Source organism: Mya arenaria, chromosome 2 (genome assembly GCF_026914265.1).
Source record: "Mya arenaria isolate MELC-2E11 chromosome 2, ASM2691426v1".
Classification (NCBI taxonomy): domain Eukaryota; kingdom Metazoa; phylum Mollusca; class Bivalvia; order Myida; family Myidae; genus Mya; species Mya arenaria.
Window position 1 is genome coordinate 3,113,142 of NC_069123.1, and position 144,179 is coordinate 3,257,320.

General features: G+C 34.6%; 3 protein-coding genes across 8 annotated transcripts; all 3 read left to right on the plus strand.

The window, feature by feature from the left end:
- The first annotated feature begins 4,246 nt into the window (after positions 1 to 4,246).
- On the plus strand, positions 4,247 to 52,472 carry LOC128225235 (uncharacterized). 4 transcript variants are annotated; one of them, XR_008259625.1, is made up of 37 exons: positions 4,247 to 4,357; positions 10,950 to 11,016; positions 11,916 to 11,997; positions 12,308 to 12,396; positions 13,026 to 13,232; positions 13,482 to 13,580; positions 13,976 to 14,097; positions 15,523 to 15,733; positions 16,009 to 16,163; positions 16,781 to 16,934; positions 17,467 to 17,663; positions 18,018 to 18,159; positions 18,741 to 18,944; positions 23,927 to 24,106; positions 24,645 to 24,779; positions 25,302 to 25,553; positions 26,018 to 26,140; positions 26,750 to 26,893; positions 27,280 to 27,448; positions 29,403 to 29,660; positions 29,905 to 30,104; positions 31,216 to 31,380; positions 31,587 to 31,679; positions 31,961 to 32,164; positions 33,824 to 34,070; positions 35,282 to 35,372; positions 35,812 to 35,917; positions 36,347 to 36,508; positions 37,601 to 37,762; positions 38,322 to 38,486; positions 38,846 to 39,007; positions 39,663 to 39,833; positions 43,971 to 44,147; positions 45,919 to 46,092; positions 48,349 to 48,522; positions 49,129 to 49,219; positions 49,733 to 49,751. XR_008259625.1 is itself a non-coding variant. In XM_052935329.1 (37 exons), exons 1-37 carry the CDS (start codon positions 4,322 to 4,324, stop codon positions 50,390 to 50,392), a joined length of 5,808 nt encoding a protein of 1,935 aa, XP_052791289.1. In that variant the 5' UTR covers positions 4,247 to 4,321; the 3' UTR covers positions 50,393 to 52,472. The 4 variants fall into 4 exon arrangements, 2 of the variants coding, with proteins under 2 accessions (XP_052791289.1, XP_052791290.1); XM_052935329.1 differs by lacking the exon at positions 48,349 to 48,522 and adding an exon at positions 50,073 to 52,472 and having other exon boundaries at positions 49,733 to 49,824; XR_008259624.1 differs by having other exon boundaries at positions 48,349 to 49,219; positions 49,733 to 49,776.
- Positions 52,473 to 58,743: 6,271 nt separating this feature from the next.
- On the plus strand, positions 58,744 to 119,420 carry LOC128241685 (uncharacterized). Of its 3 annotated transcripts, none has more exons than XM_052958720.1 (61): positions 58,744 to 58,822; positions 63,532 to 63,601; positions 63,953 to 64,034; positions 64,333 to 64,421; positions 65,041 to 65,247; positions 65,497 to 65,595; positions 66,606 to 66,727; positions 67,285 to 67,495; positions 67,784 to 67,938; positions 68,350 to 68,503; positions 69,279 to 69,475; positions 69,649 to 69,790; positions 70,395 to 70,598; positions 71,016 to 71,189; positions 71,742 to 71,948; positions 73,977 to 74,162; positions 74,338 to 74,466; positions 76,019 to 76,216; positions 77,390 to 77,590; positions 77,989 to 78,180; positions 79,625 to 79,837; positions 80,248 to 80,445; positions 80,675 to 80,908; positions 81,194 to 81,466; positions 81,759 to 81,965; positions 82,099 to 82,292; positions 82,696 to 82,936; positions 83,297 to 83,446; positions 85,029 to 85,187; positions 85,493 to 85,669; positions 85,940 to 86,011; positions 87,424 to 87,549; positions 89,311 to 89,449; positions 90,184 to 90,314; positions 90,770 to 90,991; positions 91,889 to 92,140; positions 93,815 to 94,048; positions 94,792 to 94,919; positions 95,383 to 95,576; positions 95,947 to 96,083; positions 97,020 to 97,274; positions 97,717 to 97,839; positions 98,333 to 98,476; positions 98,834 to 99,002; positions 100,927 to 101,184; positions 101,429 to 101,628; positions 102,873 to 103,037; positions 103,241 to 103,333; positions 103,672 to 103,875; positions 108,990 to 109,233; positions 110,492 to 110,582; positions 110,959 to 111,064; positions 111,489 to 111,650; positions 112,808 to 112,978; positions 114,017 to 114,211; positions 114,502 to 114,675; positions 115,108 to 115,290; positions 116,713 to 116,886; positions 117,519 to 117,609; positions 118,416 to 118,507; positions 118,757 to 119,420. In XM_052958720.1, the coding sequence occupies exons 1-61, from the start codon at positions 58,787 to 58,789 to the stop codon at positions 119,074 to 119,076; spliced, it is 10,350 nt and encodes a 3,449-aa protein (XP_052814680.1). In that variant the 5' UTR covers positions 58,744 to 58,786; the 3' UTR covers positions 119,077 to 119,420. The 3 variants fall into 3 exon arrangements, with proteins under 3 accessions (XP_052814680.1, XP_052814685.1, XP_052814693.1); XM_052958725.1 differs by having other exon boundaries at positions 58,761 to 58,822; positions 63,535 to 63,601; XM_052958733.1 differs by lacking the exons at positions 58,744 to 58,822; positions 63,532 to 63,601 and having other exon boundaries at positions 64,000 to 64,034; positions 64,290 to 64,421.
- Positions 119,421 to 135,330: 15,910 nt separating this feature from the next.
- On the plus strand, positions 135,331 to 143,461 carry LOC128205216 (uncharacterized). Its single transcript, XM_052906719.1, has 10 exons — positions 135,331 to 135,413; positions 137,072 to 137,153; positions 137,608 to 137,696; positions 139,161 to 139,367; positions 139,619 to 139,715; positions 140,583 to 140,704; positions 141,312 to 141,522; positions 141,811 to 141,965; positions 142,615 to 142,768; positions 143,253 to 143,461. The coding sequence occupies exons 6-10, from the start codon at positions 140,591 to 140,593 to the stop codon at positions 143,459 to 143,461; spliced, it is 843 nt and encodes a 280-aa protein (XP_052762679.1). The 5' UTR covers positions 135,331 to 135,413; positions 137,072 to 137,153; positions 137,608 to 137,696; positions 139,161 to 139,367; positions 139,619 to 139,715; positions 140,583 to 140,590.
- The last annotated feature ends 718 nt before the right edge of the window (positions 143,462 to 144,179 follow it).

Sequence of the window (144,179 nt, forward strand, 5' to 3'; positions counted from 1 at the left end):
TACTTCCGGTGACTACGTATTTTTAGCTCTACTGGCCAAAGGCTTATGCGATGGTAATGTGTACGTAGTATGTGCATCCGTGCGTCTGTAAACAATTGCTTGTGAACACGATACAGTCTTCAGATTATGGCCCATGAAAGTTTTAAAGAAATGCTTTCTATTTTTAGCCATGTCTGCATGAGCGAATTCTATTTTTAGCCAAGTTTACATGTACATGTAAATTCAAGTCTAGAGTTAAGGGAGACAATTTGCAAGTCTAGGATTTTGAGAGACAATTTGCTTTTTGCTTCTGCAGTTGATTTTGTGAATTACTCTGCCTTGTTCTTGTTGAAAGCCCAAAGGCCATATTTTAGCTTTAAGTGCTGTAGTTTGCGCATTCATCTTAACAAAATTGGTTGTGCATGTTTAAGTTATGCTCCTGGTGTCATTACTGGCCACACCCACGGTTCACAGGTTTGGTAAACATAAATCTGGAAAGGTTTGAAAATCTTTTTGTGTGTTTGTGCATCCATCTCAGCACAATTGATTGTGAATGTTTGTTCAAATTTATCAATGTTGTTTTAGGATGTCCTTGACTCAAATTGACCTTTTGACCAACTTTTTTAACTTTTAGAACTACAGAAATTTTTACTATGAGTACAGTTTTAAAAGCATTTTTTTTGTCAGATGACTTTTACTTGGCACATATTAAAATAGTTCATGCAACTAATCGGCATACAATACTTTCTGGGCTCAGATGTTGAACGTGCTACGTTTTCAGGTAACCCAAACACAAAACATAAACTATATGTCTGTTGCCTTTTACCCATACATACATGCTCTGGGTTGATATGACCACAAAAGCCATGCCAGTAGAGCATAGGCCCTTTTGGGCCTCTTGTTTGGTTTTGTGGTAAAAGTCGAGTAAATGTCAACTTTTCTTTCAGGTAAATTCTCGTCGAGTTCATTTTAACAAGGGAGGTCACTCTCTGACACGAATGCGATGAATGTTAACAATTTTGCTTAAAAACTTACAAACCCTCCCAAAATTACAAATTGTTTATATATTTAATAAAATCCTCTTAAATTACCTGTCTCTATGGTGTATAGGGTCCGGTCTTACCTGCAAATTTCGGGAATCCGGGAATGCATTCTGTTTTTGAAACCTTTTTGGGTATCGTTTGTAATTACAAGGGTATAGAAATGTCAGGTGCGTCCAGGTTTCCTGGTTTGTTGTTTGGGGTGAAAAACGTCCTCGATTCGGTAAGTATAACCATTGTTATGTTAAAACGATATTTTTTTAGAAATGAACTTGTGCACCGAATAAAGAGCAATAAATTATTGCTAATTATTTACGAAGAGGCTTGTCTAAGATGAAAAGCATGGGCGTATTAAAATATATCCTGAAAACAAAGCACGTTTTTAATAGGCTTACCGACTCGCTCAATGCACTTTATTCCTCAAAACAACGATTTTATATCATTTTCTTTCGTGTAATTCTCATCTGATACAGTGATATGGTGAATCAAAGGTATTGTTATTGTTTTCCGGCGATAGATCAGCACATTAAAGAAAATGTTTACTGGTTCATTCTGGTTATTTTAAGAACCCAGGCTCGTCCCAAATTTAGTAAATCTATGGCACATTTTAATAACGATGAAAAGGCGTCGATTGTTTTTCATTGTACATGTATGTGTTCTATAACAAGCGGAAGAAGGGTCCATCTTTAGCGAGGCCGAAGCCGTAACTCGCCCTTAATAACGCGTAAGTCGCGCTTCATCTCAATAACGTGGAAGCCGTGATTCACCAATGGTAACGAAGAAGCCGTGATTCACCTAAGATAACGACGAAGCCGTGATTCACCTATGATAGCGAGGAAGCCATGATTCACCTTTTATAATGAGGAAGCCGTGTTTCACCTACGATAACGCGGAAGCCGTGAATCACCTAAGATAGCGCGGTAGATGTGCTTCACATGTTGTGATTCATTTACAATAACGAGAAAGCCGAGGAAGCCGTGATTCACCTACGATAACGCAAAAGCCATGATTCACCTACGATTATGAGGTAGCCATGATTCACCTACGATAACGAGGAAGCCGTGATTCACCTACGATAACGCAGAAGCCGTGATTCTCCTACGATTATGAGGTAGCCATGATTCACCTGCGATAACGAGGAAGCCGTGTTTCTCCAGGGTTGCCACCGAAGTCTTGCACAGCTAGATAATCACGAAATTCAGGCTCAGCGAGCCTGGTAACCTTTCGCATGGTAGGATTGTATACAGGAATGGCCGGAGTTTTACACAACTAATTTATGTAATTTATGTAATCATGCCTGCAATTTTGGCTTCAAATTTCGAATTATAATAAACTTAGGACATTTCTATACAAATATCATTTCCCTTTTCCTGTAATGATGCATTTTCTGCATTAGGCTAAGCAAAATTATTGTTTAGTTTCTCGGCCACTATATTTCATTTTCATTTCCTTCATGTTTGTATCAATTATTTGCCCAAAACTGTACCAACTATTTGCCCAAAACAGTCAATAATAAATAAACGAACAACTTCATACGGTGTTTAAGAATTTCAAATGGTGCTTTATATGTGGGACACCGTTACGCGACCTAAATGCAGTGATATGTGTGCCGCATACTGTATGCGGCGGCTTGGTGCCTCCATGTCGCACTGTATACGGCAATATTTCAGAACTCTTCATATTTCAAGAGTTAATCTACCATTTTCTGTCAGTATACAACGTACAGTAATATTTTCATTCATGGCCATATTTTCGCACCTTTTATTGTGATGGCCAAAGGCGTTACTGTATGGCATTGTTATTATAATAATACACTTATTTTTAGATTATTTAATAATAATATAAATAGACTGAATAAGCAATAAACGGAAGGCATAAAAATAATACTAAATAGCTTAAATAAGGCAATTAACTCATTTTTGAAGAATTGTCATTTTAGTATAAAGCTCTTAAAATATGATATTATAACATAGTAGCTTTTTTCATACCACTGCAAGAATTTATACAAATAACATTTCCACGGAAATGTAATATAAATCTGCCATTTAAACCTTCAAGTTTTGTATTATAATAAAATCCCAGGGTTTCAAATCTTGTTTGTACGGGAACTAGCGGTGCTGGTTCTCAGCTCTCAGAGCCACCGCTCGTACGTGTGGTCGTGCATGGTACGAGATCTGTCTCCTCTCTTCTGTCTTTCCTTCTGGCTCTTTGAGCCACCATCGTACATGTGTATGTGGTCGCATATGTTTCGAGATCTGTCAAATCTTGATTACTTTCTTTGCCTCTTTACACACCCTCCCCTCTTTTCTTCTTTAATCTCAAAAACTTTCTTATGTGATTTCAACCTTTCAACTTCCGCATCTTATCTCCCATCCTCTTTCTCTCCTCTATTTCTCCCCCTTCTCTAAACCTCTTTTTCTTCCCCCTCTTTCTCCCCTTTTTTCTTAAATCTCAAAAACTTTCTTATGTGCTTTCAACCTCTCAGCTTCCGCATCTTATCTGCCCTCTTTCTTCCCTCCTCTTTCTTCCCCTTCTCTTTTCCCCTTCTTTCTTTTTTCCCATCTTCTCCCCCTCTGTCTCTCCTCTCTTTCTTTCCCTTCTCTTTTCCCCCTTTTCTCCCCTCCTTTTTCTCTCCTCTCTTTCTTCCCATTCTCTTTTCCCCTCTTTCTTCCATCCTCTTTCTCTCCTCTCTTTCTTCACCTTCTCTTTTCCCTCTTTCTCTCCTCTCTTTCTTCCCCTTCTCTTTCCCCCTCTTTCTTTCCTCTCCTATCCTATCTTTCTTCCCCTACTCTTTTCCCATCTTTCTTCCCTCCTCTTTCACTCCTCTCTTTCTTCCCCTTCTCTTTTTCCCCTCCTCTTTATCTCCTCTCTTTCTTCCCCTTCTCTTTCCCCCTCTTTCACTTTTCCCCTTTTTCTTACCCCCCTTTCTCTCCTCTCTTTCTTCCCCTTCTCTTTCCCCCTCTTCTTTTACGCTCGGGTTGCATTTATAATATGTGACAATAAGATGTTTTGTAGATGAATTTAAACCTATTTTGTGTTGAAATGGTAAACTAAATGAGCTAAATGTTGGCGCAAATATATCAATGTTTCGATACTCAAAAAATCTGACATAGTTGCGTATAACAATAATTATAAATTGGGAATGGCAAAAAGAAATATGATCCTCAAAAATTTATTATTGCATATTTTATACGGTCTAACTCCATACTCCTTTCTTATATGCAACGCGAGATCAGGACGTGAATATTTGTGTTTATATGACTAGGAAGTTTTTAAATGCATCGATTTGAAAGTACAAGAATATGTGGACCTCTGTTGTACTTATTACTCTGTCACTGGTGAGTAATTAATATACATTACTTTATTATTTTAAAAACAGTATTTTACATTCATCCAAAATATAACCTATCAAAGTATTTGTATATTGGACCAAAACTAAATTATCATTTGCTTCCGATTTCATTGCCAAAATATACGACATATGTAAGTCTTTTTTAAATGAATTGTGTCTGAATATCATTTCAAACTGATAACCGTCACCATTTTGTCTGGGTACATATACGCGTCTTTTACGTGTAAAAACCCCGAAGCTTTGCAAAATTTGGTCCGAAAACGAAGAAAATAATAACGGTCAGATTTTCCGCTGCCAATAAAGCAATCTAAGGTCGGATGCGAAGAAATAGGGTAAGCCAAGAAGCCGGAAAGAAATAATTGTTTTTGTTGCGTCTTTATAATGTTTTGTGTTTTGTTTACATGAAGTGTTCAAGGGCTTTCAAGGAACATTTTGCTACACAGCGTCATGTTTTGCTCATCTGCCTGTTTTAGGTCTCCGTATTTAGCACCTGAATTTTGATACTACACGAATTATCCTTTATAGAAGCGTAAAAGAGAATCGCCCATGGTTGACTCGAAAGGTATATGCGCGTTGCTCTAATTCTTAGTTTCTTTAGGCATCGGATCTTATAAGTTTCCCAACATCTCTAGACTTAAAATAATGATAACATTATGTTTGAGACAACTTTTTTCTGGTACAATGAACATTATTGGCTTATGGTACTCTACAAAGTGAATTAAACTAGCTCTTTGTAAAAACTAGTCATAGTGGTTCGGCGTTTTAAATTAGTTTTAAACTCAAAATTATTGTCTGAATTCAAAATTTTTGAGAAATTTTTTACATTTCTATTTGAAAAACAACAACATTGAGTTGACTGGAGAATTTTGACACAAAAATAGACTTTTCCGAAAAAATATGCAAATGCTATTTGATCCAAACTGATGAAATATTCTTTCGCAAAATTTGCTCAACTCCCTATTACCCCGAAACACGTTGCAAATGATGTATATTCCTTAAAATATTAATTGTTCCTGAAAGGAAACAACGTTATCATTTTAATTTTTGGATTTACCCACCCCCTGTGTATTGTGGAAGGCCCTTAAGAATTAATCGTGTATGATACATCGTGTGTCTTCACTACAAACGTAACAAAAAACATAACAATTTGTCACAAAAATACATGTAAAATAACATTAGAAATACTGTAAAGACCTCAGATAGTAATTCGTATGGGCCATTTTGTCCCAAGGCTTTATTATACCTCGAGATATAAACGGAGTAACAGTCTAATAATTTGGAGACATATGATATGCTTAAAAGGGAATATAAACTTTAGTGGTGTATTCACAATGGGTGTCATTTTATCAAGTTACCTAAATATTTATAGAGAAAAATGTTAAACTGATCAGGTAGTAAAAAGATGCATACTTTAAAAAGGTTCGAAAATATGAGGACTACGATCGTAACTCTTGCTCTTTTTCTCGTGAGTATTTAGTATGCACACTTTCTTCTTATAAATATTTTGTTCTTAACGTGTTTTAAAACCATCCAATACGTACATTTATATTATTTTTTGAGGTTTTTACACGGTATTCATCGTGTGAAGATTAAACATATTTATATGGCAATGCATTCCCCGATTTCTCAAATAAGCCCTCATAATTGTGAAATTAGATAAAATAACGAGTTATACTTACGTTTTATGATGATATCCGTTCTTTTACTCTAGCTCGGAAGTGGCATTGGCTCTTTTTTAAACACAGCTCCCAAAAGAGCTGGAGCCACTGTTTCGCAGCCGTGCATATGTACATACTACTTGCGACGCGAAAAAAGTTCCTAGACTACACCCTGTACTAGAATGCTTAGTACTGGTGATGCTTTTTTCAAAATAAGGCGTGCTGTATTTTCACTGTAGGTATACAAAAAAGAAGCGGCGTCTGGGGATGTTCATCATGTCTGTGATACCGTCATCACAGTTCACATGATGACGCAGCGCTCATAAGTTGGAAAACGTGTACGCGTACTCGTAAACTAACTATACTTGCCTCCCTTTTAAGCTATGATGAACTTCTACTGGATGAAACTAATATATACGAAAGTACACTGAAGGTCATGTAGACATTTAAGCGGGAGCATTTTAAATTATAACATAAAATGTAAATTGGTGGAAACTACAGCAAGGAGCCCAATAGCTATGATTCTTAATCAATTCACAATTTGACGATGCAATCTATGAACTGTTCAGCGTTTCAGTGAAGGTCTGGACAAAGTGTATGTTACTAAAATTAAACAACGGGAGGTAGCTTCGTAGCAAAGTTTTCCAGAGTTTATAGGTTAATATTATTAAAAGGTGCACATCCTTACACTGCCATCTATTTATGTTCAAATTTGCAATCAATACGTTACGAGTTCTGCTCTCGACAAAAAAGAATCTATATGCAAAACTTACTTTCAAAATATGAACCCCAGAGTCACAGTTCCGGCGCTGTGCACAATCTCACGCTGTCGTTTATTAATGGTCGAAGTTTAATTTAATTCCTGTTAGTAGTTTCTGAGGAATGTTTTAGACAAACTTTGTTTCAACAAATTCTGTATTGAAGGGAAGAGAACTTTGTACCAATGTGACAACGCGTTATTTAAAATCTATTAAATGCGAAATACTGCACATTATCAAACATACAATTCCTACCAGGCAGAAGTGTCAAATTACGCTTCTACAAATCTAATAGTCAATGCACTGAAGCTGCTGATGTGGTGATTGTCAAGAGTAAATGGTAAAATGATTAAAAAGTTGGAACGAACTTGGTGGCCAGTAGAAAGCATAACGAACTTTAAAAATAGCTTTTACCAAATATATATATATTTTAAATGTTAAAAATATAAGATTACATGGAAAATCTTTGGTTCATTTCCTCCTTTCGAACAACAAACGTAACTGCAAGCAATTAACTTCATTCTCCTTAGACCGACAATGTTATTTGGTATCTCCACTTTGTTTTCAATAGTAACCCAAACTGCTGTAAGCTGTCTATACCAATTTTTTTTTTCAATCAAGTGAGGTTGTCTTTGACAAGTTTCACGGTATGATAAACTGTACCAAGCACTATGCCTCTATAAAACATGGTCCTATTGAAAACACTGTTGTGTCGATGCCACATAGAGGCAAGCTTCACTAACAAGTGAAAACAATATATACACATGTTGACAATTAAGCGAAGGCAAAAAGCGCAAACTTCGGCAAAGAATTTAAAAAAAAAAAAACATTTGTGAAATAATCAAACATAGTTTTGAAGTCTGACTGAAGGCAAAACAATTTAGGATACAATTTAGTTTAAAATGGGTATAAATTTTTAGTCTTGGTCCGATCCATCACGGATCTATAAGGTGTATTAGATCATGGTCTCATGCAACCAGAAACAAAAATTGTAAACTAAGCCTTTTAAATAATATTACTGAACTGATTTGTGTCGCAAATTATGGTTCTGTCCATTATATTACCATTTCGCATTGCTATTTAATGTCATTAACAATGAAATACATGTACTTAGCAATTAAATTAGTCATCGTGATGGCTTTCGGAACACTTGAACTAAATGATTTTCATTATATTTAGCACAGTACTACTTAGCACATTTGTATTGGGTTTCCGCGATTATTTTCATGACTCGATTATCAATTTTGCGGTCAGGGCCTGTGGAACGTTCACACGTAAATTCAATTTTCGCTTTTAAATCGAATTTCACGGTGTGCAGTATTAACTACGTAATCATGATTTATTGATTCGTTCAAACAGTTTAATTTTTGAAATTTGAAAGGGAGGCAAACACAGTTTAGGATTTAGTCTGCTGGTGTGCTATAACCAGTGGACTTATCGGGCGGCGCTTTATTCAGCGTTAATCTCGAAAACAATGCAACAAAAGCGGCTAATTTCGTTGTATTTCCTTACGTTTTGTACACTGTCCATATATTTCGATATAAAGAATGCAACGTATTTGTTTATTTTAGAACAGAAAATTGATCTACTAAATAGGAATTCACTGTATTTAAACTGAATTGTGAAATTCAAGACATGAAAAGAAAAGAGTGTCAGTGATTCGTTCTGAACAAATTCGGATGTACTTGTGAATTTTTCAAGCAAATGAATGGAAATGATGGAAACACGATTTGGCACCACAGTGTTGATTGTTTTGTCCGACTCGGCTTGGCTTAAAAACTATATTTAATTTAAGTGTACGTTTACTCATCGTTGGGAAGCTTGAAGGTAACAGGAATACAACTGGAGTGGAAAGAATAACAGTTGAACTGTCTTGAAAATTAATTAGGTAACGCATGATATCAAAATACAATAAATGATCTACTTCCCTGAATGGATTAAACTTGTGAAATATCATTTTTGTTAAAAATATATTTTGTTCCCTTGTTCCCAATGGCTTGTCGAGTTTAAGTAAAAGCTTAAGTATGTCAAAGTTTAAAAAAATGGACATGAGCTGTCATTAAATGAAAGATATGAAACAGTTTTCCTTTTTATTGTTTTAAAGATTAAATAAAGATAAAAATACGAAACAGACAACAGAACTATTTTCTGTGTAATGATAAAATTGCATTTGTATAAAACGGTCAAAAAGGGGCGGTACTTCCCTGTTCCATTCATTGGTACTGTGACGCGTAGTTCCCCTTCGTATGTAAAAATGAAACCTTTCTTCATGATTTTGAGAAATAGGCTGTATTACAATAAGTGTGCAGAAAACTTTTAAGATGGACATTGAAGACCGCATCAATGCCGCCGAAATGAATTTCAATCCTTAATAAACTTCAAATAGTCAAAACGTAATGCAAAGTCTGTTTTGTTTAACCTTTACTTGAATTAAACTCGCGAGATGGAAGTAAATAGTTATCAGTTACTGTTCTGAAACTAGGTAATTGTATCAAAATTGTCAATTTACATAACATAGTGCTAGGTAATGGCAGGCATTTATCGGTTTTAGTTTTAGGCTATTCGAAAGAGTTTTTGGATTCGATTTTTATTGCTTGCGAATAGAATTGTAAAAAAGTAAAAGCATGCTTGTCGCTACTACAGCCGTACAGCGCTTTCATGACACAAGGACGACGAAAAAAAATCGCTGTGCTTGTACATCATATTCTTCAATAACAAAAACTAGCACAGAATAATGTGCTTTTTATTATATGCCTATCAATATCCTTTTCCATATCAAACAGTGAAAATACAACACGCCGTATTTAAAAATTCGTATCGCCATACTGTCGTTTTCTGATTCCGTATCATGCGAGTACCGTGTGTAGTCTCGGAACTACTTTCGCGTTGCTAAAAATAACGTGACAAAAACCATGGTAAAACCTTTCAACTATTAAATATTTCAAATCATCTAACTTTACTCACGCCACAGAAGCATGTGAATATTGTTCTTCAAAGAAACATGAGGATAAGCACGAAGCAGAGAACACTTCCGATGTATCTAGACAACTAGTTGTTTGCCATTTTGAAGTTCATACAATTGAGCATTATCATAAGAATGAGCAGTCCGCCAATACAAAAAAGAAGGTGAAATAGCGTCATCGATAGAAATAACGATTGACTGGCATATAATGATGGTAAAACGAATCCCACGAATATTCACTTTGTTATAAATGGCCGCGTTTCGTCTTCAGGAAATCGATTAGTGTATACTCGTAAAATAAGTCCCCTTTTTGTGTTTTAAAATTTTATATATTTTTCATTTTGTAATTGCAATTTGTTAATTTTGTTAAGATATGAACTATTTTCTTAGTTTGCTCAATAAAGTGAATTCTGTAACTTCTGACTTCGTTTCGCAGTAGCCTCCCTTGGCTTCTATGTACAAAAGTACATAACATTTTCATATGCGCAAGCCGTTCCATCTTTTGACATTTAACAGATGGCGGTAAATTAAAATCAAATTGAAACCGAAAAGTAAAAAGGAATATTTAGCTAGACAGCTATATAATAAATGGAATATTACGATAAAACGCTTTTTCTGGTGGCCTGCATCACGTCTCGTTCGGTGAAAAAACAACAACATGTATCCGTTTCGTCTTGCGGTCTCGACGGATACGTATGTACCCACCGAACTCGTCCTATTATAATATCCTCTCTATATACGGAATATCCGTCTAAATGTAGGTCATCAGCGCTTCACAATAATTTCGTGCAAAATTTCTTAGATATCATACACCGTCAGCTAAATTATTCGCAATTTAGTGCGACTAGTAGAGCTGCTTAATACATTTGCATGAATAGGCGCGAAATAATCGTATTATTCTGCCCGGAAAATTTAGAAAATGTTCTACAAGTTTACAATATGAAGTTTGATATTTATATATGTAAAAATCGTCGGAAGGGGACAGTACGACATAAACGTTGTTTTACTTTTATATTATGTTATAAGGGGTCAAACAAGCTTTTTATAGAAATCATTGCAATATATACGGCTATTTTCATAACGTGATAAGAAATGCGAAAAAAAGATTGTTAAATATAAATACAGATAAAACGTTTCCTTTTGTTATATCTGAAAACAAAACACTGTAATGTACCGTTTTAGTTATTTCCCTTTTAACAGATTTCAGTTCATGCAGATGATAGTATCTTTGAAAAATTGGGCGAGCTTGAATTCGAATGCCCTCTTGGTGAGTACAATACAGTTTATTTATATTCAACTCTTTTAACAGTAATTTTAAATATACCACCTTTAACATCAATGTGTTAAGATTTGTACAAAACATTTCCATTATATACGTATAATGCCGATAGTACAGTGCAGTAAATCTATTTGTACAAGCCAGATTCTGTTCATGCAATAATGCGATACCAGGGTGAGGAATCACGTGACATACAAGCAAATCTTGAATATTTCACACGTGAATGAAGCAGAACATAGCATAGTCTTTTATAGGCTTAGACATACTTTCATATCTTTTCTGTCAACAAAGTTATTTAGATATTATTGTCACTAACTTGTTTGTTTACATTGGTTGCGATCCGTGGTGACCCAAGTGAGAACCCCTTTGAAGTAAGTTGATTCCTTCCCCAAAATACCTTGTATAAGACAGTAATTTAATGTGCATAAAATGCCTTTATGCATAGAGGCCTGTGCTTTTAAGAGGGGGTATTTTAGTGAAAACTTTGTATAGTTCAGTGGATTTATGTGTTCCTCGTTGGGCAATTCAATTTTTCTTAAATGAGTGGGCCTTTTTAGAGTACAGCGCGAATTCAAAAGCGATAAAAAGATGTTAAACGCGTTGTACAATACATTGAATTTAAAGGTAACGATTTGTACATTACAGTGCATGTATTCATGTACATGTTTTACGCCTTATAATATAATGAAATGATGTGTAATGCTTAAAAATAATACCTTATCTAGAACTCTTTACAATAAAATGCATTGATGTGTTACGATTCAGGTCTGTTTCTTCGTACAGAGCATTTATTTTTAACACCTTGTATTAAATAATGCATTTATACCCAAAAATCTAAATGAATATTATACTTTGCAAATTCGCTAATTTATTTTCTTTATTTCCAGGCTGGATAATTCACAAAGCCAACTGTTATAAGAAAGTGGATGTTGAGATGACGTTCAAAGAGGCGTCCACGACGTGTAACCTGTACGTATGACGTCATGAAATAGCTAAACATATAAGTAAAGAAGAACAAAAACGTTCATAAGATTTTTTTAATATGAATGAAATAGGTATTTAAATAACTGAACGCTTCAATACATTTCTTATTATTTCAAAATTCACCAGGCCTTTACAATGTTTCAATATTTTATACACTAAGATATTTCATTGGGCCTCAAGAAGTGTTCCGAAATTCAGATCACGGATCTTGTAAATATAACAGTGGAAAGTCTTTTTACACTATTTTCATAGTTATAGAAAGAAGTCCAATCAAATGCTGGTACATGCTTTTTAGGGAGGGTGCTCATCTGCTGTACTTGGCGAATGAGATTGAATATGACGAGGTCATAGCCCACAACGCGCCAGGAATGAACATATGGATGGGTAAGTAAGAATGTGTAGTAAAGATGTGTTATCTCTCTCCACTGTTGCCGATATTCAAGGAAGATTTCACAACATGATTCTTGTCTTGTGCTTACCCATGGAAATGCTTACGCCAGATTAACTTTTACGACTATACAATATCACTTATTACCTACTTTGTAGTGCGAGTCTATACTTCGCTTTATTTTCTTTACCTTTATTATAAAACAAACACGGAAAATTCTGTTAAAGCTGCACTCTCACATATATACCATTTTTACAATTTTTTTTTTATATTTTTGTTTTGGAAAGAGATTTTTTTGCGTAAATATCTGCAAACCAATGATATAAGATTGCTGACAAAAAATCCGATCGTAGATTTTCATATTTCCGTTCGAAAATTGATGTTTTATGCCTTAAACCGTTCCTAACGGTTTAGGAAAAATACATAAAACATCAATTTTTGAACTTAAGTATTAAAACCTGCGATCTTATTTTTTGTCACCAATCTTATATATAGGATTTTCGCAAAAAATTGGCTCCTTCCAAGACAAAAAATAAAAAAAGTTGTCAAAGCGTTCCATCTGTGAGAGTGCAGCTTTAAAATAAAGAGGCCAATGTTACTGATACTTTTTGCATTATGCGTTTAGGCTTCGAGACGAATGGAACCCACATTGGTCGTAACGTTACTGGTTTCGACACTCCGAGCGATCGGATTCCACGTTGGGCTAACAACGAGCCCGCCCCAAACATGCACGGCGTTGACTGTATTCTGGTCGACTATATGAAGGGGCTTATGGTTAGGGCCTGCGACGAGTTGCATCTTTTCTTCTGTAAAAGAAGGGCCTGTCTCAAAGGTAATTGGAATAAGTGTTTGTTATCATTTTTAAAAAAAGTATCCTATAACACTGTTCCTATATATTTCATGTATCACGGGTCACTTATACAGTTTCGATAGGATAATCTACGTTTACGTCATATATCTTCACTATTTGTTAACAAGTTTAAGAATATTAACTGAATCAATGGCACTGTTATTATATTAAACCGTCATGTTTTCAATAAACCGTTGATCTTATTGATAAAGGCATATGTTAAACCCTCAGGTTACATGTCCTGCGACACGGCTACGAAGTGTGTTCGTGAGGTGAGAAAGTGTGACGGGAAACTTCACTGCTTGGACACTAGTGATGAATTGGATTGTCGTAAGTTAACAAAGCCTTGTATTATGTGACTGTCTCTTGTAAATTTCTCCTTCATTTACGTCTGTGAACACCAAACGTTCATATTTCACACGTGTCTATACCATTTCTGAAATAAAAATTGGGTTGCTCACTCGGTGAAAAGCATTACGATCTTACACTGAAACAAACAATTATCCTCTATATATACCCATATAATACCAATTGTTCAATTTTTTGGTACGCTCGTGTTTAAATGGGATATAACAATTGTCTTTCTGTAATTTTTCTTACACTTGCGAAATGATCAACTTTGCTGAACTTGCTCCTTTATCATTGAACAAAGAAGATAATAAATATCTGCCTTACGATAAACTGTTGAAAGAGATTTGATAAGGATTATCCCATCTACGTTACAGCTAATGATATGAACTATATAGACGTGGAAACCATTGGAAATTTTTCTACTCGCACACTGTTTTCTGGTCAGCAAAGAATTTGGACAATGAAAGCTCCCATTGGACTACGAATTAAACTTTACGTAAGTGAAACATAATTGATGAGCTATTATAACCATGAAAAGAAAACAATCAATAAATCCTTGTATAATGTGAACCAAATATAAAGGTGCCTAAACCTCCTAATTCGGGAAAAAATATGAATAGTATGTTTCATTTTTATGCCCCCACAAAGTGGCGGCATATAGGGTTGCCCTTGTCCGTACGTACGTACGTACGTACGTACGTCCCGAAGATTGTTTCCGATCTAATTCTTGAAAACCGTTTGTCCAATCCTCACCAAACTTTAAACACATGTTTGTGACCATAATATCTTGATCAAGTTCGATAGTCATGGAAATCGCTTTAGTCATTTAGGAGTTACGGCCCTTTTTTGCCAAAAATTCCCGAAGATTGTTTCCGATCTAATTCTTGAAAACCGTTTGTCCAATCCTCACCAAACTTTAAACACATGTTTGTGACCATAATATCTTGATCAAGTTCGATAGTCATGGAAATCGCTTTAGTCATTTAGGAGTTACGGCCCTTTTTTGCCAAAAATACTTCAAAAATATATGTTTCCAATCTAATTCTTGAAAAGTATGTGTCCAATCCTCACCAAACTTTACATACATGATTGTGACCATAATATCTTGATCAAGTTCGATAGCCATGGAAATCGCTTTTGTCATATAGGAGTTACGGCCCTTTATTTGCAAAAAAAGACTTGAAAAATACGTCCCCAAGATTGTTTCCGATCTAATTCTTGAAAACTGTTTGTCCAATCCTCACCAAACTTTTAACACATGTTTGTGACCATAATATCTTGATCAAGTTCGATAGCCATGGAAATCACTTTAATCATTTAGGAGTTAGGGCCCTCAGATTATCCTGAATAATCATTATGGCTTATTTTCTGTGACAAAAAATCGAAGTGGGGGCATCCGTGTCCTATGGACACATTTCTAGTTTCACCTTAATTTGATTACTTGTTTTTGAACATACACACCATAAGTTGTTATTGACAAATCGTACAACAAGTTGCAGATATACTGCACACATATATATATTTTATTGGTAAATAACTAAAAGACGTGTGGGGCTAAGTTCATTCAATTTAACAAAACGTATATTCAATTGATAACAATATACACTTTGGTCCCCTGCCACAAGTTAAGCTTAAAATATTCAAGCTTAACATTTTATAACTCTAAGCTTAAAATATTCAAGCTTAACATTTTGTAACTCTAAAGTTAAACTTTACCAGTAATTTTTTTTATTAGTTATGGATAACTAACCTTAAATGTACAATAAACCTAAACACTATGCAACACAATGGGTGCCGCCATTCTTATTTTAGTCACAGGAAACTAGGTGCGTATTTTACCGATAACATCAAACTCATTATATCGACTTTTGCATTTCAAATGTTAAAATATGTAATTTGTGCTTCTTGTCATTGTTTTTAGGTGCCCTCTATGACTCTCGAAACGAATGTGGCGTTTTTAGAAGTATGGACTGGTAATTCTACATTTGCTGTTTCCCGGCTCATAAAGAAGTTTACTAGCACTGTAAGTGCGGGCGTTTATCTGTATTCAGATAACAACTACATGACTGTTCGTCTGTACGCCAACAACCTTCAGCAAAACTTCAACACAAAAACATTGAGTTATACCATAGGTATGTAAAATGTTCACACATATCTAGCCTATGGGATTCATTTGAAATGTTTTATGAACTAATATTTACAGCCATAATACAAAGACAACCGTTATCATAACTCTAATTATGTTTATACAGGAATCTTTTCTTTTCTTTAAATTTATCAAACAATATGTTTTCGAATTAATTCATATCTTGCGAATTAACTCAACATCTATTATCTTTCTTTATCTCAAACATAGTTCGTTTGGAAAATTAACATAAACATAACTTTTCTACCTTACGATTTCCAGATAATACAAACATATTTCTTGGGTACAAGGACCTTGATGCCACGGTCGTGTTGAGTCCACTGATCTTCCCTTACCAGGGATTGGAATATAAACCAGAAGGTCTACACCTGCGTTGGAGAATTACAGCTCCTGGAGGAGATTATATTACATACTACGTAAGCTAGTATCCAGAGTATCCAGTTACCTCGTTATTTTCCCTAGAATCAGGAGAATGTTACGATTGAGCGTCCGTCATTATCCTTTTACCAATTTAAATCAGTCATTACAAATACACTCACAATTTTCAACCGAGTGTATCTTATGTACAGCCAGCTTATAATTAGCAATAACAATAGAGAGAGTCGTTTAGCGTCATTTCATTTAAGGCCGCAATTCCACGAAACATCTTAAGTCTCTTATTCCAGCAATAAGATAAGTTCATTCTTCTTATTAATGTATAATTTGTGTGATATGTACATGTGGTAATGTTTGGACCTTGTTTATCTTAATGATAATCATGATATCTTATTTTCATTTTTTAAAATCAAGATTAAGTACCAAATTGGCTGAGTGAGAAAACTACTTGTCATATGCATAAATTTAGGGTTGCTTAGGGTGGAGCGTATCTGCAAGGCCACTATAGGTATATGCACACTGAGCTCTGATGAAACATTAGAACATATTTTTAAAAGCATGTAGTTCCGATTTGGAGCAATGAGATATAACCAGGGAGGACAAGTATGACTAAACAACACTGATTTCTGGATTTTCCTATATACGCTGTTCATAATAGGTTGAGCCAATAGATAAGACGAAACCCACATCAGGGAAAATACGCGGCGGGATGACATATCTAGAACCGGGTGATGTCCGAGTGACCGGACGTAACGAACTGCTAATCACAATGGATGTTGTTCCGGAAAATCTTCAACTCATGTACAAATCAGGTATGTCGCAAACCAACACCAAGTATATACACATTTACACGCCATGTATGTTGTAAAGCTACTAGTAACGCAACATATTGGATATGTCGCATGGAACAAAATGGGTATAGTGTGAATCAACAAATCAGGTATGTTGTGAATCACCATTGAGGTATGTTTCATAGCAAAATCTCAAATATATTTTAAGAAAAGAGAAATGTTTGTTGCATTGTAACACATTAAATAAGTGAACAATTACTAAGCAAAACCCTCGATGGCAGCACATCATATTTGTTACAAGTGCACACACAATGTAGGTATCTAAGTCAACAAAGAGATTATGTTTCGATAAAGCAATCAGTTGCAAATCAACAATAGGTACATGCTAATTATAAAGCAAACATTCATGTATGTTGTGGATTTAGATATGACTTATACTTGTCAACTTATCAAGCTCAACGTTTTGGAAAATAATCACACATTTTAATGTTTATAGTATAACATTTAGGTAAAGAAGATATAGAAGAAATCACACATGTTCTTACACCGACAGGCTGTGGTGGCATTACGCTAATGCATGAGTATGGCACAATACACCTGTTTGACGAAGTTATTCCAAACAGCGCAATGTGTACGTGGACATTAAAAGGGGGAGAGGCAGTTGGTCGAGGACTGGCGTTAAAGTTCATGAACGACCTCTACGAAGATCCACGTGCTACATTTGCAACGAGGTCCATGGACTTTTTTATGGTAATCAAGTAGTAATGCAATTGAAATTTTGAAACATTGTTGGTGACACATCAACTAGTACTAAGCCAAAAACGATAAATGACCTTGTTTCATAATAAAAGAATATCAAAGCATTGAGGCGAATATCTTTGGTGATAAATCCTTTTTTTTCGTATTGAACACACAAATAAATCATAAAACTTACATTTAAAACGTTAAAAAATAAACACAGAAAATGTTCTTTTAAAGATTAACCCTTTTGACCGCTTCAACGATTTGCACGAAAAATAAGAATGAGTTATTTAATAATTTTAGAATATTTTGATTATATTTTTTATATTATCGAAAATTATAACTTGAACCATCTACAAACAGATTGAAGGATCAGGAGGGATTGAGACAGGAGTGGAGAATTATCCTGCGATGATTTACCATAGTTCGGATGGTACCTTTAAAGTCACTTTCCAATCTGATGTTGCTCTTAATTCCATGAGTTTTAGTATAGATTTTGGCGCAGGTATTTATTTTCACTGGCTATTTATATCTTAATATCTGTTGTCTTTTTCAAAGATAATGGAAGAGGTTTTGTGAAAGGCTAAGTGTGGCTGTCCTTTAAACTTGACCACTATTGATTAACAGCATTTTAGATCTTACACATGTTGCCATCGACAATATGCACATGTGTAGCAAGGCTCATAACTCCGGATTAAGTGCTAGTTGTGGATCCTTTGACAAAACATTACAGAAGAGCAATGGCGTCAGCATGCTCTTGTTAGTTTTGCAAAATATAAATTTTATATTTTCACATGTATTTTTAATTTCAAATCCAATACTAAGATTTCATATTGGTGCCAAGGAACATAAATAGAAACACGAGATTTCAACGGAACGAAAAGTAACGTATGCATTTCAAAAAACAATATATAAAAATTATACATCAATAATCATAAACATCTAAAAAGTGTGTGAGAGTATTAATTGTTCAGGTTTCATTTACCCCAAAGGTTATTGAACAATGAAATATGTCGGTTGGTATAAGTTTGTGAGGAAATTCATTTTAGGATGGATTTTAATTACATTATTCTTTTCTTTATACAGATTGTCCAACGCTTGAAGTTTCCGAGCAAACTAAAATGAATAAAAACACGTCTTACTTCAACGAAGACGTTGTGTTGACTTGCCCAACTGGATACGACTTTCACCTTGAGAAGTACGCTCACAGAGAGTCTCTCAATCTAATTTGTACTAAAGGATCATGGTACATTGATGGTGAAAAACTTGCCGCTATTCCAGAATGCAGAGGTAAGAAAGTAATTGAGTTTTGACATTGCACTCAAAAAGGATTAAAAGTAACGTAACCGTTATCTCGTATTGGAAACACTTTCAAGCAGCATTGCATTTTCCTTTGAATTGAAGCGTAATGGATTATCTTATTACAAAATATATGTACCGCTTCATATCACGATAGCAATTACTAATCATACCCCAGACACGTATTGGTGTGGGCTATACAGAAATCACCTTATTCCGTCAGTCCGTCCGTATGTCCGTCCGTCCTGGAACATTGGCACAAGTCTACTCTTTTCCATTACTCCATATATTTTTAGGTATTGAATTCAATCACATATTAACTTTATTTGGGAGAAATGCTGTTCAAGGGAAACGTTAATGTATCTATGGTATTTTTAGTTATTGCACTTCGATTTTTTTTTACTTCTCTCCACCCGGAGATTAAATTGAAAAATCTTTGATGTATATATATCGTATACAAATGTATCGCATTGAGGAAAATTGAAGTAGAAGTACAAGAATCTTAAAATGCCCTTTGTTTATTTATATACTTCTGATGTCTGGAGAAAAGCTTGAAAAACATTTGAGGTATTGATTTTAAACTTTATAAACAGATACCAAAATACAAAACATGTCTAGCTGACAAAATCCGAACATCGGGATAACAAAGTTCGACATAGCGAGCCCCGACTTTAGTTCACAGTAAGTAAAAGTGCATAGGAACAATAACTCTGTAAGCAGTGTTTTTAATTATTGTCCTTACTTTATTATTGTCTGGAGCTAGCTCGAAAAGTCCTTCAGGCTTTTCATACAAACATAACTGATGAAAATAAGTGCAATGCACACGAACCATAAAACTCGGTGCAGTATTTTTTTTATTTAATAGCCATTGTTCGTTTTCATACTTAATTTGATCGGAGCATGACTCGAAAGGTTTTTAAGGTATTTACTTCACACTTCATAAACGAATATATCTCACAGGTGAACTGCAGTGCACATTTACCATAACGCTGTCTGCAGGATTTTTAATTTTGTCGTATACTTATTTTCATACTTTTTTGTCCAGAGCATAACTCGCAATATACTTCAGATATTGACCTCAGCCATTATAAACAGATACATCTTATTCAGAAGAAGTGCAGTGTGAATGAACTATATTTCTGGTTGCAGTATGATTTGACGTATTGCCCTTTGTTTTTATTATACTATTAGCAAAATATTTGTCCGGTGTATAACTCGTCTTTCAAAATTTAAATTTTCATTTAAGAAATGAGCAGTGTGCAAGAACCATAACTTTTCACTCGCTTCACACTTTACATACAGATATATGACATCCAGTAAAAGTGCAGCGCACAGGAATCATGACTCATGCTGCAGTTTGGTTTAAGTTATTGCCCTTGGTTAAAGTGACTATCAAAATGAATACATACACATGTTTTACAAACGTCAATTTTGATTGATAAACCTTTTAACTACTTACTAAATAATGCATTTATGAAAAATATTAATTACTGATAACAAGATTATAACTGTCAATAGTAATACAAGGAAACATTAAGTCTTTGTATTTAATAACAGAAAGCGCACACATATTGAATGGTTGGTGAATGCTAAAAGATTTACTGTGGTTTACTATAGTCTCCTAAGGTAGAAATACAGTGTTTATGCTCATTTCTTTCAAATTTTATTCGGTATCCTTCATAAGAACCATTTTGTTTTCGACATTTATTCATCTTTTAATATATTAAAACAGTATTATTAATTGTGGTAAATCTGATTTCGGAGTAAGACTGCATCTTCAATTTTCATTGTTAAATGTTGTCATACTTAAATTATCTTTTTAATTTCACACTTTTCCACTAAACAACTGCAAAAATGCAGTGCATTAGAGTCATAACTCAGTTGCATTATTGGTGAGAAATGCATTGCACTGGAAAAACAACTCTGGCTGCAGTATTTGTTAACGTATTGCCTTTTGCTAATTTTCATACTGATTTTTGTCCGGTTAATTACTCGAAAAGTCTTTCAGATATCGAATTTAAACTAAACAGACATATAGATTTTATCTAAGAGGAATGTAGTGCAAATGGACCATAACTCAGGCTGCAGAATACTTTTCACCTATTGTTCCTTGTTAATTATCATTCTTTTTTTTCTAGGGCATAGTGCGTAAATGCTTTCCGGTAGTTATTTCCGTTTTTTTTTCTCTTTTTTTAACAGTTTTTCTCTAAATGAAGTCTGTTAGATAAGGAATGCTCATTATCTTCATAAAACATAATGTTAATACCTAGGCTACATTCGGCATAATTTCAAAGCCGAATTGTGTAATCGAAATATTTAACTGATGGTTGTTTTCACATTTCCAGACAGCCATACATACTATTTCTTATTTCAAAGCTAACGAAAGGAATATGAATAGTACTCTATTTTTCGCTGCATTTTTACAGTTATTACCATTTGCTTACTTCTTTTTGTAGATGGACATGATAATTTAATACTTAGTGTTATTACTCTTTTAGGAGAAGAAATGCGCTCGTGGACAAAACTTTTGATTTCAAATTTTTATTTGCCAATATATTTTATTCATGAAAATATTTATGCGAAAAACTAAAACTGGAAATTATGACAACATTATATTTAAGTGCGGGGCGACTTTTTACAGCTTCCGCATAAGTATTCCACACGGCACTCACAAAACTGCTGTAAATATCAATATTTATGCGAAAAACTACAGACACAAGTTCAGTAGCAAAATGTTTAAACATAAACCCGGTTTAATGGCACTGGGTCAACATGGCTAAGATATGTAAATTAAAGACTACCGTTCTCAGTCTCTGTAAAACTGGAAATTATGACAACATTATATATAAGTGCGGGGCGACTTTATACAGCTTCCGCACAAGTATTCCACACGGCACTCACAAAACTGCTGTAAATATCAATATTTATGCGAAAAACTACAGAGACAAGCTCAGTAGCAAAAAGTTTAAACATAAACCCGGTTTAATAGCACTATTTGCATTTCGCAGGAACCATAATTACCGCTAAAGTAGTTTTTTAACTTTTATACTCAGGTTCTTTTTTATTTCTTTTAGCGCGCGAAAGTGACGTAGTTTAGTGGTATTTGTGAAAGCAGTGGTAATTTCTACCGATACTGCTTTCGGAGCAATATCAAATACTAATCACTTTTGACACCAAGAGTAAATATAAACAGAAAGAAAATACATACAATGATGACAGTATTGCGCATGATTTGTGTATTTGGGACCGGCAATGGTGCACATGTAACTTTATTTCCGTAGCCTGCATGAGTCTTTTATCTAAGGCATACAATACTCACCACATGTAAATCTAATGAAAATCAAAATTTGATAACATAAACCTCAAGGAATGTGTTTTAATCTCATGATTATTATGTGTACTTTTTGAATAAATGTGTTTTTCAGGGATGGGTGGCGTTAACAATATATAAACAATTAACATTTAATGCCGCTGCATATGTCTTATTTGATAAATACCCATTACATATAAAAAGCTTTGAAATTGTGGATAAAACGTAGGTAATGTGATAAAATGGTTATTCAATCGTTCGTAGAATATGCTCTGTTAGACATTGACAATGTAAAGGTACAATTTGTTCAGCGAAGTTTCTTTCTCACAAGATAATATTTCTTTCAGATTTATTGATTTAAGGTTTTTTATTATGGAATGATTCCCATATGAACGAAAGTCACTTATTTATAATTTTAAACAAGGTATCATAGACAAATATTTACAACAATTGCAATGAAAAGTGAATGCATATTGTATTTTAACTGTGTAAAGTATACTTAAAACTGCAATTAACTTTGATTCGTATTACGATAATACTGTGTCAAGAAATCTTAGAATTGGTCTAGCGAAATAACGATAAAAAATCTCAAAATTTAATGATTTGCCGTTTAAAATGACGTTAAATGGAGATCCCGTGTGACAGTCCAATACACTGGTTTACGTTAAATTACCACGGTAGCTCCAACCAGGATTACATTTTGTCTGTGCACTATGCTCCTAAAACCGAATATGGCTAACAATCTTATCGGATCATTCGCCGAATAAACTTACATGTACATGTTAATTAGGTGTCTTTGAAAACATCGTAAGGGTGTTTGCATTTTCATAAACAATCATAGAGGCACCAGTAGCCGGCTACAAGTATTGTATTTCTTGGTGAAAGTTAGTCATGTTAATGTTTAGCTCATATCATTAGTTATTTAATGTTTATTTTGGTCAATAAATAATGATTTCACGCTCACTCGTTGTATGTGCATTTAATATAAATGCAGCTCAGAAATAGACGTAGACTCAAAGTCAAGTGACGACACTCAAACACACGAAGATAATATTCAGCACGTTTAACATTTGCCGCAAGGAAATTTAGGATTACTTTATACATAGACCGTATGCTTTCACAATTAAAGGTCAACTTTCATTGGGATCTTAAAGTCGTGGATAAGCCAACCCACGAAATCCATGAAAATTAATGTCTATTAATATTTATGATTTCATAGCACTCAAACGTAATATTTCTCACACTAGTATATTGTTCTGTAATTGATTATTTGCAATGGTACTATTGCAGTTCATCCTTTTAATGTTAATAATGATAATTATGTTATGTCGCTCATTACATTTTGTAATTGTACTGCTAATATATTTGTAAATAATATATATGTTACGCAAAGACACTATTTACTTTACTCGTAATAAAACATGTTCTGTATTTTATTTTATAAAAAAGTGTTGCAAAATTGAAACAGTCTTTGTTTGAAATATCTTATCTGAATATCTGAACAGAATTATGTTTTGGGTGATCCACTTCCAATCTTGTTGCTCCAGCACCTCGTGTATACTCAGCCTTTGTTTGTGTACAAAGGAAGTTGACTAAAATGAATAAGTTGTTTCTATAGTAGAGGTGATATTTTTAATAACGTTTGTATATTCAAAAATATCAGATGTCTTTTGTGGTATACCGCCAAAAGTGAATAATGGCCATCTTGTAAGCGCCACTGGAGCAAAGTATTTGTCAGAAGCTACATACGCTTGTGATCCCGGCTTCAAGATAGTTGAAGGAACCACTGGTTTATGCAGTAATATCGGCGTTTGGATTCACCTTCCAGTCTGTGTTGCAATGGGTATGTTTAAAGAATGTTCACGATGATTTATTTACACACAGTCAAAGATTGTACCAAGTCAGGTTGGAAATTTATTGGCAAAGAAATGACATTGAAATTCCAAACGACTTTCATAGCCCAATCCTGTTCCCTATTTAATCTATCACCAACGCATATTACCACCTACATACACGTGCCTTGCACCTTTCAACGTATATAATATTATCATCACAATCATATTACAACCAGTAAATATTCAACCACTAAAACAGCCTTTAAAACCAGTATAAGCAGCTTGACAGAGTGACAGAAGCATTACAAGTTTTGTTTTGCACATAAATGACATGTCAACTGTTCATATTTTATTACCTCATTTGATCCAATGATTGAGCTCTAGCTGTGTATATATGGAATTTGAACATGGTACGTTGAAATGAAAATAGTTAAACGCAACCCTTTCTTTGATTTCATAGTATAATGAGGCATTAAAAAGGAGAATTTTATTAGATAAAATGTAAAGCATGGACGGTTATCTATCGTTTGATTTTTACACTTTCAGGATCAAATTGCTCGACATTAGAAAACTGCGACACCGCAATATTGGTATGCGATGTTATGACTGGAACTGGCGTCTGTCAAAATGGGGGACTGTGCACGAATGGACTGGAAACTGCCTCGTGCGAATGTAAATCAGGTAAATGCATGAAAAGAGCCGTGTCAGGGATATCGTTTTTAACTGCATTTTAACCAAACCTTTTGCAAAGACTGAACTATTTACGGATAGTTAAACACAACTCTTGCTGCATCGGCTAACAGAATTAAACATCAAACCACAAAAATATATCCGTTCAATCTAACAAAACCAACAATGCATTTTTGTTTTCAATTGCGTGTATAATGTCAATATGACTGCGCCAATCATAAAGAAATCAGATCAACCCACTGTGTCTAAATTGTTCAAGTCTTTTTCGCGGATACCAACTGTTTTAATAAATTGACAAAAAAATAGCGATTTAGTAGCACTAGTTGGCTCAAAACAGTATCCGAGAAAAAATAGAATGCTACAAAATTATACCTCGAACATGTTGCAATTAACCTATTAATTGAATATAAATATATACGTATATAAACAATTACCCCCCCCCCCCCTACACACACATTCAAGTCTCTTTTAACTCCAGTCTAAATACAAATTGATTTTTTCTTCACTTTATAGATTATGATGTGCGGCGGTGTTATTTTGATGAAGGACGTGTCGGAATTGCTGGAGGTACAGAAACGTTAGACTTTATTCAAGTACAGAGCCTTGATGAATGTAAAAGCAGATGCTTAAATAATCCAAACTGCGGCGATATGGTGTTTGTGACTTCATCTGGACAATTTCATTGTTTTTTGTATGAGCGGGAAAAGTTTGTGTCTACATCAGATGAATCTACGAGAGTGCATTATCGAAGAATTTGTCCCACAGGTATGAAACATGTTTCTATGGTGAAAGAGAAAATTTGATAATAATAAATGTTGTTTAATTAGCGTAATATGTTTCTATCCGCACATATTCTAGAGATTTAACAAATATGATTAAAAACTTAAATGAAAATATAGCAAATCAGATAGTTGAATAAACATCGTTGAAAAGGAAACGTCAACTATTACGATTTTGCCCTGATAGACGCACCAAGGTATTTTCATTGTCATTTTACTGATTCAATGATATAAATTGTGCTTACCCTGATATAAGTTATTTATCGATCGATACTACACACCTTTACTAGTGTGTACTTCTCTTTGGCTACATGCTACCGATTTATATGACTTAGATTTTAAGTGCTAGAGAGTCTAATATCAGGGGCAGAAGACTTCTATTAGGACAGCTGTGATAGCTACTATATGTTGATAATAAAAAATATATATAATAAATATTTCTTTCTACAGATTATACAGGAGACTCGTGCGAACAAGTTAAGGATTGGTGCTCCGAAGGAAATAACCCATGTGAGAACGGAGGAGAATGTACGCCAAAAGGACCTGTTGGATATATGTGCATGTGTAAGCCAGGTAGGTAGTCAAAGACGAGTGTATGGTATAACACAACCAAGAAACATACAAGAAGGTATAGTCCTGATGATCAGGATGGTACCAGCGGTGTATTTCCGGATTGGTAGCTATTCATAGTCATGACGTAATATCTCATAGTCTTACACACAAGACAGTTAAATAACTGCCAGAATTGGTTCTAGTGTGGTGAGACTGCTAAAACCGGTGTTTAATCTGCATTTATGATAAGCTTTGAGCACTGTTTTTCAGTAAAAAATATACTGATTGAGTATTTATGAATGAGAAATTACTGCGTGCTCTACAATTGCGCTGGCATGTGTTTGAGTATCCATCGATGCGCAAGAGCAAAGAAAGGTCTAGCTAAGAAGCCCATAAGCTAAGCTAAATACTAGGATAATATAATGTCTGCATGACAACCTTATCCCAAAGCTTAATGCGTATTGGTTTTAAGTAATGAATTATCAACCAATACATTGTTTTATTTGGTTGTGACATGAAGATAAGTGAAAAGAAAATAATACTTCGGTGTAGCAATGTTACAATGTAGTGGAATAAAAAAAGTAAGTGTTCCGTTTTGTATTGTATACGTATACTGTATTTTAATCCCAGGGTTCAGCGGTGTTACGTGCAACATTGACGCTGATCCTTGTGGTACAAACCCATGTGCGGGCGTAGCAAGATGCCAGTCTACGGTAACAGAGTATATCTGTCAGTGTGAACAGGGTAAAATATTCACCGGAAGTCAGTGCAGAGGTATGCATTACATGTATTTAGATATCTTATAACTATTCAACTTATATAAACGTAATATATGTCAATTTTGCATGCATGATGTTACGCGAGAGTGTAACATTGTGCTGAGGGGAAAACTAGATTAATCGCAAGACACATGTCCTGCCTTATGACTACAAGCAAATCTTACATGCGCCAAATTCGAAATCGAACTAAAGACGACTCGGGGTGAAAATCGAATGTGTTTACCATAATTGCCATGAATGTCTGGCCAAAGCTTGGGTTATTATGATTTGTTTTACTAAGTACCTTATATGTGAACGATTTAAGACACGTTTTAACATTTAAGGTGTTGTAATCCATTCTATATTTTGATAAATATTATAATACTTTCCTGATTATTGCAGATGATCCCACAAGACCGGTCATTTTAGTTAACAATTTATATGGTGTACTTGACGCGCCAACCCTACAAACACCATTCCGTTGGATCAACAAAACGATTTCTATAATGTTTATGATCAGAGTGCATGCTAGTTCTGACCATGAATTGGCGAGTTTGTTGAATATTTACGTGTAAGTAAAATATTTAAAACAAAGAAAGTATCATTATGCTATCCGTATGAAGAATATAGTGCGTCCGTCTGTAAGTCCTTCATTCCGTCCGTCCGTCGCACCATTGTCTGGAGAAAACCTTAAAAACTATTGATTGGATTTGAATGAAATTTGAAACATAGACAGATGAAAATTAGCAAAAATGCAGAGCGCAATAACTTTAATACTACTCTATTGCTGAATTATCTCCTTCTGGGTTGTCAGTGAAACATGAAGCATAGATACAGGGCAATAAATATGCACAGATGCAGTGCATACGATTCATAATCATACTTGGTGATAACCTCCGTGTTCATGTTCACAGTATGCATTAAGAAGAAATATGTTTTTCCGAGACTAACTTAAAAAGTACTGAAGTTATTTGATTGAAACTTGTTTATGAATTCATAGCAATAAGGGAAAATGTATATTGAAAGAGCGTTAATGCTACCGTTTATAGTTTTATTATTTATTATTATTAACCGATTACTGATATGACTTACTAGTACATGGATATGTATTATTGTAGAAGAACACTGGTCATAAGGTCAATAACAACGTCAGTTTATTTAGAGTTTTTGTTTTAAAACTTCATTTTCATTTTTGATGAGAAGTTCCGGGTATGGGGGGGGGAGTTTTTTGGTATGTTATTCATTATAACCCGTTGCTCATTTTTATTTCCTGTTTTTGCCTAGAGCTTATACTTGGGTTTCCCCCTGCGTTTGTGTAAGGCTTCTGTTATTGTTTTGGTGAAGATTTGGCACACTGTTTTCATTATGTTTCAAATGGTTGATCGTATGCAGTTTATCTGATGCCCTGACCTCATTAACATATTAAAGGATCACAAATCTATATAACATAAAGCAAACGCGCAGATCGAAAATTCCACCAATTTAAGAGCAACGTCACCTTTAGTGTCAAAGGTCGAAATTTATGTCTGCTCTTACTCTTTTGTACCGGAAGAAGGATTTCGAATAGATTCAAAATGTTTTACATATAAGGCTTACGGGCAGAGTACATGTTCCACTTACTTCACTTCGAGATAAAGGTCAAACTTAGGGATCCACGCTGAATTAGTAACCATCAGCTCATTTATAAAATAAAATTCAAATATGTTGGCACGTACGCTCATTATATCAAAACGATTCATTGTTCTATTTCCACTATCAGTTGTTTTCCACGTGTGTTACCAAAATTATTTTTCCAATTTTCACTTCTCTTCAAAATCTTGTGTGCGTGCAGTTGTTCCACATATGGACGATTTCAAAAAAGAATTCACACAAATCCTCGTGACATTGAACTAAAGCGTCGATAATTGTGCTTCTGCCAATCCTGGTGCTCTTTCAAAATTGTTCAAAGACATGAACTCCATGCGGATTTCTGGTTACAATATCAACCGAAAGGAACAACTGGTATATACCTTAGTTCTAGTTATGCCACTGGGTTCAACACCGGCCCCATCCAGGGGTCACGTATTTTTACATGCTGATATAAGAAATTATTTTTCTTCGTCTTCTTGTCTGAAACCGTTAGGGCACAACCATTGATATTTTGTATGTAACCTCGCATCGTTGTTCTCACCACATTCATTAATACTTTTCACATAGGGACAAATCTGGCCTCGCACTGGGAGTCACAAGTTTCCTATAGACCTAAATAGGGACAACTTTGAAAAGAGTATTATATTCTAAGAGGACTGGTTTTTAAAGAATCAATCGAAGCTCTGTGATAGCCTTCGCCTCAGCATCATCATAGGCGCTAATAGATTAACCTTGGCCATAACATGAAATATTTCAAATATTAGTGATGAAACCAAATGCACATGTATTAAGTACTTGAACTTTGCCTTTGATAATTAAGTCATGCCTTTTCGACTATAAATAGAAATGCATTATTTCAAGAATGTTATTTAATGCTTTTCTGTTAATATTTTCAGGCAAAATTCATTAAATCCAAACTACCAGGATTATATGTACTGGATATCCGTTAGTCGCAGAGGAATTGGGATTAAAACGAACATGTCTCCTTGGTTGGGTGTCACGTTTAACGAAGATTTTGGAAGTGAACTCGGGGATGGGAGCTGGCATCATTTGGGTATTGCAATAAATGAGAATGGTATGCTGTCGGCCACTTTAGATGCTATCACGATAGACGATGCTGTTGAAGTTGTATCCCCTCCGGCGGGGGAAAAGAAGTATGTTTTATAGTATACTTTATTTCAGATTATGAACAGTATATAAAGTAAGTAATGTTCTATATTTTTAGGAAGACCCAATCTTTTTGATATTTTGCCTCCATTTGTAGATTTTAAAGATATTAAATAGGGTAGTTTTAATGACTACTTTAAAGGAATGTTGATATATTATTGTAATAAAAGCTAGTTCATTCGTATCTGAATATCAAGTCGTAATACAATGTTTTCTACTTGTTACTTTAAGCGTGCAGATATCTCTTGGCTATTTGAATCTAGCCGAATATCAGGATGTATCAATATGGGACGTAACTTTAACGAGCCGCGATTTCGCACTAGCGTCTGTTGGCACTCAACCATCTGTTAATCCTATACAAGGATGGTGGAACTATGACCCTAAGACCTCAGGGATGCGTCTGACAGAACGGTTGCTGCATAATCTTCTAGGTAAAAAAAGACAATGCAAACAAATGAAATGTTTAGACATTTGTAAGCGTTCTTGCCTTAAAGGCAATTAGTATGTTGTTAAAAATGGAAAAGATGCATCATTAATTCCATTCACTGTTTTACATTTAAGGCCTGGTAATATTTTCTTTTCAGGAATTTAATCAAGAGAGCAAATGCAATCGATTGTTTGATTTTTAAATAATGACTAGTCATTTCATTAAGTCTAGTGTGATTATAATTATGAAACGCGTGCATCAAACAACAAAAGCAATAATAGTAATATCTTCATTAATATATTTTTTTTATTCTCCTTGGCAAAAAAAAAGAAATATCGTAAGAGGTTTGTTTTATTTGATAATGCCAAATTACTCCCTTGAACGTATGAAACGTTTTAGCAAACAATTAGATGAATGACTTTAAAAGTCTAGGTTATCAAAATAAGAATATAACACAAAGGTTTCCAAAACAATGACACTGCTTGATTCAGTAATAAGAGAGAGATGTTTGAGATATTCGTGCGTACTTGTGACTATTTCAATCTCTAATGTTCATCATTATGGCATTACTATGAGTGTTGTCATGTAAGTACTCCAAACCGGATAATACGATGGGCATCATTACTTACTGTTTGCAAAAGGATTTTGCATTTTGAGAGTGTTAAACATTCAATAGTGGCTGTGTAAACTCCCTTCATGATTGATTTATGTTTATGGAACATTTAAAGACTACTTGTTATTGGATTATAAGTAGATGTCACATAAAACAAGAGTGGTTATGAACTGTAAGACTACGGTGAAATTTAAATTATACATTTGGTGTGTGGAACAGTACATGACTCACAATCAAAAGCAGCCACTGATTAACTATCATTTCAAACTTGATATCATAGTTGTTTTTAAATGTTACGTCTGACTGCTCTCGAACTTGTCATTGATTCTTTAAATTGCAATGTAATTGTTGTATGTTTGACTTTTGACAATCATCTCCAATTAAGTTTTAAAAGGTACATTCCTTTAAAGTTAAAATGACCAATTTCCCAATCATTTTAATATACTCCCGTGGGTTGGTACTGATCAAAACTCGTTAACAAAATCTGGTTTAATTGTTTTAGACGATCCGAATATAAACTTCCCGCAGATGAACTGTGATGGTTTTGAAAACATAATGCATGTGTCTGCTGAAGGAGTTGTAGACAGGGATACATTTGTCGGCAAGATTGAGGAGGTCAAAGAAAATACCAATGGAACTCTTACTTTCAAACACTCCCTTCCACCAAGTAAGTCGTCCTCCAGAGCCTGAGTGTGTAGTAATGCCTTATTCTTTTTTTCATCGAATAGTCAAGCTAAAATTTTATTGCAATATTGATCGAAATAATGTGCTTTCTTTACAAAACCTTTGGGCAATTATTTCTGTGACATGTGAAATATATTGTATTGTTGTATTCCATTTACTTGATACTAAACTGAAATACTATTTTTAAAGGTCTGACATGGGGGTTCTATGAAACAGTTATTGTCGGTATGAATAGTAACACCCTCAACTACGGAGAATGCAGAGTGCAGCTTGTGGTAAAATGTAAGCTAAACCATTTATCGTTGGGTTTAATGTATTTTTACATCAGTACCCGTTATGATACAAATACAGATCTACTAGATGAAATTGATAACGCTTATGAAGTGTTTCTTATAATGTGTACTATTGCATTATTATTTCTTGCTTAACCAGCTAATTTTACTAATCATTCTGTTTGAAACTATATAATTTTAAGAAGTCTGTCCTTTAGGGATTTTTAGGCAGTAAGATATAATGAAAAGCTTGACGAGCTCATAATTTTGTAATAAAATTGTTTTTCAAAGACAACGACGAATGTCCAGCAGCTCGATCAGACGACACCCAGAGAAAAGTATGTCCTTCAGGTGCAGACGCCGTGTGTGATCTCGCGTGTTTAGATACAAATGAAGCACTTTTTGCACCTGTTCCTAAATATATATCTTGTGGTACGCTTGGCGTTTGGGATACAAGAGAACCGTATGAAGATCTCGTTCTTCCGGGATGTACAAGTAAGACATATGATTTAACTTTTTTATAAAAAACTTTTTGTCAAAGTTTAATTACTTATTTTTTTATTGTATAATTTGAACAATATTAGTTTAACAATTCCCTTTTTTGCAAGTGTTCTTAGGGCATTCGACAACACAAAAGCTGGTTTTAATGTGTGTAGGTGTAAAAAAGGATTTAAGCAGACTTTACGAAAGAAAATTGTATCAGGTTTTGGTGCAAAAAGCATTTCCATTTGAGGAAAAGCCATTCAACAAAATGAATATGTTTGGGGTGAAAATATTCAAAATGCAGATTGGCTTTGCGGTGATTGTTGCTATTTAAAAGCATATATTTTTTACCAGAAAATGAAATTACTATTATTTTAACATTTTAATTGAACATCTTTCTTACATGAACCATGCTTTCGAAATGAATTTAAATTTGTGGACTTTGTCTTACATCACTTACATCTGCCATGATTACAAATTTAATTAAGTTTGAGCTTGGACTCAAGTTGCAAAACTGTCAACAAAGTCAAAATGAAAACGATCAATCTCAAGTCTGAGTACAGACTTCTAAATACTTCAAATCTTCATTCCACTGTCAAGGTTTTTCTAGTTGAAGATTTTTTGATGCCATTTACTGAATCTTAAAACAATTGAAACTCAGATTTATGTTTGTAAACTGAATGGAACAAAGATAATTTTGTAATTAAATATAGCGATTTCTGACTTCGGTAATTTAGTAATCATGAGCCCCAAGAATCATCTTTATTCCATTCGTTGTACATAAATATGAATAATTGTACAATTTTGAATAGTAACACAATTCAGCAACTTCCATCGTCAAAACTCAACTAGAAAGAAGCTTACAATAAAATATTTATTTGCAGTATTTCCCCTTCAGTCTGAACTTGGCACTTTTTATAATGATGGCCACCGGAGAATGTTTTTTAGATTCATGCTCAGAATAGTGGACATTTAATGTTGCAAAATATCGTTTTAGATGATGATGATCATTGATGTTTGACGAATTGTAGGAAAAGTTTCTTTGTAGCAGTTGCATTAATTTGTTAGCATAATTGTTCGTTTAACAACGTCTTAAAACAAAACTAAAATATGCGCATATTTTGAGTCTTGGGGCCGTAATTACCAACAGTCTCAAGTCCAAGTTTAGACTGAAGTGGCAAAACTCTATATATTCATTTCATTAAAACTTTCTAGTTGACTGTAGTGATGAACTTTGCTGTATTCTATTGCTTGGTGAAACTAATAATCCCTTTTTTTTTTAAAACACCCGAATATAATTAAGATGATTTTGTTATATAATAAAAGTTTTTTTCTGAGTCAGATGTTTACATGTGTACACAATTGTAGAATAAGATATTTCGTGTAGATACATAAATGAGATAAATACTCTCGTTTTAGTTTTTTGACAATAAAACAATTTTTGTAAAATTGATTTTTGAGTATTTTGGCCCGTATTCACTTACATCTTGAGAATGGATTTTAAAAGACCCAATCGACATCAGTATAGTTCCTTTTGAAAAAAAATCTAAAATTAGTGAAAGGTAAATATTTAGCAATTTTATAAGATAATGAAACTATCCAACTTTCACAATACAAAAAATGTATGTAAATTTAACAAGGTGTTTGATGATTATTGTTGATTGATTTCAGTCAGCAGAGACCCAAGGTATGCAGTCACAATCATGATGAAATTTGAAGCAGTGATACATTGTAGAAATTTGAACATAAACACTGCTGTTACTGATAGATTGAACGATATGTTAATGAACGATATAAATGGTGAAAAATGGACGGGACTTTGCACCGGAGCCAATTGTGATAACCTTGAAATCACAAAAGCAGCCTGTATCGACAATACAAAAATGTTTGAAGTTGAATTCACTCTTACATTTGCAAGGTGAGTGAAGTGTTAAATAACTTTTGTCTATGCATCATCATCAGGTATTCCTGTCTAGATTGCCCTCATCGCATTACTTTGTTCACTTATATTTTTAAGGATGAGATCGGTCTAGTGGTATAATGGTATAGGTGTCCGCCTATTAACCCAGAGGACATGGCTTTAATCCCCACTAGGGGATGTCCTCTTGGATTAAAAGGAAGACACAGACTTAATTTTTGTCCAGGGAACGGACTCGAGAATATTCACAATTGAAATAAAATAAAGTAGAAGAAGTGAAATACACGACATTTTGCAAAAAAAACGCACATTCATCGTACGGTAATAATTTGTGAAATATAAGCAATGCTTATTGATAAAGACATACAAACATACACTGAAGTTTTTACAAGAAGCGTTAGATAAGTAATGACACCATCGGCGCGTTATAGTTATAGCTTGTGTCTATGCATTTAAAAACCCCACTATTTTTCCACACAGTTTGTCTGAAAGAACTTATAATGTTTTTAAATACGTTTGATACACTGATATGAGTCTCTTCAATAAGTACTGAGAGTGTCAAAACAAAGTCTGTCTAGAGACGACTTGATGGATGTTCAAACACAAATCACAGAGTGTGATGTCTTGGCAGTGTGGTGGGTGGGGCGCTTTGTTTATCATGGTTGTCAATAACAGCAGAGTGAACAGGATATTAGAATATGCCGTTGACACTACTGTGCTCAGTTTTTGGGACTCGGGTTTCCTCACCGTTGATTTTAAAAAGATAGAACGTACATGGCCCGTCTGATACTCCTGCTTTCGTCAAGATATCACGCTCAATTTTGTATTTTCTTTGCAGGCAGGCCAAAAAAAAAATAAAAATAAATAGGGCAACGTTTCATCATCGTTACATTATCTCTTAGCCGTTGAGGGTCATTGTCGTTAAATTTAGGGATAAATACTATTGCCTTGTCTGGTGCTCAAGCATTTAAAAAAATAATAGGCTACACATTAATCCCTGTCATCTATAGCGATCATCTTATTATTGTATTTGACATTATCAATATTTTTGTAAAGTTCTTGAAATTGGACGGCTGGGCCGAGGCGCAGTTTGAACGCTCGGGATTTAGTAGCTTTGTTGTCACAACTAATAAAACAATTTCGTATGCAAAGATGAAAAAACACGCTATTTTTGTTTTAAGCAGTGCTCTTGTTTTGATTTACTTCTTTAGCAATACGATTACTGCCGTTGGTGGTGGAGAAACGTCGGTGTTAGATGCGCTCAGAATTATCATTCTGTTAGAAAAGGATTTGAGCTTGAAGGTATGGAATTGAGTGTATAAAACTACTGTATCGTTGAACTAGCAATGCAATTCGTATAACAGGGTCGAAAAAGTTCTCTGCAGTTATTATATATCGGGGTTAAACAAGATACGTGATATTTTATATTATTTGTCAAACTTCATTATCGCAATATGAATCATAGAATATATAAAAATGTACGTTAAATAATCACTATTTTACAAAACATAAGTTATTATCAGGTTGTATGGTATCTGAGAAAACAAGACAAGGTATGTCATATTCTAGGTGTCGATGTCGTCGGTTACGTCATTGTGGATAGACTGATGACCATGATTATAAATCAATTTCATTGGACTTATTTAAATTGCCAGATCCAAGATACAAGGCATAATAATTTGACTTTTTATTGTTGAGTTAATGCTTCTTACCTAACAGAAAACAAATCTACTTTTTGAAGGAAATAGCTGAAGCATCCTTACTCGAAGACACTGTTGAAATTAGCATGGAAGAAGTCTGTGGGGTTGGTTACGCTCTCGTGATGAGCGATAAATCCAGAGCTTGTGGTAATTTTAATGTCCTTTATTTCAGTTTTGCTATTCTATTGTATAGGGTAAACGTGGCATTGATTTCGTATTGTCTTTTGCAAACTACTTTTTAGGTAATATTTCACTTATTGTTTAACCTAGATTGCCGCTCGGCTGAAAAGGACCTGCGTGGTATACAATATTCAACTTAAGTTAATCTTATGGTCATACACCATTGACTTCATTCACACTATTAGTCAGTTAATAATAACAAGTACATGTAATCAGATTAGCTCAATCGTTCTAAGATTAATTTACGACTAATATTAAATACCCGCCCACAACGAAATTTGTATGGGCCAACACGACCTTGATTATTTATTAAGAGAGCCCACCTCCCCGAAATTTACCATACTAATTTAAAGATTCTGCAGCAAATGAATGCCTATAAATCTATACTTATAACAGTGCCCTGCGGCCCTGGTTGGAGGTACGACTTAGAGGCAAAAGAGTGTGTTCTCTGTGATTATGGGCATTACCAGAACGGCTTTGTGCAAACAGAGTGCATACCTTGTGGGAATGGCAAATCGACGAATTTCCGCGGAGCTAGAGAAGAGAATGACTGTATAGGTAAGACCATATTAAAATTCAGGTGCACTTAATTTAGACAAAATATAGTCGTCTATTACTGTTTACAATTCGATGGATTAATTCGATGTGTTATAGCATTAAATCGAGGCGATCTTTAACTTTAACCATTATATATTTTGCAACGATTGTGAAGGAATCTCTGATAGCTTATACTAAGTCACTCTCGTTGGCACGATGTTTCGCGAGAGCGTGGTCTTGAGTTGTGCGGGAAACCGGAGTACCCGGAGAAAACCAACTTGTCCGGCTTGGTGACCACTAACCAAACTCACATGCGCCAAGGCCGGGAATCGAACCAGGGTCGCCTTGGTGAGAAGCGAGTGCGCTAACCACTGCGCTAACTGGATAACCGCGATCTTTAATCTGTCCAAATCTACAATAATTTGAGACCGCCATGTATGGATACTGTACACGTGTCACATAGAAACAGCTTAAGTTTGTATTTCAATAAGACTGCGAATGCGGTAGCGGTGACTTCAAACCAACTTCAAACCTGTTGAAAATGTTGAGTGTTTCTTTCCTGGTTTGGACTGAATGACATTGCTTCGTCATCAGTATAAATACACAATGATTTAAGACCCTGCCTGATCGAACAAATAAGCTCGTTTCTCAAAGTTTATTTGCAAACAGGTTTTTACTTTGATACATGGCTTCCTCTCTAGGAACCTTCTCTTTAGTATGTTTACCTTAAATTGGCCTTGCGAAATGTTACAAAAGCAGCAAACATTTATTTCTCTCATGTTTTGTATTCTCATTAATAAGTTTACAAAAACATTACATAAATGTTTAATCTGTTTTATATTTACATATATACCAATATGAAAAGCAAAAAGCAAAACTGTAAAAAAAGGTATATGATGTCAATAAATCCCTTTTATCTAGATGTTCTGGACGAAAAGATCTATGCATCAACTCAAAGATGGACATACTAGCATCTTACAAAGTATTAATTAAACGTTTTGAGACATATAAGTAAGACATTTAATCTGACAAAATACGTACACATCCTGAATGTCTATTAGGGCATGTGCGTTAAACGTTTAAATACAGTGTTAAATAAGATATTGATTTCAGTAACGTGTGAAGCTGGAACATACTATGATGTTGACGAAGAACAATGTGTGGATTGTAAGCGACATTACTTTCAGAACATGACTGGGCAGGACTACTGTTTCCCTTGTCCTCTGGGATATAAAACAGTCGGAAATCGTTCTACCAGCATTGCCGCTTGTACAGGTATATTACAGAGGGCGAAAATCAAGTATATTACTTATACTTGTTAAGGTGTTTGACATATGATACAAAATACTCACTTTAAAGCCTCTTTTAAGCCCTCGATATTTGTAACTGGAAAACCTCGAAATTAAACATTTAAATTGAACACGTACTTGGATGTAGTACCACTGTAAAATAATTCCACAAATAAAAGTCACAGTCCAAGAACTGTTTTTCAACATCATTGTTGAAAGCTAGTCCAACTTATTTAACTTTACAAACGTATGCTATCGGGGTGAAACGGTAATTGTAGAGTACAACCTTAGAACTTCATCCGTAATATGAGGCCTTTTTGCATTTCGATAGTTGAAATGATATGTTTTATTTTGACTCCCTTGAAAATTTAACACGACCTGCCACATGTTTGAAGGGTAAATAATTCGTGAATCGCATAAAAAGAAATCTGAAACACAATTCTACAATCGGAATCACACGTTCGTTAATCCAAAACAAGTTTATTATAGGTAATGTTTTTACTTATTTATGTGAGGTTTAAATAACATAAATGATATACTTGTAGAGGACTGCTTGCCTGGTTATGTTAGAAACCCTCAAAACCTCACAGAATGTGTTCGATGTAAAAGAGGGACGTTTAGGAGTACCCAAGACGATTGCGTTCCTTGTACAGATGGAAAGTACACTTTGGAGGATACTATTGCAATGGACTCGAGCAACTGTGACATGGGTAGATTTTGTTAACCGAATTGTTTGCCTTCCCTCTGACTATTATGACAAAATCAAACTATTCACAAAAAGGATTATTGTACTCCCTACCTTTAGTATACACACAACGACACCATCATACATTTTGTAATTATGGTGTTGAAAGTTAACGAATATGATGTAATATTTACCAGTAGCAGGAATATTGATAGTTAACGCTGAATACACATGAAGCAGAAAATATGACGTTTAATAGACAAAAAAGGTTCAAGGTAGGGTATCTCGGTTAATGGAAAATGTTTTAAAAGTTTAGTTTTAGATTACATAACACTATATTATCATTATTGTATTATGTTAACTTCGCTTACTTTTCTGTTACAGATATTTGCGATTTGGGAGAATTTTGGAATGTTTCTGCAAGCAATTGCCAAAAATGTGATTTGGGGTATTATCAAAATGAAATGTACCAATTACAATGCAAAATGTGTGCTTCCGACTATTCCACAAGAGACATGAGCGCGCAGAATGACTCGTTCTGCGAATGTAAGAGTATTTTTCATTTCATACAAATGCTTAAATACTAACAAGAAATGTACCCTAAAATTAGTATGAAAAAACAAAACTTGTTTTAATTAAATGCTCTGAAATACAAAAAATCTAAAATGAGATGAAGAGCGTTATTGAAACATTTTGGCAATAATCTGTTTTAAGGCGATTTATTTTATTGGAGATGTTTAAGACTTATATATTTTTATTAGTATGAGGTTTGTTTTAGACTTAGTATCGTGATCGTACAAAAAATAAGGCCTAGGCCAAACATTCTAAACTTGTGCCCAATGAACCTTATGCAAATTTGTGTAGCCCTTTTGATAACACAACTTTAAAACCTTGTCCAAAATGAGTGAAAACAGCGCAATAAAGAAGTATAAATTATAATGTTTATAAAGTTATATGTGACGTCAACAGCGAATATAAATACAAGGAAAGTAAAGGTTGTAAGTTGGATTTGTTTTCCTCAAAAAATAAGTTAAAAATGTGTCATCCTAGGAGGTAATGGATAGTTTAGAAATACAAATTTAAAGATCAATATTTTCTTCTCTGTAAGGTGAATGCCTCTACTGGATTTGATAATCTTCGCAGATGACGTCACATAAAACGTAAACATAGTAATTGATTGCATATATGATTTCATCTTTAGTTTTCTGCCCTGTGGGCGAAGAGTTAATGGATGGTACAAATTGTGCTAGCTGTGAACGGGGATTCTTCAAGGATAATGTTGGTCTAAACAAGTTCAATCCGTGTCAAGAATGCAGTACTGAGAAAACAACAGAAACAACAGGATCAACCTCGGAATCTAACTGTTCAATCCGTAAGTAGTTTTTTTTCAATGAACAATAATACGGTTCGTACTTATATATTTAAGTTTATTACACAGTTTCTTTCACAGTTCCAACAGCACATTTTAAGTTGAATGTGAAAGGTTATTAAACTTACATGTTTTATGGGTAGAATCCAGTGCTGATGCAAACTACATGAAGCCATGAAACATTTCTCTTTCCATGCCTTAGACGTATTTTATGAATATATACATTTATATACATAATAATGGATACAAATGTGATAGAGTATTACCGCAAATCAGTCGTATACTATTGAAGACGACAATAATAAACTTTAAACTTGGAACAAATCATCGCTTTGTGACTGTATTCTTTCAGGAAAATAGGATAGAACAACAGTATCAATTAATTGTATTTTGCTGCAATATCCTATGAGAATCCATGAAAAATAACATTAGAATTGGAGTAAATGTTCATTCATTTTTACGTACACTTTGTTACGTTTAAATGCAATTCTCATCGTCTTTATCAACTTATATCAACTCTTGAACTTAATTGCATAATCGAAAATTGATCGAAATTGCTTAATCAATTGTTTCCGGGGTTTATATTTAACGGCATTTATAATCATGACCAGATTTACTAATTTCATTTTACTCATTCCTTGTCGGTTTTCAGCTGTTTGTTCAAAAGGCCAGTATATTAAGAATGGCGCGTGTGAGGAATATCCACAGAACCAGTATTCTGATGAAGTATTATTGGTATTAATGGTCTTGATACCCAATGTCGCATTGTCGAGGGTCTTTATATACGCAATGTATTGATACCATGGCCTTTATACCCAATGTCGCGTTGTCGAGACCCTCTACAACGCGACATTGGGTATAAAAACCATTGATAACAATACATTGCGTATATAAAGACCTCTGACAATGCGACACTGGGTATTAAGACCATTGATACCAATACATTGCGTATATGAAGACCCTCGACAATGCGACATTGGGTATAAAGGCCATTGATACCAAAACAATGCGTATATAAAGACCTTCGACAATGCGACATTGGGTATAAAGACCATTGATACCAATACATTGCGTATATAAAGACCCTCGACAATGCGACATTGGGTATAAAGACCATTGATACCAATACATTGCGTATATAAAGACCCTCGGCAACGCGACATTGGATATAAAGGCCTTTGATACCAATACATTGCATATATAAAGACCCTCGACAACGCGACATTGGGTATAAAGGCCATTAATACCAATGCATTGCGTATATAAAGACCCTTGACAATGCGACATTGGGTATAAAGGCCATGGATACCAATAAATTGCGTATATAAAGACCCTTGACAATGCGACATTGGGTATAAAGGCCATTGATACCAATAAATTGCGTATATAAAGACCCTTGACAATTCGACATTGGGTATAAAGGCCATTGATACCAATACATTGCGTATATAAAGACTCTCGACAACGCGACATTGGGTATAAAGACCATTGATACCAATACATTGCGTATATAAAGACTCTCGACAACGCGACATTGGGTATAAAGGCCATTGATATTAATACATTGCGTATATAAAGACCCTCGACAATGCGACATTGGGTATAAAGGCCATCGGAACCAATACATTGCGTATATAAAGACCCATTACAATGCGACATTGGGTATAAAGGCCATTGATACCGATACATTGCGTATATAAAGACCCCTGACAATGCGACATTGGGTATAAAGGCCATTGATACCGATACATTGCGTATATAAAGACCCATGACAATGCGACATTGGGTATAAAGGCCATCGGTACCAATACATTTGCGTATATAAAGACCCATGACAATGCGACATTGGGTATAAAGACCATTGATACCAATACATTGCGTACATAAAGACCCTCGACAATGCGACATTGGGTATAAAGGCCATTAATACCAATACATTGCGTCCTTGAAGACCCTCGACAACGCGACCTTTGGTATAAAGGCCATTGATACCAATACATTGCGTATATAAAAACCCTCGACAACCCGACATTGGGTATAAAGACCATTGATACAAATACATTGCGTATATAAAGACCCTCGACAATGCGGCATTGGGTATAAAGGCCATTGATACCAATACATTGCGTATATAAAGACTCTCGGCAATGCGACATTGGGTATATAGGCCATTGATACCATTAAACGGGGTATATTTAGGCCACTGATGCCGTGGCGAATAGTAAACGAAGGCTCTTGACACGTTTAATACGGTTTATACAAAGGGCCTTAATATGAAGGTTCTTAATACAGTTACAATGGGTATATAAAGGTCATTGATAACGGTATGAAGGAAATATAAAGGGTCTTGACGCGTTACACTGGGTATATAAAGGCCCTAGATATGCTACATATAAACGCGCATATCGCCGTTACACTAGATATATAAAGGCAATTGATACCGTAACACATGATATACAAAGGCAATTGATACCGTTACACATGATATATAATGGCAATTGATACCGTTACACATGATATATAAAGGCCATTCTAACCGTTACACCGCGTATATAAGGTCCTTAACAGCGGTACCCTTATATAAAAGTCATGAAAATCATTATACTTGCTGGGTATAAAAAGGTTATTGAAACGTTATGCTGGATGTGTAAAGGCCATGAAATGGTTAATTCTGGGTTTACAAAGGCTATTAACACTTTGCAATGGTTATATAAAGGCTCTTGATTCCGTTACACTTGGTATATTATGGTTTTAAAAGACCCTCGACACGTAACACTGTGTGTATAAAGGTTGAAAAGTCATTCTCGGTATTTAAAGAACCTATTAACCTTGCACTGAATATATAAAGGTCGTTGATATCGCCGCACTGGGTATGTAAAAGCTTTCTATACAGCTCCACTGGATGTGTAAAGGCCATTTATACGGTAACATCAGATATATAAAGCCATTTATACCGTAACAATGGTTTATTAAGGTTTTTGATACCATGACACTGGGTATATAAATGCCCTTGACACGTAACCTTGTGTAAATAAATGCCCCAATCAACTATTATTACTGAGGTCCTATACATCGTCACAAAGATATAAAAAGCCCATCATACCTTCCCACTTGGTGTATAAAGGCCTTCGATACCGTACACTTGGTAAATAAAGACCATTGACATTCATCACGTGTTATGTAAAGGTCACTGATACCATTAAACTAGGTATATAAAAGTCATCCATACCGTTACACTGGACATAAAAAGGCCTTTGATAATATAACACTAAGTACATAAAGGTCCTTGACACGTAAACATTGGTATATAAAGGTCATTGGTACCATTAAACTATGTATGTTATTGCTCTTAAAACATTATACTGGCTATATAAAGGCCCTCTCCACGTTTCTCTGAATATCATCTTACATTGATTTCATAAAGATCTTTGATATCGAGACACAAGTTATATAAATGTCATTGGTACCATTACACTGGAATATAAAGGTCTTTGATACGCTACACTTGGTGGAACCCCTTTACTCATTATACTGTGTATATAAAGATCCTTGATATCGATGGTCTGGGTACATAGAGGTCAATAGCACGTTTCACTGGGCAAAAAAGGTTAATGTTACCGTAACACTGAAAATCAAAGGTTCTTGTTACTGTTACACTGGGTTTAAAAAGGCCCTTGAAACCGTAACACTGAGTGTTTTAAGGTCCTTTATTCCCTTAATATTGATATATAAATACATACTGTTACAGAGGGTATATACAAGCCCTAAATACCGTTACACTTGGTATAGAAAGGCATTAATGTCGTTACATTCGGTATGCAAAGGCATTGATGCCGTAACACTGGGCATTTTAAGGCCATTAATACCGTAAAACTTGATATATAAAGGCCATTGATACCATTACATTAAAACCGGTGATTAATTTGCAAAATTACTTGCAAGCATACTCTAAGAATTGTCTTTGGTATGTGATATAATTTGTGAATACTAAACGATATAAAGGTCCGATTAAACATTTAAATAAGTGGAATAAAAACTCAAGATCTATAAGTCACGCTTGGGTCGTAATGTAAAAAACTCACCATTTACTAATGATGAATATTATTTGATAGTTTTTATAATTGCGATTATGTTCAACAGATAAATGTGGACCTGGAGAGATCAGTACTGAGAACGGATGTGTTGAATGTCCAATAGATACTTATCAATCAATGGATCACCCTTATTCAAGCATCGAGTGCCAACTATGTCAGAAGGATGGCATATTTGAAACCGGAACCATAGCTGCAGGTGTGTCTAATAGCGACGAGTGTAAACGTAAGTATTTTTCTAAATATCAAAAGGAAATAGCGTTCAATTTTGAATTAGGACTTGAATGACGGCATATAGAAATCCTGCTGTTTGTCTGTCCGTCCGTCTGTATCTACGGTTTCCGATCAATTAAATGAAAATGGTAAGCTAAAAGGACTTTGATCTAGTAGGTCAAGTGTATGTGGTTAGTGGTCAAAGCCAATGATCAGGGTGTCCTTACGATTAAGGTTAATTTCCGATCAATATGTGAAGGACATTCGGCTCAGGGATCTCAAAATTGGTATGTATGAGGTCAGTAGGTCATAGGTTATGGTCGTGGTGGCATTGAGCTTAAAGTCCGTTTACGATCGATAACCGGAGAGCACTTTTGCCAATGGACCTTAAATGCGTAGGCAGGTTGGTCTTTTCCAATAAATTAACCTTATGATTGTGGGGATAGTAGGTGAAAAGTCGAGGCTGAGAGACATCGAGCTGAAACTCACTTCTCGATCTATAATTCAAAGACATGGTAGGCAAGTTGTTCATAAACAGATGATCCGTATTTCTTTAAGATCAGAACAAAATGAAATGTAATTTAAACATGATCACATACATACATGTTCAATAATGCCCATCAGTCCCAACTCAAATAGAACAGGCACACATTGACATCCACTCCATCTTTCAGTAACGTATCATTTTTGCGTCCATACTTCGTCCTTTACACTTGTTAGTTGTTTATGTTTCCAAAATACACGAGACGGTATCAATAATATGTTGAGGGCTCAAACTTAAAATCAAAATATTACCGCATTACAGTTTCAGATACGAGGTTATCAATCTCTTTTATCACTTTTACATAACAAATAAAAAGATCGCTGACAGCGTCGGCCAGGGATATTAAAACTCATCTACATATACAATTATATGATGTACAAATATCAACTTGTCATTAATATTATATATTGTAAATAGTTTTATCACCAATTCTGGTCGAAAGTGCCAAATGTTGCCTGGTAAGCGCACTCGCCCCTTACCAAGGTCACCGGGTTCGATTCCCGGCCTAGGCGCATTTGAGCTCTTTCGGTTGTCACCTAGCCGAAAAAGTGGGTTTTCTCTGGGTTCTCGTGTTTTCCCCACAACAAAAGACCCCACTCTCGCACAACAGTGACTTTGCTTTCGTTATAGTGGCATATTACTGCCGTAAGATAATCTGATAGCGTCCGCGAATTGTTTCGTGTTAACCACTTAATTTTTGCGATAATTATCTAGCTATCTTGTTAATATTAGCGATACTTATTTGGTGAGATAAATGTCATAGGACTAAACAGACTTGAAATTTCCAAGACTGCCACCCATAACCCCTTTTTAGCTATACGACACTAACAGGTTAACTCGATACGGTTTGTGAATTTCACTTAATAAGTAATATAATAACTGGTTAACTTGATAAGATTCGTGTTACAACTTATCTATAAATATATTTCTATAACTCGTTATCTACTTATTATTTGCGAATTTCACTTAGTAAGCGGTAACACAAATCTTTGTTAACCAGTTAATATGTTACTTACTAAGTGGAATTCGCAAATCATAACTGCAGCACCTGTTAGCGCCTGAATCTTGAATGCATTTATAGGTAACTGGTAACACGGCAGTTGTATGCTTCCATGATTAATAAATATATTGTCTTCATTATCGTTGTAAAACATAAAGTTTAAACTAAACTGCCACCTATTTCAATAGCAAGATTCGATCTAATTAAAGCCTTTACCAAATTAATAAATTTTCATTTTAGCCTTCTGTTCATCTGGGTACATTATCAACGCCGAATCCACTGGTTGTGATCCGTGTTCGCGAGGATTATACAAAAACAACGAGGACAGCCGATTCTCTGCTGAGTGTAATGGGTGTCCTGTGGGTACCACAACAGAAGACATGGCATCTACACATAGAGACAACTGTAGCATTCGTAAGATAACATTTTTTTATTCATGTAAGTGTGTTTAGTTGATATGACCATTCTTTCTATTTACCAAAAATACACGAATTATTCATCCTACAATTATTTGTTTTGTTTGCAGAAATAGACAACAAATTAGTTATGATTTGCGTTATTCGAATTGAAGCTTTCATTTATTCACATCATTCTATCAACATAGGCTAAAAGTGGTGTAGTGTTTATGTGTGTGCCTCTCACAAAAGAGGTTGTCTTTTCGATCCCAACCACATATATCTACTCAGGGTCTTTCAAATAAACACCAGTGCTGGTTTCTACCAAGGATGCAGAATCGAGCGTGATTTTTATAAGACGTTGACTTTCGTCACAGTCGAATCAAGGAAAATTAATAGTTTAAAGTAATAAACAGACCAAAACTAAAATCTACTCAATCATGACATAAAAAAACAACATTTATCGTCAATATTAAAAATAATAATAATAATAATAATAATAATAATAATAATAATAATTATTATTATTATTATTATTATTATTATTATTATTATTATTATTATTATTATAAAAATAATAATGATAATAATAAGTCAATGTATAATTTCATATTGCATACAGCCGGATGAACACCTATAACCCGAAATCGTAGGGAATCAAACATTTCGAAATAGCGATATTTCGGATTAACAATTTTCATATTTTGGTTTAGGTGATCTTTTGTTTACATGTTTGTTGAATTATTGTTTAATAACTCACACATACTTAGTTATCATACTTCTTTATTCTTTATCAAAACGTCATTAAACATTTAAAACAAAATGACAGCACATGTATGTATATCGTATCTACCCGGGTTGGTTACCGAGCCCTTCTCCGGATTGTTCGGAAGTGGGTCGAGTGAACAATGCGGTGTTCGAATCTGATGAGACATTTTCGAATGGTATAAATAACCCAAATGAATCGCTCATTTTCTGACATCGATGTTTGTAACATACGCGTTCTCAATGTCATTCTTTAACAAGGTCTAATTGTGCTCCATTGTCACCTCAATCCGATGCCCAAGTGGATTCGCAGTATGGTGTGACAAACTGTGAGATGATCGAGTTCGAAATAAGGATTGATAAAATGGTGCGAAATACCAAAATTGGGACCGTAATTTTTACCTCGAAATATTATTTCTGAATAGCGATTTCGTATTATAGATTAAAAATTGAGTTAAACAAAAAATGAGTAAAATCGGGACCGAAAATTAATTTCGAAATAGCGATAATTTCGGATAAACGGTGTTCGGAAAAGCGGTGTTCAACTGCTTTTTTTCTTAAAGTTCATAAAATAATTTCAAAGTTATTACCCATGTCACAGTTACTCGCGTCCATTGCAATAATATCTTCCAAGGTATATTTTCTCTCCGAACTAGGAACGTAATCGTTTAGGGTACTCCTAAAGGTTCCTCTGGCACATCGGATACATTCCTCGAGTTTTTCAAGCAAAATCTGGCCGGCAGTCCTGTACATACTTCACATTACGGAAATCGTTTTAAGGTTGTACTCTATAGAAATTGTTCCCTTACACAAAGCTGGACTTTTTTTTTTATATTGAAGTTGCAAAACACAACTTGCATTATTTCATTTTACCAGTTTTAGATTATTCATGTGTTTTGCGACCTCTATATTAAAAGGTCTTCACATAATACAGTCCGACAACCGACAGTAAAATTAGATTTTCAAATATTACGAATGGGTGAAGGAACACTGAACTGACCCTAAATCATGCCAAAAATTTGAAGAAAAACAGTATTGTGATGTCCTTAGTGTCGTTATCAGATTGGTCATCGGCGCCTTAAATCTTGGCCACAACTCATCAATAAAACACAATAGACAAGCGTTCGCCTCGGGGCGCTCTTGTTTAGTCTAGCATTGAGAATATCACAGGTAATACGTGAGAGACTCAGTCGCTCTGAATATATTTTCGTACACCAGAGTGATGATGCTATGCGCACCATAGATTTGATTTATCATTATTAAAGCTCTGGTGAATGCGAATGCGCTAAATAAGGATTGCGTGTTTTATTGTGAGATGAGCCGCGCTCAGATATATAAATCATCGTAGTTTCTGCCTTGAAAAAGTAGAGATATATACACTTTTTTACATTTTAATTAATACATTTGTAAGTGTTAATATACTTTTTAATATCAACTGAATTACAAATAAACAAACATTTGTTTTTCAACACAAAATATGCCATAAATTAATTCATCAAATGTGATATAGCGTATTGTCCGTCGGGTCGGATGATTAACGCTGACTTTAACGGCTGCATACCGTGTCCTATTGGGATGTACAAGGACAATACATTGGATATTTTTTCGTCTGAATGCACGCCATGCCCAGACGGTTCAGCAACACAAAATGTCTGAGCTACCCAAGCTAGCCAATGCACCAGTCGTAAGTGAATGTTATGGCCTTTCTTTAACACGATTTATTGTGTTATCGTATCCATCAACTTGAGAATAATGTAGTTAAATTCATTACATTTGTTGACAAATAAAGGCCATCATTAAAATAGTACATAGATTATCACTCTTCAATATATCATTATTTTATGGATAACATAAACTGTTGCAATCTGATGTTTGAATTGCGTATTAATAAAACATGTTTAATCTAGAACATGAAATATATAGAATGTGATCCCCTAGTGTCTCAAATAAGTAAATGTCGTTGTTGTTGTCGTTGTTGCTGTTAATGTTGTTGTTGTTAATGTTATTGCTGTTTTTGTTTTTGTTGTTGTTGTTGTTGTTGTTGTAGCAGTTTTCACTTGTTTCATGTAAATAGTTAACTGTATGTTTAATAATGAAATTCATCATGATGCATGGACGAAATGAGCCATTTTACCGAAATATATGAAAGATGATCATTTAAACATTCCGCAAAATGCATCTAAAATAGGTATATTTTGTTTAAGAAATACAACTTCTCAATGTTATGAATCAAATAACATTGTTCATCGCTATAGTCTAAAACTTTATTCTTAAACTATTCTGGTTTCAGAGGAAGAGCGAAGCAGCCTTGCTGTTATCATAGGTACTTCCGTCGCTGGTGGATTATTGCTTATGGTTGTCGTGTCATTCTTGATTTACCGGTATGTAGGGTATAGAACACACCGGTTAGTAAATGATGACATTGTGTCTCAGCTTATTTTTGGATAGTATATGATGTACGAATTGTATCGTATAACACAAATTTATATTTCTATGGACAAAATATAGTAAACATAGCAAAACAACACGGCTACTGAAACATTACCCACCTCTGCTGATATTGATAAGCAAATACACTAATTTATAATGTTTTGTATTTAGCCTGTTCGGAATTCATGACATTAAGAAGGTTATTTCATATGAGTCCCAATTTGGACTGTTACCAAAAGGTTCTTCTGTTGCTGGTTGAATAATGTGTGTTATTGTCCTGACCTTCTTAATTTACCGGTTTGTATGGAACGTGATCAAATGTTATGTTAAAAAAAGCGGACACAATATCCACCGATATGTGTCAACTGTTCATGCCATTTTATCAGTGAACCTTTTTAACGAGTTCCGAATCAATACTTGTAAGTGTACATCAAGGAAATATTGATGACATTGAATTTTATCAGACGCAGAAAAAGAAACGAGAAGTTACCGGAAGAAGGACGTTCCGACAGGACTGATACTTCTAATCCAATGAACGTCTATGATCAACCGCAGGGTATGATTATATTTTTACGCAATTAAACGCGGGTTTTTTATTTATAAATCGGTCCATTCATCTTTGTATTGTAAATTAATGAATTGTGATGGAATTCTAGAAAAGTGCAAACTAAATCTTCTTATAACAGCAGCGGCCTTGATTTGATTGAGACCGCCCATGCATCACGTTATTATATTATATCTCCTGAACAACTAACATATAGATAACTACACCGTATGTCTATTTTAAAATATTTTTTGTTGCAGTCGGAGAAAATGACATACCGACTAGTAAAAATGAATATGACGTCATACCTGCCGACGTAAACGTTTATATGACAGTTACCGAAGATGCTCAAACAAGTACTGGAACGAACGAAAGCAGTATACATGTTCCAAATACTGATACTACCACTTCAGAAAGAAATATCTACTCTGAACTAGACGTGAACAGTTTAAATGACAAAGACAAAGATTATCTTCGTCTGTACTCGCATGATTCCCATGGGTATCTGGCTCCAATACAACTTGGGAACATATCCCACAACAGAAACGAAGAAGGGCGCAATAGTACATCATTTTTGTAAATAAGTGTAGTTCCATCACTATACAAATGAGACCAAGGCTGTCAAAATGGATGGTATGCTGCTTTTGAAAATAGCATTCATGAAATTAACTATATTACATGGCTTGCATGTATCATAATTCTATTTCGCCTGATATCATGGGTGATGAGCAGTATGCAGAGTTTATACTATGTTTCCGAAATAGCATAAACGGTTGTCCATAATAATGGAATACATCAAATAAGTAAAATAACACAAATGTATATATATCATAACATGACACATACCTAAAGTATTTAGTATTTTACCTATAGTATTTTATTATAATCCCGTAGAATGTTTCATCAACTTAAATAAACATAATCCAGTTTTAACAATCGATAGCCCTCAATCAATTATATAAACTATTCTAGCACACCGGATTTCCGGTAAATTCAGCCGTGCCGGAAAACTCCATCTGGCATCCCCCATGCCAGATGAGTCACGCGCTGTGACGTAATACTTTTAATTTATTTTATCAAACACTTAATGTAACCATAATTATGAGATTTCAATAGATGAGTTCCATTTATATTAACTTAACAAAGATATTCCTTAAAAACAAAACAAAATAACCCTTAAAAGACGTGATAGCGAAGGAACCTATTGACGTATGCAGTGAATACAAATTACTGCGCGTCATGACGTCAGTAAACATCATCGCACGCGCTTTTTGGTGAAATGTACAAAAACGCGCTTTCTTATGTATTTTCTTCACAAAAAATGTAATTTAAGGTATGCTAGAAAAAATATATATCATGTGTGTCCGTTCCGGATAGTAAAAATCCGACCCTCGGGTACACTACGTAGCCGGTAACTCGGCAAGCCTCATAACCTGGCAATGCAGGTGCCCTCGGGTCGGATTTTTCTATCCGGAACGAGAACACATGACATATATTATAAATATAGAGTATAAAAGTTAAGTATGTGAGTTCTTAACTCTATTGAATTTGAAATCGTATAACTAATTTATGCATGACAATATATGAAACATCTTTGTAAGCATGTTTCTATCATTATTTATATACGATGATATATAAATAATTGTTTGTCTTTGTTTGATAAAGTATATATCCTGTGCTATACTGTGGCTGTGAAATATAAGGTTTACATGAAAGCATTACAGTAGAAAGAGTTTTAATGATGCTTTGTAATGAAATTCTAGTAGTTTTAGTACTAAAACACAGAGAAATTTTGTTAATGGAGAACTTGTTAGCACAATCGCAAGAAGAGATGTTAATGTAATAAGGCTAAGTTGACAACATTACAACTGAAATCAAATAAGTAAGAACAACACTACAAAATGGGGATTTAAAAAGGTTATCTAACTATTAAACATGGACAAAAAGTGCTACATTACGATGTTTTAAATCAAATATGGTAGAACACTACTGCAAAAATACTGTATGGGGATTTAGAGAGGTAATCTACCTGTAAAACATGGGCAAAAGGAGTTAGAGACATATACTTGTCACTCGTATTTTATAACGCCTGTTTTCTTTAAAGTGCTAGGGATATTGCTATCTTTATATTGAAAATCTATATATTCAGTACTCGTCTGCAGAATAAAATAAGTTATTCAGATCTAAAACAAGTTTACTAAATGCAGATTTTTCATTTTTAACTTACTTGTCAATTTGTAAGACTTAGAGAGAATTATTGAGACAAAGACTTTGATCAAATTGTTAAGAAATTAAAGCAGGTGATGGATGAAACCTAACTTTATACCAAATAATGAAAGAAAATGTCAAATATGTCATTGTTGTTGTTAATTTAATTTATTGTAAGAATGTCCATTATGTATTGATATAAGAATAAAATCAATTAGCGGTGTATGTTCAGAAGGGTTTTGAATAAAGCAACGCATCATTTCATATTCGATAACTTAGCGTTTATATACGACTCATAACATCAGTCTCCATACGATGCTATGAAATAGTATGTGTGGTGTGGTGTGAATTCTCAATATATAATTATTGCATTTATTATTTACTTGTATACCTATACTTTTATTTTATATACATCCTGTGCCTAGAGTTGTATATTAAACAGAGAAAACCGTCGGGAGAATGATCTTATTCTCTCTTTTTATATCTGACCGCAGACTTGTGACAGTTTAAGTAGAACACATTCATACAGAATCACCCTACATGCACACGTTGTTATGTTATACTGTTGATATAAGTGCGAAACATAAGGAGCAAATCATGGTAAAAGCTGTAAAGCTTCCTTCTCAATTATGTCGTGATTATTTTGCTTTGTGTTTGTATTACTTTCCAACTCTTTACGTATTATTGCCACATCAAATCATGTTATTGAGCTCAAAGAATGTACATGATACAGTCAAATATTATGATTATGTGTTGCACAGACGTTCAACCATGACGATATCTATAAAGCATATAGCATAATTACATCTGAACATTTGTCAGCAATAGTATATTCTGTCATGCATTTCCGGTGAAATATGGAGTTTTAACTTTAAGAACTACTTTTAAAATCAAGGTAGTTTCTTCCCCTTGTTTTCTTTAACTTTGGAGTAGAATGTTCCACAATTTGCTTTCATAAAAAACAAATTACAGACGAATACAACTGCTCGAACATGAATATGATCTTACATCAATTATCTTTTTCGACTGTTTGAAAGTAAAACGTACTTCCGGGAAATTCTCTTAATATTTAAAAGATAAACTGAGGATTCTTTAACCCCGACCATGCCTTAAAGTTTGTCAACAACCTAGCGTGGTCTACACTCTTTACCTGAAAGATAACATGTCCTCAGGCGAATCACACTGGTCTCTGACAGTGAGGAATGACTAAATACCCATGTACCATGAAGCAAACTCTATAACTAAGAGACATATTTTATCCAAAGATTATACGCAATTGTTTTGCTAACACGTGGGACCATTCAAATTTCATTTAATAAATCGCGGCGTAGTAATTTGGTCATGTATTCATGCCCTGTCTGATTTAAAGGTATTTTCGTGCATTGACTTCATTTATTTTGAACAAAGATGCATTAATAAAAAAAATCATTGAATAATACAAATGAAATGTTTGCTCTATAAACAATTAACTAATAAACTATAAAACATATCGTAGAACAATTTCTCCACGAACCGGAAATAGAAGTTTGACAGCTACATTATCAGCTTTAATTTTGCGTGAGGGTCGTTCCAGGGATAACGGCTTAAAAATAGAAGGTTTTAAATTAATAAATTAAAATACTAATTGAACGTCAAAAACAACCATTAAAGAAACAGAAAATTTGTTGATTTCAATGTATGGACGCCACTCGTGAAAATATGTTATTCTATGGCAGTCGTGGAACAATACGATTTGACTCTGAAATCAACAAATATCCTTTATAACATAGCATCCACATTTAAATCAAGGACAGAGTTTTAATTAAATTATATAACCTACGTTACGGATCACTTTGATTTATTGTCGACAGTCAAATTGCCCTCAGTTATAAACGCTTGATATACAATCATTTGGCGCCGTTTTATCATATAAATTTACATGACGTCATACCAACGTCATTTTTAAAAATACGCGAAGAACAAACATCATCGCTCTCAAAATAGGTAACTCATGCGCATTAATTGTATCAATTGAAGAAATCGCTGGTTTAGAAACGTTGTCGTAATCCGAGCGAATAAGGTAGCAGGCAGTTATTGAATACAGTGTGAGACGATCGACGAAATAGCGGATAGTGTTGGATTAAGCCATGGAAATGTTTGTAACATCTTGACAAATGACTTGGTGGTGAAAAGCGTATGCGCAATATGGGTGTTCCGCCTTTTGCCGCGTTTTGAAATATGGAAACAAAGAAAAAACATCTGAAACGCTGAAAATTCTGCAACGCTGGAGAAAGGATTCTTAAGTCGTATCATTACTACGAATGAAACCTGGGTGAAATTTTAATACCCTAAAAATAGGGAATGTATGGTAAGGAAAAGACGATATTCGCTTCCTCCTAAGAAACAAAAGAGATCCAAGTCATTAAAGTTAATAATCAACGTTTGCGTCATGGACAGCCAGGGCATACTCCCACAAAATGAAGAACCTCGAGGCCAGACATATACTAAAATTTTCGTTTATAGTGAGTTGGAATGTTACAGGAGGGGACTGCTTAATTGAAATTTTGATCTTTCATCAAGAGATCTCTCATGCACATCGGACTGAAGAAAAACTACTTACAATATTCTTCTTTATGTTTCCCCCTGATAATCTCGACGTTCAGCTTATGGAATAGTGTATTTCCGATATTAAAGGCCGATTTCAATTTGAACAGGAAATGAAATTCGCCGTAGGGTCGACTGTACGCAGCTACGAAAAAAGGTGGTACCCAGACATTTTGTTTACTTTTATGATAAAGATTAATTGGAATAAAGTTGTTCGTTTCAATGTCAAGTAAAACGTTATATTTCCTATTACCGGATATTGAGTTGTTTTTTCCAAGAAAGCAAATTTCGGTTATATAACAGTGTTTATGTTGTGAATCTAACTGGATAATATCTTAGTGTGCGTTCTACTTACAGACATAATTATCGGATCGGATATACATTTTGTATTAATACTTCTGGGTATAACAATTATTCAATGCATGCAGCCCATGAAATGACATTTCTTTGTGATTTATAAGCACCTCAGGCAAACAGTTATGACAGTAAACATTTTTTTGCGGAAAAAAACGTGATAAAAAATATTTTGCATACCGGACGAGTGTTTCCTGTCATGTGACCAGTGCTGGATAACCCCGTGTTACATCCCCCGTGTAAGATGAGTCACGCTCAACAACGCGTCACCTCTAATTTCTTATATTCTATGGTTGATGAAAAGTATACTAGTATGCTATTTCAATAAAGCGCAATAAAATATATAAGTATGCAAGACTTTTAATTAAAACTGAATATAAATAATCGTAAAGACGCGATTGCTAGAGGAAATATTTTTCGTCAATAGTGATTTAAAATTACTTTATGACGTCAGTAAACAACGTCGCACGCGCTTTCTGGTGAAATGTACGTTTTCTACGTCAGTTTATCCACAAATTGATAATTTTAGATATGTAAGAAAGGATATCAATCATCTTTTTCAAGTACGGGCACGCCTCGTTACCGGCTAACGTGCCCTCGGGCCGATTTTTTCTATCCGTACCGGAACACATGATAGACTAATAGTCTGTACATGTATTTTAGTGCAGTATTTTGTCTATAGTGTTTATTGGAATATATGTGTTTGGGGAGCCGTTTTCTGAGTCCACGACTAGTTTAATTATTTTTAGTTTAGCTATTAAAGATAAAAAACTAACAGTTTAATTTTTGTTAGGTTATAAACAGATATAAGACTTTTTGATAAAGTTTCCTTTAAAGCCGACAGAGGTCAAAGTCAATTCAACATCGGGGATGTGTAAAGGTGCAAAAAATACATTTGTTTACCTCTATTTGATTTCATTATTTACGATCTAATACAAAATTGCATTTAAACGTCGCGTTCAATTAGATAAAAACTTCTCCAACCTCAGATAAGTAGATCCAATCATTTAACCATGCTAGATATTCTTATCTTGCCCACGGGCGAAGATAAAATGCCCGTATGGAACTCCTTTTTAACGGTCGTCACATTATAATTACCTCCTTGTTGAAGACTGTCGTCTGTAGCATCATGGAAACCTTGTCTTGTGGCAATATTTAGAACGCTAATTAATTATTTCTCGCTTCAAATGTCACTATAAAACGCACATTTCAAGAAATAATGCTTCACTCTCCTCCGAACTATTTAAAGATCGAATTGACTGTTAACATAACCCGAATCACTGCGCGCATATCCATGACAACCACGTGGTATCGCATATCCATACGCAATTATTTTCACTAAGCACAAAAGAGTTCCAGCAAAAAATACATTTTTACTTAATTTTGTTTTAACTGAGGTGGGAGAAAAAGCATCTACCATAGCCGCTCGTGTAAGATAGGTTCATCCCGACCCTCGCGCAGGGTGTTTTGCGGAAACTCGGTAAACTTCGTTTCCGCAAAACACCCTACGCTCGGGTCGGAATTAACATATCTTACACTCTCGGCCATGGAAGATACTTATAATGTCCCATCAGATAAATATGTTATTAGAAATAAAACGCAATACTAGTAATATATAACAGCCAATTACGCACCACATTCTTATTCGACTTTTTGCTGAAAAAAAATCTGGTACATCCTTTGGTTATATTATATTATTAACAAGCAACATGCTTTGATAGACTTTAACGGTTATTTCGTAGTTTAATGTTTTAATTATATCCATTGATTCTTTAAATCCTTATACAGTAATGCTCTGTCATGTATTATATATAAAGCATTTAATTTGCTAGTTTTGTCATTTAAAGGTTGTTTACCACCTTTATGTTTAAACCATTATATACATTAAAAATCAGTGACCATCAGAGGGTTTTGGAAGTAAATTGCAACAAAAGTAGAACAAGCAATGTTTTTTGTATTGCCAAAGTATTTGGCAAAGTGTAATGTATTTCAAACTTCTGTCATAAATTGCAAACACGTGAAACGGACCGAAATTGTTCCCACATCAGATAAGTAGATCCAATAAATTAACCATGCTAGAAATTGTTATCATGCCCACGAGCGAAGATAAAATACCCGTATGGAACTCCTTTTTAATGGTCAACCCATTGTAATTACCTCCCTTGTTGAAGACTGTCGTCTGTAGCATCATGAATACCTTGTCTTGTGGCAATATTTAGAACTCTAATTAATTATTTCTCGCTTCAAATGTCACAATAAAACAGTTTTCAAGCACCGTTCAAGAAATAATGCTTCACTCTCCTTAGAACTATTTAAAGACTGATTTGACTATCAAAGGGACTGTGTACCAGATTGGCACCTTAAAAAGTTTGTTTTCTGTTACGAATCTCAGGCCAATTATTAAATAAAATGTTATACTCTTTGACATCATAATTGTCAAAGAAAATACCAAAATGTAAAAAAAATGAGTCGGTGACCACGTTCGAACCCGTGTCGCCAAAACTGCAGTCCAGTGTTGTATCTACTCAGCTAGATAGACATACCTAGTAGTCTTTTTAATGGAAAATACGAAATAACTGCTAAAAATAAATTAATTTTAAACTATGTGGTACTTCAGTAAGTAAGTTTCAATGCAATGTACACATCGATACCAAGTTTATGACAGTTTTCTTTCGCTATTTCATCATACGGAGTACAGCCTCTTTAACATAATCTGAATTGCTGCGGGCATATCCATGGCAACCTTGAATTATCGCATATCGGACTAAACTTGCTGCACCTCTACCATAGGTCAAGTTTTATTGCAGATTTGAACATTGTAAATTTAAAGCAGCTTCGTACTTTGTGTACAGGTAGCCACACGCCTGGTCCCAATTTCTCGAAACTTCTTTAGTCTCTTATAACAGGATTAAGCAAAACTCACTACTTTTGTTTTTCAATAATTTGAATAATATTTACTTCTTTAAGAGTGTTTATACTTCAAATAGGAATATAATTGAAATAAGTTACTTAAACCTATTAAGCTTAAGAACTTTCGAGAAATTTGTGCCTGCAGATTATCACAACTCCGGTTAAATATAGCATCAAACAGGATAATAATACAAGTGTTAACCCTAATGTTGCTCAAATGACGATTTAAAGCTGAACTCTCACAGATTCGCCATTTTAACAACTTTTTTTATTTTTTTTGTCTTGACAAGAGCAAATTTTTGAGTAAATATCTGCAAACTAATGATATAGGATTGCTTACAAAAAATCAGCTCGTAGATTTTCATATTTCCGTCCAAAAATTAATGTTTTATGGCCTAAACCGTTACTAACGGTTTAAGAAAATGCACAAAACATCACTTTTTGAACTTAAATATAAAAATCTGCGATCTAATTCTTTTGTCAACAGTCTTATATAACTGGCTTCCATCGATTTTCGCAAAAATTGGCTCGTTTCAAGACAACAAATAAAAAAGTTGCCAAAAACGTTAAATCTGTGAGAGTGCAGCTTTAAGGGAATCATATGACAAGATGTATAAGTCAGAAAGCAAAATGTAAATTTTGCTTCAATACCGTTCCATATAATATAACATTAAATACAAATATAATAAAATAACACATACTGTAAAGGTATATCACATCGAGGCTAAATCTCGCGATATAAACGGAATTAATAGTCCTCTATTTTGTAGAAAATCGATATGCATAGAAGGAAATATAAACCTCAGTCGATTATTGCACAATGGGTGTCTGAACATTTGAATACCCTAATAAGTATAGAGTAAAATATTTATACGATCAGGAAGTATCTAGATGCATACTGTTGAAAAGATACGAAAATATGTGGACTACTGTCGTAAATCTTGCTGTTATTCTCGTGAGTATTACGTGTGCATTATTTATTCTTTTAAGTATTATTTTTTTCTTTTGATGTTGTACATCTCGTTCGTTCATGTATTTTATGTTTGAGTTTTATACACGATATTTGAAGTTTTCGGTACTCACGAGAGTGGTGTTATGTACAAATACCAGAAAATGGGCTATAATCGGAACACATACCTCTCACATTAATAACAATTATACCTGTTCTGCTATGCATGATTCGGAGTAGGGGACGAGGGGTAACACCCTTCTGTTTAACGAATTCTGTCCGTCCTTTTGTCCTTTAAATAATTCTAGCGCACCGCCTTTGTTACCTGTTTGTAACATGAACTACTTGTTATGTATATTTAACAGAGAACATGCTCAATGGTTGACGCAAAAGTTATATTCGCATTTCCATTTATTACTTTCGCGAATTTACACTATGTTTTCAAACTCTCATTTACAATTACTCCACCAAAACACAGTTTCTATGTCTGATCTTATATTTCCTAGCACACCCATTATTTCAAACACGAGTAATATCAACATTAATAAGAATCCTTATACTGAAACAATGCTTATCGGCTAACAATAGACAAACAATGCCTGAATTGGGAATGCTAGATAAAATTGGAAATACACATTGCTTTCAAAGCACAACTTAACGTATTCAAAATGAATAGGAAAAAAATCGAACATCCTACAAAAGGTGGGTGAAGTGAGTGTACTGATTTTACTTTATGCCGTAATGATTGCCCGTTATGGTCCCAAATTATTGTGTCGCATGTAGCTTCAACATTATTGCCCATACACTCACGAAACTTCATATACTTGTTGAACAGTCTTATAACACAATTGAACTATAGGGACAAGCCTGGTAGGCCAACATTTTACCAACGCCCAAAACACGACATTTAACACTACATGTGTACAGTTATGCGGCGTCTTTGGATAATAATCACGTTGGTGATAGTTCTTGTGTATGCTCTATAGAATTAATCATCTAAGAAGGTAATACTCATACCACGTGAAAAAGAAAGTTATGAAAGTGAACATTTACATTATCGGCATAGAAGACGTATATTCACACTGTATAACCGATGTCATTAAAATGATTTTGCAAACGTGCATCTTAGCCAGTTTATATTTTCTTTTGAAAAGAAAAAACAACAACAAGATTTTCAAGTAACTTTGAAAATTAAAAGGTGTTTTGTTTGTTTTTCATTTTTTTACTACTGAATTTTAATATATGTCACTTGTAATGTTATCATATGTCAATGTACTGAACAAGTTCGTGAAACAATAAAAACTGATTTGTGTATCTATGCGTACAAGTTAAATTATAGAGTTGACCATATTTATATATTGATTTTCAATAAAAGTTTTTAAAACATTGTACTTATATGAGCACTGACACTCGCATAAATAACTTACGTCGTGCTAAATTACGCATACAATGATTACGCAGTTCACATACAATGATGACGAAGCGCACAAAAATTGGTACCTAAGCAGAAGCATCTTTTAATAAGAAAATACAAGGTAAAAGGGGAGATAATACAAAAATTTGATCAAGAAGTATGATTATCAAGGTATCAACAGTTTGACAATGCAATCTATGAATGTTCAACATTTTCAGTGATGGTCTGGACAAGGTTTCTGTTACTTAAAGTAAACAAGGGGAGATAACTTCGTAATAAGTTATGATTATTAAAAGGTGCTCAGTCTTACATTACCAAAATTTGTTACAGTTCCTGCCTTGTGCTCAACCTCGCATTGTCGTTTATCAACAAACGAAGTTTAAGTTAATTCCTGTAAGTAGTTTCTGAGAAATGCTTTAGACAAACTTTGTTTCAACAAAATCAATATTCAAGATAAGAGAACTTTGTGCCAAAATGCCAACGCGTTGAAATTTGTGTAATGCGAAGAACTGCTCATTATCATTCATCATCTTACAAGTCTACAATTTCTACCAGTAGTATCAAATCGTGCTTCTACAAATTTTATTCTTATTGATAGTCAAAGAACTGTGTGTGCTGATGTTGCAATTGCCAAGTGTAACATGCTTCCAACGTAAATAGTTAAATGATTAAATGGTTGAAACAAACTTGGTGGCAAATAGAATGCAGAACTTACATTCAAAGTAGCTTTTACAAATAAAAAAAAAACAATAATAAAAAAAAATCTTTATACCGACAATTTTATTTGGTCCCTGAACATTGTTTTGTATAGTTTACCAATCTGCATAAAGCTGTCTATACCGAAAAAGAAAAATGTAATCAGGTTAGATTGTCATAACACATTGTTATATTTAAAACAATGTTGTGTCTCTTCACTGCCAAGCAAAAACTATATGTAAAGGTTCTTCCAATATATACACATGTTGACAATAAAAAGAGGGCAAAAAGGCGCTCACTGCAGCAAAAAATAAAAAAGACACAACATTTTGTGTAATAACAAACATTGTGAACAGTTGTAAAGTCTGACTGAAGGTCAAGACAGTTTAGGATACAATTAAGTTTAGAATAGGCATTTATTTTTAGGGTTGGTCCAATCCATCATGGACCTATAAGGTGTATAGGATCATGGTTTCATGAAACCAGATATAAAAACTGTAAACTAAGATATTTTCTAAAAACTAATATTACTGAACTATCTTTTGCATATAATAGTTCTGTCCATTACCATTTTGCAATGTTTGATGCAAAATATTGACTAATTTTTCTTTATTACATGATTACCCTTTTTTCCCGTGTAATATACCCATATACGAATATTTTTATCTTACACATGTGTAAGATGACATACCAGACAATTCTATTGGCTAGACTAATCACACGCCACCTAGATATCCCTTCGCATTCTTTTTAAACAAAATGGTTTAAAAGCAAAACATACCTCAATAATGAAGCTGTGGGGAAATCTTGTTCAAAATCTTTCTGATAACAATGTTCCGCAAAACCAGATAATGCAGATCACTTGTCACACAAATATCCAGTCAGTCAACAAATACAGCCTCTTTATTGTTTTAAAAGATTTAATAAAGAAAATAATACAGGACAAAATAACAGAACTATTTTCTGTGTAATGATAGACTTGCATTTGTATGAAACGGTTAAAAAGGGGCGGTACTTCGCTGTTCCATTCATTTGTACAATGGCGCGTAGTTCCCCTTCGTATGTAAAACTGAAGCCTTTCTTAATGAATTTGAGAAAAACATGTATTACAATAAGTGTGCAGAAAACTTGCCATTTTAAGCGGGTCATCCAAGATCACATAAATGCCCCCGAAATGAATTTCAATCCTTAATATACTCCAAATAGTCAAAACGTAACAGTAAAAGTATTTTTTTTTGTTTTACCTCCACTTGCAATTTACTCGCGAGATGGAAGCAATGTTATATATCCTAGTACAAATAGGTTTATCATTTACCGTTCTGAAACTAGCTAATTGTATTAAAATTTTGATTACATGCTCTTAGGTAATGGCAGGCATTTATCGGTTATATTTTTAGGCTGTTCAAAATATTTTTTGGATTCGATTTTAAAAAATTGACAGAAAGTAAAAGCATGCTTGTCGCGACTACAGCCGTTTAGCGCTTTCTTGGCACAAGGACGACGAAAAAGTAACCCCTATGCTTGAACATTGTATTATCCAATAGCAAAAAGTAGCGCTGAATAATGTATGTTTTTATTATAATATTTATGCAAAAAACTACAGAAACAAGCTCAGTAGCAAACGTTTATACATAAACCCGGTTTAATGGCATTGGGTAAACGCCAAATAACAAGTATAAGCCTATTAATATCCTATTCCATATCAAACAAACAGTATTGAAAAATGCGTATCGCCATACTGTCTTTTTCTGATTCCGTATCATTCGAGTACCATGTGTACTCAGGGAGCTGCTTTGACAGAAACCCCTGGTAGAACCGGTCAACTTAAAATGATCTGACTTTACTCACGCTCCAGAAGCATGTTAATATTCAGGAACATGGTTCTTCAAAGAAACATGAGGATAAGCACCGATTAGAGAACACTTCCTATGTATCTAGACAACTACTTGTTTGCCATTTCGAAGTTCATAAAATAAATGGAATATTACAATAAAATGCTTTTCTAGTGACCTGCAACACGTCTCGTTCGGTGAGTAAACATGTGTCCGTTTCGAACTGCGGTCTCGACGGATAAGTATTTACACACTGAACTCGACGTGATACAGGTCACCAGAAAAGCGTCCTATCATAATATCCCCTATATATACGGAATAACCGTCTAAATGTAGGTCATCAGCAGTTCACAATAAAGTCGTGCATATGTTCTTATATATCATATACCGTCACCTAAAGTATTCGCAATTGAGTGCGACCAGTAGAGCATGAAAAGGCGCGCAATAATCGTATAATTCTGCCCGGAAAAAATAGAAAAAAGCTCTACAAGTTTACAATTTGAAGTTTGATATTTATGTATGTAAAAATCGTCGGAAGAGGGCAGTACGACATAAAACGTTGTTTTACTATTATATTATGTTATAATTGGCTCGAACAAGCTTTTCCCCAGGAATTAATATAAGAAATCATTACAATATATACGGCTATTTTCATAACATCATAAGAAATACGAAAAAAAGATTGTTAAATATAAATACAGATACAACGTTTCGTTTTATTATATCTTAAAACAAAACATTGCAATGTACCATTTCAATTATATCTCTTTTAGCAGATTTCAGTTCATGCAGATGATAGTATCTTTGAAATATTGGGCGAGCTTGAATTCGAATGCCCTCATGGTGAGTACAAAACAGTTTATTTTTTTTAATGAAAGGCCCTTTTTAGAGAACAGCGCGAATTCAAAAGCAATAAAAAGATGTGTAACGCATTGCACAATACAGTGCATTTAAAGGATTTGTACAGTACAGTGCATGCATGCACATGATAAACGCCTTAGAATATAATGAATTGATGTGTAATGCTTTAAATAGTACCTTATTTAGAACGTCTTACAATAAAATGCATTAATGTGTGACGATTTGGGGCTTTTTCTTCGTACAGTGCATTTATTTTTTAACAACTTTTATAAAATAAAATCTAAATGGATTTTATACTTTGCAAATTCACTAATTCGTTTTCTTTATTGCCAGGCTGGATAATTCACAAAGCCAACTGTTATAAGAAAGTTGAAGTTGAGATGACGTTCAACGAGGCGTCCGTGACGTGTTACCTGTACGTATGACGTAATGAAATAGCAAACTATATTAGTAAGAAGATCAGAAAAGTATCTTAATAACTGAACACTTCAATACATGTCTGATGATTTCAAAATTCACCATGCCTTCACAATAATTGACATTAATAGTTTGATTTTATAATAAGTTCATACACTAAGATATTTCATTGGGCCTCAAGAAGTGTTCCAAAATTCAGATCATGGATCTTGTGAATATAGCAGTGGAAAGTATTTTTACACTATTTTCATAGTTATAGAAAGAAGTCCAATCAATTGCTGGTACATGCCTTTTAGGGAGGGTGCTCATCTGCTGTACTTGGCGAATGAGATTGAATATGACGAGGTCATAGCCCACAACGCGCCAGGAATTAACGTATGGATGGGTAAGTAAGAATGTGTAGTAAAGATGTGTTATCTCTCTCCACTGTTGCCGGTATTCAAGGAAGATTTCACAACATGATTCTAGTATTGTCTTGTGCTTACCCATGGAAACGCCAGATTAACTTTTACGACTATACAATATCACTTATTACGTACTTTGTAGTGCGAGTCTATACTTCGCTTTATTTTCTTTACCTTTATTATAAAACAAACATGGAAAATTCTGTTAAAGCTACACTCTCACAGATGTACCATTTTTACAACTTTTTTATTTTTTTGTTTTGGAAAGAGATTTTTTTTGCGTAAATATCTGCATTGCTGACAAAAAATCAGATCGTAGATTTTCATATTTCCGTTCGAAAATTGATGTTTTATGCCTTAAACCGGTACTAACGGTTTAGGAAAAATACATTAAACATCAATTTTTGAACTTAAGTATTAAAACTACGATCTTATTTTTTGTCACCAGTCTTATATAACTAGTTTTAATGGATTTTCGCAAAAATTGGCTCCTTCCAAGACAAAAAATAAAAAAAAGTTGTCAAACCGTTCGATCTGTGAGAGTGCAGCTTTAAAATAAAGGTACCAATGTTACTGATACTTTTTGCATTATGCGTTTAGGCTTCGAGACGAATGGAACCCACATTGGTCGTAACGTTACTGGTTTCGACACTCCAAGCGATCTGATTCCACGTTGGGCTAACAACGAGCCAGCCCCAAACAGGCACGACATAGACTGTATTCTGGTCGACTATATGAAGGGGCTTATGGTTAGGGCCTGCGACGAGATGCATCCTTTCTTCTGTAAAAGAAGAGCCTGTCTCAAAGGTAATTGGAATAAGTGTTTGTTATCATTTTTAAAAAAAGTATCCTATAACACTGTTCCTATATATTTCATGTATCACGGGTCACTTATACAGCTTCGATAGGATAATCTACGTTTACGTCATATATCTCCACTATTTGATAACAAGTTTAAGAATATTAACTGGATCAATGGCACTGTTATTATATTAAACCGTCATGTTTTCAATAAACCATTGATCTAATTGATAAAGGCATATGTTAAACCCTAAGGTTACATGTCCTGCGACACGGCTACGAAGTGTGTTCCTGATGCGAGAAAGTGTGACGGGAAACTTGACTGTTTGGACACAAGGGATGAATTGGACTGTCGTAAGTTACCAAAGTCTTGTTTTATATGACTGTATCTAGTAAATTGCTTTTTCATATACGTCTGTGAACACCAAAAGTTCATATTTCACTCGTGGCTACATCACTCATAAAATATAAATTTTGTTTCTCACTCTGTGAAATATGTTACGATCTTACATTGAAACAAACTCGGTGAAATATGTTACGATCTTACATTGAAACAAACTCGGTGAAATATGTTACGATCTTACATTGAAACAAACAATTATCCTCTATATATACTCAAATTGTACCAATGGTTCACGGTTATGGTACGTTCGTTTTCCCACAATATCCTGCAAACTTAATAAATCAGATAAGATAATTCCAAATAGATGGGCTGTTAAGGATTCCGACCAACACATAGATTAGTTCTCTGATCGTTCCACTTTCCTGAGTGGTAACTGCTGGTGCCTTGAGACCTCATATACGTTTGGTTTCAGTAGAACAACTATTCGCTTACTGATTTCTTACATGTAAGATAAATGACCGCAATTCAAGTGCTTATTCATAAAGGTATTTCAGTTTGCATATTTATTTTTTACGTCAAATGCAATCTGACAAATGATGTTTGATGAAATCTTTGAAGGCCAAGTAAAGGTGTTTGTTATAATAAATATGGCAACAATTATTTATATTCTTTTACTGCGTGCAAAAATATTTCGAAATATACCAAATTGATATGGGGTCACCAGACATCTATACCTAGCATTTATGTGGGGCTGATTTCTTTATTTCCGTATTAGAATCATTCGCCAACGATCGTATCATGTGGCTGTATTTTTTCTAAATTATTTATTTTTGTTTTAATGAGATATAACAATTGTGTTTTTGAATTTAAAAAAAACATATGATGATAAGATTTTCTTATACTTGCTAAGTAATCAACTTTGCTAAAGTTGCTCCATTATCAATGAAAAAAGATCAGAAATACCGGCCTTACGATAAACTGTTAAAAGATATTTGAAAGGATTATCTATTCTACTTTACAGCTAATGATATGAACTATATAGACGTGGAAACCTCAGGAAGTTTTTCTACTCGCACCCTGTATTCTGGTCAGCAAAGAATTTGGACAATGAAAGCTCCCATTGGACGACGAATTAAGCTTTACGTAAGTTAAAGATAAGTGGTGGGCTATTATTACCATGAATAAAACAACCCTCAAAATCCTTCTTTTATGTGAAATGTAAGGGTCTTCCTAATTCGTGAAAAATCATGAATAGTATGGTTCCATTTTTGAACCTTAGTTCCATAACTTGTTTCGAACACACACATCATAAGTTGTCATTTACAAATCTAACAACAACAGACAGATATACTGCACACATCTTTTTCAAATTGTATTGGTAAATGGGGTAAAGACGTGTGGGGCGAAGTCCATTCTATTTAACAAAACGTATGTAATTGATAGCAATATTCAATTTGGTCACCTGACACAACTTAAAACTTAAAAATACTCAACCGGTATTTTTACCGCTAAATTAAAGTTTACCAGTATCATTTTTATTAATACATATTACTTATACCTTAAATATACAATGGACCTAAACAATAAGCAACACAATGTGTGCCGCCAATCTTACTTTAAGCACAGGAAACTATGGGTTTGTATTTTTTGCTTTTCAAATGTTAAAATATGTAATATGTGCTTCTTTTTATTGTTTTTAGGTGCCGTCTATGACTCTCGAAACGAATGTGGCGTTTTTAGAAGTATGGACTGGTAATCCTACATTTGCTGTTTCCCGGCTCATAAAGAGGTTTACTGGAACTGTAAGTGCGGGCGTCTATCTGTATTCAGATAACAACTACATGACTGTTCGTCTGTACGCCAACAATCTTCAGCAAGACTTCAACGCAAAAACATTGAGTTATACCGCAGGTATGTAAAATGTTCACACATATATATCCTATGGGATTCTTTTGAAATGTTTTATGACCTTAGGTTTACAGCATGATTACAAAGACAATCGTAATCATTACTCTGAAAATGTTTAAACAGGAATCTTTTCTTTTCTTTAAATTTATCAATAATCATATATGTTTTCCAATTAATTCCAATTAATTCATAGCTCGCGAGTTGACTAAACATCCATTTTCTTTCTTTATAATAAAAAAGTTTGTTTGGAAAATAAGCATTAACATAACTAATCTACCTTACGATTTCCAGATAATACAAACATATTTCTTGGCTACAAGGACCTTGACGCTACGGTCGCGTTGAAATCGCTGACCTTCCCTTACCAGGGAATGGAATATAAACCAAAAGGTCTACACCTGCGTTGGAGAATTACAGCTTCTGGAGGAGATTATATTACATACTATGTAAGCAAGTTTCAATTTGCCTCGATTTCCCCAAGAATTAGCTGAGTGTGCTCTGATTGAGCGTCTGTCATTATCCCTTTATCATCTTAATCATAATCATGATATCTTCTGTTTATTTAGTAAAATCAAGGTTCAGTACGAAATTTGGCTGAGTGAGAAAATAAATAAGTTATATGCTTAATAACTTTCTTTGAATTTAGGGTTAATTAAGGTGGAAGGCATCGACGTAAAACAAAATTGCATGGCCATTAGAGGTATATGTGCACTGAGCACTGACAAAACATTAGAATATATTTTAAAAAGTATGCAGTTCGGGTTTGGAGTACTAAGATATAACCAGGAAGGTTAAGCCTTACTAAACAGCCCTGATTTCTGGAATTTCCTATACACACTGTTCGCCATTGATAATAGGTTGAGCCAATAGATAAGACGAAACCCACATCAGGGAAGATACGCGGCGGGATGACATACCTAGAACCGGGTGATGTCCGAGTGACCGGACGTAAAGAACTGCACATCACAATGGAAGGCGTTCCTGAAAATCTCCAACTTATGTACAAATCAGGTATGACGCAAATCAACACCTATTATGTAACACATTTACCCGCCGTGGTTAATGTTTAGCAGCATACTGGATATGTCTCAAACGAACGTATTATATGTAGAAAAAATGAGATATGTTGCATAACATGAAAATCAAATATATATTAAGCAAATAGCTATGTTTGTTGCATTGTAACATATTAATCATGTTAAAAAAATGCAAACGTCATGAATGTTGCTAAGCAAAAGCCGTGTGTTTTCCTTTGCAACGTATCATCTTTGTTACAAAATAGCAAACCACGTAGGCATATAAGCCACCAAGGACGGTGTGTTTCAAATAATCATTTGTGAATCTACAATTGCAACATTCGAACAGGTAAGCAACAAAAAGGGTCTGTTGTGAATGAACAATACGTGCATATTTACTGACAAGCATCATATCAGGTATGTTGCCAAACGACAATAAATGCATATAAATTGGTAAGCAAAAAGTCAGGTATGTTGCGAATAAATAATAGGATAATGTTAATTGGCAAATATCTATTCAGGAATGCTGCCAATCGTCAATAAGTTCATATAAATTGGTAAGCTACAAATCCGATGTGTTTCGAATGAACAATTGATGCATGTTAAATAAAACCCATCAAATTAGATATGTTTTCAATTATCAATATGTTCACGTGAATGAAGGAATTTTGTGAATGAACATATATAGCCAATACTTATCAACGAGTATAAATTTGATGTTTGGATAAAAGCCGTTTTTGAATAAATCACACATATCCTTACACCGACAGGCTGTGGTGACATTACGCTGATGCATGAGTATGGCACAATACAACTGTTTGACGAACTGATTCCAAACAATGCAACGTGTACGTGGACATTAAAAGGGGGAGAAGCAGTTGGTCGAGGACTGGCGTTAAAGTTCATGAACGACCTGTATGACGATCCACGTACAACATCGGCAACAAAGTCCATGGATATATTTACGGTAATCAATAAGCAATGTAACTGAACGTTACCTAAATGGTTACAAAGTACGTAGGAATATTAACACATATTATGTTTTACGTTTCAAATATTTGCAAAATTGCGACCGATATATTTCATAATTGCACGACAAATTAAAATCATGGATTATTATTTTGAATCACGTTCAAACAGATTGAAGGCTCAGGAGGGACTAAGACTGAGGTGGAAAATTATCCTGAGATGATTTACCATAGTTCGGATGGTACCTTTAAAGTCATTTTTCAATCTGATGTTGTCCTTAATTCAAAGAGTTCTAGTTTCGACTTCGGAGCAGGTATTTATTTTCATTGGCTTTTTATTTATAAATATCGAGTATCTAGTTTAATGTTTGTTTTAACGATAACGGTAGTTGTATTGTAAAAATAATTGATATCGCTGTCCTTTAAATTTGGCCATGATAAAAAATAACCTTTGTGATAGTAAGCATGTTGCCAGCGACAATATGCACATGTTTAACAAGGTCATAATTCCGGATTTAATAAGTTTTAGGTTATGCTTCATTGACAAAACAGTATAGAAGAGCGTTGGCGTTAGCATGCTCTTGTTAGGTTTTCACATTGATATTTATTTCATATTTGAACGTATCTTTTGATTTTAAATGCAATACTGGGATAACGTATTGTTGACACAGAACAGCAAGAAATAGATTCATTTAGATCTGAAGGGAACAAAAAGTAACGTTTGTATGCATCTCAAATAACAATATTTATTTATAATTCATAAACATCTGAAAATTGTGTGAGTTGTTTTGCATGCTCAGAATACATTTTGATCTACCACAAAAGCTGTTGAATAAAAAAATATGTTGGTTTGTGTAAGTTTCTGTTAAAATTTATTTTACGATGAGTTTGTATTACATAATTCTCTTCTCCATACAGACTGCCCAATGCTTGATGTTTCCGAGCAAACGGAAATGAATAAAAACACGAATTACTTTGATGAAGATGTTCTGTTGACTTGCACTACTGGATACGACTTTCACCTTGAGAAATATGCACCCAGAGCATCGCTTACACTAAGGTGTACTAAAGGGTCATGGTACATTGATGATGATAAACTTGCAGCAATTCCAGAATGCAAGAGTAAGAAATTTGGCATAAATGCGGTTAATTAGACTGATATATATTTTATAAAAATATGCAAACAGTTGTCACCATGATGAAAAGTGACTCTAGAAACACGTGTTTTCAAAAGACATTTGTTATTGTAAGACTGAATGCGTGTCCCATTACTTGTATATTTTACCAAAGAAATGATAATAACATTTATAGATTATTTATATATAATTAAAAATGGTTTACATCGCTAATCATTATCATGCTAATTCCATTAGTTTTCTTTTGTTTTTGCCTTTATGTCACTTTAGTGCTTCTTTTGTATAAATCTGAAATAAAAGGTATACTCTTATTTAAGCAGTTACCTTTTGCGGTGCTTAACCGACAGTAAATAATTATTTTATGCATATATATTCTGTTTCAACTTGTCTTCAATCATTGCAGTGGTATTTTGTGGCGCTCCTCCAAAAGTGAACAATGCATATGTTACTGTTGCCTCTGGCGGTTCATATATGTCAGTCGCTACCTACGCTTGCAATCCGGAATTCAATATGGCGGGCGGACCAAATGCAACCTGCATGGATAACGGCGAGTGGGAGGGACTACCGGCATGCTCTTGTAAGTAGTGAATGTCTATAACGGTCTGCCAGTGCCCATAATGACTTGACCCCGCAGTTCGGAGTTTGAATCTTGGAATGGTTTCGATCTTAAAAATACAAATGTGTTTTGATTGGACAATACAATTAAATGACCAATACACCAAATTGAATCAATGCGGATTGTCCAAGAGAAAGAAATATATTATATGTTTTTCATAAATAATTTATTTCATTCCACACATTTATTTACTGTTTAATTTTGGTTTAATATATTTTTACAAAATATAATAGTATCAAAAGAAATACAGCCATAGCAGTTTCCTATGACCTTTGAAACCTACCATTCACGCTTTAATAAAAACACTTGATAGAAGAAGCATAATTAAAAAAAGTCCCAACTATCAAACATAGGAATCAAATAGCTGTGTGAACATATTCTTTCCTCGGTGTTTTCATTGGAGATGACAACATCATAACTTTTTGATAATATTCAACAGTCAAATTTAGGATCCCTCTCTTGAAAGCTTGATTTAATCTTTAATACCTTTAAAATGTTTTTCTTTATTGTCAGCTTCAAGCTGTCCTGAATTAAGGGACGACATCCTACCAAATGGAAAGCTAGAAATAATTGGAGGCAACGCTTTCTCTGGTGGAAGCGCTGATTTTGACACAGTTGTAGAATTTATCTGTAATGATGGCTACGAATTGGTGGGTACAGTACGGACCCACTGCAATAACAACGGCTGGACGCACGGAAATACTCCTCCAACGTGTAAAGGTGTGCAACATTATTTAACTAATATTACATAGTTTTTGATATCAAAGAATTGAAGTATGTTCTTGATAATCATTTGCTCATTACACTTAATTATTCATGATTCTTTTTTTACTTATACAAGTATGCATTTCTATGATAAAATATCATCATTCCAAATTTAAATCTATATAAACATGATATTCTTCTTTTTTAACTTAAATTTTGCTGATGAGAGTCATATAATTTATGAAACAAGAGCTGTTGACTTTACGCCGCTTTGATTTAATACATACAAAGTGACGTAATATGTGTCTGTCGAAAGAAGAAAAAAGTCAAACTAAGGAGTGAACAAGAAACGCCACAATTCGACAAAACCAGGTTTTCAATGAACTTCAACATTCGTTGTGAGATTAAGTTTCAACTGTTTTTTTCTCTATTTTTTAGTAACAGTGACCTTGGTCATGACCCTAGGGGCCACAAATGCAATGCCATGAAAGTCCTCCATACTCCATACATTCATCCTACATACCAAGTTTGGTCAAAATTTTAACCCTAAATTGTGTTTTTTAGTGCATAACGGTTATGTATTTTTACTAACAGTGACCTTGACCTTGATCCTGGGGACCGTAAACCCAATACTATGTAAGAGCTTCATAAAGTATTCATATATACCAAGTATTGTAAACCCTTACTCAAGTTACTCAGTACCAACAGTTTTTTGTTTGTTACAGGGACCATGACCCCTTAGGCCCCAAATACAATTCCGTGAAAGGTCCTCATAAACTCTTCCTATATGCCAAGTTTCTTCACAATATGTCAACAATAATTATAGTTTTACAGTACCAACCGTTTACTCTTGTACTAACAGTGACCTCGACCTTTGCCATGACTTTTGAAGCTTCAAATACAATCTCATGAAAGGTATCTATAAACTCTTTCTATATACCATGTTTAGTCGCAATAAGTCAACCCTAACCAAATGAAATTATTCAAACGCAATCCTATGAAAGGTCTCGACACTCAAATTATTCCAATATATCAAGTTTGGCACGATATGTTAAATCAAACTAAACTTATTCGATACCATACCTGAGCTTGACACCGCTCTCCCTCCAGCCCGCACGCACGATGACCGTGTTTACTTTGTAAAAAATTGGGTTAAAATATAAATATGTGCCTGTCAAAAGCAATGAAAAAGTAAAAAAAAAACAGTCAAGAGTCATAATTTGTAAAATGGTTAATATGGAGTTATGTAACTTAATTGTGTGATAGCTATTGTGTAAAGAATGAAGATCATTAAAAAAACATTCTTATTTGAGATCTGAGTTTAAACCCAAAGTTAGCCACAACACAATGCCAAAACGTTTTGAGTCGACCAAGGGCCATTATGTAAGTGAGTATTAACCGTAAACAACTGTGTGACAAATTAAGAAATGAAGAAAATAGAAGTAATAATGTGCCCAAAACTTTACCTAAATTCCTAAGTCAGTCAGGAGCCATGAATTGTGTTTAGGATGAAATGGTGTTATGCAACCTTATTGTTAGATTGTCGTCAATAAGTGTATTGAAATATTAATATATATATCAATTGAATGAAGGGGATAGAAGTTAAAATCCCAACTTGCCCGAAAAGTTTGACCTGACACAATGTGCCCTTAAACCTCAACCCGAGTTTGTAAGTCAATCAGGGACCATAATTTATTAAAATGAGAATATGGAGTTATGAACAACTATGTAAAGAATTAAGTTAAATGAATGAAGGTAAGTGGAGTTCTAAGTGAAGATGCCTATTTGCCCTAAAACTTTAACCGAACGCCAACGCAGACGCCAACTCGGACGCCGATGCCGACGCTGGGGCGAGTAGTAAAGTCTCCTTATTCTTATAATAGTCCAGCTCAAAAGGTTAAAATGTTCAATGTTATTGTGCATTGTGGTACAACTATGCACGCTACATGAACTATTTGTTGACAGGACAATTTAGTTTAATATATGTCGCACGAGAGTTGAGGGGAAGTATGGGTACACATATGGTAAATATATATTTTTCAGTACTTTCATGTCCGATACCAAGCATGCCCAACGCGGAATACAATCTTGATGGAGAAGTTAACTTCGGAGACTCTCTGACAATTTCTTGCAAAGAAGGGTTTCAGTTCAGAGACAGATCTGAAAACACACCTTTCAATATAAACTGTCAAGCAAATCAAACCTTTGACATAGTGGATGAATGCATTGGTAAGAATTCACATTTTCAATTACTAACAAGCCGAAAGTACTGAAGATAGTGTAAAACTAAACATTGAATCTGTTATATATTCATTGGTGACCGTTTCTTTAGAAACTTAGTATAAATTCAATCAAAAAACAACAACAAGAACTATGAAATGACTTTTAATCTCTGGTGATTCAGATATAGACGAATGTGAAACAGGCACTAGTGGCTGCAACCTCGACTCAACAGCATGTAGGAATACCATAGGTTACCGCAAGTGTATCTGCAAAAATGGCTTTCACAATCCCACTGGGGTGTCTTGCTCAGGTATGATTTTCAGGTGTGATGGCAAACGACTAGTAATTGATTCTACCTTTCTGTAACTGGTAGAATTGTTCTGCATTGACCCCTTGCTATTTTCTTAATAATTGAAAGCATAGCTTTTAAAAAATAAAACGGTTATATTTGTACACTGTTGGTGGTAATGAAAAGAGGAAAACCTAAGTATTTAGGGTTTGTATCATGCACAATTGAGTCACAGGATTATAAAATCCTAGTATATAAACAAACTATGGTTACCTCGGGTGTCCATGTATTGTTTTCATAGTTGTACTGTTTTAAGAGTGTATTGGAAATAACACAATACTATTGGAGCGTTATACGTAAGACAACCTGCTGTAACCATGCCTTTCAGACAAAGTGTTTTACGAAACAATGAAAACAATATAGCTTGAGGAAGAGACGACAAACTTATAGTGCAAAAATGTGTTCGTGCCAAATATCTTTTTGACTTATCTATAACTTTTCAGTATGAAAAATGTATAATAATTAAATGCTATATCTTAAAACTCAATATGTCCCCATATTTTATTTAGTCAAAAGGCTTTGCAAAATAACAATTTTTGGAAAAACAACTTTCTTTCTGTAGTACTGATAGGACATAAAGATTTCAAACGTTTAACCCATATTTGATTCTAGGTTTTGAAAATCCGAAACACGATCTTGTTAATATGAATAAAGTTTGATGCAACCGTAATGGTTTATCCTTAGATGTTATATATAATTGCATCATGTTCGTCGTATAATATCATTAATAACGATTTGTCGATACAAAGCACTCACTGTCCAGCACGTAATTGTTTTTATATTAATTATCTGACTGTCCTTTTATGTTTTCATACTCATGACAGGAAATGCATTGTAACAAAAGTACACCCAATATGATTATTTATAAAATTTCTCTTCACTTTGGATACATATATCTAGCAAAGATAATCATTTGAGTGTTTATAAGCTGAACAAAAATCAAAATACATAAAACACACTTAAAATGACCACTTATGTACATGTAGACACATTTACTTATGCCTTTGTATACACGTTTTTTTTGTGGAAAAACTTTACCCGAAAACAGTCGTTGTATGGTGCATTTTATGCATATGTAATTATTATACAGATAAATGCATTACATACTGAGTAAACATGTACTTTTGGAGACGCGGATTTTTCCTATCTTTTATTTTTTAATAAATAAGTCTATATCGTAAATACTAAAAAAATGATCATGTGTTATAAACTGTCATCGTATATTCTGCCTTTTCTAGATCTGTCACATGTGTTTTTTCTATGTATTTTATTGCAATTTATCAACTTACGTGTAATATAGCCCATTTACTTAGTTTGCATCTTACATGGTGTTACGGTTTTATTTGCATACAAACGAACAATTTGTTAAATATATTTACAAACTTTGGAAAATAATCAGTATGTTGCCAGAATATGTTCCATTATTTCTTTGTGTGGTAATATTTCAAAAATAAAAGCCTAAACTACCACTTTAACTTTATAACACCAATTGTTTATGTTTTATCATAAACAGACATCAACGAATGTTTAGTAAACAACGGTGGCTGTTACGATATGGCCAACTGCGCAAACGCCCCAGGCACATACAGCTGTACATGTCCCAGTGGTCACAAACTGTTTGAAACGAATGGAGACCAGGGATTCACTCTGCAATCGTCCGAGACTGGACTTGGGGAAAACGATATGTATCGAATCAACCGTACCTGTGTCCGTAAGTATCTCAATAATTGAATTCCAACAGCAGCAGCAGCGGCAGTAGCAGATGCGGCAGCAGCAGTAACAACAACAACATCACGCACGCATTCCCAAAACACACACATAAACATATCATGTTTTTATGTTCCCTCTGCTGGCACTTAAACGTGAGCGATTTTATCTAGAGGCAATATTAGGGAATGATCCAGGATTTGACCGTAGTGAGATAGGCGGAGTCACTTAGGAAGTAAATGCAGAATGTTTGCCCAGCAAGTAGGAACATCCCAGACATAAAGATTTTTGTAATTATAGTCTTAAAATGAAACTAGAATATTTATTTAAACAAACAAACTCATGTCCCCTCTCCGCACACCGTCTCAATATGGTGAACATGTTTTTGTCAAGTTATATCACAATTATTTAAGCAGTTCTAGAGATTTGAGCGGACATGAAGTTTAGTCATATGTCCTTTGATCTCTACAGTTGATCTTGATCATAATCAGAGCTGTTTGTAGCATGCTTTCTTCTTATCGTCTCAATATGGTGAACATTGGACATGAAATATAGTAAAAATTATATTCGTATGACCTTTGACATATAAGTGTGACCTTGAACTTAAACCGAGCAGGCTGTAATATGCGGTAATATTTGTGGCAAGTTATTTAAAATACCTTCAAATGGTTTAAGAAAATGATAGCAGAGGCGAAATGCTGTCATATGACCTTTGAACCCTAAGTGTAAATTTGACCTTGAACCGAACTGCTTGAAACATGCGCTTTGCACAGTGTCTGAATATGGTAAAGATTTTTGGGCAGTTATTTTAAATTCCTTTGAGCGGGGTAAGAGATATGGAGTGGACACAACTAATAGTCATATTACAGTCCTTTGACAATGTGAACTTGACCCTGAACCGTACTAGTTAGAGCATGCGCGCTGCACATCGTCTCAATATGGTGAAACTTTGTGGCGAGTTATTTCATAACCGTTAAAATTGATGCAGACACAAAATCAAATTATGCAATTATCCACTAGAGACCAAACGGTCCATATTTTTATTTATCCGAAAAAATTATAACATAATAGAAAAATGCATTTTTTGCACTTGGGGGAATACGGACACGTACGATTCGGAGTGTACATTACTGGCAGACTCATAATAGGTAATGATAAATTTTCACTCTACTTTTAGCATTGAAATGCCCTGGGTTGCCGAATATCCAGAATGGATGGTACTTGACCAGTGAGACTCAGTTTCATTTCAATAAAGAAGTGGACATTCATTGTGCAGATGGCTATTTCTTTGCCAGTGATGGAACTACTACATCCGTCACAGACGGCAAATTAACATGTACAGCTGCCGGAAACTGGGACATAGCACCATCATGCTCTCGTAAGTATCACTAACTTTTCATTCCTCTTAGACTCTTTGTATAATGCATGATTGGATTATCTAATGTAATGTTTCTACATATGTAAATCTAGCTCAAACATTAGCTCGTAAATTAATTGTTTATCATTTAGAGGTGTTTCATCAAGCATTAAGCAAACTTAATGTGGAACGCGGCATTGTGCAAATTTTCGAGATAATGTCCGAAGATTGGCATATGCCCAATGAGGGTCTGTTGTCTACATTTTCAATATTCAAAACCATTTTAGAAGATACGATATGACAGTCAACATAGACGTGTATACACATGAAGTATTTATGAAATGAATGCAAATAATGTTGCAATATTATCTGATTTGTCCAGCTTGCATGACTTGAATGGCTGTTTTTTACCATTACAGCACGGGAGTGTTCATTACCTGTAAAGCCACTAAATGGGATGTATAACAAAGAAAGCGTCGCTTTTGGGGAACAACTTACGCTCACCTGTGACCTATCTGAATCAGAGCAGATTACTAGACAAGCTATTTGTTTGTACAATGGCACGGATAAGGAAGTTGTGTTTGGTGGAGATGATATCACCGTATGTCCAGGTATGTTTTATTATGTAGCCTGCGTAATATGGCAAACACATTTGTATTATGTTCTCACATGATTTTATGGTCGTTTGCATTTTCCTCGGTGTCACAGTTACACGTCTGCTCTTTAATGTAAGCATTTGTCATCGATCTAAAGTTAATTTGTTTACAAAAATATGACAGTATATGGCGTTGTTTGGTAAACAGACAAAGCACACTTTTCACGCATTTGAATTGTCGCACTTTAAGGAAATAAGGCCGTTCTAAGCAGGCGTTATGTTCCTTATTGAATTAGCGAAATTCTAGTTATCAAATTTATTCGGTTAGATATACATCACTAAGTTGTGTCGGTTCGCAGCTTTTAGTAGCTTAGTTCCGTTTCCTTTCCGATAACTTAGAATACATGTTACTTAACAAGCCAATGGATTTGCAGATCAGCAATCAATAAGTACTACGCTTCAACTTTTGCGGTATCAATTTTACGTTATTGCCATTCATCCGTACTCACTCCTTGTGAAAAATAATCGTTGATAATGTATACGCTTATGAGATCATATCCTTAGCTACGCTAACTCCGCCCACTCTTAATCATTAAAATTCACTTCATGTCGTCTTACTATTAATTCAATTAATGTCTACGGTAGAAGTTTGTGTTGCAATTGGCAAGTGAGCATCGCGATACCCTTTCTTAGGAATGTTACAAACTTGTCCAAATGAATGAACACATAACAGATGCGATCTTTTCTGATTTTTAAGCATTTGTATTCTAACATGTGTTTCCGATGACAATTCATGTCAATTTAACCTTGTAAACTGACGTGATATTGCGTAGTAATTTGAGCTCAATTTTGACGTTGAATATTTACTCTTAAACATTGCGTTTTTAAAATGATTTGTGTCGATTTGTAATTATATGTTTAAGTAATGCTCTATTAAGTGCCATAACTTTTTTTGTAAATAACATGATTAAAGAAATAAGAGTCGCGCGTCGTTGCTCGAAACTCAATATGCACGGTAGTTCCAGACGGACTATTTTCACCGTGTGCTTTACGATAAAAAAAGGATTTTTTTGAAGCTGAATTGTTATTGTTAAGGAAAGGTTATCGACAAGATACGTTATTAAAAAAAGAAGAGCTGATTGAAGGAATGTCATATATCATCGGTTAAATCGCTTTGCGCTAGTATAAATTAAAGCATAGTTTTGAAATAATCAATGACGTCACACGTTAATGACGTTACAACCTGAGCTTCTTCGATTTATTAAACGATACAAGAATCCTTCTGTACAAATGACTTCACGATTGAATATATAAAGGTAGAAAACACATGTATTCAGAGCATTACCAGTATAACAGAATTGTATTAAAACTTTTCACTATAAATGTTTTGAAAAAGTCATTTCACGGAGTTTTGTTTGATGTGTAAAACATAATTCAAATATTTCACGAATACTTTTTAGAAATAAATTGTGGGAATCCTGACGATGTAATGCCACCAGCGGGGATCTACGCTAGCAACAAACCACTGACGTTCACCTACTGGCCAACAACCTCGAAATTCACATTCGATTGTTCAGCTGGCTCTAGGGTCACCGGGCTATCGGAAGACGGTGATATGATTGTCAAGTGTAAAGCAAATGGCCGATGGAGTTTAGGCTTGTTGGGATGTTTAGGTATATATTAAAACTATGGCATTGTTTGAACAATATTATTTGATTCAAAAGCTCATTTCTGTTTTGCCATTACAAATAAAACTAGTCATGTATCTCAAATACACACTTACTTGTGTTTCATCAATATCTACCATTGTAATTTTAATATGCATAGCTTGTGGTTAGATCTGTTTTTATCTTACGCCTAAGCTATCGACATAAAAGCCAGTTTTGCGTGTGCGAAAACAAATCTTAAGGAGGGCTTATGTTAATCGTGTGCGAATGTTCTAAATCGATAGCTACCACGTTAATATCGGCTAAAAGGAGTCGCACCGAAAATAATTGCGTTTGAAACCCACCAAGTGTAAACAGGTTTAAGTCATTTGTCATTCTTTGTCAAACAGTAACGACCTTTTGTTTATTTTTCGAAGTCGAGATGTGCATGGATCCTGGAACACCAGGAGACGCCGATCAAATTGCATCAAGTTATGAAATTGGTGCAACACTAAGCTATGCATGCACAAGAACAGGATTTAAACCAACAGGGCCAGAAAACTACACATGTGAATATAGCAATGGTGCAGCAGAATGGTCAGACAATTTGGACAACGTTCTTCCTACGTGTGAAGGTAATTTTGAACTAATTTAGAATTGAAATATTGTCTTTGAAATTTATATTAAAATGTGTGCTATATACTAGGTTGACAAGCACACACACTTAACAAAATATAAAAATTAATGCGTCATATCGGTTCTTTATACACTTAGCCTTTATTTTAAAAAAAAAAACATTGATAATTAAATAATGAACAAATGTTTAAAATGGTGTGCATGTATTTAAAGTTACGTTTATTACAGACATCGAAGAACCGACTTACGATCCATGCAAGACAGAACCACAGACTACATTTAAAATGCAACCCGCAGTTTTTAATGTTCCGACATTTAGAGACAACTTTGCGATTAAAAGTGTTTCTAAAACTGGCCTCGCTCGCCCTGGGGATGTTTTGACATCGAATGAAGATGTAACGTACACGGCGAAGGATTTCAATGAGAACTCAGCGACTTGTTCCAATTCTATTGTAGTTTCAGGTATATCAGTAGCGCGTACTCAAAACACATTAATTGAGAATTGGTATACTCAAGCTTTAAGCTACAAACATGAATCCCATGTTCATGTATTTCAACATTCTTGCTACATGGTTAGATACGGAAATGTTTTTTTTTTTAGCAAAAATGTTTTTAATTAAATGCTTTATTAATTAATTATACATATATCTATATATATAGTAATTGCCACCATAAAAACCTTTTGCAACATAATAAAGAATTATTTGAGATCAAAGTTTACTCCGAACATTTTTGTTCCTATTGTAGAACGCAAGAAACCCTCCATTGATTGCCCCTCTAAGAAAATCATCAGTGTCGTCGATCGGACCCAAACTGTAAACAATGTGAACGAATGGAAACCACAATATTTCCAGGAAGTGGACGCGCACACTACTAAGCTCTTATCCATCCTGCCAGAATCTGTGATCTCAATTGTAAGCAAAATAGGGGTTTCGGAAGAAATCGTGGTAACCGTAGGGTTTACAAACGGGGCAAATGTGGACGAAGAGGCAAAATGTAAATTCCGAGTATTCTATGAAGGTAAGCATCGCCATGAGGTTTTTTCGACTGTCTATTATTTCTTAATATCTTTTGAAATCTACAGCATGTACATAGTTTTCATTAAATGTTTTTATTAACCTCTTCAATATGTATTACAAACATACATTGACTTTGCTTATGAGTTTATTTAGTATTATGTGAAAATGACATATCTGTAAGGGATAATTATTGTTCATATTGCAACTTTAATGAATAATATAAAACTCATACAAGAGATATAATATTAATTTTATATATAGCTATATTCAATTGTTGTATATATCAACTTCAGCTGGTGCTTGTTTCGAAGAAAGCTTATTTAGTGACAGTATTGCAACCACGGACTGTGTGGATGCGGCTGGTGGAGGGCTAGAATGCACCCGAACATGCAATGACGGATATGTGTTTGGAAATGGAGGCACATCAAAGATATTTATCTGCAGTTCTCCAAGCACTTGGGACTTTGACCAAGCGGACCCAAGAAATCGTTATTGTCTCCGTACGTTTCATCGACAAAACAGTTTTGAAGATAAAACTAAATGTTTCAATTTTTAGAACTTTTAATAACAAAGTTAATCAATTTTATCGTTTTAAATGTTTGTTTGATATTAAATATTTTCTTAACATTTCAGCAATACAAAACTCAGACGATACCATCGACGTGCAAGTAATCTATAATTACGACTTTTTGAACCACAATTGCTTTATTAATTTTTTTAATAAAGTGAATGGTGAGCTTAGTACCTTTGAAAGCAATGTTCAAGCATCTTGCAATCTAGACTGGGATGCACAAGTCGTTACAGCAGGGTTGGTTCCAACAGCTAAGGTTAGATTTATATAATTGTATAATGAAACATTACCAAATACATTGATTGAATAACAGAAGAGTAAAGGAAAGGGAGTTAAGCATTAAGGATTATAGTAGTTTAGTGGTACAGAGCTCCTCCTCTCACCTTAGAAGTTGTGGGTAAGAGCCCAATCTGTCAAACTTTTGCTTGTCCTCTTAAATTTGATAACGTTATTGGTTTTATTTGTTTTTATTATAAAATCGATAAGTTGTAATGAGAATAACTTAAACTGTTATATTTTACGTGTATTAGAATAAGTTGGGGGTCAATACTGGCAATATTTTAAATGGTAGATACTGGCAAAATTTGACAGTACGATAGTAATAGACTGTGCTTTAAACCAAGGTGGTTATTTATTTAAAGCATGTTTTCTTTTCGAAGTTTTCAGCGACGTTGAAACTGACTTTGCTTTCGTCTGCAACAACCACTGAGAAGAGCAACTGTTTGCACAATATACGTAATAACTCAGCATTGTTAAACTTCGGTAATACTAACTTGCAATGCGGTACAACAATCGCGGCAATAAGTGTTGATTCAACTGAGACCGGTGATATAGAGGTTACCTGCCGACAGGACTATCACTTTAAAGTGACAAGTGCCGACCTAGGTGTCGACGTCTGCGGTGGGTTATAAAAGGATAAACATTATAATACACGTATATGTACAATAAAACTGTGTTTCTAATTGCTGTTTATCAATATGAAAGTTCTATGAGACATTGAGATTTTTAAGAGGTGTTCCTTTTAACAATCTGCGTCTGTTAAAACATGCTGTTGTTTGTCATTCTCTATTGTTAGATTTTGCCATTGAAAGACCTTTTTAAAATCTAAAAAAAACATTGAGATATTACTTGCATTATTTAAATTAATTGATATATGTAAGTTAATTACGTAATTCTAAAACGTGAATCTTGCAGAAACAAACTTATTCAATTAAAATGCAGTATATGCACACAATTGATTTTTATAAACTTTTGCTGCAGTTCCATGCGGTCCAGGTCTGATTTACAGTTCTACGTCACAGTCTTGTGAGGCCTGCCCTGATGGCCAGTACCAAGACAGTAACATGCAGACAACTTGCCTATCATGCAGCAGTGGTTCATATCCAAGCGCAGATAGAACCAATTGCCAAGGTAGCATACATTCTTCTTTAATGAAATGAGACTGATAACGTTATTGGAAAAAGCAACCATGTTTTAAGTTGTCTTGAAAGAAATGGTTGAGTACGTACATGACGTTAGTGACAATTTGCTCTTAATGGGATTGCTGATACAGGGCCTTTTAAACCAATTACCGAATCAATTTATATCGCAATTGCTCGTCCTTAAATGAGAATATGTGTTGTGCATTAACACTTTGTTCGCAAGTAAACTGTAGCGTAATAATATGTACGCCAGGATTTCTTATTTCAACAGTTTATATGCATCAAAATACTACATTTCTCAGTCTTAAATACATAAATCGGACTTGAAACGGAGGGTGAGATCTATATGGCCCGATGAGATCGCCATCGGGAAATAAATTTGTATTTCAACGTCATTTTGAATTCGAAACATCCCCGATCCCTGGGATTTTGACTACTGTCCTTGCTTCGTGGTTGAGATTAAGGAATTTTTGTTTGCAGTTTTTCGAAATTCACTGTATATGATATCGATATTTGTATAACCACAAACAACTTGTATTAATCTGTGATTTGTTTTTGTCTATATGAAAAGTTTTTTTGTTTTTTTGCATTTCTTTGCTTGACTGGAAGTGTTCTAGTGTCAAGGTATATAAGGGGGTAATAAGTCTTAATTAGCAGAAACTAAGCGCTGATTAGGTGGAACCTTGTCCAAATAAAGAGATAATATAACGTAATTAGAAGATAATAAATCATATAATAATAAGGAGGTACTGTTTAGTAATTTAGTAAATAAGTAGAAGTAACTAAGTCCTAGGTTTAAACTATGATTAGTATCCCGAAATTGGAAGATAACTAACACTTAACCAAGTTTATCGTAATAAGGACTCATTATCTTCTGATATAAGGACTTAGTATATCTCGTAATTAGAACCTACTATTCCCTAACTAGGATTTAATTTAAGAATATTCTTATTAGAATGTATGTCCTTATAAGGATATATTATCTCATAATTATGACTTATAACCTCTCTATTAGGAGTAAGTATATTCTACTAAGCACGTCTACTTCTTAATTAGTATCTCCGAATTCCCTAATTACGAGATAGGACGCTTCCGTTGATTACCAATACCAAAAATGATAAAAAGAAGGCATTAATCGCAATTTCAAAATGCAACACAACCGAATTTAAAATGTTAATTTAGCGCACACAACTTTATTACGAATATTTCATATTAAGTGACTTTCTAAAAACCTAAAACAATATGTTGCTTTATATACTAATTATTCGCATTTTTGTAAAGTCCAATTAGGTGTATTTATGTGTCCTTGTTAATCATGTGACGTCTACATGGGTTTAACAGTTATGATAACCAATATAAGTGGGTTGGTTTCATGTCAACTTATGCAAACATGACGTAATATTTATGTAGTTTGTATTGAGTGGAATAAGAAATTGTTATCGTTTGACAAACTTTTATCCGATCCCTTAATTTTACTGATTTCCTAACAATCAATTGTACTGCAATGGAAAAAAAAAACGGCTTGTTACATAGTTTGACAGAATTACATTTAATAGTTTCCTTTTTTTAAGTTACATGCCCGGCAGGATATACATCACCAGATGGGTTTTATCCTTGCACACCATGCACTGCTGACTCGTACTCGGTGAATACAACAACATGCATACAGTGTCCGAATGGAGGGTCGACAGTCGGAGTGCCAGCTGCCTCGTCTGCACAGCGATGTTATGGCAAGTATTGTTTTATTTAAAAGTATTATAATTCAATTTGATGAAAGTAGTTCTGAGGTCAATAGTATACCTTGTTGTATACATTATAGTTGTTTGAAAATCTCTAAAGAAGAATAAATTATATAGCAGACAGGTAAATGATTAAATGTTTTATAAATAAGTATACCATATATTATTTATGTATAGTCAAGAACAAACATTTTATAACATTCTGTTATCTTTTTCTATCATAATCATACGTATTTAAAAGTTCTACATTGATTTGATGAAACTTAAGAATTTAACCGACATCATTTTAATTCCAGACCCTTGCCCTGAGGGACAGTATTCTTGGTCCGGTTATATGAACACAGCATGCAGACCATGTCCCCTACATCATTACCAAGCTGCCCCTGGGATGACGTATTGTGACTCATGCCTTACTTCTCAAATGACATTGCAGACGGGATGCGTGAACAACACATTTTGTCTTCTTATAGAAGGTACGATTTTGTCTGTCTTTTTTTCCCTTTAAAAAACGGGGGTGTAAAATCAAGCCAATTTCATTGTCAACGGTCATTCTACAAAAGGTTGCGTTGATATTATTAAATCAAGTTAATGAAGACCAGTAAAAAAAACCAAAATGAATCAAACACAAAGATAACATATTAAGAACAAGTACAATTCGGTCAAACAATAATTATAAGTGAACATTGAAAACACTACTCCATCAGCGTCATTTATGATTTGTGTTTATAATTTCTTTTTTGCAGGTTGTAACAGTGCTTATTGCAACGACAGAGGGACGTGTGAAACAGCATTTGGACGGAAGAACTGCCAGTGCGGTAAGGAATATTTGCTTTTTAAATGATCAATAATCTTATAATCAAACATATTTATAATTTATTCAAATTAATACGGCAATTTGTAATGGTATAGGACATTAATAATATAATAATTGAGAATTTCTAAATGCCTGCTAAATAAAAGCAGGGTGTGATTTAATGCTTATGTTAATAACGTAAAAGGAAAATGAATTGTGACATTTGACAATTTATTTGCGGCATTGTTTTAATTGATATTCCTTAATGGTTTGCATGTTGTCGTCTTTGCAGTTAACGTTTATGTGTAATTTTAAATTTTATTCAGTTCAAGTTTGTGTGTAATTTTAGCTTTCGTGCAGTTAAAATTTATGTGAAATCTTTACTTTTGTGCAGTTAACATTAAGATGTATTATCTTAACGTATGAACGTCTCAACAATGTGAGTGTTATGTGTAGTTAGAAGTGTGTTTGTATTTTTAATTAGCATTAAATTTAAGCTCTTAGTGCATTTAAGCTTTTTGAGTAATCGTAGTTCATATGTAGTCAAGATTTTTTTTCTCAGTCTAAGCGCCAGTGCACGCAAATTTTGTGTGTAATCTTCTGTTCAGCTTATGTTAGTGCGTAATATCAGACTCTTTGAAGATAAAGTTTATTTGCTGTTTTGGCGTTTGTGCCTTTGTGTATAATCTTCGCGTCTTTACAGTTAAAGTTTGTGCGTTTGTGAGTATGCACAATGACATTTATGGTGTGTTTTCGAGGTTACTGTGCAGTTAAAGTTTGTATGCAATCTTAGCAACAGTACAATTAAAATGTGTGCGAAATTGCCTTATCTTAACTCCTGTACCGAAAGCAATTGTTTGTTATCCAAGCTTCTGAGCAGTTAAAGTTTGTTTGTAATCTTAGCGTCTGTGCATTAAAGGTTTGTTTGTAATCTGAGCTACCGTGAAGCTAGTGCTTAATATTAGTTCCTGTGCGGTTAAAATTGTTTGTTTAGTTCTTAGACTCTGAATTTTTTATGTTCGCGTGGATACGAAACGTGTGTGCAGTGTAAGTTTGAAAGTAATCTGAGCTTCTGTTCAGTTTCATTTTGTGTGAAGTCTAAGGTTCTGTGCCGTTTAAGTATGTGTGTAATCTCAGCAACTGCGTAGATAAAGTGTGTGTAACACTTGCTTGTGTACAGTTTAAGTTTGTGTGTAAACGATGAGCATGTACAATTAAAGTTTTTGTGTAAATTAAGATTTTGTGCTGTTTTAGTTTGTGTGTACTCTTAGCTGCAGTGTAGCTTAAAATTGTGTGTATTCTAAGGTTCTATGCAGTTAAGATGCGTTTGTTATCTTATATACTCTACAGTCAAAGTGTACTTGTGAACACAAGTTTTATAAAGTTTCACCATTAAGCCAAGAAACTTGTGTTACTATTGTATTACTTTTGTAGATGCTGGCTACTATTTCGAGCAATGTGAAAATATTTATCATATCTGTAACGGAAATCCCTGCACAAACGGTGGGACTTGTGTGCGTGGAGACGGCCCAATTAATTACACATGCACTTGCGTGGCGAGTAAGTGTCTACTCCTTTTGGCATTTTTTTAACATAGCGTAAACAGATGCCTGTCTTCAAATATATATTCATAATCGTCAAACCAAAAAGATATCTGGCAAGCAAAGACAGCATGGAGTCTATTTTAAATAGATCTTGAGGAAATGTATACTAGACATGTATGTTTTGCATTTCAGATAAGTTATTGACATGTATGTTTTGCATTTCAGATAAGTTGTGCCGGATATCCTAGAATATTGATTAACTGTGTATGTCAGAAATTATCTGTCCGAAAAGGTCTTTTTTCACTAATTTGTTTTCCCCAAAGCTGTTACATGCGAGTAAATGCAGGATGACGGCATAGTGACATGTTTTCATCTTATGTAAAACTAGCTTAGCTTAAAATAATAGAAGAATCAACTTAAAACATAGCATTTGCTTATCCAATTTTACCTAATTCTTTCCTTTTGCATACTCCATCCTTAAGTCGTGACCGTGCTCTTTTTTAGCTAAAATATTACCTACAAAAGTGTTTAACTTAAGATTATGTTTTATGATGGATTGATGTATGTTATTTTAATGATTTCGCTTTGCCACTAACATGACAGTAATCTCCACACAACACAACATTTTGATGCTGTTATGCCCTTTGATGACCAAAACAATTAATTCAGACCTAAGCCAACATGTTGGTCATAAGAAAAACCAAAAGTTTAAGATAATCACATGAAACAAGCCAAATATTTATATGAAAAACTACACATAAATTGTACATATATGAACAAGGACTTATAGCTTTTTAAGAACTTATACACAATTGTTTGCTATGTTAATTGATCTAAAACATCAAAAACATTATTCATCCTCTCCTTTTAATTACTTTCAAAATATGATGTTTGTGTTATGGAAATAAAAGCTGAAATGATGGTCGGAAATGTCACAGCTGAATATGAATATGGAATGACTCCTGTTGAAAATAAGGCGGTATGCGGAAAGTATTGTTTAGACGACGAAAAACGCAAAGAGGCGACATATTTGACATTATTATATGGTTCTGTCTGTACACTTTTCAGCATAGAATTTTATCATTTAGGAACTGCTTCCGTGGCAGGAACAGTTCACATGGCAAAACACTGCACACCAGGTAATTGGTAACCACGCTTTCCTATGCAAGGGCGAAGGCATGTTATCTTGGCGTCAATAATTAAATGGAATTAAAGTTCACCATGTGTTTGAAACTGATTTTCTAAAGAAATTGGCTTCTCGCGCTTGAAAAATGCAAATGCACACTATTAGTTCCATAGGCATACAGAAAGTTAGTATCAAAAATTTATCCATTACTGGATCAATTTGCCCGATTCTAATGGCCGAATTGAAAAACTAGTCTAGTTTGTTAAAACTAAATTTGTAGTGCATATACCTCATTGTTTATATTTTCAACTCTATTTACAATATCAAATATAAAGGCAAAAAATTGCCTCCTTTCACGTGTTTGAAGAAGTTGATTTTTAAATGCATGTATACGTTTTAGGTTTTACCCAATTCAAATGCATTTCTTTCTTTTCCTTCAGTCATTCATTATACTACCATAATTAAGAGCTCTAACAGTGCAATTTTGTAGCGTGCGGATGAATTTTAACAAACAAACTTACACCCTAGTTATTGAACGTTGTCATTGACGATGTGGAACAAGACAGCTTGTAGCATCACCTGCTTACATCTTGACTGAATAGATACTGCTAGTGTGTGTGCACTTGTCTAAGACAAAAGGATATTTTTCAGGATTTACCGGCAATAACTGTGAGGTTGACAACATTGACAACTGTAACAACTCTCAATGTCACGAAAACTCGCGATGCGTGGACAAAATCAACGGTTATGAGTGTATTTGCTCTTCATCTGTTGGATTCGGTGGTCAATAGTAAGTAAGTGGACACAAGACAAACATGTGTCTACTATTTATGGTATTACATGTATATTATGGTGTCACCTTTTACTCTGAACTTGTTAAAGAAAATTTAAAAAATATATATGTATACATTTGTTTGTCTCTGTGACGTAAGGAAATAAATCCTGGCCACCCGGGGATACGGCTTCTTTTCACTATATGTCTAAAGGGAAAACTAGGCCCTATTTTAAAATATGTTCAAAGAAATATTATTAATAATAATAATATTATTATTATCATTATTATTATTATTATTATTATTATTATTATTATTATTATTATTATTATTATTATTTCAAATTATTTTATTGTTGTAACAATCATTGAATATATCTTCGTGAACTTATTCGCAGTAACAATGTGTTCTTCTGTGACAAGCTATTTGACTCCAACGTAGAAATTATAACTTTTTAAACAAATACAAATAAGTCATACTTTAAAAATAGTTACTCTGCGTTGTACAGGCGGCCTGGAGTTTAGGCGGGTGGCGTTCAGTATTATATATCTCCAGAGCCATTTTTTCAATCAGATGAGCGATGTAAGTTCTACTTGGCCCACTTGTTTGCAACATAGGAACGCTCTAGAGCTAACGACTTAAGTACTAGATCCTTCAGGGCTTCCTTAACCGGAGTATTTCAAGTGTCAAAATGACTTTAATGAAACCTTGTAGTATTCTTTTATATGAAGGTTTTGAAATTTTATTTCAGCTGTAAGACTTCAACAGATCCCTGTGATGATTCACCATGCCAACATGGAACATGCAAAAGTTTTGAATATGTTCGATATGAATGCACTTGCCAGGACGGGTATGGTGGAATCAATTGTGACATTAACATAAGTAAGTATGCATTTTTCTATCTCCAATGAAGTACGCTGCGTTTAGCTTTTTGGCAAAAAACTTATGTACAGTGTTATGAAAATCTGCTATGTACATGCAGTTAAAACCAATAACGTTCTTGAGTGATAACCAGTACTTATCATCAACGAAGCTCCGAGTGGGGGTCGCACCCGTAACCCTCTGAACCAGCGTCTGCTACGCTAAACATTTGGTTATTGATGACACTATCGCTATTTGATATATATGACGCATAAGATTACGGAGCTTTCGGTTGTTTTCATCTTCTTCACTCATATGTTTTTCATGAAAACAATTGAACATTTTATTTAACCATGTGGTCGACTTAAAACATTTGAACACGGTAAGTAGCAAATCAACATCAAAATTATTTGACACAAGACGTTTTTTAATTCCATTACATATGCGTGTTGTTCGTTATTTTTTACTGTTTGCAGACGAGTGTAACGCACATCCCGATGCATGCATGTATGGTGGATCATGCGTTGACCGTGTGAATGAATACCAGTGTAATTGCATGCCTGGTTTTTCGGGAGAACACTGTGAGAATGTTCCAGACTACTGCTCACCTGGTGACTGTCAGGAGGAAAACGTTTGCTATAGCAGTTTAGATGCACATGATGGTGTTTGTTCATGCGATTCTCGCTTCTTCAAGCCGGGTATTATTTGTTGTAACATTTCATTTGATCGTCTTAATTTCTTCAAAAGGATTAAAATTTAACGAATGGATTGGATTTTCGATTAAACATCTAGCTTTAATTTATTTTTGCCATTGCTTTCGGATTATAAAGTTCTGCCGTCTCTAACTGTAATCTTTGCAAATGTTACCAAAACTAACTTATAAGTTCCGTGTTTCATCGTCTGCTTGCATGATTGTAACACGTACAATTGATTAAAAACCCATATACAATTGTGTATTAGACCCAAAACTGACAGTAAACTGATCTGCGATGTTCTATTTTAAAAATCATCTGAGTCGCAACCTGAAAACATTGACATTTTAGTAAAAACATATCCAACGTCAACCAGAGCCTGGGGCTTCAGAAGATCGATAAGGGTTCTAATGGAAAAATAATAGAAATTTTGCAAGTCTGTGGAGAATATAAATGTTAGGAATTGGAAAGAAACGTTTAAGAGTATATTTATTTGAAGCAATTGTATGGCTTCAATTATTGTAAGGTTTAAAACAAAATTATGTGTCGAATAACATGATGCAGGCAAGGACTGTTTTTGTTTTGTAAAGAAAACGAGTGATTAAAGAAGTACTCATACTAATCAGAGTTGAATAGTGCAAGATCAATATTCTTCTCTACATAGAAGCTGTTAGCTTCAGTCTAAATATTCTGCGCACATATCCAGTGAACATACAGTATAAACTTGATTAAGGTGTCGAGTGCACAAATCAGCTTCTTGTCTCTCATTAAGTTATTGGCAATAATGATAAATTTTATTACTCACCGGCTTAATTTTACTAAAAAAGAAATTTAGAGACTTGCAATATCACCTGCAATACTCATTAAAGAAGCATTGATATTTTGGTCTTTATTTCATTTCAGTGTATATCTGCGATATGCAAGACACAAGTGGGAAAAGTCTGGCCGACCCTAAACCTAATGTTATAGGTGGTGTGAGGATTGTGCAATCTATTCAGAAATGTAAAGACTTATGTCAGTATGAACCTGATTGTGGTTATGCTACATATGTGGAGTTTCCAGCCAGTAAAGCATGCCTTTTGTACAAACGAGGCACAATAAATGAAATAGACAACACAGGGTCAACTCTTATCAAGAAGGACTGCATCATTGAAGGTTATTTTGCCCCATCGAATAATTGAAATCACTTTCTTAGCCCAGTTCACTTGTACTTTTTCACATTCATTGTGAAGCTCTAAATTTAGTGCAACTGAAAACAAAGGCAATTTATAAACCGTGCTACTAATTATAATGTGATGCCACAATGAATCGCAAAAACATTCCATAAAATGTTGCTCCAATAGAAACCGCAATTGTCAGATGTCAATAATTTGAAAAGAACAGGTCGTCCCACCCTATCCGCCGTCAGTTGGCAATTCTCTTTTCATCAGAATTGTATATTGTATTATAAATTTAATTTCGCAAACAATTAACATGTGTTACCAATCGGATTGTATTTAACAATATAAACGTTTCCGACGTCGTTTTCATGTATCTTACCCCTTTACATGTTTTAACGAACATGATTACCATTCAATATTTATATGCGTTTGATTTAGCTTCGGCTTTGTTTATAATAACTTAAATACTACCCCACCTTAAAATTGCAAGATTTAATTCATGATACTTCTAATCGCGTGTCTATAATTTCAGACTATAATTTTCCGGAAGAAAAGTAGGAGAAACATCTGTGTAATGATTTGTATTTGTATAAAATTACGCGCGAACTTACGAAACATTACGTCGCTGCATAAGACTTAACGTCGACGTTACTTCCGTTGTTTTGTATTTTGTTGAGTCAAAGGATCGAACCTGACACGACGTGTTATTTACTTACTCCGTCTTACAAAGAGACTCTGTACTAAATATAGACATGAAAAATGTGATTTTAAAGTTTTATGATATTTTAAGCATACCAGTAATCTATTAACTTAATAGTTACTGTATCCTTTTTCCGACTATTTTATTATATACGAGCGCGAAACGAGAGTTGTATAATTTTAATCCCGAGGGTAGCAATTTTAGTTACTGAGATCATCATCATCATCATCATCATCATCATCATCATCATCATATACAAACCATTTATGCGTTTCATCTCTAAATGCATATTTTAGATACTTGAGGATATATCCCTCAATCGTACGTACCGAATTATTTTACTGGTTTACCGTTAAATACTTTGAAGCAAATAGTACTTTATACTCTTTCGGAGTTAATATACCAATAACAGGTGTTGTGTGTCTTCGTATTTCATACTGCCATCTTGTATACACAGTCTTCTTTTAAATAGCCCGAACTACCGTAAATGAAAACCTACGGCGGTGCAGGCTCATAGCTTGGTTAATAATGATGACCTTGGTTTTATTTATTCGTTTTCGCCATACATATTAACATTTGCACTTGACACATATTAATTATAATGCGATATGAACATTTTCTACGTCGAATGAAATATATATTTATATTTTCTTATCTCAGCCATACTTTACCGACATTTTAAGAAAATGCACAATCTCTATCTCTATCATCTAAATCAAATCGCTGTGAAACGAAACTCGCCTTCCGCTTAGGGGAAGCTAAGGTGACAAAGCGCAAAAACAATCTCGCTAACGTGTATATTGATTTACACCAATAAGTCTGTAATACATTTTAAACGAGTTTCCATGGTAAAACAAAGAATGAAATGTTACAGGAGTTTATGGTTTTGTAAGAATAACTCCTTAATATAATTATACGTCAGTAGTATAATCTGAATAATTTGAAAATAACGCTTATTTATTATTTTAGGAACTCATTATGACTGCAATAGAAATTCAACCCCCTGCGGTACAATTACTTGCGACAACAACGGGACCTGCTCGGATAACGGCTATGTAGCTACCTGCCTATGTGCCGCGGGATTCTGGGGTACTCGATGTCAGTACAGTGTAGACGATTGTGTTAATAACAATTGCCAGAACGGTGCTGTATGTGAAGATGGCTATCTTGGTTTTACATGTGAATGTCTTGCGGGATTTGAAGGTAAGTAAGTCAGCCATTTCACCATATTATGTAATGATTGAAAGTCCTCATATATGCATTTGAATGTAAAAGGGACCCGCTCATGTTTTTAGACCAAAAGTTTCTTTGCCTGTTAATGAAGCTGAAAACACATATTATTTTTTTTTTAATTAGTTTACTCGTTGATACCGACTTTGCAGATCGGGGACTTATACATATTAAGCTGGATATGTAAAAACCTTATTAAAACCCTGATAGCATTACGTGACACTTGCATTAAAAATTGACCTGAATGCTTAAGCAACGATCTTGGAAATCATGGACTTCGAAGACCCTATTTAAGTATAAATTATGCTTTTGTTGGAAGGTAGTCAGTATCTTAGTAACACTCCTGGTGATTTGCCACACCTTATTTCGTATTTAAAATATGTATCCGTAAAAAGTGCAATGAATATGCTATGAGCATTTATTTTACTTTATTGTTGTAAACTTCGCAGTGAAAACATGTATTTTGACGATATGTTTGAGTGTGGTGTGTTTATTAAATATTTGTATATTTATGTAAACGTCTAAAAATACATACTGACTGTATTTTTTGTATGTTTGGTCAAAATATTTAATTGTTGGTTTAACTATCATAAAAACTCAATAATTTGTTAGTGTTATTTAAAAGATGACCAGGTCAAGAGCGTTACTGATAAAATGCGGTATTCGAAAGTCAAAGTGCTATTCGAATATAATTACTATGCAGTTTAATTCAACAGGAAACCAGTGTGAGACCAATACTGATGACTGTCCTGGACTTTGTAACACTACACAGGGATCATGTGTGAACCTCGTTGACGGCTACAATTGTGTCTGTAAACCTGGATATCAGGGTAGCAATTGCGAGGTGAGTTTAAATGGCGGGGAAATATCGCGGGGTTTAGAGGTCATAACACCGTAATTAATTAGATAAACACTGTTAACTATCAGTAAATAAAATCAATATTTTTTTACTAAACTTGTATGCAAAATCGAAAATATTGAGCACGAGCACTCATTAATCTCTGAAAGTAATTAGTTGTATAATCGCTCAATAACCGAACGAAAATTTAGAGCACGAGCACTCATGAATTCCTAAAAGTAATTAGCTACACAATCACTCAATAACCGAACAAAAAAGGCGCTTTTAGTTTTTGTCAATTTAGAAGTATATTAAAGATGTAATAACGGTATTGTCGCTAAGGACTTGATCCTAAATATGCCTCTAACAGGATCTTAGTTATTTTTTAACTAATGACTTGTCACTTTAGCTTCCATCACTTTGCTTCATGATCTTGCGATTCTAAAATGTATTTGTTTTGAATTTCAAGCTGGAAATTGACGAATGCCTCACATATCCGTGTAAACATGGAGCCGAGTGTAAAAATATGGTCAATGACTACTCATGTACGTGTGAATTGGGCTGGACAGGCAAGAACTGCGATACGGAAAAAAATCATTGTGAATCACGGAATTGTCAAAATAATGGAGAGTGCTTCAATCTACCGGAGTCATCATTTTGCAGGTGACTTAGTAACTCAGTTTTATTTAAGGGATAAATAGAACATTTTATACTTAGATTTGCAACTATTGTTTTATTATAATCCAGGGAACTCGCCTTAATTTTGTCTCATTTAATGCCAGGCCTTAACATAATTAAAAAAATCGACATGAGAAAGTTGAAAGTTTGACTCAAGTATTTTTCATGTTAAGTATTATTTTTAAGGTGAATTATTTTTCTTATGGATTGTAGCAAACTTATCATGAAAGGAAGGTTCTATCATTTGTAGCATTTTTCTGTAAAACAGGTAATGCCCTCGGACTTCCCTTGAGCAAGATACTTTGGTCAAATTAAGCGTCAAATGAAATATTAACTTTTTTGTTGTTCTTTGCAGATGTGAAGGCGGTGCACTTGGGGAGAACTGTGAGAATGCAACATTAGTTTGTGATGTCATGAGTGGAACTGACGTCTGTCAAAATGAAGGTTTGTGCACAAACAGACCTGGAACAGCCTCGTGCGAATGTCATCCAGGTAGTTAGAAGATAGTGATCATATGGGCCAAATATAATTTAAGGTTCTTTGAAGTAGCTTACAAAATCTTAAATCTGCATGGGCAGTTCTGAAAGCGACTAATAATAATAATAATAATAATAATAATAATAATAATAATATTGATATCAATAATAAAATCGTTTATAAAAAATCGCCCTAAAAACAAAAACAAAAACACGTTTCAAGACCTATGGTTTTGGAAAATTGTCTTGGTTGCCACAGTTATCACAATTTCAATTGTTTCGGTTTCTGATTGGGCGTTAACAAACATGCATACCAATGTATGTTGTATGTCGTCTACGAAGCTTGACAGACTCAAACGGTGACGTCGTTGCACACATCGTTTTAAGTCTTTGTCGTTTCACTTTTTTCGTTTTCAATCAATAACTTTTGAAATAGTTTATGTATAATTTGTCATTGTCATGGTCTTTAGATCATGACGGGGTTAAAGGTCAAGGTCATGATAGCCTTTCCTAGAAACTATAATGGCAATGCGGAGAGGCGTTACGTTCAATTCGCGGAATTCTGTTTTTTATCATGGAAACTGTATAATTATTATTTTGCTATCAATGAATGCTTGAAGGTTTAATGGGAATGTGTTTTGGTACGTGTTTTCGTTTGTTATCAAAAGTAATGTAAAAAAAATATACATGAAACGAAAATAATATTTTTTAAAAATGCTAACACGAAACAACCCTAGTATAACCTTACCCTTTTCTGTATGAGGTCAATATTTAAGTTTCGGCAATGCACTCACATTGTACTACTTAATTCTCACACATATGGCACACTCATACATATATACTAAACAAACACATACATATTTTCAAGTAAGTGTTAGTTACAAACGCATTACAAAGTAATGACATCTGCTAACTTTATACTTAAAGAATAATACTTGATTTCTTTTTATAGATAATGATGTGCGGCGGTGCTATTTTGATGAAGGACGTGTCGGAATTGCTGGAGGTACAAGTGAAACGTTGGCCTTCATTCAAGTACAGAGCCTTGAAGAATGTAAAACCACATGCTTAAATATTCCAAACTGCGGCGATATGGTGTTTTTTACTTTATCTGGACAATTTTATTGCTACTTGTATGAGCGGGAGAAGTTTGTGTTAACATTAGATGAATCTGCGAGAGTGCATTATCGAAGAATTTGTCCCATAGGTATGAAACATGCTTCTATGGTGAAAACGGAAATTTGATAATACATGCTGTTTAATTGACGTTATATGTTTCTATCCGCACATATTCTAGAGATTTAACAAATATGATTAAAAACTTAAATGAAAATATAGCAAATCAGATAATTGAATAAACATCGTTGAAAAGAAAACGTCAACTATTACGATTTTGCCCTGATAGACGCACCAAGGAATTTTCATTGTCATTTTACTGATTCAATAATATAAATTGTGCTTACCCTGATATAAGTTATTTATCAATCGATACTACACATCTTTACTAGTGTGTACTTCTCTTTGGCTACATGCTACCGATTTATATGACTTAGATTTTTAGTGCTAGAGAGTCTAATGTCAGGGGCAGAATACTTCTATTAGGACAGCTGTGGAAGCTACTATATGTTGATAAATATTTGTTTCTACAGATTATACAGGAGACTCGTGCGAACAAGTTAAGGATTGGTGCTCCGAAGCAAATAACCCCTGTGAGAACGGAGGAGAATGTACACCAAAAGGACCTGCTGGATATACGTGCATGTGTCGGTCAGGTAGGTTTTCGAGTATTTCGTCTTACACAACCATGAAAAACAAAACAATATGATGATAATAACGTTTTAATTTTGCTGACTGGTAGCTTTTATAGCCATGACATGATATCTTATAATCTTACACATAAGGCAGTTAAAATCGCTGCCAGAACTGGCTTTAGTGTGGTGAGACTGCTAAAACGGGTGTCTAATTTCAATTTATTAAAATCTTTGAGCACTGCATGGATATTTGAAATATTTATCTTTCCAGTAAAGTTTTTCACTGATTAGGTATTTACTAGGATAATGGAATACATGTATTACAAGCTAAACTCATAGATTAATGCTTAAAGGTTTAACGAAATAAATCATAATCCAAATTATATTATGTTGTGACATAAAAATAAGTGAAAAGGAAATAATACTTTGGTGTGACAATGTTACAATGTAGTGAAATGAAAAAAAGGTGATGTTTATTGTGTTTTATACTCATGATGTTGTTTTCCCATCTCAGGGTACAGTGGTGTTATATGCAACATTGACGCTGATCCATGTAGTACTAACCCATGTGCGGGCGTAGCAAGATGCCAGTCTACGGTAACAGAGTATATCTGTCAGTGTGAACAGGGTAAAATATTTACCGGAAGCCAGTGCAGAGGTATGCATTACATGTATTTAGATATCTTATAACGATACAAGTTATTTAAACGGAAAAGTAGTATTGTTTTCATGTTACACGGGAGTGTAATGTTGTGCTGAAAAGCAAACTAGATTTTTCGTAAGCCACGTGTCCTACTTGATGACTACAACACGTCAAGACGACTTGGGGTGAAAACCGAATGTGTTAACCACTGTGCGTATACTACTACTACTACTACTACTACTACTACTACTACTACTACTACTAATAATAATAATAATAATTATAAGAATTATGATTATAATATTAATCAATGTCTAGTATATAAATATCTATATATTGCTATATACTATGATACTTTCTTGATTATTGCAGATGATCCCACAAGACCGGTCATTCTAGTTAGCAATTTAAATGGTTTTTTAGTACCGCCAACCCTACAAACACCATTCCATTGGACCACCAAAACGATTTCTATAATGTTTATGATCAGAGTGCACGCTAGTTCTGACGATCAGTTGGCGAGTTTGTTGAATATTTACGTGTAAGTAAAATAGCTAAAAAAAAAAAAGTATTATTATGCATCCCGAATGAAGAGCATATAGTCCGTCCGTCTGTAAATCCTGACAACATTGTCTGGAGAAAATCTTAAAACTACTGATTGAATTTGGATGAAACTTGAAACAAAAGCATATGACAATGTGCAAAATGCAGTACGCAATAACTATAATGCTACTCTATTGCTGAATTATCTCCTTCTGGATTGTCAGTGAAAAATGACGCACAGATACAGGGCAATATGCACGGATGTAGTGCGTAAGAACCATACTGATAATTGCTGAACTATCACCGTTTTCACGTTCACTGTATGCATTAATAAGTATGTATTAATAAGAAAGCTGTTTGTCCAGACAATAACTTAGAAAGTACTGAAGATATTTAATTGAAACGTGTATATAAATTGATAGCAATGAGGGAAACGCTACTAGTTAACGATTACTGACTTAAAACCTTATATTAGGATATATATTATTTGGGAGAAATACTGGTCATAGGATCAATAATTATGTCCGTTTATTCAAAGGAAAGGTTTTGAGGTATTGCTTTCAAACTTCATATACACATATATATTTTGATGAGATGGGCAGGGATCAACTTATTTGGTATTTCATCAATTTTTACCCCTTGATCATTTTTATACTCATGTTTTTGTTAGGAGCTCATACTTGGGTGTTCTCCTGCGTTTGAAATAATATAATTAACCTTCTGTTTTTGTTTTGAGGTAGAAATGGCACAACGTTTTCATAATTTTTTTAAATATTTTGATCGTATGCAAATACTCTGATGCCCAGACCTCATTAACTGATTGAAAGATCTAAAATCTTTATGACATAAAGTAAACGTGCAGATCGAATCTTTAAACAATCTACCTTTAAGAGCAACGTCACATTTAGAGGACAAAGACAAAATGTAAGTCCGGACTAACACTTTTGCACCGTGAGGAGGATTTCAAATATCTTCAGAATGTTTAATTTTTAAAGCTTATGGGCAGAGTGCATGTTCCACTTACTTCATTTCTAGATAAAGGTCAAACTTAGGGGTCTAAGTTAAATTAGTTATCATTAGTTCACTCTTCGAATGATTTCCAAATATGCTCATCACATCAAAACGAATCATTGATTTTATTCTTAACATCAAATATTTTTCCAAGTGTGTAACAAAATTCTTAAATTTACATTTTCCAATTTGCAATTCTCTTCTTAATCTTATGTGCGATCTGTTTTATTTCAGATATGGACAATTCGAAAAGTAATTCACACAAATCCTCTTAACATTGAACAAAGGTGCTCTTTCAAAATTGTTCAAATAAATGAATTCCATGCGGAACTCTGGTTACCATAGCAACCGGAAGGAACAACTTTAAATATATTCTTGACAAAACTTGTACGCATAGACCTTAGATCTAATTATGCCCCTGAAATATACACAGGCCACATCACGGGGTCAAACATTTCTTAAAAACTAATATAGGAAAATCTTTTTCTTCGTCTTCTTGTCTGTAACCGCAAAGCTGCAACCATTTATGTTTGGTATGTTACTTGATATCGTTGTTCTCCACCACGTTCATTCATATAATGTACAGGGACAAGACTGGCCTCGCCCTATGAGTCATAAGCTTCCTAAGGACCTATATAGGGACATCTCTGAAAATAGTCCTATGTTTTAAGCTTGTCTGTTTTTTTAAGGAATCAATCGAGGCTCTGTGATAACCTTCGTCTCAGCATCGGCTCAGGCACTAAAACTTTAGCCTTGGTCATTATACAAATTCATTTAGATATTAGTGATGAAACTAATTGCACATGAATTAAGAACTTTGCATTTGATAATTAAATTATGCTTTTTCGACTATAAATATATATGCATCATTTCTAGAACGTTTAATAATGCTTTTCTGTTAATATTTTCAGGCAAAATTCATTAAATCCAAACTATCAGGATTATATGTACTGGATATCCGTTAGTCGCAGAGGAATTTGCGTTAAAAATGACATCTCTTCCTGGATAGGTGTCACGTTTAACGAAGATTTTGGAAGTGAACTGGGGGATGGTAGTTGGCATCATTTGGGTATTGCAATAGATGAAAATGACATGCTGTCGGCCACTTTAGATGCTATCACGATAGACAATGCTGTTGAAGTTGTATCCCCTCCGGCGGGAGAAAAGAAGTATGTTTTATAGTATACTTTATTTCAGATTATGAACAGTAAATAAAGAAAGAATGTTCTATATTTTTAGGAAGACTCAATCTTTTTGATATGTTGCCTCGATCTGTAGATTTTAAAGATATTAAATAGTGTAGTTTTAATGACTACTTTAAAGAAACGTTGATATATTAATTGTAATAAAAGCTAGTACATTCGTATCTGAATATCAAGTCGTAATTCAATGTTTTCTACTTGTTATTTTAAGCGTGCAGATATCTCTTGGCTATTTGAATTTAGCCGAATATCAGGATGTATCTGTATGGGACGTAACTTTAACGAGCCGCGATTTTGCACTAGCGTCTGTTGGTAATCAACCATCTGTTAATCCTATACAAGGATGGTGGAACTATGACCCTAAGACCTCAGGGATGCGTCTGACAGAACGGTTGCAGCATAATCTTCTAGGTAAAAACAAGATAATGCAAACAAATGAAATGTTTAGACATTTGTTAGCTTTCTTCCCTTAAAGGCAATTATTAAGTTGTTAAAAATGGAAAAGTTGCATCATTAATTCCATTCACTGTTTTACATTTAAGGCCTGGTAAGATATTCTGTTCAGGAATTTAATCAAGAGAGCAAATGCAATCGATTTTTTGATTTTTAAAAAACGACTAGTCATTTCATTAAGTCTAGTGTGATTATAATCATGAAACGCGTGCATCTAACAACAAAAGCAATAAAAGAAGTATCTTCATTATTAAAAAAAAATAATTCTCCTTGGCAAAAAAATGCAATCAAGGAGGATGTCCATTTTTGGTTTAAGAGAATCATGCAATATATAAATTTCGTTGACTTTTTATGATTTTAGATCACTACTTGCCAATTTCTCACCTGGCCCCTATGTCTTGAACAGTCCTAATTCCCTGTATATTCTAATTTATAGAAATATCGTAAGAGGTTTTTTTTATTTCATAATGCCAAATTACTCCATTGAACGTATAAAACGTTTTAACAAACATTATTAAGATAAATGACTTTAAGAACTTATCAAAATAAGAATATATCACAAAGTTTTCCAAAACAATGACACTGCTTGATTTAGTTAAAAGAGAGAGATGTTTGAGATATTAGTGCGTAATTGTGACTATTTGTTGTCATGTAAGTACTTTTGCTCCGAACCGGAAAATACGATGAGCATCATTACTTACTGTTCGCAAAAGGATTTTGCATTTTGAGAGTGTTAAAACATTTAATAGTGGCTGTGTAAACTCCCTCCACGATTAATTTATGTTTATGGAACATTTAAAGACTACTTGTTACTGGATTATAAGTAGATTAAACAAGAGTGATTATGAGCTGTAAGACTACGGTGAAACTTAAATTATACATTTGGCGTGTGGAACAGTACATGACTCACAATCAAAAGCAGCCACTGATGAACTATCACTTCAAACTTGATATCATAGTTATTTTTAAATGCTACGTCTGACTGCTCTCGAACTTGTAATTGATTCTTTAAACTGCAATGTAATTATTGTGTGATTGACTTTTTGACAATCATCTCCAATTAAGTTACAAAATGTACATTCCTTTACAATACTTTTGTTATAAAATAAAGTTAAAATAACCAATTTCCCAATCAATTAAATATACTCCCGTGGTGTGATACTGATCAAAACTCGTGAACTAATCTGGTTTGATTGTTTTAGACGATCCGAATATACACTTCCCGCAGATGAACTGTGATAGTTTTGAAAACATAATGCATGTGTCTGCTGAAAGAGTTGTAGACAGGGATACATTTGTCGGCAAGATTGAGGAGGTCAAAGAAAACACCAATCAAACTTTAACTTTCAAACACTCCCTTCCACCAAGTAAGTCGTCCTCCTGAGCGTGTAGTAATGCATTATTCTTTTTTCTTCGAATAGTCAAGCTAAAAGGTTATTGCAATATTGATCAAAATAATGTGCTTCTTTGCAAAACCTTTGACTTTATGCAAAACTTTCTGTGACCTGTGACATATATTGTATTGTTATATTTCATTTACCTAATGCTAACCTAAAATACTATCGTTAAGGTTTGACTTGGGGATTCTATGAAGCAGTTGTTGTCGGTATGAATAGTAACACCCTCAACTACGGAGAATGCAGAGTGAAGCTTGTGGTAAAATGTAAGCTGAACCATTTATCGTTGAATTGCATACATTTCAATAACAGTACCAGTAATGATATAATACAGAACTTCTAGATAAAATTGATATCGCTTATCAAGTGTTTCTTTTAATGTGTACTAATGCTTTATTATTTATTGCTGATACCAGCTATGTTTATTTACCATTGTTATTCGAAAAATTAAAGATGTTTAGAAATCTGCTCTTTTTGGGAAAACTGTATTTTGTTTTAAAATTACAGTATATTAAAATGAGGCAGTTAGATATCAAAATTAGCTTCAGCAAAAAATTAACAATATGACGAGATCATAATTTTGTAATAAAATCGCTTTTCAAAGACAACGACGTGTGTCCAGCAGCTCGATCAGACAACACACTGAGAGAAGTATGTCCTTCAGATGCAGACGCCGTGTGTGATCTCACGTGTTTAGATCCAAATGAAGCACTTTTTGCACCTGTTCCTAAATATATCTCTTGTGGAACGACTGGCGTATGGGATACAAGAAAACCGTATGATGATCTCGTCCTTCCGGGATGTACAAGTATGGCATGCGTTTTCTTTACTTTTTTTATTAAAACGTGATTGAAAGTTGAATTTTTTTTTAATTGTATTATTTAAACAATATGCATTTAACAATTTCTTTTCCCTTTTTTTGCAAGTGTTCTAAAGGGCCTTCCACAATGCAAAAGCTGGTTGTAAGGTTTAATGATTAACAAACAATACATCCGTCCATTGAAACATGTGTAGATGTAAAAAGGACTTGAGCAAAATTTATAAAAGAAGATTTCATCAAGTTTTGGCGTAAAAAGAATTTACATTTGGGGAAACAACAAAATGAATATGTGTTAGGGTGAATATATTCAAAATGTAGTTTAGCTTTGCAGTGATTGTTTCTATTTAAAAGCATATATTTTTTATCGGAAAATAAAATTACTTTACTACTTTAACTACTTAACTGAACATCTTTCTGATTTTAAATCCATCATCAAGAATGTTGATAAGTCTTGAGTAACAAAAAACGTATTAAAATGGTTGCCTGACATTTCGGGAAAAAATATATATTAATAATTCATTTTCGTTAACGTTCCTCAACTCATTACTACACCAAAACGTCCTGCGAAGGTTGTATACTCTACTATTATCTAAACTAAAAGAAAACATGCTTTCGAAATATATTTAAATTTGTGTCCTTCGTCTTAATTTACTAACATCTGGAGCCATGATTACCAACTTTATTAAGTTTGAGCTTATATTTATGCGAAAAACTACAGAAACAAGCTCAGTAGCAAAAAGTTTAAATATAAACCTGGTTTAATGGCACTGGGTAAACGCCAAAGACATAGAACATAAAATCACAAACAAGAAACATGGAAGAACAGCACAAAACTCCACAAGCAGCACAGAGCATACATACTATATATATATATATATATATAAAACTAGGTATGTTTATCAAGGATTGTAAGGTACCGTCTGGAACAGTCAGTAAAATGTAAATTTACTGGGGGTTTAAACCAGTTTGCGTGCACAACCTCACTCTTATCCCAACAATCCTGAATAAAGTAGTAACGTAAATGGTTGAACGTCAAATTTCTAGGTGTTACTTTTACATTTAATTTCCTAGTTTATGCCATAATCTCGTTTAAAATAGGACCTCTTTAATCAATTTTTCATATATGTAAAAAATAGGTGTGATTGTTAGGTACCGCCTTGGAACGGTCAGTAAATTGTAATTTTTTTTGAGGGTTTAAACCAGTCTAAGTGCACTAACCTCACTCTTATCCCAACAATACTAAATAAAGAGGCAAAATACTCAAGTTGTTAAACTGTCAACAAAATTAAAATATGCAGTTTTGATTCCTGAGGCCATGAAAACGAACAATCTCAAGTCTGAGTACAGACTACTACGGAAAAACCTACAAATCTTAGTTCCATTGTCAAGTATTTTCTAGCTGAGGATTTGATGATGACTTTTGCCGAATCTTAAACAATTAAAACTCAGATTTATTTTTGTTAACTGAATAAAACAAAGATGATTATTTGAGTTGTGTCGTTTAGTGTGTGTACACGTGTAAATTGGTGTGCGAAAGAAATTGAAAAATGGGGATTGATACCGTGCTGTATAGAGCACGAATAAGATTATTTACAATGCCGAGGAAGCGTAAAATGAAAACGGATAAACTTTCACTCAATAAACGGACTGTGAGTTTGATTTTTCGACTAGTTTTGTGCTTGTCTGTGATAATCACACTGTGTGGATGTGGAGACTTCTCGGGACCGCCGCGTTCCCAGAAGCAAAGAACTTTATCGTTTGCTGAACCAGCAGGTGTAGGGTTGGCGTCAGCGTCTTCTCCACCGCCTTATCAAGAAGCCACTAAGCGGGCGACCAGAGGAAGTAAAGATAGTGAAGTTATGGCTTTTCTCAGGGATATGAAAGTTGAAGTGCGCACGGACCTAGCCGCCATTAATTCGAAAGTGGACGACATACACAATTCTGTTAATATTCTAAAGGTTGAGATCGAATCTCTCAGGCAAGAAAATCTGGAAATTAAGCAAGAACTTGGTAAGCTTGTGTCAAAAGTTGATAGTCTCGAGGGGCATTCTCGTAGGAACAATCTGCGGTTTTATGGTATCAAGGAAGGCTTGGCGAGAAATGGGAGGACACCGAATTGAAAGTAAGGCAATTTATTTCGGACAAGCTTGGGCTTTCCGAGTTAGACCGCGTAGAAATAGAAAGGGCACATCGCTTGGATAGTAGGAATTCAGATACATGTCCTATTATTGCTAAATTCTCGCGCTATAAAGACCGCGAGACAATTATAAAAATATCAAAACAATTATTTGACAGGCAATCACAGTTTTCAGTGCGCGAGGATTTCACTGAACGTGTACAATTACATAGGCGAGAACTAGGTAAGAGATTAGTTGAGGCTAGAAATAGGGACCAGTATGCTTCAATGCGCTACGACAAGCTTATCATTGATGACGGAGTTTATAAGTACGGTGACCTGTCAAACCAAGTCAAGAGGATCGGTAGTACACGGCCGGGTCAAAGACCACGTGGTAGCGGACCACATGGTAACGTTAACAGAACACGTGAACACAACAATGACCAGTCAACGGGCCCACGTGACCATGACGTCAGCGATGCAGACCAATCGGGATCGGAGGACGGATATGAAAGCGAGGCAGTCGGCGGGACTGACTAGGATGCAGGTCAAGGCCCCGTAAACATAAACACTATCACGTGGAATGTGTGCGGTTTAAGAAAGTTAACTGATGATAAACATTTTACAAGCTATTTGCAATCGTTTGACATTATTGGTCTCTTGGAAACGTGGAGTGATTTTAGTAATGAATTTGAGACTTTGCTTGATAATTTTACATGTTTTGTTTGTGTTAGATCAAAATCCTTGAATGCCTTGCGTAATAGTAGTGGAATAGCTGTTTACATTAAGAATAACTTGTTGAAAAACGATTTTATTACTAGAATATGCCATGAATATACAGATTGCGTAGTATTCTATATTAACAGTACTATATTTCGTTCTATGCACGATATAATATTATATGTTGCTTATGTCTCACCCGAACAGTTATAGCAATAGAGATGAGAAAAATGGAATTAAATCTATTGATAATAATATTTCAATTTTACGAAATAAGTATCCCGGTTCATATTTTTATCTAGCTGGGGACTTTAATGCCCGCACGAAAGAAATGTTGGATTACATTCCAGATGACAATCTGCAAAACATTTTTAATACTGATGTTGAATATAACTCAGACAATTTTGAGTTACCTCGCAATAACGAAGATAAAATAGGATATAATAACTTTGGGAAATCTCTTATTGAGCTATGTTGTACTCATAACATACATGTTTTAAATGCACGTATTTATGACGACATTGTTGGCAATTTTACATGTATAACATATAATGGTGCAAGTGTTGTTGATTATCATATTATGTCTACTGAGCTTTTTAGCTCATATAAGTTCTTTCAGTGTCACAATGCGCGATGAGTCGGATCATTTACCAGTTTGTTCTAAATTGTCATTCTTCCTAGATAGAATAGAACATACTGATGAAAACTTAGCGGGACCAGTAAACAACGATGGTCTACGCGCAGAAGCTCTTGTTTTCTATTACGTTGGGACATTTTTAACGATTTCCAAAAGGATTTTAGATTACAACTAGATAATACTAGTTCATTCCTTTTAGGTTGCTGGTACAATTGCCTTTTAGTGAAACACGTAATTTGGAAATGTCTACGCAGTGAAATATTGTTTTGAAAATCTAACAACCCACTTGTCCATCTAAATCTTCGTAATGCAGCGTACTTGAATTGTTTAGCTAAAGCACAGTCTCTATCCCACCAGGGTTGATTGTTTGAAATTACATCGCGATTTATTGAATCACGGTTATTTACGCGCATCATATAAGCAGAATCCCGATAAAGTCCAAGTATTTTCTCAACCGCGTCATTTATATTTATATTAATTTCAAGTGTGATTTGAGCGACGAGCGTATAACATTTATTTGCAAATAGCGTTAAAAATTCATCTTTACAACTGAAATTCTGACATTCCTTTTAAAAAAACAAATGATATAAAGATGATTTTGTTATATAAGAAGAGTATTTTTACTCGTTGTCTAGAATCAAGTCAAGTTCAATAGTCATTTGCGTAAGGCCACAAGCCGAAGATAACCCATATGTATGCAACAAACTGGTTACATACTGCACACATAAACTCAGAAACAAATGCAATAACTTGCATCCCAACTAAGTCATCGAGACAGTCACCCACGATGAGGTTGATCTAGTGGTTCCCACCGGTGGGCAACCAAACTTATGCCAGGCACCCATCCAAACGAACCCGAGAACACGAGCAATTTCCAATGTGACAAAAGTACAGTCATTACCGCACAAAATACACAAATGACTAAAATAACTATTAACACACATTATAACATTTTTCCAAAGCTTGTAGTAAAACATTTCTATGTTGCATAGCATAGTATATATAAATAGCAAAATCCCTACAAGAAGCATGTTAACAATATTTCTTTGGTAAGTTTTTTTTTTAAATATTAAAATAAAAATGGGATTTTAAGAAATAAATGGTTTTCTGTTTCAACAAGATCTTTATATATATTTACAAAACCTTGGGACTCGGGCCTACGACTGTTCGAAATCGTGGGCCAAGGGTCTTAAACTCAGATTTTAAGATGTTAGTTGATATGGGACCGAAGGCCCTTATGCACTAACTTCATGAGTCAGAGTTTGAGCCTTAATAAGTTACAACGTTCCATTAAACAACTACCGCGTAGATGTGTACATAATTATAAAATTAGATATTTCTTGTATAAACAAAATATGCCATAAATGTCTCGATAAAGCTTATTGACAATAAAATAAATATGTTTTGTAATTTTAAATATTTGAGTATTTTGGGCTGAATTTACTATTATATTGAGTCTGGATATGAAAAGACACCATCGCCATCAGAATAGTACCTTTTGACAAAAATTAAAATATGGTGTAAAGTAAAATGTTTAACATAAGATAATGAAAATATCCAATTTTCACAATTCAAAAAACATATATCAATATAAAAAGGTGTTTAATGATTATTTTTGATTGCTTTCAGTCAGTGGAGACCCAATGTATGCAGTCACAATCATGATGAAATTAGAAACAGTGATACCTTGTGGAAATTTGGACATACATACTAAAGTTTCTAATAGATTGAACGATGTGTTGAACGATATAAATGGTAAAAAATGGACAGGACTTTGCACTGGTGCCAATTGTGATAACCTCGCAATCATAAAAGCAGCCTGTATCGGCACTACAACAATGTTTGAAGTTGGATTCACTCTTACATATGCAAGGTGAGTAAATTGTTAAATAACTTTTTATTATGCATCATCAGAAATTCTAGATTAAATTGCGCTCATTGCACTAAGTTAATCACTACTGCTTTTAAGGATGAGATCGGTCTAGTGGTACAATAGTATAGGTGTCCTCCCATTAACCCAGAGGACGTGGCTTCGATACCCACTAGGGGTACGTCCTGTTGGACTATTAAAGAAAACACAGAACTGATTTTTGTTCAGGGAACAGACTCGAGATTATTCACAGTCGAAATAAAATAAAGTAGTAGAGGTAAAATACACAACATTTTGTGAGAAAACGTACATTCATGGTACGGTATTAATTTGTGAAATGTAAGCAATGCTTATTGATTTAGAAATATAAACCTATGCTGAGGTAGTAACAAGAATCGTTAGATAAGTAATGGTATCAGCGGCGCGTTATCGTTTTAGCTTGTGTCTATGCATTTAATAATCCCACTGTACTCCCACACCGTTTGTCTGAAATAACGTACTGTTTTCAAAAACTTTCGATACACGGGAATGAGTCTCTTCAATAGTACTGCGAGTGTCAAAACAAAGTCTGCCTAGACACAACTTGATGCGGATGTTCAAACACAAGTAGCAGAGTGTGCTGTCTTGGCCGTGTGGTGGGTTGGGGCGCTTTGTTTAATATAGTTGACAATAACAGCAGAGTGAACAGGATATTAGAATATGCCATTGACACTACTGTGCTCAGGTTTTAGGACTCTGGCTACCTCACCGTTGATTTAAAAAAAAGGAGAACGTACATGGCCCGTCTGACACCACCGTTTTGGTCTAGGTATCACGCTCAATGTTTCGCTTACACACAATTTTGTATTTTCTTCGCTGTCCAAACATAATGGGGCAATTTTTTATCAACGTTTAATTATCCCTTAATTGCTGTGGGTCATTGTCTTTGAATTTAGATATATATACTATTGCCTTTTCAACTTATGCCAGGTTATGTTCTGGAACTAGTGTGGTGCTCAAGCAACAAAAATAAAAAATAATCGGCTTCAAATTAATCCCGGCTATCTATAACGAGTATCTTATTCTTGTATTTGGCATTTTCAATATCTACGTCAAAGTTCTTCGAAATTGGCCGTCTGGTCTGGGGCGTACTTTTAACGTTCGGAACCTAGTACCTTTGTTGTCACAACTAATAAAACAATCCTCGTATGCAAATATAATTTAAAAAAAAACACGCTATTTTTGTTTTAAACAATACTTTTGGTTTGATTTACTTCTTAAGCAATACGATTACTGCCTTTGGTGGTGGAGAAACGTCGGTGTTAGATGCGCTCAGGATTATCATTCTGTTAGAAAAGGATTTGAGCATGCAGGTATGGAATTGAGTGTACAAAACTACTACATCGTTGGACTAGCAATGTAATTAGTATGACAACGTCTAAAAAGTTGGCTGCAGAGTTTATATATCGGAGTTAAACAAGATACATAATATCTATATCATTTGTCAATTTTCACAATCTCAATATCAATCATAGAAACAATAAATATATACTTTAATTAATCACTAGGTATCGATGTCGTCGGTAGTGTAAGTGTGGAAAGACGGTAACCATGACTATAAATCAAATTTGTTCAAGATATTTAAATTGCAAGATCCAAGATTCAAGTGTTTGGCAAGGCATAACAATTTTACTTTTTTATTGTTAAGTTAATGCTTCTTACCTAACAGGAAATAAATTTACTTTGAAGGAAATAGCTAGTGCATCCTTGCTCGAAGACACTGTTGAAATCAGCATGGAAGAAGTCTGTTGGGATGGTTACGCTCTCGTTATGAGCGATATCTCCAGAGCTTGTGGTAATTTTAGTGTCTATTATTTCAGTTTTGCTAATCTATTGTATAGGGAACACTTAGCATTGATTCCGTATTGTCGTATAGCAAACTACTTTTACGTTATATTTCAATTATTGTACAACCTATATTCTCACTCGGGTAAACAGGACCTTGGTGGTATTCAATATTATATATATAAACTTAAGTTAATCTTTGGGTAATATATCACTGAATTCATTAACTATATTAGTCATTTAATAATTACAAGTTAATTCGATTAGCTTTATCATTCTAAGATTCGATTCATTTACGATTAATACTGAATACAAGCCCACAACGAAATTGTTTATGGGTCATTAATTAAGAGACCCCCCCCCCCCGAAATTTACCATACTAATTTAAAGTCATTTACAGCAAATGTATGTCTATAAATTTATACTTATAACAGTGCCCTGCGGCCCTGGTTGGAGGTACGACATCGGGACAAAAGAGTGTGTTCTCTGTGATTATGGGCATTACCAGAACGGCATTGCACAAACAGAGTGCATGCCTTGTGGGGATGACAAATGGACGAATTTCCGCGGAGCTAGAGAAGAGAATGACTGTATAAGTAAGACCATATTAAAATTCAAGTGCACTTAGTATATAGACAAAAAACAATATAAGAATATTGGATGTTTTTATGAAAACATATATAATGAACCTTTGCCTACAACCTTGTTGTGTATGAAATTCGTTATGTCTTGTTTTTTTTGTTAAAACGATAGGCATCTAATGCTAGAGGAGTGCATTGCATGACAATACACAATACACGCGTCATATGTCAGGACATATCTTCGGTGATCATACAATTTTACAATAACTGGTTATTAGACAAAAGACATCAAAGAAGTTTCAATTATATTTGGAACATGTAAATGACCATGCTAATTAAGGATTTAGCGAATCGGCCTTCACATTAACGGTGCTGTCTTGGCTGCCAATAAGGCTGTGAAATGAATCAGCGTGATGATTGGAATGGCATTTGCTGATTATGTGCTGTTTTCCATGTTTCGATATAACATGCGTGCTTTAAAATGTAACTTAAAAATAGTGTCATATGGTTTATATGAAAGCAGTGTAGGATATATTTTGGCCTGTAATATTGTACAATTGATGAGTCAAAATCAACGTTTTTTTGTTTTGTTACTTTACTAATGCCCGAGGTTATAGTATACAAGAAAGGATGAACCCCAGAACGAGGCTGCTTGTTTACCGAACGTTCCTCATATGGCGCTGAACTTAACTCAACGATCTTCACCGATCTGAATTCTCATTGTTTACTGCAGATTGCTTTTTGTTGTGACTTCTTTCTAAAAATGGGGAATTTCAGAGACTAAACTGGGGGAAATCAGGGTATTTCACGTATGCGGGCTACGACAAACAAGGGCCAAGAGGCCCCAGATATATCTATTGCGAATAATCCTAGTTTACTACAACTTCTAAAAGATTCATTTTGGTAATCGAATATTAGATCAAAAGAATTACCGAATAACTTTGCAATTTGTTTGCATCCGTAGCAAAAATGTATATGTAACGTTTTCCTTAATATGTTAAGCATGTTCTTTCCTAGAAGGTCATGTATAGTTTAGAAATACATGTTTAAAGTTCAGACAAATATTTTCTTTTCTGTGAAGTAAATGCTTTCACGGGATTTGATCATCATTGCAGATGACGTTACATAAAATATTTCAATAGAAGTTGAAGCATATATTATATATTTTTTAGTTAACTGCCCTGTTGACCAAGACTTAAAGGCAGGTACGAATTGTGCTAGCTGTGAACGGGGATTCTTCAACAATAATGTTGATCTTAACAAGTTCAATGCGTGTCAAGAATGCAGTACTGGGAAAACAACAGAAACAAGAGGATCTACCTCGGAATCTGACTGTTCAATCCGTAAGTGGTTTTGTTTTTCAATGAACAATAATAAAGTTCGTACTTATACATGGAAACAGTGGATGAAAAAATAAACAGGTTCTTATGAAAACACAGATATGTAAATATTCATATTAAAATGACTTAATTGCGAATATTGTCATTTGTTTTGATGACATTTACAGTATCACTCACAGCTTATGTTTTATGAGTACAATCCAGTCTTGATGCTAACTCCATGAATACTTATGTAAGCAACTACAGAAACAAGCTCAGTAGCAAAATGTTTAAACATAAATCGGTTTAATGGCACTGGGTAAACGCCAAAGACATAGAACACAAAATAAAAAATCACAAACAAGAATTATTGGAGACAGCACAAAACTCCACAAACAGCATTTTGCATACACATTATTTATAAAAACTAGGTATGTTCATCAAGGATTGCCAGATACCGCCTTGGAACGGTCAGTAAAATGTAAATTTACTGGGGGTTAAACCAGTTTACGTGCACAAACCTCACTCTTATCCAAACAATCCTAAATAAAGGAAAAACGTCATGAAACATTTCACTTTCCGTGCTTTAGACTAATGATATTTATAATTATACACTGATACAAATGTGATAGAGTATTGTCGAAAATCGATCATTTTCGATAAAAGTCACTGCTAATCGACTGTATAAACTTTAAACAAATTATCGTTATTTGGCTGCATTCTTTCAGGAAAATATAGAACAACTGTATCAATTAATAATGCTATTATACCACTAATTAATCAGCTGCAAAAACTCATGAGGATCCTTGAACAACGACAATATAATTGTTTTTCATGTTGATACATTTATAGTAAATTTTGTTACGTTTTAATGCAGCTTTCATCGTATTACTCGACTTATTTTAAGTATAATTTTAACTATAAATCTTGAATTCGATTGCATATCAATTGAAAAGTGATCGAAATGGATTGAACGATTGTTTCCGAGGCAGATGTTTTGATTTAACGGCATCATGATCGAATCTAAACATTTTATTTTCTCATTTGATTGTCGATTTTCAGCTGTTTGTTCAAAAGGCCAGTATATTAGGGATGACGTGTGTGAGGACTGTCCACAGGACCAGTTTTCTGATGAAGAATTACCTAATTCTGGAACAACATGCTTGTCGTGTACTGCAAGTGACTTGGCTCTTGCCGGCCCTGATGATGGAACGTTCGGGACAGAGAATACTGGCTCTTCTAGTTCAGATTGTAAACGTATGATATATAGTTTTGTTGTTGTTGTTTTTTACATGAAATATATCGGCACCAGATCTCAAAAAAGATCATAACTAATAGATAAATGGTATATTAACTACTAAATGCGTATATGTAATAAACATTAACTTCATCAACAATACAATCATAGTTTTAAGATGAAGGAATAATTATTTCAATTATATCGCATCGTTGTCAAATAGATAAAGCTTATACTAAACTGCCACCTGTGGCAATAACAAGATTCGATCTAAATAAAGCATCTACCAAATTGAGCAATTTTCTTTCAGCCTTCTGTCCATCTGGGTACATTATAAACGCCGAATCCACTGGTTGTGAACCATGTTCGCGAGGATCATACAAAATCAATGAGGAGGGCAGGTTCGCTGCCGAGTGTACTGGGTGTCAAGTTGGTACCACAACAGAAAGCATGGTATCTACACATGTAGACAACTGCAGTATACGTAAGATTTTTGATGAAGTATGTGTGTTTATTTGATATGAAAATTTTATCATTTAAAAGAATAATACAAATGAATCATTGTACAAAAAAAAAACGTATCAATAAATCAGGAGACAATTATTTGCCTTCTGTTTGTAAGATAGAAGTAGTTTATAAATTTTTGATTTTTGCAATAAAAATGGAGTTTTTTGTTTTGTTCAAATCATTCAATGAACAGAGGACGAAAAGAGTGTATTGGACTTTGCCTCATAACAAAAAGGTTGTGCGTTCGATCCCCACCAGGGGTTCCCGTTGTCTCAAAATGGACACCAGTACAGGTTTCTAGCAAAGAAATAATAATAAAAATAAAGATAATAAAAATAATAATAAAAAATAATAATAAAATAAAACATAATATTAAAAATAAGTTCATGCATAATATTATATTGATCAGCCGCTTGCAACGCGGGGCAATACATCTTGAACGGTGCCTGTACCAGCTGCCCGATAGATACGTTTTCAACCGAGGAACTCCCAACATCTGAAACGGAATGCCTGAATTGTACCGGCGAGTGTGACCTTTGTGAGATTCGAGGAACTGAGGGACGCGGTGCAAGTAGTGTTGAAGAATGCAGAGGTACGCAATTGTTATTTTGTTATTCTATATTGGTAAACTGATTTCATTTCATTCGATTAAAAGCAGGTTGTTTTTGTGGGTCTATGCTGTACGGACGGTTTGATTACGTTTTTGAAGGTCTATATTATATGGGCGGTTTGATTACATTTTTGAGGGTCTATGTTAAATAGTCGGTTTGACTATATTCTTGAGGGTCTATGCTTTATGGACGGTTTGATTTAATTTGTGGTCAATGCTATATGGACGGGTTGGTTACATGTTTGTGGGTTTATGTTGTATGGACGGTTTGATTGCAATTGTGTGGTATTTGTTGTATGGACGGTTAAGTTGCATTGTTGAGGGTCAATCTTGTATGGACGGTTGAAAAGTAGCATTAGGGAGTGTTGGGAAGTTAATGTCGAAGGTATCTCCAGACCAACAAATGCGAGGGAGTCGTGACCGGTCTTGTTGTTTAGGTATCTCCATTCCCTACATAACGTGACCATCGGCGCATTTCTGACGTTTTGGCGTCACCATATTAATCAAACCATCCATAAAGCGGAGACCCTAAAAATATACGTTACAAATGCCGCAAAAATACTTTAAAATGAGTTATTTTCGAAGATATCTTAGGATCCTCGCACGTGCGGAAGTCGGAACCAGCTTTGTCCGTTAGGGCTCTCTAAATCCTCCGTAACGCGCTATTCGGGGTGCCTGTGACGTTATTTGATCGCCGGTTTTTCACGTCGCGAAGTGTCCCCAAAACAATACTTTTCATATTTGCACTTAGGGCATACAGCATGAACTAATATATAACAATAATGTAATTAGTGCTTAAATCTTTTTTTTTTCTTAAAAATTATCAAATAATATGCTGTAAGCCATGTCACAGTTGTTCGCGTCAATTGCAATAGTATCTTCTAAGGTATATTTCATCTCCGAACAAGGAACGTAATCGTCTAGGGTACTCCTAAAGGTTCGTCTTGCACATCGGATACATTCCTCGAGTTTTCCGAGCATAACCAGGCCGGCAGTCCTCTACAGACTTCACTCGAGCGTTGGCGATCGCCTCGGGGCGCTCTTGTTTAGGCCTTACATTGTAAATATCATTAGCAACACGTGAGAGACTCAGTCGCTCTGAATATATTTTCGTACACTAAAGTAATGATGTTATGCGTACCACAGATTAGATTTATTATTTTCAAATCACTGGTGAATAAGAATGCTCTAATTAAGGAATGCGTGGTTTATTGTGAGTTGAGCCGCGCTCGAATATATAAATTATCGTAGTTTCTTCCATGAAAAGGAAGAAATATGTACACTCTTGTGCATTTTAGTTAATACATTTGCAAGTGTTAATATACTTTTAATATCAACTGTAATAACATATTTGTTTTTAAGACACAAACTATGCCATAAATTACTTTATCAATTGTCATATAGCGTATTGTCCGTCGGGTCGGGTAATTAACGCTGTTTTTAACGACTGCATACCGTGCCCTATTGGGATGTACAAGGACAACACGTTGGACATGTTTTCGTCTGAATGCACGCCATGCCCAGACGGTTCAACAACACAAAATGTTGGAGCTACCCATGCTAGCCAATGCGCAAGTCGTAAGTAATTTTCAAGGCCATTCTTTAACACGTATTCTTGTGTCATCGTATCAACCTGAGAGTAATGTAATTTAATTCATTTCATTCGTCGTCAAATAAAGGCCAACATTAAAAAAGTACATAGATTATCATTCTTCAGTATATCATGTATTTTTTAAGATAACATAAACTGTTGCAATCTGATGTTTGAATTGCGTATTAATAAAAAATGTTTAACCTAGAACATGAAATCTATAGAATGTATAACTTACTGATTCCATATTGTTTCAAATGAGTAAATGTCGTTGTTGTTGTCGTTGTTGTTGTTAATGTTGTTGTTGCAAATGTTATTGCTGTTTTTATTGTTGTTGTTGTTATGGTTGTAGTAGTTTTAACTCGTTTCATGTAAATATTTAACTGTATGTTTAATAATGAAATTCATCATGATGCTTGGACGAAATGAGCCATTTTACCGAAATATATGAAAGGTGATCATTTAAACCAATCGAATTACACGGCTACAATTCTTCCACAAAATGCATCTAAAATAGGTATATTTTGATTAAGAAATACAACTTCTCAATGTTATGAATCAAATAACATTGTTTATCCCTATAGTCTAAAACTTTATTCTAAATCTACTCTGGTTTCAGAGGAAGAGCAAAGCAGCCTTGCTGTTATCATAGGTACTTCCGTCGCTGGAGGATTATTGCTGATGGTTGTCGTGGCCTTCTTGATTTACCGGTATGTAGGGTATATGAATACACCGGTTAGTAAATAATGACATTGTGTCTCACCTTATTTTTGGACAGTATATGATGTACGAATTATATTGTATATATTATATTCATGTTAAACTGTATGAATCCATATTTCTATGGTCAAAATATAGTAAACATAGCAAAAACAACACGGCTACTGAGACTTTACCCACCTCTGCCGATCTTGATAAGCAGAAACACTAATTTATCATGTTTTGTATTTAGCCTGTTCGGAATTCATGGCATAAAGAAGGTTATTTTATATGAGTCCCAATTTGCACTGTTATCAAAGGTTCTTCTGTTGCTGGTGGAATAATGTGTAACGTGAGAGCCTAACAAACACCAACAGATCCCTTCAGATAAAAGCATGCTCAACCCTGAAGGGGTCCAATGGTCTTTATATACACTAAATTCTCTATTCAGACAGAGCCCGGGCTTTGCTAATTTGCATATTACCAACCAAGTTAACTTCTGTTCTATGAACGTACTTCCGTTTATAACAGAATATTATTATGAACGCACATCCGCCGCCTACAGCGGACCGTTACACTATGAACGCACATACGCCGCCTACAGTGGACCGTTACAAATGTGTGTTATTGTCCTGGCCTTCTTAATTAAGCCGGTTTGTATAGGACGGGATCAAATGTTATGTTAAAAACAGTGGACAAAATATCCATATATATGTCACTGTTCATGCCATTTTATCAGTGAACCGTTTTAACTAGTTCCGAATCAAGACTTGTAAGTGTACATCAAGGATATATTGATAGCATTGAATTTTATCAGACGCAGAAAAAGGAACGAGAAGTTACCGGAAGAAGGACGTTCCGACAGGACTGATACTTCTAATCCAATGAACGTCTATGATCAACCGCAGGGTATGATTATATTTTTACGCAATTAAACATGGGTTTTATATTTATAAATCGGTCCATACATCTTTGTATTGTAAATTAATAAATTGTGATGGAATTCTAGAAAAGTGCAAACTAAATCTTCTTATAACAGCAGCGGCCTTGATTTGAATGAGACTGCCCATGCATCACGTTATTATATTGATATATCCTGAACAACTAAAATATAGATAACTACACAGTACGTCTATTTTAAAATATTTTTTGTTGCAGGCGGAGAAAATGACATACCGACTAGAAAAAATGAATATGACGTCATACCTGCCGACGTAAACGTTTATATGACAGTTACCGAAGATGCTCAAACAAGCACTGGAACGAACGAAAGCGGTAAACATGTTCAAAATACTGATACTACCACATCAGAAAGAAATATCTACTCTGAACTAGACGTGAACAGTTTAAATGACAAAGACAAAGATTATCTTCGTCTGTACTCGCATGATTCCCATGGGTATCTGGCTCCAATACAACATGGGAACATATCCCACAACAGAAACGAAGAAGGGCGCAATAGAACATCATTTTTGTAAATAAGTTTAGTTCCATCACTATACAATTGAGACCAAGGCTGTCAAAATGGATGGTATGCTGCTTTTGAAAACAGCGTTCATGAAATTGACTATATTACATGGCTTGCATGTATCATAATTCTATTTCGCCTGATATAATGGGTGATGAGCAGTATGCAGAGTTTATACTATGTTTACAAAGAAGCATAAACGGTTGTCCATAATAATGGAATACATTAAATAAGTAAAATAACACAAATGTATATATATATCATAACATGACACATACCTAAAGTATTTAGTATTTTACCTAAAGTATTTTATTATAATCCCGTAGAATGTTTCATAAACTTTAATAAACATTATCCAGTTTTAACAATCGATAGCCCTCAATCAATTATGTAAACTATTCTAGCACACCGGATTTCCGGTAAATTCAGCCGTGCTGGAAAACTCCATCTGGCATCCCCCATGCCAGATGAGTCACGCGCTGTGACGTAATACTTTCAATTTCTTTTATGTTATGTTATGGTTTTATCATCATGTGAAGCAAAATCAGCATCAAATTATGCGTCTGCAGATGGTAAATCTTAATGGAGACACCTCCACTCAAGAAAGCACCTGCCACAAAGTGTTCTATTTCGAAGGTAGGAATAAGCATCTTCATCTACAGGTTACATAGTCTCAGGTAAACTCTACTGTTTTGCAATGATGTATCTAAATCCAGTTTAGAGTTGCCAACATCCAGTATATAACTGTATGACACAGGACTCTAATTTAGAATCACTCTTGAAAGATGATAACTGTAGTGTTTGGGGGTAAAATCAGTTGCCCAGTTATCTCAGTTTGTTAGAACGCCTTGCTAGTGTTCCGGCGGTCGTGGGTTCCAGCGTCATACAGGTCGCGCTTTAACTCTCAGGTTAATATTAGAACCCACCATTCAGGGATTTACAGTCATCATACCGTTTACTAAAATTTCAGGACATGTTCTTTGTTTACATTCAGATCAGGAAGTACCTAAACCACAAGACTGTTGGTATTTTTAAATTATCTGATACGACCGACATTTAGCTTTCCTTACCTGACTAAGTAATCCGATGGATATACATCTCATTAGAAAATAGTATTGAGATGGACAAAATGACTAAGCGAAGCCTACTCAGGACAGAAAACCGAGCCTACTAAAGCTGGCACAAGAAACACACGAATACAGGTTTTTGCCGGGATTTTGTTATTATCTTATAATATTTGTAAATCACTTAGGAGGAACAGTTGAAACCAGATGGAAATAATAACAACATAAACAAAGGTATATATACATATTAAATAACTAATTTGAACTAAAACAGTTCTAAGCCGGCTCAGCACAGTTGGTAAAACATTAGCCAATCAATACAAATGTGACGTGTTCGTATCAGTGAAGTTGAGTACGTACTTGTTGCGTAGTCTGACAGGTCTTGTAGTGACTGCGACTTATGCCTTTAAATGACTATAAATGTTCGAGTTGACGCTATCCCCACCTAAACTTGTAAAGTATTGTGGCAATTAAACTTTTTAACATCATGAGACCACAAGTTGATCACTTGTCCATCGGATTGCCGCACCTAAATGTCGAAAACCATTTTTTGCGCCCGCACATATTTATTGCGCGGATTTTATTTTGTTTTCCGAAATTCCCCTAATTCCCCTATTTTCTGAATTTATTTTGCCTAGAATTTAACCCTGCAAAGTCGACTTCCCTTTTTTTTTAAAATACCTCAATGCTATACATTATTCGAGAATATCTATCCTCGTTTCCGGACGAAATCCAGTCCGGGTAAACGCAAAAAGCTGATTTTTGTTCACAGTTGTTTTTTGTCGCGATTATTTTACCGGAAGCATCTTAAATAATAATTTCCGGTATTAATTGTCAGTTTTGTTTCAGTTTTCGTAATGATATAAATATATATATATATATGTTTTTCGTGAAAATGAGTGTCCTAGTCAATGAAATTCAGTAAACAACAGCAGATTCGCGGCGTCGAAGGAAATAATAATGTATGTGTTTTGTTATCACAATTTGGTGCTAAAGAATAACTAAATCAGAATGTGAGTGCACAACTAATCTTCAAATAAATAGACACTTCAGTAACAACCATTTAAAACATGTTTTTGTGAGTTATTATTTTTTTTTAATTCCAAAGGCTCTTCGTAATATTCCTATAATCATGAGTGTTGGTTTAAACAGTATTTATTTCAAAATAACATTATAATGATATACATAGTTAATAGCATACTCAATATTAAATGGGTGGCGGAGGTAGTGATACATGGAAGGTATACAAATGAAATATGCACAAAACAAAATAATTTGACAGAATTGAGAAGGAAGCTATGGTAGCTTATACTATGCCTCGCTTCTGTCACCTTTTCAAGCTGCTTGAAATGGTGTAAATGTTGTAATTATTTGTATATTTATGTTATCGTTATAATTTGATGGATAGTGTGAAAGATGAACGTCAAAAAATAAAGAAGTAAGTGGTAAAATGCGCATGGGGTATGAAAGAGAGTAGTGTAAAGAGCAGGAAGAGGGGAGGACATGAATATGTCAGGTCAGTTGTAGAGTCGAGGTTGTTCTAATTTATCTTAAGAAGATTGAAAACGTTTAGTTTGGCGAATGTAGTGTTGAACGTGATTAAATATCGTTGAGTTTGTATGGTCCGTGGCGTTTTTGGATCCAAACAATAGAACTTGAAGCGACATTAGCCTTATAACAGGCAGTTGATCGAATAGGTGGTGCCTTTGTGCATGATATAAGGAACAGGTGAAAAAGAATTGGTAGGTTTCCTCAATTTCACCACATTGGCAATTTGGGCTATTGATAATGTTTTTAGAGAACAAATGTTCTTTAAGATTACTACAGTGCTTCCGCAGCCTTGCATGAGTGACACTCAATTTGCGTTCACCCTCATAGTAGAATTGAAGAACTGTTTGATTATTTTTGTTAAGGTTAAACTTGAAGGAGGGCAAAGATGGAGAGGAACGAACTTTTTCCGGAAGTGCATTCCACGACATTGCAGTTGGTAGAAATGAATTCGATAACAGTTGAGTTTTACAAGTAATATTACGAAGGTTAACAGAATTCCGAAGATTGTAGGAGGTTGTATCACCAACTCGGGACGGAAAAAGTGAAGTAAGTTAGGCTGGTGTAAGGAGATGAAACACCTTGTAAAAGAGTGTGAGTTTATATTTCCTTCTTCTCTTCTTCTTTACTCCTTCAGAGTTCAATTCCTGTTTCAATATAAAGATCAGAAATGGAAACGAGTCGTGTTGCCCCGTAGATGATTCGCGCTGCCTCATGCTGAACCTTCTCTGGATCTTCTTCATCAGCTTTCGTAAGATTGTCTCAAACAACATCGACATATTCTAAAAGTGGTCCAATAAATGTTTTTTATAGTACTTCTGGCGATTTGCGATCAAGGACGTATTTGAATTATCGCATAAGGTAGATACGTTGCCAGGCCTTGGTTTTTACGGACTGAATATGTTCATGCCATGAGCAGTTATTGGATAGTGTGACACCAAGATGTTTATGAGAAGTAACTTCCACTATTTGAACATTTTCCATAAAGATGGGTGGATGTGCCTGTCTGTTTGTTTTTCGAGAGATAAGAAGTGATTCAGTTTTCGCCGGGTTGAATGATACACGCCACCTTTCTGCCCACATATGGATCTTTTCCATATCATCATTTAATTGCTGAGCAGCAAACAAGGGGTCATCAATGATATACATGGTAGTATCATCTGCAAAAAGACGTATGTGTGAATTCATTACACGAACGATATCATTTATGTAGACAAGAAAGAGTAAGGGACCAAGGATTGAACCTTGCGGAACTCCGGCAGATATTGAAACCGTATCAGACATAGTACCAGACATGACAACGCACTGTTTTCCATCACTGAGATAATCAATAAGCCATTATAATAGGGGACCAGAAATACCACTTTCTCTAAGTTTGAAAATGAGGGCGTCATGCCATACGCGATGAAAGGCTTTTGAGATGTCACAGAATACTGCTCGTACTTCTTTACCTTCATATAGAACGAGGCAGAACGAGTGATAAAAGGATACAAGCTGATTAACAGTAGAGTCCTTAGGAACAAAACCTGACTGAAATGGTGTAATGAAGTCGCTTTGACGGAAGAAATGGAACATGTATTTATGCAAAATTCTTTATAAAACCTTACTTATAACACTCAACAGGGATATTTGACGGTAATTACAGACGTCTTGGGGATCTGACTTCTTAACAATCGCGCATACATGAGCCAGTTTCCACTGGCTAGGTACGTTACCAGAACGAATAGAGTAATTAAAAAGGTCTCGAAGGGGCTGCGAAATTTCGGTTGCTATCTCCCTTAGAACATAGCTGTTTAGAGAGTCCGGTCCTGTTGCTTTACCAGTCTTCAGAACCTTTATTGAGTCAAGAACATGTTGATTGGAAATATCGAAATCCTGCATGGAAAGGGGATCAGAGACAGTGGATAGAGGTATGTTAGGTAAAGTAAGAAGGATCTGTGATTGGAAAAAGTTGTCCAGAAAATTTGCCCTATCAATGTTTGATTCGTAGACGGTGCCGTTGTGGATGAGAGGGGGAATGTGCTGTGATGTCGACGTAGGACTAGTAAACTATTTAAAGGTTTTCCAAAAGTCTGTTGAGGAGAGGGTATTATCTCGTAGTATCGAAGCAAGTTTTTCATAATGCGTTTGCTTGGCAGTTCCTATAATATGGTTGACATGATTGCGTATCATCATCATAAGTGTTATGAACAGATAAAAAAGTAGGACTAACTTGTAAATGTTTTAGGAATAATCTGTATTTACACAATTAATATATTATAACATCAGTAAAGGCAAAAATTAAACCTTTTATAAGTAAAATGAATGTTTTATTTTCTCATTTTTGGTCTTATCGCAGTTGGCTTCTAAACTGAAAAGACAAAGGCAGTAAAATTATTTATAAAATGCCACTCGTCGATTAGTAGTAAAGGTACTAGACATCAGATGGTTCAAATATCGGCAAATACAGAATTTCCTTAGAACAAGCCTAGAATTGTCAATGCGAGCTATTAAGAGGCCGATAATACATCATTTTGTATTAAAAATGATTAACGCAACACTCCTGTTGCTGTCTTATCTGAGTTTCCCCGTTTAAGATAGCGCATAATGGTTTTCCAGTTTAAATCATATCTGTTTATGAGTACAGACGCTATTTTTAAACTTATTGGGATGTACGTGGTAGATAACCTCAGTAAATTTAGAATTTAAAAAAATGCGCAAAAACTCCGAAAGATGCATGTGTCGAAAGCGATGTCATACATCAGTAAATAAGATTATGTGCGTTGTATACAGCGATGTCAATTTTATGTACGTTTTTGACAATTTTCTTTTTTTTTTGCTAATGTATTATATGATTTCTAGTCCGTTTTAAGTTTTCTGTTTGTTCGTCGTGCATTCAGGCATTGAGTCAATGGCGGCCGTCATGTTATCCTTTGTCATGGCGAGGTCTTAAAACGGAAACATCGTTATTCCACCAACTGCACTTTCTATTATGACCGGTGCCACATTTGCAAATCTGTTTGATACTGCTTCAATACTATTGTCCAACGATGCAATAAAAAGTAGCATTTTTATTTAAATGTTAATTTAATTTCTAATGTTCTGGCATGTCAACGTCACAATAATTTTGTCATGGGCTTCAAGAGGTTCAAATTTAGACCTGACCCAATATTTGGAAAGGCTTAAATGATGAATTATGATGAATACACAAGTTGTTCTTTTTAGTCTTCAAATAACTGCACGTTACTGTTAGTCTTGGCAATGTATTCTGAAACTGACATTCACCAATTACAAAGCACCATTTCTATTGATATTTCAACTGCTTGCTGTAGATTTGTAAAATCAGTTGACAGAAGAAGATTTTGAAGGCAGATTAAGCCATTGAAAGAGTTTATTAAAGTTATATATTCATTCTGTCACTTGAGCCTTAAAACCTAAAACAGACCCAAACAAAACCTGTTTAAAAAGATTTCAAATAACATACATGTATATTGAAGCAGTTCAAATACAAACTTACTTAAAGCGGTGCAAACTAAGGAAAGTTGAATTTAGAATCTTATATGTCAATGGATACTTGATTAAGTAAGGACGATACACGTGTGCGTATTATAAAAACATTTATCCTATTTCATCTACTTTATAGCGAGTTCATCAAATGAATAAAATCGATTTTTCGCTTTCATTTAGAAGGACTTAAGTATTTGCTTGATTCAGTTAGCCCACAGACAGTCTTTCAGCGATATGTTTTTCTTTAAATCATATTATTAATAATAAATGAAATTCAATCAGTTCCGTTGCTTAAAACTTACTGCACCCCTAATTTACGCCAAGTTTCATTGCAGATTTGAAAATTGAAAATTTAAAGTGACACTCTTATTCAAAATCAATACATACACATGCAACAAACATCTATTTTAACTGATAAAACTTTGACTACTTGCTAAATAATGCGTTTATGAAAACTATTAATTACTGAAAACAATATTGTAACCGTGTGTTTAATAGCTGAAAACGCAAAAATATTAAATGATTGGTGAATGCTAAAAGATTTACTGTGATCTTCTATAGTGTTATAACGTAGAAATACCATGTTTTATGCACATTTCTTAAAAATTAAACTCGGTATCCTTTGATTTTGACATTTATTCATTCTTTTTGGAATATTAAAACAAAACTTTTAATTGTGTTAAATCTTACGTGGAAAGAAGAGAGCATCTTTAAAGCGGCTTCGTTGTATGCGTACAGATAGCTCGGCGCCTGCAGATTATCACAACTCCGGTGAAATACACTGCAGGAATATAGCATCAAGCCGGATACGAAATACAACTTTTAATCCTACTGCTGATCAAATGACGATTTAAGGATACCATATGGCAAGATGTACAAGTCAGAAAGCAAGATGTAAATGATAAAATGCACAATATACAAGTGAAAGATGTAAATTTTGCTTAAATACCATTCCATATAATATAACATTTATAACAAAAACAACAACAAAACAATACTATAAATGTATATCATAGAAAATATTTTTTAAACACATGCAATTTTGCCTCGAGGCTAAATCTCGCGATATAAACGGAAGTGATAGTCTTCTATTGGGTAGAAATTCGATATTCTTAAAAGGGAATAGACACCTCAATCGAATATTGCATAATGGGTTTCTGAACATTTAAATTCCTCAATAAGTATATAGTAAAAATTTTATACAATCAGGAAGTATGTAGATGCATATTGTTGAAAAGATAGGAAAATATGTGGACTACTATCGTAATTCTTGCTCTTTTTCTCGTGAGTATCAAGTTTGCATACTTTATTATTTTGAGTATTTTTTCTTTACACGTTTTACAACATATCGTGAGTACATGTATTTTATGTTTGAGTTTTCTATACACGATATTCGAAATATTCGGTATGCACGAGAGTGGAGCTATGTACAGAAACCAGAAAATAAGCTATAATCGGAACACAGACATCTCTAATTGATTAAAAAGACAAATGTTCCTGCTTATGCATTCGGAGTGAAGGAAGAGGGGTTCCACTTTTCTGTTTTGCGAATTCTGTCTTGAAATATCTCCAGCGCACCGCCTTTGTCACCTTGTTGTGAGATACTTGTTATGGAAACGTAACAGAGAAACGTGCTCAATTGTTGACTCGAAATTAATATTCGCGGGGCCATTTATTACTTTCACTTAATTTCACTATGTTTTCAACAAACCATAACTCACTTTCTATGTCTGGTTTGATAATTCCTAACACAACCAAAAATTCAAACACTTGTAACAACAACATACGAATCATTATTCTGAAACAATGCATAACGGATATTATCAATGCCTGGATTAAGAATGCTAGGTAAATTTGGAATGATACATTGCTTTCAAAGCACAACTAAACCTAAGCATGTAGCTTAAACATTGTTTCCCATACACTTAGGAAACTTCATATCTTGCTGAACAGTCTTATAACACAATTAAATCTATAGGGACAAGCCTGGTAGCCCAACATTTTACGAACACCCAAAACACGACATCTAACCATACATGTGTACACTTATGTGGCGTTCAGGGGTATTCATCACGTCTGCGATAGTTATAGTTTTTGAACTATAACATTTATTTATTTTAGAAGGTAATACACCACAAGATAAAAGGAAGTTAAAAGAGTAAACATTTACATTATCGGCCTAGAAGACGTATATTCACACTGCATAGCCATTTGCATTAAAATGAATTTTGCAAAAATGAACTTAGCCAGTTTATATTATCTTTTGAAAAAAAATCTGAAAAACTCTGATTTGTATTCCTTCGTCTGCAGATAGATTTGGGATCTCTAATCATTGGTGTACTTGGGGTTCACCTATTAGTTTGTGCACGTCAACTGGTTTAAACCCCCTGTAAATTCACATTTTACTGATAGTTCCAAGGCGGTACCTAACAATCCTTGATAAACACACCTAGTTTTTATCCCCCGCCAAATCGAAGGTTTCGGGAGAGGGAAATTGTTTTGGCGTTGTCCGTCCGTCCTTCAGTCCGTTCGGAACCATATTTTGGTAGGCATTGATCACAAAATGTTTAAACTTGGTCAAAATGTTTCCCTTGATCAAATTCTGACCACTTGTAAAAATGGGTCACATGGGGTAAAAAACTAGGTCACTAAATGCCAAATCTTAGAAAAAAATTTGGAAAAACTAGAGACATTATACATGGTCAAATATTCATGAAACTTAATCAAAATGTTTCCCTTGATAAACTCTTGGACGTATATAAAACTGGGTAAAAAATGATTGAAAATAAGGTCACTAGGTCAAATCATAGAAAAATCTTGTCAGGGTAATGGTTGGTCAGATAATTTTTAAACTTGGTCACAATGTACCCTTTGATGAAATATGGACCGCTTGTAAAAGTGGGTGACATGGGTACAAAAACTAGGTCACTAGCTCAAATCGTAGAAAAAATCTTTGGAACACATTAGAGGCATTATGTATGGTCTAATTATCATGAAACGTGATCAGAATGTTTTCCTTGATTAACTCTTTGACATGTTTAAAACTGGGTCACGTCCATTTAATATGTTAATATAGGAATATTCCACCTACTTTTCATTTCTAATCCATGAACTATGCCTAATCAGGCGGGGGATATCAATTCAACAAACTTGCTTGTTAATATGTTTGTATGAGTACAATGTGTTGTTTGAGGAGTTTTGTGCAGTTGTTCCATATTTCTTGTTTTTTATTTTTGTTTTCTATGTCTGTTGCGTTTCTTGTTTCCGTAGTTTTTCACATTAAAATTTGAACCAATGGATTAAATTAATATAAGTTTTGTATACGAACGAATACCTATGGCCATGTTGAAACCTAAACGGGAGCATGTCTTATTACAAAAATGCAAAGTACAAGTGGAGATAACTCTGTTACAAAACAAAAAATGTGACCAAGAGCTATGATTTTATAATTATTCAATGTTTCAATAAATTTATTTGAACTATTATAAATGGCATGGACAAATTTTATGTTTTTTAAAAGAACAAAGGAGTTATAACTATGAAGCAAGGTGCCCCCGAGTTGTAAGGTTACGATTCTAAGAGGATGCACATTGTCATCTATTTATGTTCAAAGCTAAACGATTCTTTTAAAGATTAACCTCCTTTCTGCTCTATATAGAATATAATATTTTGGGAAATAAATTTAAATTACTAGAGAGGAAAAATTACCACCGAGTTGCAATTCCTGCGCTGTGAACAACTTTACCTTGACATTTAGAAATATTTTGACCTTGAAGTATTTTGTCACAATGGAATACTAAGCAGTTATATATATATTTAAGTCTCATAAACACATTTTGTGGCAAAAACTGATTCACTTACTAAAATGTCTGCAGTTATACGCTGGTACGTTGAAAATGATAAATCTAATCTCGTATTCAAACACTGTAAAATCGAGTGCAACACTATAACAGATCATTTTCCTGATATCATCGTCGACCAATCAAAACGCTCGTTACATTGAGTACTGCATAAACTATGGGCCTGACCCGCGCTAGCCACCAGTGAGTCGCCAATTATCCAAATATCTGTAAGAACATCATTTAATTAGGTAAGTTAGCTGTACGGATATATGTTTTATAAGAGGACGGAAGTCCACCTCCCCATCCGTTGTATCTCACTATTGGGAACACCATCCAACGCTAACTGTATGGCTCGACCAATGCAGAAACTATGCGATTTGTAATTAGCATACGATAAATGCACTTTCGTGATGGTTTTGGTGAGGACCCCTGGCAATTGAGCCCGAGTTAGTGGCCGCCCGTTCTGATGGAGGAACAAGAAACCATCACCACATGGGCGTACCGAAATATAATCCATCATCGACTTTACTGGACAAAGGTTGGCCCTCTCCTTTGGGATCCTCATGGTCATGCTAGTTTTGCATGCCCTGACCGTAACCAATAAGGCTCTGTTGTCGCCTTCGAATACGAGATCGCTCCTGCGAAGTGGATCTGGTGACGTACCCGATAACGCCAGCTCGCTTACTCTAAATAAACCAAAATAAGCCAAGACAAACGCTGCCCTAAATAAGGTTGTCTCAAAATGCGAATAACAAACACTGCCCAAAGCGGTGTGTATATTCGACAATATGGACTGTGTGATTGGGGCCCTGGTGTCGGGCCTTTTGCATGAACGACGACAACCCTCTAGCATCTTCCTAACTACAAATGCGCTACATTGGTCTGCCCAACCATGTAACTGAGGCATAATGATGCTCAAAACATCTGGCTATGAAAAGAATTATGTGATTAGTAGGTGTTGGCCAGAGAGAAGGCAATTCACATTCCAGCCGAAACATTGTCAAGGCAGCAACTGATCGTCGATAGACGCCAGAGCTGGGACCGGCTCTGATTCTGTATTGGCCCTTGGAGCCAACTCTTTGAACCGCCTGATCTGTAAATGTGATAAAGAGTCACATAATAAGTTTTTTGTACCAGGGAGATGCACAGCTCTGATCACGATATTATGTGCCAAACACTCAAGTGTAATACTTCTTAAAACCACCATTACATGAACTTTTTTGGAGGTCATAGTGTTTATGACCGCCACCACAGATTGATTATCACAATTGAATTGAATTTTCTTGCTTTGCAGCTGGGCGCCCCATAACCTAATGGCCACCAGCATTGGGAATATTTCTAAAAGCGTAATGTCTTTTGTTAACTCCTTCTCGTGCCAACTATCAGGCCACGCATCATAGCACCAGTTGCCCTCAAAATACACATCAAAGCCCAAGCCTTTGCCACCTGCACTGTCCATGAAAAGATTAACGTCTGCATTACAGCACCAAAACGATCATGAAACATAGAAATTCCGTTATACTTGCTGAAGAAAATCAACCACATTTCCAGATCGGCCTTGATTGCCCTTGTAACCCGGAGATGATGATGCGTCTTTGACAATCCACATAAGGAATTTATGAGCCTACGGCAAAAAGGACGACCTGGAATAATTGCTCTACAGGCGAAATTCAAAGCACCAATGAGCGACTGCATTTCTCGCAACTTTACCCTCGATTTTGCTACAACAGACTCTAATAATGTCCTTAATTTTCTCCAGAGGCATGCGTACAACAAGTTCGTCTGAATCAAGCTCTAAACCCAGAAAACAAAGAACAGTTACTGGACCCTCTGTTTTCTCGTCTGCCAATGGTACCCCCAAATTTGCCATACAGTTAACAAATACAGACATCAGATGCTGACATTCGGTAGTATCACATCTGCCCCCACCCAGAAAACATCAAGGTAATGTAATAAATTCTCACTCGATGCTTTTCTACGCACACAAAATTCTAAAAAAGTGGCAAAGGTACTGCAAGAAATGCTACAACCGAATGGCAGGCATTTATCAAAACAAAATTTACCCCCAAAATGGAACCCAAGCAAATCAAAGTCATTTGGGTGAACCGGCAAAAGTCTGAATGCACTCTTAATATCCATTTTGAAAAGCATTGCCCCTTGTCCCAGACCTTGTACTTCAACGGCCTTGTCAAAATTTGTGTACTGGACCAAGCAAAGGGCTGGGTCAATAAAATCGTTAACAGAATTACCAACTGGATAAGACAGATGGTGTATCATCCTGAAGTCTCCTGGGGGTCTTCTTGGGAACCAGTCCAATAGGTGACAAGCGAAGATTCGAAATTGGACTTGAAACAAACGGGCCTGCTACACGACCAGCAGCTACTTCTTTCGCATTTTTTTTTGTAAAATTATGCCCCGATTCAAGTTTGCAGACTTAAGGTTATTTGCAAATGAGGATTGCCTAGGACCGCTGTAATACAAAGGAAAACCAAATGTTAAACCGTCAAGTATGACTTTAGCCTGATCGCTTGGATAACCATGCAGTTCGATTTGTAATTGGTGTATGTGTAATGGGGAGGGTGCTAAGGACAAAATACCTTGAATATACGAACGATTACTACTGACGGTTGTAGGACCCTCGCTGGCCATACACTCGTCCAAAGGTTCTCCTGCCTTGCTGGCCCCTAATCCTGTATTGGGAACGAAAATTATTACTGTTCATGTTTCCCATCTGGTCAAAATTATCTGGACTGGCACCAGTGGTACTGTTGGCGAGGGAACAACCTGACTTGCCATGACGTGGCGACATGCATATAGCACATTTGTGGGCAAATCTACATGGGTTCCAGTGACAGTACCCCCTGTTGAAATCAAGGCAAGAAGGCATTTAAGCATTACCCAAAGTAGGATTAGATTGTGGTCTATATCTTTGCAGGGGCTGAGGCATTGACATGATCCTCAGCCACAAATCAGGGTTTATCTTATCCCATGGCTGTGGAGACATGGACTGCCGCAGACGGAACTGATCGTCATAAATACGCCATGCAAAGCCTGCTTGGCATGCAGCACATTCCCATATAGTGTTCATGTACCCCAATAGTTCCCGTGCTTTATTGGGGGCCTTGCACAGGAAGATGTCCATGAAAATTACAAAGGCTTCTGTCCACTTCTCTATGCTGGTCACTTTGTCTGTGCATGACCGCGCTTTGGACTCCAGGACCCCCTGCTCATTCAACTGAATGACACCGCCCTCATTGTACATAGCTGAGAGCTCAATTGAGCCCTTTAACAAAACAGCAAGATTAACGTATTCATTATTCCAGATCTTATTACAAATCTGGACAGGTATATGTGCAGAACGTCTATCCCCACCGCACCTTAACAGTTCTGGCAGAGCACCAAATGGCTCAAATGTATTAGCCCTAAAAGCTTTCTCAAAATCAATAAAAGGACCAATACTATCACTTTCGGCCTCCGTTTCCACTTCGTCCGCGTCCGGTACCAAACGCACCACCTCCGCCACCTCGCCTTCCTTAGTCGGCGGTACCGCCCTTGTCCTTGTTTTCTTTGGAGCGGGCTCAGGGTTAGATTTAACCCGTTTCCGTCCTTTATCCCTGCCTGGCATTTTGAAAAGCTTGCAAAACTAATTTGAGAACTAAATTAAATGTAGAAGATAGCCGATTGTTGAAGATTGTTGAAGATTAAATTCGATTAAAAACCTTTTTTGCGAGAGAACGAAAGTAAATCTAGGAAATTCTGAAACCGGAAGTAAACGGGAGAAAACTCGTAACTGCATTCACAACCAACCGGTTCGTCCCCGATTATGAAAATGGCGGATGTTCCCATGCGAAAATAAACGCGATTACGGTACACGACCTAATCGCCATTATTCCTAATTTAAATTTTGTTTGTAAGACTCTTTTATTTTGTATAGGCAATCGGCCCGGGTTGCCGACTCCCAGAGTCTTGTACGCATATAATTATCATTCTGGTATACGAGATTGACGTTTAGAGTTTTAAGGTTATGAAATTGTATCTAATAACTCAATATTATCATGATCTATTAAGTTTTCAAGTTGTATTTTAACATTGAACATGAACACTGGTTAATTCTTAAACATAAGCGCGAAATGCATCGCGTAAGTGCAGACACGACTTTTGCGCATTTTTTGTTATCCCAGCCGTGCCCCAAAACGTAGAATACATCACCGAACCGAATTTTGAATAACACAGAATTAAAATAAAACATATTATTCGCAAAACATGAAAACACATATATATAGCATTGAAGACCAAGACAAACATTTTTGTATTCACATAAATGGATATAAAAGTATTTTTAAAAATGATGATTCAAAACATTTTCTTATGCAGTAAAAACAGTCATTACCATTTGGCACCGAAGTGCATACATCCAAACAAAAATTAACCGCGCAATAGCTTATATTCTAAAACCATGTCCATCTACTTGAAGCACACTGCATAGCTGAATAATTTTACTGATAATAATCACAAAGACTCTATTGACCTAATATAAATAAGCATGTCAAATGTGTGTATGGTTGTCGAACATTCACAACCTCCACCAACTGTATCAAACGAAGAAGGTAGAAAATAACAAATCGGGTGCATACATATATAACATATTCAGTGTGTCGTCATTGTCATAAATCAGTTTTTTTTCTGTTTGATGTCTGTTTACATTGAATGGTATGACCACTTAACATAAACCCGGTAACAAGCCAACATGGGTAAGAGTTAACACACTTAAAATCTAGTTAAAATGGGTATTATGTTTAAGTTAAATGACAAGAAGTAAAATTTTAGTGCTTAAGAATGGGCGAAGTGAGTTAAGCAAACAAGCCTTCCTTTATCATTTAGATATAACTTCATGTTATCTTAATGACTAAGAATACAGCTTCATTGACTGACACATTGTTAATGCCAAATCTAACGCAGGGAGTGTGAATCGGATGAGTGGCAGAAGGCGGACCTTTAAAACCCGCGAAACTTGAAATCCTTAATGATTGAACCAATACTACATGATTTTCTGTCTGCAATTTCAATGGTTGAGAATGTATGTTGTATTATTAGTTAAAGAGAACCTGCTTTTCAATATTTCTAAAGTTATATCTGCTTAACCTGATTTTTGGGATTTTTTTGTTCAGGCCATGTCTTCGAAAATACTAAAGATATTGAAATGCAACTTCAAATAGGGATAGCAATAAATGGCAATAAGATCAAGTGGAGTGCACAAGAGACATAATCTTGCTCTGCGCGTGTTTAAGTTAACTCGCCAGAAACTCTCTTAAGCCTAGTAGTTTGTTAAGTGAGTGCTTGCTCTGGCCATAGCATGAAAAATACTCAAGGGATTGGAATGAAACTTGAAATATGCTTATTTATCAATAAGGAGAAGTGCAGTACCAGATGTTTTCTGCCCTGCATTTATTGCATTTATTGAAACTCTACTTTTCTTGAAAGTTTTCGAAAATTAGAGTGTCACTGGGTACTTGTCTGCACAGGATTCAAATGTTACTGAAAATGTAGTTATGTGGCAATAAGTCATCATGACCTAATAAAATACTTTTGAAAATGGGTGTTTATCCGAGCCACATACAGTGAAATATAGAATTATGACAATAGGGTTAGGTGCAATGCATAACAATCATTATCATGATCTTCATATTTATTTAGTCCCCCCCCCCTCCTTAACCTTATTTTATCTATGATTTAAGCTTGTTCGGGCCATATATTGGAATGTTCTAATTGAATTCATATGCAACGCAGTATATAAAAGTATACAGATGGATGGCAATGACATTTTAAAATCTTTAAAGATCTTTTTTCACTCTTTGAATCAACGTTCCTCTTCTGATATAAGTTTCATTTGCTGATTTTTAATTCATTGCTTGGCATTTATTTCAAAATTATATTCCCAAACATGCCAATATCTTTGCATGTAATAGTTTTAACTTATGTATAAAAATGCTACATCCATTAGACAATTGGCGTTTGGGGAGCATTCATTGCATCCTCCGATACTATTTAAGACCCAGGGTCGAGTGCACTTAACTACTATATACACTACAAAACATGCTATGTACAAAAACACCCTCATCGGGAAAGGGCGACACGACTAACATGCTATTTTACTTTTAAAAATACTCGAAAATGTCACAGGGGGATTCCCTGGAATCGCATTTTTATTAGGAAAGAAATATACGCCTACTTAGAAAAAGTAAACGTACACAAGAAAGGAAAAGTTAAATATTTGTACAGTTATAACTTTTTGTTTCGCTATAGATCACATTAACTATTGCAGGGTATTATATCAACTTTGTCTCCAGTTCAAGCCGCTGATCATGTCTTTGAAACGTTGGGCGAACTTGAATTCCAATGCCCTCATGGTGAGTATAGCACATTATACTATTATGTTACACGTTTTACAATACAGTTCATTTATATGTAGCACTTTTCACGACACAGTACACTTATACATGAAACTATTTACAGAACATTACAGAATATATGGCATTTTATTCATTCATTACATTACATTTATATGTAGCTTAACATAAAAAATTGTGTATGACACTTAATTTATTTTATTACATTTTTATGTGGCACCTTATACAGAAAATTAAATTTATTCATGGCACTTTATACAATACAATACAATTATTTATTATATGCCTATCAATATCCTTTTCCATATCCAACAATGCAAGTACAGCACGCCGTATTGAAAAATCCGTATCACCATTCTGTCGTTATCTGATTCCGTATCATGCGAGTACCGTGTGTAGTCTCGGAACCACTTTCGCATTGCTTAAAATAGCGTGACAAAAATACTGGTAAAACCTGGCCACTTCCAAATAAAATACATAAAACATAAAAATATATAATTTTACTCACGCTCAAGAAGCATGTACATATTCATGAACATGGTTCTTCAAAGTTACATGAGGATAAACACGAAGGTCGAAGCAGAGTACACTTCCAATCTATCTTAGTATCTAGACAACAGGATGTTTGCAATTTCGATGTTTATAAGTTGTAACATTACCATAAACATGAGTTGATCGCCAATACAAAGAAGAAGGCGATTTCACATCAACGATAGAAATAGCGATTGACTCACGAAATTCCCTCAGTTCTGCATATAATGATCGTCAAAAAATCCCACGAATGTTCGCTTTGTTCAAAATGGCCGAGTTACGTCTACAGGAAATAACCAGTGTATACTCGAAAAATAAGTACCGTTTTGTGTTGTTGTTTTTTTGTGCTTTGACATTTAATAATTGTTTTCGTATAAGCAATTTGTTAATTTTGCTTAGATGTAAAAGATTTTCTTCTCATTTCTCACAATAAATTCTGTAACTTTCCATAAGCCATCCCATATTTTGATATTTGACAGATGGCGGTAAACTTAAATCAAGTTGAAACCGAAAAATAAGAAGGAATAATTGGATATGCAGGTATATAATAAATGGAATATAATTACGATAAAACGCTTTTCTTGTGGCCTGCATCGCGTCTCGTGCGGTCTCGACGGATACGTGTTTACACACCGAACTCGACGTGATACAGGTCACAAGAAAATCGTTTTATCATAATATCACATATTTATATATACCACGTATTACAGATCATTACATTTCTATGTGACACTTAATACGGAAAATAACAATTTGATATGGCACTTTATACAGAACATTACAATTTTATGTGGCACTTTATACAGAAAAGTAGATTTATATATGACACTAAATACAGAACATGACAAATATCAGTTGCTCTTTATACAGAACATTCAATTCATATGTTACACTTTACAGAAAATTACATTTATATGTGTCATTTTATATATTGCAGTACACTTATATGTAAAACTGTATAAAATACATAACAGTTCTATGTGAAATATACTGTAAAGTTTATTTTTATGTGGCTCTTCAAACAGTTCAGTTCATTTTATGTCATTATTTGTACAGTTCAATGCATCATTTATAACGCCTTTAAATGTAAATTGCAAATATATTAAATGCATTTTCTTATATATTAGGGTGGATCATTCACAAAGCCAACTGTTATAAGAAAGTGGATGTTGATATGACGTTCAACGAGGCGTCAACGGCGTGTAACCTGTACGTATGACGTAATGAAATAGCAAACATATTAGTAAAGAAGATGGATTACGTCCATAATAGTTGTCTAAAGTGCACTCGCTTCTCACCTATGCGACACGGGTTCGATTCCCGGCCTGGGCGCATGTGAGTTTGGTTTGTGGTCACCAAGTCGGACAAGTGGGTTTCCTCCGGGTACTCCGATTCCCCCAAGAGAGAGTGATTAATATAAGTTGCAATAGCTTGTTTCACAATCTTTGTAAATAAGTTTAAACTAATTATCTACTGTGGTTGTAATATGTGTTGAAATATTTAAATACTTCTTAACATGCATTGTTATTTCAAAATATATGACATTTATAAATTAATGAAAAATATTTTATTGTGGCTCCAAGCTAAGTGCTGACATGCATGCATATAGCAGTGAGAACTTTCATGCACTAAGCACAGAAGACAAACCAATGTATCCTTTTAGGGAGGGAGCTCATCTGTTCTTCCCGGCAAATGAGCTTGAATATGACGAGGTTATAGCCCGCAACGCACCAGGAATAAACACATGGATGGGTAAGTGAGGTAGTGTAGTAAATATTTTTTATCTCCCTTTTGCGAATGCTTATCGATTCTTAATGGAGATTTAAATGACATGACTCTGGTAATTTCCTTATGTTGCTATCACCTAGAATACAACATACATATTCAGCCAATGAAACTGCAAGAAAGGCAATTATTAAAGGCCTTGTTTAAGCCTTTTAAAAGTGACCCCTTTGCCCAAATCCGTGTATATTACACAGGTATTGATCTTAATCTTTATTGCCTTTTACTGTCTATCGGAGCTATCATCTGAGTATTCTGTTGTGCAAATCAGGAATGGAAAATACATGTTTTTGTTGATCTTGTTGTTGTTCTTTTCAAGTAATAGCACTACTTTTATATACAGTTGAACCTCGTTATGTCGACTTTTTCGGGACCTAGCGAAAAGTTGACTCATCCGAATTACAAAAAATATCATCAATCCCAACACGTTTGAGTTGGATTGTCCGATGTTTACATCCACAATTGATCGGTCTTGTTACATATTTTCGTCGTGAAAACAGCAAACTTATTATTGAAAAATAAAGTGAAACAAAAGAAGAATTATTAAATCAAATTTATTTCTTTTACGTTTATGGATCACACAAAACACATTCTTTGTCTTGATACCCTTCTCGACTCCGATGATGGCTTGGTACTTCTCGGTGTAAGATTTCGATGACACTTTTCTTTCAGAACCCTTACTCCCTATGGCCGATCCAGATATCCCCCCGGATTTTATACCGGGTCCTTCTCTGAATTGGTCGACCAGAGCAGTGGAACTAATATTTGACATTTTGAAGTTATCCTTTCTGTTCCCATTCGGGATTGATATCTAATCAATAAAATGTTCATGTTTTGTACAATACCAAAAAGAACTTGAGCAATAAATGTCTCCTTAATTAAATACATAAACAAACAACTTTTAATTACTCTCACTTACCAATTACATTTTTGTATCCCCTAATTATGACAGTTTGTTATATTGACACGCACGGTATTTTGCGACATGCCGCAAACCGTCATTAATATTTTCACACCTACGTCTCGATCTACAGTTCGACATAAAGAACATAGGAAACGTGTGAAATTCGACCACTGGGACTGAAAAACGAGGTCGACATAGCGAAAAAGTCGAGATAAAAAAATCGACACAAACAGATTTATTTTATATAGAATAAGAAGGAATAAATTCGGGACCGGAAAAAAAGTCGACATAACCAAAAAGTCGTCTTATCCGATGTCGACATAGCGAGGTTCAACTGTATAGTCCATTAATATGATTTAATCATGATGCTTCACAATATTGATAATACAATGCCGACCATGCATTTAAAGTGGATTTAAATATATATTTTATATTACTACTATTGCGGACCTTTGTATATTCTATGTTTATGCTAAAAGACAAACATATGCTACCTATGTTGCTAATCTTTTTTTCCATTATATGTTTAGGTTTTATGACTAACGGAACCCACATTGGTCGTACCGAGGCCGGTTTAGATACTCCAAGCGACCGGATTCCACGTTGGGCTAACAACGAGCCCACCACAAACATGCACGACATTGACTGTATTCTGGTCGACAATATGAAGGGGCTTAAGGTTAGAGCGTGCGACGAGATGCATCCTTTCTTCTGTAAAAGAAGGGCTTGTCTCAAAGGTAATGTAACCTATAGTTTGTTAGTGTTTTAAAACAGTATTCCTTTTTTGTTGTTTCATGTATCACGGGTCACACATATAGTTTGGATATTCAATTTAAACGTCATATATCTCCATTATGTGTTAACAAGTTTTAGAAATTAGGTTGTTTTAATCAATATTGAATGGATCAATAGCACTTTTATTATATTAAACAGTCATGTTTTAATATACCATCCATCTTATTGAAAATGACATGTGTTAAACCCTAAGGTTACATGTCCTGCGACATGGCTGCGAAGTGTGTTCCTGAGACGAGAAAGTGACGGGAAGTTTGACTGCTCGGACACTAGTGATGAAGTGGACTGTCGTAAGTTACCAAAGTCTTGTTTTATATGACTGCATCTGGTAAATAGCTCTTTCATTTACATCTGTGAACACCAATAGTTCATATTTCAATCGTGGCTACACCACTCATAAAATATAAATAGTATTGCTTACTCGGTGGAATATATTACGATCTTACACTCAAACAAATAATTATCCTCTATATATTCTAATACAGAACAAATGGTTCGATGTTTTGTCCGTTCGTTTACCGGCAATATCATACAAAATAAATAAATCAGATAAGATAGTTCCAAATATATGGGCTATGTATGACTCCGGCCGACAAATAGGGTAGAACTTTGAGTGTGCCTGTTAAACCCATATACGTTTGGTATCATTTGAAAACCTGTTTGCTAACTGATTACTTCCGTGTTGGATTTATGACTAAAATACTTTATTCATAAAGCCATTACAGTTTTTTACTTGCTTTTTACTCTAAATGAAATCGGATAAATGATGCAATATTGGAAGACTAAATAAACTGCTTTGTTATATTAAGTTAGGCAACACATACCAATATCCTTTTACTGCGTACAGAACCCTTTCGAAAGATACCAAATAAATGTGGGGTCAACAGACATCTATATTTCACATGTTTGTGGGCCTGATACCTTTGTATTAGGACCATCTCGCCTACGAGCGTATCATGTGATTGTATTTTTAAATCATTTATTTTTGTTTAAATGAGTTAAAACAATTATCTTTTCGAATTAAAAAACACTTGTGAAGTGATCAACTTTGCCGATCTTGCTCCCTTCCTTGTCATTGAAAAAAGAAGTTCATAAATATCATCATTACGAAAAAGTGTTTAAAGACATTTGGTAAGAATATCCCGTATACTTTACAGCTAATGATATGAACTATATAGACGTTGAACGCTCGGGAAGTTTTTCTACTCACACACTGTATCCTGGTCAGAATAGAATTTGGACAATAAAAGCTCCCATTGGACGACGAATTAAACTTTACGTAAGTAAAACATAAGTGGTGAGCTATCATACCTATGAAAAGAAAACAATCAATAAATCCTTGTATTATGTGAACCAAGTATAAGGGTGTCTGAACCTCCTTATTCGGGAAAAATATGAATAGTTTGGTTCATTTGTTCACCTTAATTTCACAACTTGTTTTTGAACATACACACCATACGTTTTTATTGACAAATCGTACAACAAGTTGCAGATATACTGCACACATATTTTTCAAATTTTATCTAAGGTAAATTACTTAAAGACGTGTGGGGCTAAATTCATTCAGTTTGACAAAACGTATATTCAATTGATAGCAATAAACACTTTGGTCACCTGCTACAACTTTAACTTAAAAATATGCAAGCTTAACATTTTGTTACTCTAAAATTATACTTTACCAGTAACATTTTTTTTAATAGTAATGGATGACTATCTTTAAATGTACAATACACCTAATCACTATGCAACACAATGGGTGCCGCCATTCTTTTTTTAGTCACAGGAAACTATAGGTGCGTATTGACCGATAACGTCTAACTCATTATTTCTACTTTTGCATTTCAAATGTTAAAATACGTAAGTTGTGTTTCTTGTCATTGTTTTAGGTGCCGTCTATGACTCTCGAAACGAATGTGGCGTTTTTAGAAGAATGGACTGGTAATCCTACATTTGCTGTTTCCCGGCTCATAAAGAAGTTTACTAGCACTGTAAGTGCGGGCGTTTATCTGTATTCAGATAACAACTACATGACTGTTCGTCTGTACGCCAACAACCTTCAACAAAACTTCAACGCAAAAACATTGAGTTATACGGCAGGTATGTTAAACGTCTACACATATCTATCCTATGGGACTCAATTTGAAATGTTATATGAACTAATAACTAATGTTAACAGCCATATTACAAAGACAACCGTAATCATAAGTCTGAAAATGCTTATGCAGGAATATTTTCTTTTCTTTACATTTATCAAACAATGTAATATGTTTTCCTATTAATTTATAGTTTGCAAATTGACTCAACATCTATTATCTGTTTTTATCATAAAATTAGTTCGTTTGGAAAATCAACATTAACATTACTAATCTACATTACGATTTCCAGATAATACAAACATATTTCGTAGCTACAAGGTCCTTGACGCTACCAGCGCGTTGAAATCGCTGACCTTCCCTTACCAAGGAATGGAATATAAACCAGAAGGTCTACACCTGCGTTGGAGAATCACAGCTCCTGAAGGAGATTATATTACATACTATGTAAGCGAGTATCCAGTTGCCTCGTTTTCCCCCTAGAATAAAGAGCATGCAACAATTGAGTGTCTGCCATTACCCTTTTACCAAATTAAAACAGTCTAATATACAAATGCAATTATCACTAAAAACTTTCAACCGAGTGTATCTTATGTACAGCCAGTTCACAACTAGCAATAACAATCGAGACAGTCTTTGAGCGTCATTTCATTTAAGTCTACAGTTCCACGAAACATCTTAGGTCTCGTATACCAGCAATAATATAAGTTCACTACTCGTAGTATGGTTTAATTTGCGTTATATGTACATGTGATAATTTTTGAACTTGAAAGGAAATTATCTTAATGATAACCATGATATCTTTTTTCACTCATTAAAAACAAGATTAGGTACCAAATTTAGGTGAGTGAGAAAACAACTTAAGTTATATGCTTAATAACGTTTTAAGAATTGAGGGTTAGCTAAGGTGGAACGTATCGACGTAAAACAAAATTACATGGCCATAAATGGTATATGTACATTGAGCACTAGGGTATATCTTTAAAAGTATGCAGTTCCGGTTTGAAGTACTGATATATAACCAGAGAGGATAAATCTGACTAAACAGCACTGTTGTCTTTAATTTCCAATATACACTGTTCGCCATTGATAATAGGTTGAGCCAATAGATAAGACGAAACCAACTTCCGGGAAAATACGTGGCGGGACGACATACCTAGCACCGAGTGATGTCCGGGTGACTGGACGTAACGAATTGCATATTACAATGGAAGGTGTTCTTGAAAATCTCCAACTCTTGTACAAATCAGGTATGTCGCAAACCAACACCGAGTATGTACCCATTTACACGCCATGTATGTTGTAATGCAACTAGTAACGCAACATAATGGTATGTTAAAGAAGAACAAAATGAGTATTGTGTAAATTAACAAATCAGGTATATTGTAAATCACCAATGAGGTATGTTTCATATGAAAACCTAAAACATGTTTGAAGAATAGTTATGTATATCATATTTGTTACAAATGCACACACAATGTAGGTACATCTAAGTCAACAAAAAGGATATGTTGAGATAAAACAATCAGTTGCAAATCGACAATAGGTGCATGTGAAAATTGGAAAGCAATAATTCAGGTATGTTGTGGATTTAAATATGACTAATACTTGTCAACATATAAAGTTATATAAAGTTTAACATTTTGGAAAAAAAGTCACACATGTTAATGTTCAACGTATAACTTTTAGCTAAAGAAGCTAAAGAAGAATTCACACATTTTCTAACACCGACAGGCTGTGGTGGCATTACGCTGATCCATGAGTATGGTACAATACAACTGTTTGACGAAATTATTCCAAACAGCGCAATGTGTACATGGACATTAAAAGCGGGAGAAGCAGTTGGTCGAGGACTTGCGTTAAAGTTCATGAATGACCTGTACGACGATCCACGCACAACATTTGCAACGAAGTCCATGGACTTCTTTATGGTAATCAAGTAGTAATGCAATTGAAATTTTGAAACATTGTTGGGGACACATCAACCAGTACTAAGCCAAAAATGATAAAGGTTCTTGTTTCAATAAAAAAAGAATATCAACGCATTGAGGCGAATACCTTTGGTGATAAGAAGTTTGCAGTAACAAATCCGTTTTTTTGGTATTTAACACACAAATAAAACATAAAACTTATATCTAAAACGTTAAAAAATAACCATAAAAATGTTCGTTTAAAGATTAACCCTTTTGTGCGCTTCAACGATTTGCAAAGTTGCAAGAGGAGCGCACGAATAATAAGGATAGATCATTTAATAATTTGAGGATTTTTGGATAAGAATTTTTTTAATTGAAAAGTATAACTTTGAACCATCTACAAACAGATTGATGGCTCAGGAGGGACTGTGACTGGGGTGGAGAATTATCCTCCGATGATTTACCATAGTTTGGGTGGTACCTTTAAAGTCACTTTCCAATCTGATGTTGCTCTAAATTCCAGGAGTTCTAGAATAGATTTCGGCGCAGGTATAGTTTTTCATTAGGTATTTATATCTTACTATTTGGTGTCTTTTTCAAAGAAAATGGAAGAGGTTTTGTGAAAGCCTGAGTGTCGCTGTCCTGTAAACTTGGCCACGATTAATTAACAGCATTTTGATCTTACACATGTTGCCAGCGACAGTATGCACACTTGCAGCAAGGCCCATAACTCCGGATGTAATAAGTG

Bases quoted from the DNA above. Each gene is read 5' to 3' on its own strand.
- LOC128225235 (XM_052935329.1), top strand. From the start codon at position 4,322: ATGTGGACCTCTGTTGTACTTATTACTCTGTCACTG. The intron at 13,581-13,975 runs GTAAGTTAACAA...TCTACGTTACAG, and splicing joins TAGTGATGAATTGGATTGTC to CTAATGATATGAACTATATA. The intron at 32,165-33,823 runs GTAAGACATATG...GATTGATTTCAG, and splicing joins CGTTCTTCCGGGATGTACAA to TCAGCAGAGACCCAAGGTAT.
- LOC128205216 (XM_052906719.1), top strand. From the start codon at position 140,591: ATGAACTATATAGACGTTGAACGCTCGGGAAGTTTTTCTACTCACACA. The intron at 140,705-141,311 runs GTAAGTAAAACA...TCATTGTTTTAG, and splicing joins GACGACGAATTAAACTTTAC to GTGCCGTCTATGACTCTCGA. The intron at 141,523-141,810 runs GTATGTTAAACG...TACGATTTCCAG, and splicing joins AACATTGAGTTATACGGCAG to ATAATACAAACATATTTCGT.
- LOC128241685 (XM_052958720.1), top strand. From the start codon at position 58,787: ATGTGGACTACTGTCGTAAATCTTGCTGTTATTCTC. The intron at 80,446-80,674 runs GTAATTTTGAAC...CGTTTATTACAG, and splicing joins CGTTCTTCCTACGTGTGAAG to ACATCGAAGAACCGACTTAC. The intron at 97,275-97,716 runs GTATGAAACATG...TTGTTTCTACAG, and splicing joins TCGAAGAATTTGTCCCATAG to ATTATACAGGAGACTCGTGC.